Raw genomic sequence first — 125,529 nt, 5'->3', positions numbered from 1 at the left:
GCACCCCCGACAGATGGCCATCCAGCCTCTATTTAAAAGCCTCTAAAGAAGGAGCCTCCACCACACTCTCAAATGGAGAGTTCCACTGCTGAACAGATCTCACAGTCAGGAAGTTCTTTCTAATGTTCAGGTGGAATTTCCTTTCCTGTAATTTAAAGCCATTGTTCCACGTCTTAGTCTTCAGGGCAGCAGAAAATAAGCCTGCTCCCTCCTCCCTATGACTTCTCCTCACATGTTCATACATGTCCCTCATCATGTCTCCTCTCAGCCTTCCCTTCTGTAGGCTAAACATGCCTAGCTCTTGAGGCAGCTCCTCATAGGGCTTGTTCTCCAGACCCTTGATCATTTGAGTGGCCCTCCTCTGGACACATTCCAACTTGTCAACATCTCCTTTCAATTGCAGTGCCTAGAACTGGACACAGTGTGATTCCAGGTTTGGCCTGACCAAGGCAGAATAGAGGGGTGTCCATAGGATGCACCCACGGCAGTTAAAGTGGAATCAGAGTGATCTAACGGTATAATGTGAAAGAACCTCCAGTCTGAGCTTTACAGGAGTTATCCAAGGTACTGAAGCAACTTGGCCTTCCATGGGAATATCCAGTAATTCTCAGTTACATGAAGCAAAATTCAATAAAGTATGGACTCTCCTTGCAGAGATAATGGATTTGCATGTATAATATACAATGGCAGACATTATTTATCTATTTATTTATTTTGCATATTTATATCCTGTCCTTCTCACCCCCGGAGGGGGGCTCAGGGTGTCTTCACAACAGGCATTCATTCAATGCCAACGAGAGTAATAAATGATAAAAACAATTAAAACAATTCATTAATACTTTAAAATTACTAAAACTTTGTTTAAATCACGCAGGTTTGAAATCATAGTCTAGGTCAGTCCATTGTCATTCACACAAATTTGGTCTCATTCTAAATTGCTGCCTCTACTGTTTGAATACTTAGTCCCATAACCAGTTTTTGAGTTTCATTCTAAAGGACAAGAGGGAGGGGCCAAATCTAATGTCACTGGGTAGAGAGCTCCACAGGCAAGGGGCCAACACTGAGAAGGCCCTGTACCTTATCTCCACCAGTCATGTTTGCAGGGATGTTGGGCTCAAGAGCGAGGCCTCTCCCAACAATCTTGGACTTTTGATGGTTCATAGAAGGAGAAGACAATTATGCTGGGGAAAGTGGAAGGTAAAAGGAAGAGGGGCCGACCAAGGGCAAGATGGATGGATGGCATCCTTGAAGTGACTGGACTGACCTTGAAGGAGCTGGGGGTGGTGACGGCTGACAGGGAGCTCTGGCGTGGGCTGGTCCATGAGGTCACAAAGAGTCGGAGATGACTGAACGAATGAGCAACAACAGAAGGAGATACCTTTGGACAGGTAAGCTGGGCCAGAACCATTCAGGGCTTTATAGACTAAAGCCAGCACCTTGAATTGTGCTCGGTAGCAGATTGGCAGCCAGTGGGGCTGGCGTAGCAGAGGGCTGGTATGCTCTCTGTATGCCACTTTCCTCCAATCCCCAGAATTGGAAACTTTATCTTTTGTGTTTAATTACTAATTCTGGAGTCTCTCAGCCTATGAGCCTATGCCGAGAGACTTGTAGTTTAATCGGAAAGGAATGAGAACTGATAAAGGATACTGGGACCCACAATTCCTCACCTAGAAGTAGCACAGGATTTAGCAGCAAAAGTTTAAGCAGCTGAGGGGAAAAAGTAAAGGGCCTGAGGCTGTTAGGAATGGTGGGAGTTGAAGTCCAAAACACCTGGAGGGCCCAAATTTGCCCATGCCTGCTTTACAGTATGCTTAAGCCGCTGAGGGGAAAAGGAGGGGGGTCGACGCCAGGGCTGTAGCCAGAAAGATTTTTTGGGGAGGGTTGAAAATTTTGGGGAGGGGGAGTTTTGAAAATTTTAGGGGGGGGGGAGTTGAAACCTGCCTCCTAGGTCAGGCTGAAGCAAACAGCACAGCAGGGGGCAGAACAGCCTTCCATAGCCTGCAGCTCCGCCCCTGTCAACCACCTCCACCAAGTCTGGCCTCCTTAATGAGAGCATTCAACACCCCCCCCCCCCACCAACTTGGTTGCTTTGCTACATGGGTTATTGCTGCATATATGACGGTGTGAATAAATTGTCAATATTTGCTTGAGATAGTGCTTGCAGTTCTGGAGGGATTCTTAATTTTTTGCGTCTCATAGACTTAGCATGGGGATTTGGTTAACCAGTTAAAATTCATGAGTAAACCAGGTTTATTTTTTTAACCTGAAAAATTTCGGGGGGGGGGGGTTGAACCCCTAACCCCCCCCCCCCTCTCGCTACAGGCCTGGTCGACACTGTTAGGAATGTTGGGAGTTGAAGTCTAAAACACCTAGAGAAAGGCCCGGGTAGGCCCATGTCTGCTCTACAGTATGCTTAAGCGGCTGAGGGTGAAAAGGAAAGAGCCTGAGGCTGTTAAGAATGATGGGAGTTGAAGTCCAAAACACCTGGAGGAAGGCCCAAGTTGGCCCAGGCCTATGCTATAGTGTAATTGAAGAGATGCTGCCTGTGGGGTGCCCCTAAAAGTCCTAAAAGTGGGAAGGGGTTGTGTTTGGAAAGATGCTGCCGGGAGGACCCTCAAAGCCCGGGGTCCAGGAGTGGGTCCGGCCTGCAGCCTGTGCCCAGGAGCGTGAGTCTCTGGCGAGGGGGCTTCTCTTCCCCGCTGAGGCAGCACCGCGTTCCGGGTGTCGGGTGTCGCGGCAGGTGGCCCTCGTGGAAGGGGAGGGGAGGGGAGAGGAGGGGAGGGGGTCCCAGCTGCCTTGGCACCCGGGCTGAGGGAGGGGCGGTGGAGCCCTGGGGCCAGCCCTCGCCTCCTCCTCCGCCGCCGCCGCCGGTGCCTGCGCTCGGGTCCCCCGCCATCGCCCTCTCTCTCCATCGCCCTCTCCATCGCCTTCGCCAGCCTCACCTGGGCAGCCAGGAAGGGAGGAGGAGAAGAGACCCTCGCCCAGCAGCCGTCGGGGGCTGCGCCGTCCATTTCCGGTGAGTGGAAACCCACGGGGAGGGGGGGGGAGTCCACACTGTCGAATTAACTCACTTTGACATCGCTTCCGTAGCTCAGTGCTATGGAATCTTGGGAGCCAAAGTGACCACTACACTCTTTGGGCCCTTCCACACAGCCCTCTATCCCAGAATATCAAGGCAGACAATCCCACATTATCCGAGTGTGGACTCAGGTATCCCAGTTCAAAGCAGATATTGTGGGATTTTCTGCCTTGATATTATGGGATACAGAGCTGTGCGGAAGGGTTCTGAATGTGGACTCAAATAACCCAGGTCAAAGTAGATATTGTGGGGTTTTCTGCCTTGATATTCTGGGATATAAGGTTGTGTGGAAGCCCCCCCCCCCCCCGACTATTCTAAACCAACTAAACTGTTCCTCATTGAGGACTGCAGACCTGAGCAGTGTGAGGTTGAATTCCAACAAGCAGAAGAAGCTGGGCTAAAGGCCAGATCTGCTTTGAACTGGATTATCTGAGGGCCTTTCCACACAGCCCTATACCCCAGAATATCAAGAAAATCCCACATAATCTCAGTGTGGACTCAGATCATCCAGTTCAAAGCAGATATTGTGGGATTTTCAGCCTTGATATCCTGGGATATAGGGCTGTGTGGAAGGGCCCTGGCAGAGAAGGCCACATACCTGGATAGAAAGAGGTGGAGCCAATGTAAATATTGTACAGAAATTGAGAGAATTGTGTGCATGGTTAAAAATAAAGCTGTGGAGACCTCACAACCTCTGAGGATGCCTGCCATAGATGTGGGCGAAACATCAGGAGAGAATGCTTCTGAAACATGGCCTTACAGCCCGGAAAATTCACAACCCAGCGATTCTGGCCATGAAAGTCTTAAACAATATAAAAGAAATGTTACATGAAAATGAAGTGTGCATAAGTATGACCACCAACGGAAACTAAGTGTAAGCAAGATGTTTTAATGTTGAAACAATAAAAAATATTGTTGGGGGTGTGTGTGTGTGTTTGTGTGTGGGTGTGTGAAAATGTCACATACTGCACTAGATGACAAATCCCAGAATGCTGTAGCACTGAGCCAAGTCTGTTATAATGTTATCAAACTGCCCTAGCTCAGTGCTACCCTAGTCCACACTGCAGAATTATAGCAGTTTAATAGCATCATTGAAGGCTTTCATGGCTGGAATCATTGGGTTGTTGTAGGTTTTTTCGGGCTATATAGCCATGTTCTAGAGGCATTCTCGCCTGATGTTTCCTCTGAGGATGCTTGCCATAGATGCAGGCGAAACGTCAGGAGAGAATGCCTCTAGAACATGGCCATATAGCCCAAAAAAACCTACAACAACCCAGTGATTCCAGCCATGAAAGCCTTCGACAATTCTATCAAACTGCTATAATTCTCGAGTGTGGACTAGGGTAGTACTGAGCTAGGGCTGTTAAAAGTGCTATAAAACTGCAGTGCGGACTAGGGCTGGATCTACATTGCCTTATATCCCAGGATCTGATCCCAGATTATCTGCTTATCCCAGATTATCTGGCAGTGGAGACTCAAATAATCCAGTTCATATCAGATAATCTGAGATTTTTTTTGTGTCAGGAGTGACTTGCGAAACTGCAAGTCGCTTCTGGTGTGAGAGAATTGGCCGTCTGCAAGGATGTTGTCCAGGGGACACCAGGTTGTTTTGATGTTTTACCATCCTTGTAGGAGGCTTCTCTCATGTCCTTGCATGGGGAGCTGGAGCTGACAGACGGAGCTATCCCTGGATTTGAACCTCAGACCTGTCAGTCTTCAGACCTGCCGGCACAAGGGTAACCCATTGCGCCATCAGGGGCTCTTCATCAGATCCTGGGATATAAGACAGTGTAGATCCAGCCTACATCCTGGGATGTGTGATCTGACGCAAGTATTTTTTTAAAGGTGTATTTATGTATTTATCTTAAAGTTTTGAATGTATATTCTGCCTTTAAAGGGCCATTTCCTTCCACCACCATCATCACCACCTTCTCTTTTTATGAAGGAAAGCTTCTGTGCCTTTAAACAGGACAGAAACTCAACAGGTGATGCCTGTCCCTTCATTTGGTCTCTGAACAGGAAGGGCTCCCCCTGCTGAATTTCTATCCCTTGCCAAGTGTTTTCACTCTTCTTTCTCTCCCAAATGGGGGTTCAAAGCTCACAATTTAAAAGAAAAATCCTATTAAAAACAGGTGAAAAAGTCAACATCCAAGTAGCATGAAATGAGTGACAAGGTTTGACTCCATTTCATGCTGCCATGCCTCAAGGCTGACCCAGAATGACAACCTTGTGGAGTAGGTTACAGCCTGAAAATGCTCTTACAGATCCTTGCAATTCAAAATTCCCCACCAAGGATAGCAACTGGACTCTGTGGGTTTCATGGATAAATGAAGAGAAGGGAACACACAAATGTCCTTTTGCTTTCACTCAAGGTTTTCCTTTCTTCCTTTCCTTCCTCCCCGCAATATTTTGGAATCTACCTCAAGTTTGGGTTTGCAACTGCAGGACCTTCAAAGATGACACTCCTGGCTTCTGAACGATCAATGCTGATCCGAAGCAAGTTCCGCTCCGGTAAGTAGGACCTGAGTCTGGATTGTGCCCTCTAAATGCACTTTACACTGATTTAGGATTGTTTGTACGCTCTCACCAACGCCCCATCTCTCCTACCTTATTCATGCCTAGCATTATTTTTAACTTTAATTACATTTGGCCCAGGCATAGATTTTATTTGTGTGTTGTATTACTGTCATTGTATATTGCCTTTTTGTTTATGAGTTTTATTTAATTGTTTTACTATTGTTGTTATTGCTTGTATTGATGTATTGTGGGCTTGGCCTCATGTAAGCCGCACCGAGTCCCTTGGGGAGATGGTAGCGGGGTATAAATAAAGTTTTGTTATATTATTATTAATATTATTTTATTCTTTTGGCACATGGGTGTTGTTGACCTTTGCTGAGTTTTGTGGTTGGTTGTGTTTGTTTGTTTTTTTTTGTGGGGGGGGGGAGCAGTCTGGTGTAGCGGTTTGAGGGTGGGATTATGACTCCAGAGACCAGGCTTTGAGTCGCCACGTGGCCATGAAACCTATTTGGGCAGGTTGCACTCTCTCAATCTCAAAGGAAAACAATGCCAAGAAAATCTTGTGATAGATTTGCCATAAATGGGAAAGTGAGCTCAAGGCAACATGCTTGGCCTCATCCCCCCTAGTCTATCTTCACAACTATCCTGTGAAGTAGTTTATGCTTAGAGTGAGTAGTCTTAATATGTTATCCAGTGAATTTAATGTCTTTGGCTCCATCTACACTAATAATAATAATAATAATAATAATAATAATAATAATAATAAACCATTATTTATACCCTGCTACCATCTCCCGCAGGACATGGTGTGGCTTACAAGAGGCCGAACCCAAATACATCATAAAACATAACAACAACAATACAACAATAGATAACTCATAACAAAGCAAAAACAATACAATAATGACACGACACAATTAAAAACCTGTGGCAGGGCCAAATGTAAGAATCATTTTTTTTTTAAATGCTGGGCATGTCCAGGGAAATAGGTTGGATATTTTAAAGATAGGTGGGCGTGCAGACAGTACTAACTCTCTCATAAAGTGCGTTTGGGACATATTGCTTGGGAGTCCTTATTCCCAGAATAAGGACTCCCAAGCAATATGTCCTTATTCTGTCATATAATCCAGTTTCTGAATTCAGATAGTCTGCTTTGAACTGGATTATGGGGCAATGTAGACTCATATGAACTGGATGATGGTGCAGATGGCACTCCATGCTGGCCACATGACCTTGGAGATGTCTACGGACAACACCAGCTCTTTGGCTTGGAAATGGAGATGAGCACCAACCTCAAACACAACTAGACTTAATGTCAGGGGAAAACCTTTCCCTTTACTTTAGACCAGTGGTTCCCGACCTTTTTTTGATTAGGGTCCACTTTGACCAGTGACCACTTTGACCAGGGACCACTCTCCAACATTAGTACCAAAAGGAGTGGAGCTGGTTAGCTCTGTGGCAAGGAGTGGAAATAAAATAAAAAATAAAATAAAGAAGGAGGTTCACAGACCGGATTTTCATTCTCGGGGCCCACTGATGGGTCACGGCCCCCTAACCACTGCCTTGGACTCATATCCAGTTCAAAGCAGATAACACTATGTAACACAATTTTTGTTCCTGGATTATAAATGTCATTTCCTAATTGGTTCCATCATGAAAACATGGAAAAAGTTTATTAAACTGCAAAAGCTTTGTTTTTGCGGAAGGGACATCCTATGTTTCCATAGCATTGAGTCATAACAGTTAAAGTGATGTCAAACTGCATTAATTCTACAGTGTACATGCACCCTGAGATATAGGTTTTGTTTCAATTAGCAAGCAGGGGGACATCTATTGTTCCCAAACAGATCCATCTTCTGTTCTCCTTCTGTACATCCAAGGTTTGGATGGGAGCAAAACTGGGCAATTGCCAAAGTCTCCGGCTGTCTATCCTGTTGTTGTATGTTAAGGCCAGCCCTGTTGTGATTCAGAGCAAGGCCACAGCCTCAGGCAGCAGATTCTCTGTGGTAGGGAGAGAACAGCTGAAAGATGTGAGAGTAATATGCCACATAGCCAGCTTTTCATTCACTCAGTCAAGTTGTTGCTCTCGAGCGTGGTGGAAGTCTCTCATCACCAGTGTTAACATTCATCTGCCACTTTGCTCAAGTTACATGCCATACCCTCCTGATTAATACTTTCTTGTCCCATTTTTCAGCTGCTTTTATTATTTATTTATTTATTTCTCGCTTTTCTCCCAGATTGGGACTCAAAGCGGCGAACAACACGTAAACAAAAACATTACAATCATAAAAAATAAACCTAGTCATCAAAACACATCTCATAAAACATTATAGAGCATTCTACAACATCATAAATAACTAAAGGTAAAGGTTTTCCCCTGACATTAAGTCCAGTCATGTCCGACTCTGGAGGTTGGTGCTCATCTCCATTTCCAAGCCGAAGAGCTGGCATTGCCCATAGACACCTCCAAGGACATGTGGCCGGCATGACTGCATGGAGTACCGTTACTTTCCCACTGGAGCGGTACCTATTGACCTACTCACATTTGCATGTTTTCGAACTGCTAGGTTGGCAGAAGCTGGGGCTAACAGTGGAAGCTCATTCCACTCCCGAGATTTGAACCTGTGACCTTTTAGTCAACAAACTCAGCAGTTTAACCCACTGTACCACTGGGGGCTAATAACTAACTCAAGATAATTTATCAATGTCCAATTTTCTCTCTCTTCGCCATTGTATTTGTCAACTAACTGAACTGGGGATGGGGGAAGAGGAGAGGACAGACTTGTCTTTCCCAGTAGGGTTAGGCAAAAGTAACCTAGTGCAGGCTCTGCTAGGTCATCTGCCCTTCCTCATTGAAAAAAACCTTTGGCCCTTTTGACCACATTCTGACATTCTTGGCCAGAAAGTGTCCTATTTTCCTTTGATGTAGGAAAATAGGACGTGCAGCAAGTTCCATCTTTACCTTCAATGGCAGAATGCATGAGTCCAGCTCTACCTTTCGTTTTCTGGTTGGAAATGTCAATCCCGTTCAGTGGTCAGCTGCTCATCTAAAACAGAGGCCAGGGTGGACCGGCCATTAGCCGAACTGAGGTGGCCACCTCCGGTCACAGATTAAGGTGTCAGTATTTTTCTTGCCAGAAACTGGGAGAGACATTTCTGAAATCTGCTGCCTCAGGTGCTAAAATAACTTGCGTGCCCTATGGCACTACACACATTAACTTTATAGGAGTGGAGGAAGGGCTCCGTTTGCTGATCTGCCTCAGGCAGCAGAATGTCTTTGGCCAGTCCTGCAAATAAGCATTTTCTTACCTCTGCAGGAAGATATAAATAAATAGTCCAGGACAACAGCTACGTCTTTTCACTCTGAATGTCTGGAGAGGGAAGGTCAACCCTGATATTTATGAGGACCTCTTTCATTTCCCTTCCCCTTGGCTGAATTAACTGACTGCAAATCCCATTTTGCACTTTGCACTCTGTTTGCAGCAATTGACCTGAGATGAAGACAAAGGGGGAATGTGGGAGGAGGAGAAAAAGACATTTTAAAAGTGACTTTAAACAGGATAATGGAGTATTACAATAATACTATCTAACAAAATTTGAAAAAAAATCTGTTCCTGGTTTGAAAAGGTTATTTCCTGTATTGTTGAAGGCTTTCATGGCCGGAATCATTGTCTTGTTGTAGGTTTTTCAGGCTGTATGGCCATGTTCCAGAAGCATGCTCTCCTGTCATTTTGCCTACATCTGTGGCAAGCATCCTCACAACCTCTGAGGATGCTTGCCACAGATGCAGGCAAAATGTCAGGAGAGAATGCTTCTAGAACATGGTCATACACCCGAAAAACCTATAACAATCCAATGTTATCTCATGTTTAATTGCGATACTTACCATACTTTGAAGGTAGTTGTTATACTCTAGAAACTTCGTTTAGTGACTATGTTCAAATGGTTGAGACACTAGGAGATAGTCAATGAAAGACTATAGCAAAATGTGCAGCAGGATGTCCAGCAAAAACAAAGTTTTTGGAATTTAATAAACTTTTTCCATGTTTTATGATAGAACCAATTAGGTAGTAAAGGTAAACCTTCCCCTGACATTAAGTCCAATCGTGTCCAACTCTGGGGAATGGTGCTCATTTCCATTTCTAAGCCAAACAGCCTGCATTGTCCATAGACACCTCCATGGTCATGTGGCCAGCATGATTGCATGGAGCACAGTTACCTTCCCGCCAGAGCGATACCTATTGATATACTCGCATTTGCATATATTCAGACTGCTAGGTTGGCAAAAACTTGGGCTAACAGCAGGAGCTCACCCCGCTCCCCGGATTCGAACTGCCAACCTTTCGGTCAGCAAGTTCCTAAACAATTAGGAAATGACATTTATAACCCAGAAACAAAAAAGGTGTTACATAGTATAATCCGAACTATCCATTCCAGACTGGGATGGTTATAGGATAATGATAAATAATAATAAATAATAGACTTTATTTATAACCTGGCACCATCTCCCCAGAGGGGACTCAGGGCGGCTAACATGAGGCCAAGCCCAAAATAATACAACATGATTAAACACAAGATAGACAAAAAATAAATCATAACAAAATATATAAAATAACAAATTCAGGAAACAATATAAAATAACATAATAAAACCGAAACACAGAGGGCAGGCCAGATGTATAAAGTAAAATCTTAAAAGGTTAAAACTCTGGGCGAGATAGGGATAAAACTGCATTTATAAAAGAAGGGCCCAAAAGAGAGGAGCAATGGGATTTGGCCTTTATAGAGGGAAGGGGATGTAGCATAATATGATAAATATGTGCAGAATTCAGTTCCAGTAACTAGTCAAACATGTGTATTTTCATATACAGTAAAATGGGATGCCTGTCTAAGATGAAATCCTATTTTGAGGATGGTCTTCACATTGTAATATATTTTGAAAACGTCTTTGAGTGTCCCCTTTCCATACCTTAGATCAATCTACATCAGTACTTCTCAACCTGTGGTCCACCATAGAATCATAGACCCATAGAGTTGGGAGAGACCTAGTGGGCCATCCAGCCCCACCCCCTGCCAAGAAGCAAGAAAATCACATTCAAAGCACCCCAGATAGATGACCATCCAGCTTCTGTTTAAAAGCCTCCAAAGAGGGAGCCTCCACCACATACCAGTGGTCCACAAGAACTAAAATATAGTCCACAGCCTCACTGTTACTACACTATTGCAACAAGAACAACTGGTCTCTTATAGTACTGAGACTTATTAAATATGGTTTTCTGTGGGCAAGCAGAAATGGTGACTACTGGATGGAGTATGTTTTGTATCAGAAACTAGAGCTGATGTGGTCTATCCAATCCCATTTTCTGAATTAGCACCCCAAATAATCAAAATGAATCTAAAGTTGACGAAAAACTGATTCGTAACCCTTTTGGTACTAATGTTGGAGAGTGATCTCTGGTCAAAGTGGTCTCTGATCAAAAGAAGGTTGGGAACCACCGGTCTAGATGCACAATTTGCTGTGCTCTTCCTTTCATGTCTCATCATTTTTTTTTCAAGGGACTATTACAGAATTGAATTATGTTTGATTGGAAAGAGGAGTAACAGTAATGTTATGGCAAAGCAGTGTTGGCAACTAGGACAGTTCATGAAGGCAAGTTGTGGGTGGGAAACAGAGGGGAAAGTGGAATGAACGGGAATGAAGAACTGCATGAGTGCATAATCTCTCCAAAGTTAATTACAAGACTGAAGCAATTGTAAGAGTCAAGATCATTTCAGTCAGGTTGGTGTCCCAGAACAAAGTATCTACTATATATGTGCCTTCAAGTCACCTGTCAACTTATGGCAACCCCACTAATTGTACAGGGTTTTCTTAGGCAAGGTGAACTCAAATGTGGTTTTGCCAGTTCCTTCCTCTGAAATATAGTCTAACATCTTGAATCTCTCATAAGATCTTCTGGGGAGGCCCTGCTCTCGATCCCGCCTGCGTCACAAGCATGGCTGGCGGGGACGAGGGACAGGGCCTTCTCTGTGGTGGCCCCTCGGGTGTGGAACGCCCTTCCCATGGACGTTAGATCAGCCCCTTCGTTAATGGTGTTTCGTAGAAAACTAAAAACCTGGCTGTTTGAACAGGCGTTCGGATAAACAGTGCAGTGTACACGATGAATATAGGATATAGGAATATAGGAACGGAACTATGGATGACGAATTTGGATCACGATTTGTTTATGTGTTGGTATTGATGTGTTATTACCATGTATACTATGTTGTTAATGTTTTTTTTAAAATTTTGTATGTTGTTGGATTGACTTTTTGCTCTTGTTGTGAACCGCGTTGAGTCGCCTACGGGCTGAGAAACTGTGGTATACAAGCAAAGTATACTGTGGTATACAAGCAAAGGGAGGCCCTGCTCGTGATCCCACCCACGTCGCAAGCGCGCTTGGTGGGGACACGTGACAGGGCCTTCTCTGTGGCGGCCCCCCGACTTTGGAACGCCCTCCCAAAAGAGCTCAGACAAGCCCCCACTCTAGCCGTCTTCAGAAGGAACCTAAAAACTTGGCTGTTCCGTTGTGCCTTCCCAGACTAGGAATCCCCACCCAAGCCCTAGTAGCACCTTAGCATAACAAATTGTCACTGCACATCGCACTTTTAACCCTACGTGCCTCCTGCCATTCAGCACTTTTAACCCTTGTACCCCAGTGCGCCGGCCGAACCAGTTTTTAATAATGTCCTGAGGTACTGTCTTTGTTGTTATTCTGCTTATTGCTTGATTTGCTTAGTATTGTGGTGTTATGTTATTTTGCTTATTGTTTGATTTGCCTTGTTGTTGTGATGTTATACTTTCTACTGTATTGTGTTTGAGGCTTCGGCCTGTGTAAGCCGCATCGAGTCCTCCGGGAGATGCTAGCGGGGTACAAATAAAGTTAATAATAATAATAATAATAATAATAATTAATAATAATAATAATAATAAAGTAAATAAGTAAATAAATAAATAATTTAACTCTCATCTAGCTTTCTCATCTAGCCTAGCCCATGCTTTATGTTTTTACAATCCATGCTATGCTTGCAAAACATTTTATCACATGGACATGGAAATCAGTATTGCCTCTTAAAGCTTTAGATCAGTGGTTCCCAAGCTGTGGTCTGTGGACCACCAGTTGTCCGTAATAACTAAAATATGGTCCATGGCCTCACTGTTATCACACCATTGCAACAAGAACGAATGGTCTCGCGAAACCTTCTTATAGTGCCAAGGCTTATTAAATGTGGTTTTCTGTGGGCAAGCAGATGGTGACTAATGGATGGCATATGTTCTGTACTGGAAACTAGAACTGATGTGGCCTATCCAGTGCAATTTTCTGAATCAGCACCCCAAATCACCAAACTAAATCTGAAGTTGACCAAAAACTGATTTGGAACCCTTTTGGTACTAATGTTGGAGAGTGGTCTCTGGTCAAAGTGGTCCCGGGTCAAAAAGGATTGGGAACTACTGCTTTAGATGGAGCTGTTTTAATCAAAAGGGACCTGTTTCAACATGTCTTGTGTATGCATGTTTGTATCTATCACTGTTGGTCCTGGTATGTTACATACTGGGAACAAGGCTTGGAAAATGTTCTTGTTTTCTTGAACCACTCTAACAACCACCATGTCAGACTACATAGAGAAGCCATTCAAATCCACAATCATGTGGACAATTTCAACAGAAACGAGGAAACCATGAAAATGAACAAAATCTGGCTACCAGTATTTAAAAAAAAATCTAAAATCAGAACAGTAAATTAAGAGCAACACTCAAAAAACAGGGGAAATCCAGTCAAGACTCAATCAAGGCCAGCTAACACCTCCAAACAAAGGATCCCCCCCCCCAGGCAGCAACCAGCCAGGCTTTGAAGCTGCAAGGTGGCCAATCAAGGTGGCCAATTGCAACATTCACACTTGCTTCAAGCAGACAAGAGTTCTTTCACCCACCCTGGACATTCCACTGATATATAAACCTCACTTGCCTAGTTTCCAATAGATCTCACAACCTCTGAGGATTCCTGTTATAGATGTGGGTGAAACGTCAGGAGAGAATGCTTCTGGAACATGGCCAAGCAGCCTGGAAAAATCACAGCAACCCAGTGATTTTGGCCATGGAAGACTTCAACAATACAAGATTCATTATGTTCTCCAAAGAATAATAGAGATTCCCTAAGTGCTTCTGGAACATGGCCAAACAGCCCAGAAATATCACAGCAACCCAATGTTCTTGTTTGGACTATAACTCCCAAAATCTTCCAGTTAGCATGCCTGGTAGTCATTCAAAATGGAGGCTTCCATCAGCAGTAGTCTCTTAGACCAAATACTGCTAGGAAATGATGACATTAGAGATGGCCTTCTGCTCTAAAACTAATAGAGCTTTTTTTTAGAAAAGCCCTAAACTTCACATCATCACCCTTCATCCAGTGTCTTGGAAAAACAGCAACAATGAGGATTTGTGGCAAAAACTTGTCAGTTACTTGATATTCAGTCACTTAGCTGTTAAAAACAGATTGTTACTCTACTAAACAGTTTAACCTAGAGAATATGATAGACAAGTGTATTTTATAGGTGCTTGTGTCAAGAAGCGAATACTAAGTAGCTATTTTGTGTGCTCTTGTGTCATATGTGAAATGTCATTCATGCTGCATAGCTAATGGGTTATATAGTCAAACACACATACACTGCTGCCCCTTTGCAAGAGTTATTGCAGCCTCTGGCCTGGGAGTTTGGGGCATCTTCTGTTTCCAGCCTTTTAAATAAATAGCGAGTGGCGTCACCCCAGCTGCTGCTGAGAATGGGACAAATGCCCAGGCGAGCAGGGAGGCAGGAGGGAAGGGGCACAGGAATAGAAACGCTGGGAGCAGTCCCACCCTCCCAAAGTATGATGTGCCCTCTGCCTGATAGTGGGGCAAAGCGTGGAGAATCTCACCCACCCAAATATACCCACTTTATGCTGTGTCTTGAAAGAGTTGTCCTTTCCAGCACAAGGAGCTATTGTCCCAAGGGGGTGGTATGAGCTTCTGAAAGGCAGAAAGAAGAGCCGTCATACAGCTCTTGATTTCAAAGCAGGCTGGCAAAGCTATTTCGGATTTCTGTAGAGCAGCTGGGCTCTAGCTACTGTTCCAATTCTCCCATTTCCCTTCGTATACTGCCTTTGTCCTGTACCATCTCTACCATTTTCCCTTCCTCTGCTGCCTTTGTCCCGTGCCAACTCTACCATTTCCCTTCCAATATTGCCTTTGTCCTGTACTAACTTTACCATTTCCCTTCCTATACTGCTTTTCTCCTGTGCCAACTTTACCATTTGTTCTGTGCCAACTCTACCATTTCCCTTCCAATATTGCCTTTCTCCCGTGCCAACTCTACCATTTTCCCTTCCTACTGCCTTTGTCCTGTGCCAACTCTAACATCTTCCCTTCCTACTGCCTTTGTCCTGTGCCATCTCTACCATTTTCCATTCCTATACTGCCTTTGTCCTGTGCCAACCTTAGAATTTGTCCTGTGCAAACTCTACCATTTCCTTCCTATACTGCCTTTTTCCTGCGCCAACCTTACCATTTTCCCTTCTTATACTGCCTTTGTCCTGTACCATGTCTACCATTTTCCCTTTCAATACTTCCTTTGTCCCCTTCCAACTCTACCATTTCCCTTCCTATATTGCCTTTGTCTCGTGCCAACTCTACCACTTCCCTTCCAATATTGCCTCTGTCCTGTGCCAACTCTTCCATTTCCCTTCATATACTGCCTATTTTCTATGCCAACCTTACCATTTTCCCTACTTATGCTGCCTTTGTCCTGTACTATCTCTACCATTTCCCCTTTCTATACTGCCTTTTCTGTGCCAATTACCATTTCCCACCCTCTATTGCCTTTGTGTAGAAGGGGCCTAAGTGAGCTCGGGATTTCGTATTTCCTGACCTCTGCAGATAGTGCCAAGGAAAAAGAGGACTAATTGACCACTGTATTCATTTGGTACATGGGGCTTTAGTTACTTGTGAAGGAAAGACGTCAAGCTGGCTTAGAAAGTTTTACATTTTTGCCTGGGTCACTGCCAAAATCAGAGCCACTCATGTAAACGGCACCTGCTTCTTCCATGCCTTTCCCCGCATAAATGCACGTCAACCACACACCATTCCATTCTGCCTCAAGCATGTTGTTTTCCATCAGGGAGCAAACTTTTTGTCATTGGATCAGCCGAGCACATTTTAAGTCTGCCAAGGGGATGCACTTGATCCCTGGGAATCCAGTCTGTCAGGCTGGAGGTCCACCTGTTGTATTGCCGAGAGACCAAGTAGCTTCACCCATTTCAGTTGGTGTCATAGTAGGTCTACATCACCACTATTGCACCTATGCTCTGTTGTATATCCTGGCTTTTTACACTTTCACAAAAATCCATTTTGCACCTATAATGTTTCACAACAGTTTATATATGAACATTTTTTCCATTGGCAAACGCCATTGGAATCCTTGGTCTTTGTTTTGTTGTTTCTTATTTCTTTTTATGGGAATGAGTTCTTTCAGTTGGCTCAATGCTATGTAGAGGCAAAAGTGACAATATGGTTTCCATTGTGTTATCAAAGGCTTTCATGGCTGGAATCGCTGGGTTGCTGTGAGTTTTCTGGACTGTATGGCCATGTTCCAGAAGCATTCTCTCATGACGTTTCACCCACATTTATGGCAGGTGTCCTCAGAGGTTGTGAGGTCACAACCTCTGAGGACGCCTGCCATAGATGTGAGTGAAACGTCAGGAGAGAATGCTTCTGGAACATGGCCATACAGTCTGGAAAACTCACAGCAACCCATGGTTTCCGTTGTTTTACTAATTTTTATAATTGTGTAATTTTTTGTGGTTTTTGTCCCCTGATTCCCGTAACGTGGGAAAATCAAAGATGTTTCTTATAGTTCAGGACTTTTGTAATATTTATAAAATTTGCAATTAGCCTTCCCCAAATAAACTTTATCTCTAATATACCAGGCATGATTGTGCCAAGCCAAGTGATACATGGTGCATATAATAATAATAATAATAATAATAATAATAATAATAACAACAACAACATCAACAATTATGGTTCCATCTACACTGACCATTTGATGCAGTTTCAAGCTGGTATTAAAGAAAGTTGTTTTACTGTTCAGATGATTACACAATAAATCCTGAAACCAGTTTGGTGCCTAGATAGTGATTATACAAATCACAAAGGACTGATGCACTTACTGGTATTCTTTTGCTTCCTTTTGTGGGAGTTTGTTGTCTGGCTGGGTTCAAACTGCATTAAATGATCAGTGTAGATGGGGACAATGTGACCTTAAAACATATTGCATTCTGGCAAGGAATTTTTGGCAAGGAATTCAATTTTTCCCTAAGCTTTCTAGAAGGTTTACATTTCTGTGTTAGAGAAGAAGGAAAGTTGCAGGGGATAATAGTATTAGGAGGTCAAAAGGGAAGGCAAATTCCAGGAAAAAATATCTGTTCCTGGTTTGAAAGTGTTATTTCCTGTTTCATTGTGTGTTACTTACTTTGAAAGTAGTTGTTATACTCCAGAAACTTCATTTTTGTAGCTGCCACAAACTATATTGAATTAGTTGAGACTCTAGGAGATAGTCATTGAAAAACTATAGCAAAATGTGCTGCAAGTGTTCCCGCAAAAAAAAAAGTTTTTGCAATGTAATAAACTTTTTCCATGTGTTTATGATAGACCCAAGTAGGAAATCACATTTATAATCCAGGAACAACCAATTGTGTTATATAGTGTTATGACTGCCCCAACTGTCTTCCCATCTTTCTCCTTCCTGGGCAGGGTATGTGCAGAGGTGTGTGTGTTCACACAGGTATTCAGACCAATGCTGAAGAGTGTTTGTAACAGCTGCACTTTGAAAAGCAGTGGGGTGAGCATGGGGTCATTTCTGCTTTCTGCCACAGAGATGCCAGCATCTAAGCTATGCTAATATTTCCCATACATCACGCACCCTCCAGCTCTCTTCTTTTGGCAGTGACAGTCCCAATTAATAATCTTCACTTTTCCAACTGTTTTTAAATTGCTCCAGTTTTTCTCTATTCCTCTCATTTCCCCTGTTTGTTCTTAAAGGTAAAGATAAAGGTTTTCCCCTGACATTAAGTCTAGTCATGTCCGTCTCTGCAAGGTGGGGCTCATCTCCATTTCCAAGCTGAAGAGCCGGTGTTGCCTGTAGAAACCTCCAGGGTCATATGGCCAGCATGACTGCATGGAGCGCTATTACCTTCCTGCCAGAGTGGTACCTATTGGATCTACTCACATTTGCATGTTTTCTGCAAGGTTGGCAGAAGTTGAGGCTAACAGTGGGAGCTCACCCCGTTCCCTGGATTCGAATCGCCGACCTTTCAGTCAGCTGTGCCACTGGGTTACTTCAATTGCTGTAAATTGCGTTCAGTGTAGTTTGCAGTTGGAATTGGGCAGGTCAACATTTTGTCTTTCTCAGTTGGCTCAGTCAAAAGAAAACTGCTGCATCTTGTCTTAGCTTGTGCGTTCTTAGTTATTAATAATTTTTGACTTCTTGGCCTCACGCTGATGTTGCTCGGCATCCTGATTTTCATCTGTGAAATAGAAGCCCCCAGTGGCCCAATGGGTTAAACTCTTGTGCCAGCAGGACTGCTGACTTGAAGCTTGGGTTGCTGACCTGAAGGTTGCTGGTTTGAATCTGGGGAGAGTATGGATGAGCTCCCTCTGTCAGCTCCATCTCCATATGGGGACATGAGAGAAGCCTCCCACAAGGATAGTAAAACATCAAACATCCGGGTGTCCCCTGGACAACATCCTTGCAGATGGCCAATTTTCTCACACCAGAAGCGACTTGCGGTTTCTCGAGACGCTCCTGACATGAAAAAAAAATCTGTGAGATGTTGGTAGATGTGGCATCACAACAGATTTTATCTCTTGGTTGTGAAGTTCTCTAGTTGTTCTGCAGGAATCACTTATCATGTGGTTACGATTTTATGGTGTTGAAGAAGCTCCGTGCTGCGGTTCTTTTACTGCGGCATTTACGACTGAAAAAGGATTGATATTTATCATTTATTGAGCAAAACAGATGCAGCTCCAGGTTTCTTGAGCAGAACTTGCTGGGCGATGTTCACTGTGCATTCATTTATTTTTCATAAGATATTCATTTCCAGTCTAATTTTGCACAACATTGACTCCAGCTGTTCACTTTTCCCTCTCCGGTTCTGCTGTATCCTTAGCTAACAAGATATAGTCATTGCCGAAAGCTAAGCGCCTTTGTTGTTTACTGTTGGCGTAGGCTCCATATTCCCAGTTTAATTTATTGAACCGTACTCTCAGAACTGGAGGGAATAGTTTCAGTGAAATTGTCTTGCTTTCTCCACTCGGTTGCAACCCTAGATGCAGCCAAGATCTCTGAACTGTGTGGTCTCTGCAGTATAGAGTCTCTTGGTTTCTTCAGGCTGGTTAGCTTATATCTAGTTCATTCCATTCCGGTCTCATTCAGTACATTACAGGCAGTACTGACTTCAGTGGAATCAAATGAGGTGCCATCTCTTGTCCTTCTCTTGGACTCTTCCCAAAATGCATCCTGGCTTGTTTCCTGAGTCAAAGGACAAGGGTGGCTTCAGATTCTCTGGCCCCAAAGCCATTCCATTCCATTGGAAAATTAGATTTTCATCAAGACTTCAAACAGTATGGACCCCAATCTTTACTCTGTGATGAAAATGGATATGCTGGCCAGGGATTGTGTGAGACGTAATTGACAACCTGACTTTCGGTCATTCATTCATTCTGAATTACACTCATCTTCTGCACTAGGAGCCCCCAGCGGTACAATGGGTTAAACGTTTGTGCCGGTGGGACTGCTGACTGATAGGTCAGCAGTTTGAATCCGGGGAGAGTGGGTTGAGCTCCCTCTGTCAGCTCCAGCTCCCCATTATTTATTTTTTATTTATTGTGTCAGGAGCAATCAGACAGTTGTATTACATTTTTAACAAACCACAAAGTTTGCAAAGTTGATTAAATGTCCTTTGACCAGTATCTGGCCACTTGGAGTGCCTCTGGTGTTGCCACAAGAAGGTCCTCCATTGCGCATGTAGCAGGGCTATGGTTGCATTGCAGCAGGTGGTCAGTGGTTTGCTCTTCTCCACACTCACATGTCGTGGATTCCACTTTGTGGTCCCATTTCTTAAGTTTGGCTCTGCATCTCGTGGTGCCGGAGCGCAGTCTGTTCAGCGCCTTCCAAGTCGCCCACTTTTCTGTGTGCCCAAGGGGAAGTCTCTCATTTAGTATCAGCCATTGATTGAGGTTCTGGGTTTGAGCCTGCCACTTTTGAACTCTTGCTTGCTGAAGCCTCCCATAAGGATGGTAAAACATCAAAGATTCAGGCATCCCCTGGGCAACGTCCTTGCAGACAGCCAATTCTCTCACACCAGAAGTGACTTGCAGTTTCTCAAATCGCTTGTGATACAAAGAAAAAAATGATCTGCACTGCCTAAATGTATTTATTTATTTATTTATTTACAGTGTTTATATTCCACCCTTCTCACCCCAAAGGGGACTCAGAGTGGATCACAGAATACATATATGGCAAACATTCAGTGTCATTGATACACTGACAAGACAATAGATAGAGATATATTAGGCTTTCCCCATCTTCGGCATCTTGGAGGTTTGTGCTCGGTTCTGGTCACAGGGGGGTTGCTGTTGCTCTATTTCCCCTGCCGAAGAGATTTATTCACAAACTTCCTCCTTGATCAAATCGCCGGCATTTCCTTACGGGTGCCTTAAATACCTCCCCGCTTTAAGCAGTACCTATTTATCTACTCACATTTTGCTTTCAAACTGCTATGTAGGCAGTGTTAGAGAAAACTACCCTAAAATATAGCAGAGCATCCAAAAACAAACAGGATATTAAAACAGTTCACAGCAAGCAAAGTGTGAAGTGCTGTGTGACGTGGCTGGAAAGAATTAAGAGCTTAGGCAGGCAAAGATGCAATCTTTAAAAAGAGTCTAATCTTTAAAAAATCACAAAAGGTGTATTTACAATAATAAAGAACTAACCACATTTCTCCATGGTAAAGAACTGGATCTGAGCTACTCTAACACTCATCTCTTCTAAGGTTTCAAGGGGGGGGGGGGACAGCAATCACTACATCTCTCTGATACACATGCAGAGAGAGATCTCAAAGCACACAGCACATACTCAGATGTAAGGGCCCTTCCACACAGCCCTATATCCCAGAATATCAAGGCAGAAAATCCCACAATATCTGTTTTGAACTGGGATATCCAAGTCCACACTCAGATGTGGGATTTTCTGCCTTGATGTTCTGGAATATAGGGCTGTGTGGATGGGCCCTCAGATGTAAGCAACAGAAATCAGATTTTAAAAGGCTTGCAATAGATAATTAGCCATTTTAAACAACCAATCAGAATGAAAGCAGAAACAGAGAGGTGAGAAGAAATAGATACATTCCCAACTGTCATACAAGAGATATGGGGGAAGAAAAACCCATTGGGCCCTTCCACACAGCCCTTTAACCCAGATTATCAAGGCAGAAAATCCCACATTATCTGTGGACTCAGATACCCCAGTTCAAAGCAGATATTGTGGGATTTTCTGCCTTGATATACTGTTGTGTGGAAGAGTCCCTAGACTAGTCTAAGCTAACTAAAATGTTCCTCTTTGAGGACTGCAGACTTGAGCAGTGTGGAGTTGAATACCAACAGGCAGAAGCTAGGCTAAAGGCTAGGAGCTCACCTCGATCCGGACTTCGAACTATCAGTCTTTCGATTGGCAAGATTTACTGCAGCTGGTGGTTGTCCATTTTCAAATTTTCAAAGCCAGTAATACTGTATTTTGCTTGCAAAGCACTATGTGTATTTTGACTTGGCTATGTGTAAATAAAAACCAACAAAGGTGAAGAAAGCATTATATTATACATATCTCAGCTAGTTGCTGGACAGAATGTACATGACCAGCTGTTGGAAATTTTGAACTGAAACCACCCTGTTCCTTTGATATCATCTGATATCAGTGTAAGAACTACTGAAAGGATGTAGGCAGCTTTAGTTAGTGTAGTAGATTTTGTTTTTCAGACCATTCCCCTTGTCCCCAATGGCAGAAAATTAGATATAGGCTCCTGGCAGGCATAGCTAATGGGCACAATCTTCAGGAAAATAGAGGTTTTGTCCCCAGCATAAAAATCAGTGTTAGCTTTGCCAGACTGAGGCCCCTTCTACACTGTCATAGAATCCAGTTTCTGATCCCAGATTATTTGCTTTGGATTATATGGCAGTCTAGACACATATAATCCAGTTCAAAGCAGATAATTTGGGATCAAAAACTGTAGATCCAATTTGAGATACTTGACATGTTTAATAATGACTCTTTGGATATGGCGATTCCCTTGAATAAACTGTTTTCACTGAATCGGTTACACTTGGGATTTTAGAGTAAGGCACCAGTGAAGCGATGTTTCCACCATATTATCATCTCCTTTGAGCAGTTCATATGAATTTGCATGAATCTGCTTGTGTTTTACAGTTTAACTTTTGCCACTAGAAAGTAAAATAATTATTAATGAATTCTTAGTTGAGTTTTGAAAGCACATCATTATGAGCTTCCATTGTGAACATTCAGAAAACTGTAACACTCTTGTTGTCAGAGAGTTGTTTCCTTCCTTTCAGTGTGAGCACATGCATCGCGATGGGTGCATGTATACAGCAATGTGAGCATTTATCTTCCTCATATTTGCCACTGAGAATTTGGTCCAAAACATCAGCCATGGCAAGGGAGCCATTTGAAATCACAGCAACCATCCAGAGTTTAATCAGGCATAGGAAAGGTAAAGGTTTCCCCTTGACACTAGTTGTATCCAACTCTGGAGGTGGTGCTCATCTCAGTTTTTAAGCCAAAGAGCTGGAGTTGTCTGTAGACACCTCCAAGTTCATGTTGCCAACATGACTGCATGGAGCGCCGTTTCCTTTTTGCCGGAGCGGTCCCTAATGATCTACTCACATTTGCATGTTTTTGAACTGCTAGGTTGGCAGAAGCTGGGGCTGACAGCGGAAGCTCACCCTGCTCCTCGGATTCAAACAGCCAAACTTTTGATCAGCAAGTTCAGCGGTTTAACACACTGTGCCACCAGGAGCTCTAAACTTAATCAGACATAGTTTGACATTATTTTGTTCATATATGTATGGAAGAGTAGACTTTGGGCAGCTAGTCTGCTTGACCGAACATCAAAAGGTTTCTGCATTATTTATGTAATAAATATTTCTAACCTATTCTATATCAGCACATCTCATGACAGGGTGTGTGTGTGTGTGTTTATATAAGTAAAATTAGATCTGAAATCATTCTAACACTTTTTTAAAAATTCAAAAGACTTGTAATCAGCTCACTGAAATGGTTGATCATTATATATATATCCTTTCTTCCTCTCCACAGTACTCCAACTGCGAATGCAACACCGGCGGTCCCAGGAGCAGCTCTCTGAACGCCACTTAATTCCAGGTGAGTTCCCCCCAACATATATGTATATGTATTCCAATGGCTTCTGTCAAGGTAAAGGGAAAGGCTTTCACCAGACTTTAGGGGGTTGGTGCTCATTAACAAAAAGTGATACATTTCCTCCAGTGGTTTGACTGACCTGCTCCCCTTTCTGATTTCTCCAGCTCTCAACAAGCCCCCTGCAACTTTTCCGCAACCCAGTGGGACTCAGAACAAAGTGAGTAGATCCGTGGATTCCAGTCATGTATGGGACATGGCTGGTGTTGGTGCAAATCCTTTTCAGGTGTTTGAGTAGCTGACTCCTATGAGAGGCTGTGTTCAACTGATTCCTATCCTGAGCATCAATCAACTTTTGAGACTAAATGTGTACAAGGTTTCCCCCCCAGTCCTGCCCTTTTCTCACCCTTGAGTTGTATAGAATGACCCTTTCAGGAAGATCTCAACACTTGAGAATGCTCTTATGGCAGGAGGCATCTCTTTAGTGCTACTGTCCAACTGTTTATTGTGATTATGACCATCACAATCTTCTTTAAAGTCAAAGGTAGAGAAAGAGTGCCCCTTCCTCCCTCTCATAGCTCTGCTGCCGGTGATCCTTTTAACTGGAAATGCAAGATAATGAACTCAAGACCTCCTGCTTTTACGGCATGTGTTGTGTCACTCAACAGCTGCCGTCGTTGCCCAACATTCATTTTAGACTCTGTGGGTGAAACATTTCTGTGACTTAATAAGATGAAAGATGAATTAGCATCTTGGCAGTGCACGCAGGTCCTTAAAGTTCCCTTTCAGGGCGGGAGGTGTTCACAGTGTTCAACTATAGGCTCTTATCTCATCCAGTATTGCTGTGGGGGAGAAACAATTAACAACTTCAGAATATTTAGGTTATTAAGACAGTTTCCTGGGTCCTTCCAAAGCAGAAAAAGCAGACATTTTGGAGGGGAAATTGAAAAAAGCACAACAATAATTTGGGATGCATTATATACATTTTTCAAAACATATCATATTTCACTAAATCTAAAGTGCTATAAAATGGAAGGCACATATTACTTTTGCATTTTCAATATTGGGGGGAGTGGAAGAGAGTTTTCTCTTAATAGTTTTTAGGATTTCCTCTGTATGCACGATATCTTGTGTTTATTTCAATCTGGAAGTTAGCTTTTCTTCATGAGATTTTTTTTTTACTAGCTCTGTGGTCCCTCCTCTCTTGGTGGTAAGATAATAAAAAAAGCCCAAATTTAAGGCACCATCGAGTGTAAAGGTAAAAGTTTCCCCTGACATTAAGTCTAGTCGTGTCCGACTCTGAGGGGTGGTGCTCATTTCCATTTCTAAGCCAAAGAGTTGGCATTTTCCATAGACACCTCCAAGGTCATGTGGCCAGCATGACTGCAAGGAGTGCCGTTATCTTCCCGCAGAAGCGGTACCTATTGATCTACTCACATTTGCATGTTTTCAAACTGCTAGATTGACAGCTGGGGCTAACAAAGGGAGCTCACTCCACTCCCCGGATTTGAACCGCCAACCTTTTGGTCAGCAAGTTCAGCAGCTCAGTGGTTTAACCTGCTGTGTCACGAGGGGGCCCTATCAAGTGTAAGATGCACCACATTTTTGGAGTGCCTAAAATGGGGGAAAATGCACCTTAGAATCAGGAAAATATGGTAGTTGCAAATTGAACATATATTTGAGATTTTTTTTTACCTTTTGCTACAAATAGTGCCAGAAGGTCCAAATCATACTTGTTTTTCCTCCTAAATTTTTCCAGTCCTGGGACTCCACATTGCTAAGGAGGAACGCAAAAGACTCCCCATTTGAAAATTCATCTAGCTTCATCTAGAAGGCTGTCCAAACGCTATGGTCCAATGTGTGCCCCCCAGTATATAGTTTTGGAAAAGTTACTTTTTAGACTACAGCTCTCAGAACCCCCAGCCATCCAAATACAATGTTTGCCAGCACTTGTTGCAGTCATGACGCCTGTACCTGACTTAGTCATGGTTATCTTATGGGATGCGGTCACTTTATGAGACTAGGGTGAATTATTTTATTGATTTGCATACATTGCTAAGGATGCAATTCTTCTGCTTTTATTCAGGCCAATGAGATCGCAAAGCTGAAAGCTGATTGCAAAGCCTCTCCTCGGCCCCACAAGACAAGCACAACCAAGGTCCAGCCTGTAGAAGGTAAGGGGACAAAACAACTTATCTCATTTGTCGGTGTCAATCCTTCTGAAAGTTAATATGCATTGATCTAAGAGCCAGAAGCTTTAATAATTGGGCGCCCTGGTTTTATTTCATCTGAGCAAATTCAGCTTCAAAGGATCCAGGAGTCTGGACTGTCATACCCCATCATCTATTTTTTTTTTAATTAATTTACCCTTTTCCTCTATTAACTTAAACATCCTGACTTCTGGCATTTAGGATTGTGCCAAAAGTTCTATATGAGACTCTCCTAGGTAAAGGTAAAGGTTTTCCCTTGACATTAAGTGCAGTCGTGTCCGACTCTGGGGATTGGTGCTTATCTCCATTTCTAAGCCAAGGAGCCAGCATTGTCCATGGACACCTCCAAAGTCATATTGATCTACTCACATTTGCATGTTTTGAACTGCTATGTTGGCAGAAGCTGCGGCTAACAGTGGGAGCTCACCATAATCACCAGATTTGAACCTGAAACCTTTCAGACAGCAAGTTCAGCAGATCAGCGGTTTAACCCACTGCACCACCGGGGGCTCCTATAGAACAAAAAAACCCTTCTTATTTTGAAATATAATTCTCAGTCTGGCTGGTGATTAAAATTCTATCTGTGCTCCTAGCTTCTACTTTTTCATCTAATTTTCAATCGATGAGGTGTGGGTTAAAAGGGAATAAGGAACGAATCTCATGGTTTTTTGGATCAGTTCATTATATTGTTTGGAAAACTGCTAGGCCCTCCTCCACCTTTTTCATATCTGAATGTGCTAAACATCCGATTTTTCCAGGGATGCTCCAGATCTAGGAGTCTAAACATCACTCTCCAGGCTAGATCTAAACAGCCCTATATCCCAAGATCTGATCCCAGATTATCTGATTTGAACTGGACTATATGAGTCTACACTGCCAGATAATTTGGGATAAGCAGATAATCTGGGATCAGATCCTGGGATATAGAGCAGTGTTGATCCAGTCCGAGTTGGTCACTTCCAAGAAGTCCTTGCCAACTAGAAATAGCTTTTAAAGCAGGTATGGACAAACTTTGGCCCTCCAGGTGTTTTGGACTGCAACTTCCACAATTCCTAACAGCCTACCGTCTGTTAGGAATTGTGGGAGTTGAAGTCCAAAACACCTGGAGGGCCAAAGTTTGCCCATACCTGTTTTAAAGGGATTATCCTCCTGGAAAAGAGATCCATACCATAAAACAAAACCTTCACAGTTAAGATTACAGAGGTCAAATTAGCAGATGCTATGGACAAATGTTTCCATCCCAGGTTTGGACTATACGTCCAAGAAACCCATGTTTATTGGGGATTCTGGGAATTTTAATCCAACAAATAACTCTCCCCACCTGCCCAAACTTTACATCTAACTACTAGGTGCTAGAAGCAACTTACATCATATCTGTTTAACAGTTTCCCTAATATAACACTAAATGCTGTTGGTTTCTCCAACCTTAGTGGAACCTTAGGTGTTCAATGATAAATCAATAGGTAAATCCATTGAATCAGTTGATGAATACCAACAATAGATCTTGACTGGTTGGGGTAAACGATAAAATCCAGACTCCAGCTCCAACTCCAGATCTCCAGTCTAATGGGCCAAGGCTGCTCTTATATTCTTCTTTGGGCTTTCCATGAACTCCCTGTCTTCTTGGTTTCCTTTTCGTCCCCTGCAGTGCCTCCAGGGGACCCTTCCGAGCTGCAGGACAAAAAGGCTCGCCTGGCCGAAGACCTGAGCGAGAAGATCCTACACCGCCCTGGACCACTTGAGCTGGTGAAGAAGAACATCCTCCCTTTGGATCCAGGCATTAAGGATGCTGTGACAGGTAATGACTCGACTAGATTCTGGAAGGCTCTAGCTGCAAGTGAATGGGACTACTCCCACTCTGTCAAATAAAATAAAATAAAGGGAGTATGAGCAGCTGAATAATTTTAGACCAAAAATGGGCAACAGTGACCGCATTGTCTGTAGCTTTAAACAATTCTTCCTCTGTGCATGAGGCAGGGCATTGTGGCCAAGCATATAGATGCTGAATTGTTTGTTCTGCTCCAAAATCACACAAGGTGGAGGATTCTTCTAGGTAGTGCCATTTTGCCAGGTTGTCTTTTGATCTGCCAACTCCACTTCTGCGTCTGTTCAGGGACTTTCAAGTTGCCCATTCTTGGTTTTCCCGTGGAGGAAGACCCTCGTGGGGGCCATCCAGTTGGAACTGCCTGATTTTTCAGCCCACAGGGATATTCTTGCTGTTTCTGGAGGAACATTAACAGAAGTGGTGGGTCTCATGAAACTTTTCCTTGATTTAAGTCTACTAGGAGGAGGCTGATAGCCATGCAGTGGGTGACCTTCAAAGTGTTTAACCTTATTTCTCTTGCAATTGCCAGCAACTTCCCATTGCACATCAGGAGAGGCAGTGCAAGCTAGCTTATAAAGTCTATCAGCAGGTGTAGGTTTAAGACATCCTATGACTATTCTACACATTTCATTTAGTGCTGTATTCACCTGCTTCGCGTGGGCAGATTTATCCCAGACGGGGCAGGCATACTCATCGGTTCAGTTGGACAAGGCCAGGGCTGATGTTCTTATTAATTTTGGGTCTACACCCCATTCCAGCCATGCAAGGCCATTAATAATGCCTGAGATCCTTCTAAGGTGAAACACAGGAGGAGTTGAATTGAAGTAGAGGAGTTTGGGTGGTCAAATACAGTACAAGGCAGCCTTCATATAGATCAGTGGTTCTCAATTTGTCGGTCCCCAGATGTTTTGGCCTTTAACTCCCAGAAATTCTAACAGCTGGTAAACTGGCTGGGATTTCTGGGAGTTGCAGGCCAAAAACATCTGGGGACCCCAGGTTGAGAACTGCTGATATAGATAAAAGAAAAAATGCTGTTGGAAGCAGAACACATTGCCTTTGGGGTACTAAACCCGAGCTCTTTCTCCACCCCATTTCCAGATGCAACTCCAACTGTTCCCAGTTCCTTCAACTTTGAGGAAGACCTTAGTAGTTCATCTTCATCCTCATCCCCCTGCTTTGCTCTGTCTCCAGGAAGCACTCATGGGAATCCTACCTCAGGGACTGCTTTTCCGGTAAGCAACTGATTATTTTATATTATAGGTTATGTGCTGAACACAGATGGCCTAATCGGTTTCCAGGTATCTCATTATATTGCATATAAGATTTTAAAATAAATGCTAGTTAATCTCAGTTACCTACACACAGTGGATAGAAATTGATTCTAACATGCTGTGTTTAGTTTCTGCTGTGCCATTTGAGTTTCTGAGGTCTCCCCATTTTTCTTTTACATTTTACCAATTTACTATCTGCACTTTCTTCTCCTTTGTGCCTATGGTCCTGGGCCACAGAGCAACGTAACAGATAAAACTTAATGGTCAAAACTACAGGATGCCTTCATAGGAGTAAGGTTTAATAAAAAAAAAAATCCCTCTCCATTCTCAACCCAAAATACCAATAACCACTCAATAAAATAAATATGTGTATGTATGGTCCTGCTGCCCTCTAAAGGCCACTTGGACCACTGCGGGGCTCAAGGATAAGAGCTTTGGTTTTGGAGACACACCAAAAGATCAGCACAAAACTACATTCTTGACCAGAAAACTTGACCAGAATAGGAAACCTTTGCCTTCACTGATAATGAGAAAAAAGACCAGAGGAGCGTGATGGCCACTCTAAACATCCAAAGATCATCATGCTGGAGTTTATATAAAGAAAAGAGAAATCGGTTTGGGTCTTGGACTGAGAAGAAGGGTGCAGGAGTTGAGACCGAGAGCGGGAGCCCCTGGGTTCTATTTTCTTTCTCTTCTTCTTGCAGCTGGATATTCCCCCGATGCTGGCAGATCAGCAGCCCCCTGGATCATCATCCACCTCTGAGGCCGAGTTCCCTCTCCAAGGAGGGAGCCCTCTTACCAAGCCCTCTATTTCACTCCTTAAGGTACAGAGAGATATTTAGCAAACCAGCATTCTGTGGAAAAGGATGTGTTGGTGAACAAAGGATCTATTGTTTTTGGTGGGAAAAATGTATGACCTGGGGTTTGTTTACTTTTGAGGGTTGTGTGCGAAGGGATCTTGTAACACCTTAGAGATGGAGACAACAAAGCTAGGAGCATAAGCTTTGACAGGCTAAATCTACATTTTCAGATCACGGAGTGAATTGCCTAGAACCAGACATTTATAGACAGTTTATTGAGACTGCAACTTCACAGTCCTGGAAGACAATCTAGTCCCAATGTTTCTGACTTGTGGCAACTCTTAAGGTCACTCTATCATGGGGTTTTCTTGGCATGATTTGTTCAGAGGTGTTGCTTTTGTCTTTCATTGAGTTTGATTTACCCAAGGTCAGACTAGTCTAAGCAGGGATTTGAAGCATGGTCTCCAGAATTGTAATGCAACACTATAGCACCCATTGAGATTGGAATCACCATAATTGACCAAGCTTGGAAACATTAATTTTTGGAACTTTTGCTCCCGGAATACCACAGATGACCAGTAACCCAACCAGCTAACCAGTGGCCATGCTGGTTGGGTTACTGTGGGAATTGAAGAACAAAAAAGAATTTCTGATTTCTGGTTCGTTGGCTTATCAAGCCTAAAAAGATAAGCCGAAGAAAAACAGTGACAATACTTAGATTTTGGCCAGTGCTTCGTTAACTTTTGTTTGCCAGATGTTTTGAATTTCATCTCCCAGAAATCCTAGCCAGCTTGGCCAATGGCCAAGATTTGGGTCCAAAACATCAGGAGGTGTAAACCACTGTGCTAGGCTCTCTACTGTAATTACTGTGCTTCGTTGCCTTCTTTTGTCCCCTTGCGGCTTCTACTTAGATATTGAGATTGGCCTCCCTTTTTTCCCCTTCCTCCTTTCCCCCAAGCCACCTCCCAAGGTTCCCGAGGCCAGGAAACCTCCACGCCCTAAGAAAGTGAAGGAAGCTCGGCCCAAAGTAAAGAAGCTGAAGTACCACCAGTACATGCCACCTGACCAGAAGGGAGAGCAGGCACCAGTGCCCATGGACGCAGCCTATGCCCGCCTCCTGCAACAGCAGCAGGTCTTCTTGCAGCTCCAGATCTTGAACCAGCAGCAGCAGCCCACACCAACCTCACCAGCCACTTTCTGTGTCCAAGCCTTGCACACTGTCCCAGCCAGGTAGGAGTTTCAAGGGCTCTGTTTGTAGTAGATCAGGAGAACTACTACAAAAACATGTCTGAGCTGCTAATAGGTTCACTCCAGAGCTTGAAAAAGTAAGGGAATCTTTTTGGACTACAAAGTGACAGAATTCAGCCAGTTGGCCAACCAGCATGGCAAATATCCATAAGGGATTCTGAGGACTCTACTCCAAAAAACTTCCCTAAAACATTGTTTAATGCTTGCTTCCCTGTTGTTTTGTTGGAGAAGATGATCAAACTGTGCTACAGAGAGCCAGGATGATCAATTGTTTATTTTTCTATCTTAATAATGTCCAATGGTGTCCCAATTTCTCTCTCTCTCTCTCTCTGTTCTGCTTAGTAGTGCTCCAGAGCAGGTCCTGAGCTTTCCTGGGACACCTGCCCCACCAAGTGGGCCCCCTCCACTCCCGCTTCCCTCTCCAGCTACACCAACCTCTCCTTCACCTCCCAAACCAGAACTGCTGCCTGCCAACTTGGAAGAGCTAACGGTGAGTTTGGGTACTGAAATTGCTAGTTGCCACCTGAAACACCACCCATACATGCTCACAAATGCCGTACATACTCACAAATGCCAGATGAACTAAAATTCTTTAATGGGATTCTAATGGGAATTTCCATGGGTCCAATGACATGCAACTTCATTACATAATTGACCTTCCATAGACTAAAGAAATGTTGCTTCTTGAACTTAACACTGCATGGCGAAATGAGCAGAATGAATAAAATGTGCTATTTTATGGTATCTTTCACTATGTAAAACCTTGTGGCCATTGATCTGATTCCCAGGTGTCTGAACTCCGTCAGCAGCTCCGTAAGCGGGGCCTCCCTGTTTCTGGCACCAAGCCGGCCCTGCTTGAACGCCTCAAGCCTTACCAAATGGTCCGGGCCAAGCCTCCACCTGTCCCTCTCTCTACCAGCACCCGCTTGGCTCCCTCTGACCTAGAAGAGGAGGCCCAGGCCCTTCGGGAGAAGCAGCGGGTGGCCCAGAACCTGGCACTGAAGCTCCACAGGGAGCAGAAGCACCAGGATGATGATCTCCGAGTGGAGCTTGAGATGCACAAGCGGATCAAGAACCGCCGCAAAAGCGTGCTGCCGTCTCCCAGCCAACATGGGGCACCCCCGCCGTACATCCCACAGCGGGAATGTGCCAAAGAGGGAGGAGGCAGGGATGATGGCTTCATGGTGAGCAAGATGGCATTCCTTGGCTAACCTAAAAGAGAGTGAGGACCTTGTTGCAATGAGGGGAAACTGGGAATCAGGTGCTTGGATGAATTATTTTGGGCTGTTGCCTTCTAGGCAGCTGTGGAAAATTGTAGGTCCCCAGACTTCTTGGCTGACAGAAAGCCATTGCAAGATTAGCGGAAAGATGTTTGCATGTGTGTGTCATGTTTAGGGTGGCTGCTACATGTGAAAAGGGTAGCTACATGTAACAGTGAACATGGGATGTCAGGCTAGGTGCCCATTTTATCTTTGGGGTATTTTTGGCAATTCATGTAGCCACTTGAGGATTCCACAGTTGCCCACACCTGTACTAAAAACTAGAGGAAATACTTTTTTGCCTGGGGCAGAAAGAATAAGCCAGGCTCACTTTTTTGTGTTTCTTCTAACTAGGTTTTGTGCCCTCCATCCTGTGAGCCCATTCATTCTGATATGGAGCTACCCCTTGAAATCACAGCCAGCCCCACTGATCCCACTCCAACAGGAACCCGTTCCCTGGAGGAGGAGCTCCAAGAGGCCATCCAGAAAGCCCAGGTACCATGAAGCAGCGAGGAAGTAGCCATCATTTGCATTCCAGGCTCGGTGCTTTCGCAGTCTGTTCACTGGTGGCTGCTGTTGCTTTGCCCATATTAATGAGAACTGTGGCTTCAGTTCAACAGACCTCTCAGTGCTCATTAATCTGTTTGTTCTCACCAAGTAAGGAATGAAAGGAAGCCGGGCTGTGGGCAACTCTGGAACTCTCCGTTTGAATATTTCCAACCTGCAGAGTTCTGCTTCTTCTTCTTGGAATGCATCTGCACATAACTCTGCTCCCAAGGAACAATATTCCCTTTTTTTCCTGTTCTCTTTTTTTTTCAGGAGGGGATGGTTATCTTTGTTTTGAAAGCAAAAAAGAAGCCCAATGCTTAGGGAGCAGCCGCTGTAGCTTTCAACCTGGGCTAGAGCATGCATTTTGCATGCAAATGGTCCCAGGTTTGGACCTTGGGCCTTCCCAGATGCCCAACTGACCTTCCCTATGATACCACTGTTTGGTAACTTTCTAGGTTTTGAAGGGATTTTCCCTTTCTAAAATTTGCTAGCAATGCAGTGTACAAGTGCGTTCTCTGTTTTTTAAACACAATTAATACTACAGAGCTAAAAGGATACCTAGAAAGCCAATTCTGAGGTTTAGCTCCAGGATCATATGCTAATGTCTGTCTCAAACACTGCCGAATCCCAATAATGCATAGAAGGATCTCTATAGGAAAGAAACCCCCACTTGTCCGAATGCCCGTTGAATGATTAGGCTGAGTAAGAAATCTTTTAACATCAGTTGTTCTCTCTTCTCTTTGTATAGCTGGTGCCAAGTCAGTCAATTGAAGACATCTTGGAGGAACCACTAATGTGTACAGGTGAGAAAATGTCTCCAGTACCCTTTACTAAACACTAGAGTGCAGCTTTCAACCAGGATTAGGTGAATGGAGAGACTATAAGATCACAAACGCACAGATATGCATGACTCAATGTTTCTAAAGCAGAGCTGAGAAAGATGTGAGAAGTTACTGGACTACAAATCTAATCATCCCTTACTGCTTCTAAGCCATCCTGGGTACAGCTGATGGAAATTGCTTTCCAAAAGTCAAATGCCTGCACTTCTCCTCCCTGTTCTAAAGTGTGATCTCATAGGTATCAAGCCTCCTCCAGAATTAGATTATCTTTACTCACAACATAGTCCCTAAACCCAGATGGGTGGTAAGATATGGTTGTTGGTTACCCAGTGGTGAGAAACAGGCTGTCATAAATAATCTTCTGTTGAAGAATAAGATGCAGTTATCATAAATCAAGAGTTTGGAGGTCAGGAAACTGATAAAGTTTGTAAGAGGCCAGGTGGAACTAAGCAAATAGCTGTGAGAAATAATGGCTTGAAATCGCAAGGATCAAAGCCAAGGTTTCACAGCAGGTCAGGATGTCTTTTACAAGACATATCCCACATTGCTTGCAGTACTTGCTGCAGCTTGCCTTTAAATACAGAGGGTGATTGTAAACTAAGGCTAGCTAGGGCCAGCTCTAAAAGTACAGTGCCTCTGATCACCTCTGTGCACCACTTGATGCTTATGCCTATAGCTTAGGTGTCAGAAGGTGGCACTACACTGGTACTCCACTCATGATCAAGTGCTAAGCTGTCACTAGTTCTCACATCCAGCAAACAGGTAATGAGTCTCAGCTTTTTTTGAGCCTTGATTCAAATGAGATCTGGGGTAGGAGGGTTGAGTAGTTTTACTGCTATAATAAGCACCTGTCACCAAGGAGGCTGTACAGAACTTGAACCGGTGCTTGGCTGCTGTTTCGGACTGGATGAGGGCTAACAAATTGAAATTGAATCCAGACAAGACAGAGGTCCTACTGGTCAGTCGTAAGGCCGAACAGGGCATAGGGTTACAGCCTGTGTTAGACGGGGTTACACTCCCCCTGAAGACGCAGGTTCGCAGCTCGGGAGTGATCCTGGACTCATCGCTGAGCCTGGAACCCCAGGTCTCAGTGGTGGCCGGGAGAGCTTTCGCACAATTAAAACTTGTGCGCCAGCTGCACCCATACCTTGGGAAGTCGGATCTGGCCACGGTGGTCCACACTCTTGTTACATCCCGATTAGATTACTGCAACGCACTCTACGTGGGGTTGCTTTTGAAGACTGCTCAGAAACTCCAACTAGTCCAGTGGGAGGCAGCCAGATTGCTCACCGGAGCGGCATACAGGGAGCATACCACCTCCCTGTTATGTCAGCTCCACTGGCTGCCAATCCAATTCCGAGCACAATTCAAAGTGCTGGTTTTGACCTACAAAACCCGATACGGTTCCGGCCCAGTGTATCTGTCCGAACGGATCTCCCTCTACGTCCCACCTCGGAGTCTAAGATCTTCTGGGGAGTCCCTGCTCTCGACCCCGCCTCTATCACAAGTGAGGCTGGCGGGGACGAGGAGCAGGGCCTTCTCGGTGATGGCCCCTCACCTGTGGAATTCACTCCCCGGGGAGATTAGATTGGCGACTTCCCTCTTTTCATTTAGAAAAAAATTGAAAACTTGAATGTGGGACCAGGCATTTGGACGTTCTGGCAGCTAGAGGAAGGACCTTGATGATGGACAGGAATTGACTGAACGGAATGGATTTATGGAACTCTGAACACTGAGCATGAGATTAGTTTACTGATTGTGTTATGTACTGATGATTTTAACCTGTTAATTGTTTAATTGCTGTTTTGTATGCATGTATATTTGACATAGGCATCGAATTATGCCTTCTTTGTAAGCCGCCCTGAGTCCCCCCTCGGGGGTGAGAAGGGCAGGGTAGAAGTAATAGAAATAAATAAATAAATAAATGTATGTATTTTCCTCTCTTTTTAGACAACCTTCTTCAGACACATGCCTTGACCCAGGAAGTCCCTGATGATCGGGTTAACCTATCTCCTCTTGCCCACCAAGAAGCATCACCACCAAAGAAAGCCCGGCCCAGCAGTGACCTTCCTTTGGTGACCTCTGCCATCTTTGATTTCCCTGGACCCTATGACTTCCTGTCAACAGCCTCCTCCTCATCTGCATCACTGGACTCCCTGTCCTCTGTTTTCTCCCCTGACTCTCTGGAGATGCCTCCATCTCCCCCAGACACTTGGCAAGGGAATGGGACCCGTGCTGGATTTGACCCTGTCGACTGGCTAGAGGCCTTGACCACAGGCTCTGCATCAGGTTTGGGATCTACCAGCCCTGTCGGTGGCAGTATTTTCTGCACAGACTTTTTTGATTCGTCTGACCTCGGCGTCAACCACATGATAGATTTAATGGTGGAGCAGTGGTAATAGGAGTGGTCCATCTGGTCCCCAAGCCTTGAAGGAAAAGGGGGAGAATCCCTCTTATATCCTTTAAAGTCATAGTAGCACTGAATTCCATCTTGAATGGGCAACAGCAACAGTGTTTGAGTGGTCAACACCAAGTTTCATCATAGATGGTCTTGTTTCTACATCCAGTTGCTCCCTTGGAAAAAATGAAACCACTGATGTTTGGTTGTGTCAGTGCTATACCTCTTCATGAAGGCCAGGCAATCCCAGAAAGAAGCCTTACTTCCATCCATCTAGAGATAGAAGAAGCCAGGAAGACTGGAAATCAGTGAGACAGCTCAAGAGCGATAAATCCTGGTTTGGAATTTATCCAGACATGTTTTTTTCTAAGTCACCAATTTCTGATTCATCATGGAACAAGTAATTTGGAATAGCATCCATTTTGGATGCTATCTTGCCTGGAACAAAATCACTAATGTTTGCATTCTTGACAACTTTGGATGCCACCTTGGCAGGAACCAAATTGCTGACATCTGGGTTCTTAATGATGTTGATGATAATCTTGCATTAACATTTTGGCATATGGATTTTGTCACTTCTGCTTGTCATCTTGGTATATTTCAATATCTGCCTCATATCAACTCTAGAAGTCATTAACAGAATGGGAAATGCTGTGGTCCAAGATAATAGGATCTTCAAGACACCATGCTGGCTTCATAGAAACATGAGGGATAATAGCTCTGTATACACCTGGACTGTCCCACTGATTTATATGCACTATGATTGAGAAGCACATATTTTACCTTGTTTGGGATATCCCATTTTGTTTCATTTGGAAGGGAAGTGCCAATTCTTCAAATAATTTGGATTCTGGAGTCTCAGCCCTTTGTAGTGAGGCAGAAGCTATAATTTCCAATGCCCAACCAAAATGGAGTGAACCAGCAGGAGGAACCTCATGTCTTTATGAAAATGAAGATAAAGATGACCTTCTGTGTTGGGGACTGAACAATATTTTTAACAGCTGGAAGAACAGGTGCCACCTTCATCAGATCATGTCATTCTCTTAGCTTTTCCATTTTTACTTGATGTTAAAATGTTGAGGGAACGTAAGCATACTGAGAGCTTTAAAAACATTCTTTGGGCTTGGGGTAGAGGGGCAGGCCAGCTCCCTAAGGTGGCTGGAAAGAGAGACGGGCACATTTGCAGAGAGATGCTGATGGTGTGTCATGTTCCAGTAACCAAAGGCTGCTGGAAAATCCCAAACACTTGGTTCAGGAAATATCAGGGCACAGTTGTGGTCACGGATCATGTTATGTAGATATTTAAGAGCCTTGCTAACCAAAGACTTAATCTGGTTTAAGGACAGTCATTCCATTGTCACTAGAATTCCTGGGAATTGTAGTTCTGTCGTAGTTTGGGATGAGGGGTGGGGAATATATGGCCTTCCACATGTATTGTGGGATTGCATCTTCCATCAACACTAGCAAAGTAAGGAACCATGGAGTTGAAATTAAACATCTACAGATCAGATTGGCTGGCATCCTGTTAGGGGCATACATGCAGGTAAAATAAATGCATGCTTATGTAAGCCCATTTTTGGAGTTGTATTCCTTTCCAAATCACCTTTTCAAACATACATAACAGTCTCTGAAGCCCCCTGGGTGGCTATTTGCTAATTCATGGGGAGCGGGCAGGATCACAGAAGCATCTGGCTGTGTCCCTTTAGCCAGATGCGAAATGAAGACACCAGCATTCGGATTCACTGAGTCCTCTCAGTGCAATTGTAATAATTGCTCATCTGGCTACAGGATAATAGCCAGATGCTTCTACAGTCCTTCCTTTTCCCCACAAAGCAGAGAATGGATGTCAAGAGACTGTTGAGGAGGTGGTGGTCTATGGCACAACATAGCATAGCAGTTCTGCATGCACGTTAATGCATGCACAATTTTGCTTCCGGTGTTGCCAGCAGAATATCTGTTGCATTATGACAAATAATTAGCCCAATATGCATATATCACTATCACAGTGCCAGCTATTGTCTCCTCTTTTCTGTTGGGCAAACTAATAGAGAAATATCATCAAACTACATTTTTCAGAATTATTTGCCTAGCAATGGCAGCAATTGGTAGGAGGAAAGGTGGCAGTTAAAAGTGGCACAAGGCAAATAAAATTTGAACCATACATATGCTCATAAGGTGCACTTATGCCTGTGCTTTGAAAAATAAAAGCAGTGAAGAGTAAGAGAATCCTGCGTATTGCAGAGAGCATACCCTTTTTACGTTGTACATAAGCTCTTGAGGGCCAAGCTAAAGAAATAGCAATTTTTTTAAAGCAGGAGGGGGGCTGTGACATAACCATCTCTCCCTCACAACCACAGAGCAATTTTTCAGTTTTAACACAACGAAATGTTTCTTTTAAATTGCTCAATATAATTAGCCAGATGCCTTATCATCATTAAAGCCCTCTTTTGTATAACTTGTATAACTTATACATGTAAGCAAGCAGAAAAAGCATGGGTCCAAACGGGGATGATTTTTAAAATTCCTATGATAGCTGTAAGCCTTTTATTTGAAGAACAAAAGATAGAAGTAGAGTCGACCTCACATGGATAAAAGGGTATGCTGCTCCTGTTTTTATGTACTGGCTGCACTTACCTTCAAAGTTAACTCACTTCAGCAGCTGCTTCAGGTGTAAAGTACATTGGCTATGTTATATTTTGCCTTACATGTTGTCACCTTATGAAGATGGACAGTATAAGAACAAGCAACTGCTATTGTTTGAGGGTAAATGCATCTCTCCACTACCTTGGAGAATTACAACTTTGTGCCCAACTCTTGTAGCCTAACGGTTAGCAGACCACATGAGTTCTTTATTTGTGGCCTTTTTCTTTGGACTCCCTGATGTTGATGAACTGGCCAAAGGATATAGTAGCATTTAACACATATATTGCTTGTTTCAACTTTGTTTTGCGCAAGCAAGGGCCTGCTGTCGGAAAAGCCCACAAAATAGACCTCATAGGAAAAAACGGAGCCCCCGTGTGCTGGTAGGACTGAAGACCGACAGGTCACGGTTCGAATCTAGGGAGAGGCAGATGAGCTCCTCTGTCAGCTCCAGCTCTCCATGCGGGGACATGAGAGAAGCCTCCCACAAGGATGGTAAAACATCAAAACATCTGGGCATCTCCTGGGCAATATCCTTGCAGACAGCCAATTCTCTTACACCAGAAGCGACTTGCAGTTTCTCAAGTCACTCCTGACATGAAAAAAAGGAAAAAACAACAATGTGCCTTGTACTACAGTTTGGAAAAGTTAGATAATGCCTTTCATAATCCTTCTGCCAGCATAGACAATGGCAATTACTGGCTAGGGCTGTGTCAAACCTGTGGCCCTCCAGTTATTTCAGACTCCAACATCTAGAAGCATAGCCAACTTCTCCAACGGCCAAGAATTTTGGGAGCTGAAGTCCAAAAAACCGGAAGGGCCACAAGTTTGACACCACTGGGCTAGGGGATTCTGGGACTTGTAATACTTCTAAGTTCTGTCATGCTTTCAACACCCATACGTTCAGAGAGGTACATGCCAAACTTTTCAATCTCTGCTCTCACTCTCAAAATAAACATCATTTCTCACTGCCTCTGTTATGTTGTTCTGTTTGTTTACTCCCTTGTGAAACTAACTTAGGTAGATTCAAGCAATATCTGAGGCCCTGTATGGAAAAAAATATCCAATAAGCCTAAAGCCACCTGAGAAGCCAAACATAATTATCTCCCAAAGTCTTTATTTAGTAAAATATACCCACTGTCTTTATATATTAATAAATAAATGAATTCAAAGGGCAAGTACAATATAAGGATCTGACATAAATGAACCTTGAATATGGAAGAAGCTTCTCATTTCCACCAACTCAAGACTCACTCTCACTTTCTTCATTCTCTCCCTTTTCTTCATTCTCTCCCTTTCCTTCATTCTCTCCTTTTTCTTCGTTCTCTCCCTTTTCTTCGTCCTCTCCCTTTTCTTCATTTTCTCCTTCCTCCTCCTGTTCCTGCTCCTTCTCATCTTTCTTGTTCTTACGACGATAATAAAGCACGCTGTAAAGGGAGGGGGGTTAAGCAGAGGAGAAGGTGAAATCTAAAGCAACAGATTGCAACTATTTTAGCTTCGGAGAACACTATCTTCTTTGCCTGGTCTACTAACGATACCCTGACTTCTGAGAGTTACTCTTGCATTGTATGAACAACTTTATTCATGCAAACCAATGGCAAGGATTATATAACTAACTTCATGGATACAGAATAGGGGACGCATGGCTCGAGAGCAGTACGTGTGAAAAAGATCTTGGAGTCCTCATGGACAACAAGTTAAACATGACCCAACAATGTCATGCGGTGGCAAAAAAAGCCAATGGGATTTTGGCCTGCATCAATAGGAGTATAGTGTCTAGATCCAAGGAAGTCATGCTACCCCTCTATTCTGCCTTGGTTAGACCACATCTGGAATACTGTGTCCAATTCTGGGCACCGCAATTGAAGGGAGATGTTGACAAACTGGAATGTGTCCAGAGGAGGGCAACTAAAATGATCAAGGGTCTGGAGAACAAGTCCTATGAGAAGCGGCTTAAAGAGTCGGGCATGTTTAGCCTGAAGGAGAGAAGGCTGAGAGGAGACATGATGAGGGCCATGTATAAATATGTGAGGGGAAGTCATAGAAAGGAGGGAGCAACCTTGTTTCTGCTGCCTTAGAGACTAGGACGCGGAACAATGGCTTCAAACTACAATAAAGGAGATTCCATCTGAATATTAGGAAGAACTTCCTGAGTGTGAGAGCTGCTCGGCAGTGGAACTCTCTGCCCTGGAGTGTGGTGGAGGCTCCTTTTTTGGAGGCTTTTAAACAAAGGTTGTATGGCCATCTGTCGGAGGTGCTTTGTATGCAATTTTCCTGCTTCTTGGCAGGGGGTTGGACTGGATGGCCCATGAGGTCTCCAACTCTATGATTCTATGGTTGAGCCTGCTAAATACTGAGATTCTAACTGTGTTGTGGCTCCCTACATTTGCCGCAGGTGCCTCTGCCTGCTTGTCCATACAACATTATTCCAATCTTACATAATCTGAGGCCTGCTTGCATTCTTGGCTGCTTTTTTTTTTTTTAATATGGGGGACAGGAGGCTATCATTCAGGGCAAAGAAGGAGCAGATGGTGTGTAGATACTTAACCTTCCTCTACCTCAAATGGAACTTTTCCAAATCACATTCCACCAACTCCCAAAGCCACTCTTACTTATTTATTTACTTTCTTTTTCTCTTGCTTTTCTCTCAAAGAAGCATCATGCTCTTACCTATGCAATTTTTTGAACAAAGATGAGCAGGAATATGAAATGGAAAAAGGAGAATTACTAATTCATCTAGAGCACACTTTTTGAGGAGGGATGGTTTTGGATGCTACATTGATATCAAATTAGTATGTCATAGAAAAGAAGGATGGGGCTGCAAGTGTGAGATAATGGTGAGACTCACAAGGCAATAACAACCAAGGAAAGCAGCCCTCCTGTGACCGCAATCACAATCCAAGCTGTCCAGTCTTCTTGGGGAGGTGGTTCTCTGGAGGAGACCCCTAAGGCAAAGGGGCCTTCCAACGGAGTTAGATGTGGCCGCGTGAACCAGGTGGTCTTCCCAACTGGAGTCAGTACTGAAGGCAGGAAGAACAAAGGGATAGAATAAGATGTGCAACTAGGAACAGACCTTTGGAAAGCTGCATACACACATGCAGTGATCACAGTGGCTAGAGGATACTGGAAGTCATTCGTTTTGAAAAATTAACTTCCGAACTCTAGATAGGAAAAATAAATTGTGCCTCCTATTCCTACAGTGGAAGATAACAAATTTATTTTTCATCTTCGATCTTAACTGATCAGCTAAAACCCTTTTCAAAACTATTTTACAAATATTCCTTCTTATTGTTATTGTGTACTACCAGGTTGGCTTCACGCAAAAGACCATATGAACAAAGAAAAGCTTTCTTTGTCTTCAGATCTGCAACATCCATGATCTGGACATTCCCCATCCCTGCTTTAGGTGGTTCATGTGGATGTTGTAGCAGCTGGCTGTCATCTTGGGAGATGCTTCTCCGCACATGTGAGTGTTGGGAGAAACACATGAGAATAAAGCATTCTGAGATGCTCCTCAGTCCACAGCCAGAGCACTCACCTATTACTTGGAAGTCAAGTCGGCTGGCAGGACGTCCCTTTGGATCCAGCATTTCACACCGGTATCTGCCTGTGTCATTATGATTCATCTCTTTCTTCACCAGAAAGGAATCTGCGCCACTTGCCATTAGTTCTGGTTTGCCATTCACCATCTGAGGAAAGGTCAAGGCTGAAATGGAACAGTGCTATCCAGGGAGACACTGTTCCATACCTACATTTTTCCACACACAGGATCCCAAGGGTATTATCTTCATTTACCATCTGCCCATCATAACATTGCTATATGTCTTGAGATGATTTCTAACTTATGGTGAGCCCAAAGTAGACCTATCACTGAGGTTTCTTGGCAAGATTTGTTAAGAGGGGAAGTTGCTTTCCGCTGAGGCTGAGAAAGTGGGTTTCTATGGCTGAGTGGGGATTGAAACGCTGTTCTTGAAAGTTGTAATGCAGTGCTCAAATCACTACCTCACACTAGCTTTCTACTCACCATCATAAGGTACACACTTGAACCCACAGGATGAGCTTAAGACATTTTATTAGCTAAAGTGTCCCCCCATGATGACATTTACTTCAAAGTGCATAATTTCCAGGTGAAGATAAAAAATAATTTTGTCCTTATAGCCTCACCTTGATAGAAATTCCCCACAAGTACTCCCCCAGGAGTAAAATTCCCCTCATAGCAGTTCATCAATAGAAATTAAGCAAGACTTTGCTGTCATTTCAAATCTGCTGCCTGAAGACACCACCTCACCCTGCCTAATGAAAGCACCCAATAGCTCGTATTTTGAACAAATCCCCAGGACAATTTGGTTTCAAATCCCAATGCAGATATGAGGTGCCCTTGCTGACTCTGGGCCAACTGAGGATAATGATGAATGCCATTCTAAGCTCTGCAGAGAATGGAGACGATTGAAATGTAAATAACCATAATCATAATAATTTTATTGTCGAAGGCTTTCACAACTGGAATCACTGGGTTGCTGTAAGTTTTTCGGGCTGTATGGCCATGTTCCAGAAACATTCTCTCCTAACGTTTCATCTGTATCTATGGCAGGAATCCTCATTGACCTCACAACCTCTAAGGATGCCTGCCAAAGATGCAGGTGAAAAATCAGGACAGAATGCTTCTGGAACATGGCCATACAGCCCGAAAAACGTACAGCAACCCATAATATTTTTATTTCTTATTTTAAACATTCTATAAAATACACATATTAAAACGCATTTCTATAAAAACATACTAAAATAACAGAACAAAGATTAAAACACAAGGTGTGAGTCGAAAATTTATGATTAAAACTGACTGGGCAGGCCTGCCGGAAGAGATAGATGTTTAGATATGTTCTAAATTCTGACAGCTCATTTAGCTGTGGGAGCTCATCTAGCAGGTCATTCCACAGTTTTGGAGTGGTTGACAAAAAGGTCCTCTAGGTGATGGTTGCCAGCTGGATTCTGGCTGGTTGGAATAGCTACTCCCTAGAGGACCTCAGTGTTCAGGGTGGATTATACGGGAGAAGGCAGACCTGTAGGTAATCGGGAGCCAAACCATGTAGGACTTTAAAGGTTTAAACCAACACTTTGTACAGACTATTTGACAAACTGCATCTCCCACTATAGATCAACTTGGACACTGCGGCCATCAAAGGAGGCCTTCCTCTCAGTCTCACCCCATCCCAAGCATGGCTGGTGGGAACAAGAGAAAGGGCCTTCTCCGTGGCTGCCCCCCACCTCTGAAACTCCCTTCCTAAGGAGTTATGTCCCCATGCTCCCTGCTTTCAAGAAACAACTGAAGACGTACCTTTGCTCACTGGCTTACGAGGAAAAGTAGTAGTTTGTAATACTACCATTATACCTCTTTTTTTTTTTTTTTTTTGTCGTGTCAGGAGTCACTCCTGTTGTGAGAGAATTGGCCGTCTGCAAGGACGTTGCCCAAGGGACGCCCGGATAATTTTATGTTTTTATCATCCTTGTGGGAGGCTTCTCTCATGTCCCCGCATGAGGAGCTGGAGCTGATAGAGGGAGCTCATCTGCCTCTCCCCGGATTCGAACCTGCGACCTGTCGGTCTTCAATCCTGCCAGCACAGGGCTTTAACCCACTGTGCCACCGGGGGCAGTGGGTTAATTATATTAATCATTATACCTCTGATTAATAGCTACCATCCGAATCTGTGCCCTGCTCGTCCCACCCTCTCAACAGATATCTTGAGCAATGACCATTCTATTTGCCCCTAGGAACTGAGAAATCGATGCTTCTGTTTGATGTCAGATGTTTTGTCTTATGCTTGTTATAACAGGCTGTGTTTGTTATTTAATTTTAATTGTTAAGTCATAATTAGTGTTTATATGTTGGGTTGTTAAATTTTGTTAGTATGGATGTATTGTTGTTGTATTTGGGCATTGAATGTTGCCTTTTCTGTTTGGAATCCTCCCCGAGACCCTCCGGGGTGATAGAGCAGGATATAAATAAAGTATTATTATTATTATTATTATTATTATTATTATTATTATTTTACCCAGAAACTGATTGACAGCCAGTGGTTACTTTAGTATGAGTGTAATATGCTCACTCCTGCATGTTCCTGTAACCAGTTATAAATATATCCATTCTTGGAAGGGGTGTCCTGATTAACATACTGAAGCAGTGGCAGAAGCTTTAGGGAAAGCTGATGGGCTTGTGAGGAAGAAGTCTAATTGTTAGCAGGAACACTGCTTACCCGGAAGAAACTATATTGCTTCACACCGTGGTATATTTTGTGCCACCTCAGAGCACAGTCCAGAATCAGATCTTCATCCATTTCGACTTGCAACCTCCTCTCTGTAAAATCCATCAAGAGCTATTCCACTGCCAGGCCTCATCAGCTGCTATCTTAAATCTGATCTGTCAAATCTTAAATCAGATCACATCAAATCTTAAATGGGATCCAGGACTCACTCTTTTTTGTCCCCACCCAGCCAAGTTGAGAGTCCTGGATTTAAGGCCTCATTCTTTATATCACACATTCTTCCCAGACCCATTTCTTGTTACACCAGCCCAGAACAGTTTGCCCATTTTGCTGCTGGTGTCCAAGGTCTCACCTCCACAATAGACGCCCTTGGTGCAGGTGTAGGTATGTGTTTTACAGGAGAAGCAGTTGATAAAGGAATAAACCAATGTACCTGTAGGGGAAAAGAACCAGAAATTGGGATGGTGCGGCTCAGTTTACAAGAATACTAGATGTCTGGGTGCAGAGGGGAAGAGCACAGGCAGATGGAATGAGGCAAGAGAAAATAGTCTGCCCTATTAGATGGCCACAAAAGCAGAGCTTGGAGAATTTACTTTTTAATTGGACTATAGCTCCCAAAATGCCTCACCTCACACGGCCCCTGACTTTGATCAACATTTATTATTAGCTTTAAAATATAGAGAGAAGGAAACAGGTTCGTAAAATTGGGCAGAATATACGGATGGAAAATATAATCACTGGGCTCTCATTTTTATATGACAAAAAATCCATTCTGTAGCTTCTAGGACTAACAACAGAACAAATCAATTTTTACCCTTAAAGTCTGTATGTATCTGATTCTTGTAGTGCATTTTGGTTCAAAGAGGAAATGCCATGCACACAAAACCTATGTGTATGTTGAAAGTTCAATAAAAAAATATGTATGACTGAAATGTGCAATTATTGGAGAAAATGTGCACAAACACATTTTAATCAAATGCAAAGATGAATAATTTGAGGAAACCAAAATATGTACAGGTTTCTCTGTTGGAAGCTGGAAGGGGGAAGCTCACAATCCAATGTAGAATTGAGGTGGGACAGCAATGTCACTGGGAATCTGAAATATGCAACAAAAATGAAATTGACATATTTTTAACATCCCTACGAGTCATGTGCATTTGGGACTTCCCTTGATCCGTTTCATGTCTCGGCTTTCAGCGGACCCCCCAATTCGTTTTCCTCTGAGGCTCCCGAAATCGGGAGGTCAGATATTTGTTCTGTTTTTGTTTTCATTATTGGGAGAGGGGGGACTTCACCCGTAGGTCCAAAGCGTCTGGGCATACAGGTGCAGACTTTGGGCCTACGCACCCGGACTTAGCAGGGCCTGAAGCCGAGTGGCAAGTAAGAAGCGCTCCTTACTCAGTGTTTGGCTGAAGGCCCTGTCAGGCCCAGGTACATGGGCCCAAAGCCTGCACCCGTAGGCCGAATGCTTTGGACCTATAGGTCCCCCCTCCCCCAATAATGAAAACGAAAATGAAGAACAAATATCTGACCTCCAGGATTCCTGGCCTACGCACCCAGACGGCCAGCAGCCAAGCATCAAGTAAGGAGTGCTCCTTACTCAGTGCTTGGCTGAAGGCCCTGTCAGGCCCAGGTGCCTAGGCCCAAAGCCTGCACCCATAGGCCTACGGGTGCAGGCTTCCTGGCCTACGCACCCAGGCTGCCTGCAGCCAAGCGTCAAGTAAGGAGCGCTCCTTACTCGGTGCTCGGCTGAAGGCATTGCCAGACCTGGGTGCCTAGGCCCAAAGCCTGCACCCGTAGGCCTGGGTGCTTTGGGCCTACGAGTGCAGGCTTTCTGGCCTACGCACCCAGGCTGCCTGCAACCAAGTGTCGAGTAAGGAGCGCTCCTTAGTGCTCGGCTGAAGGCACTGCCAGACCTCATGCAATCCATCTGAAAAGCAGGCCCCACTTGCCTTTCGTGTCAATTACATTTTCATTTCAGGAGGGTCCTTTCCATTTCATGCCATTTGAATGGACAGAACGAAATGAAAACATGAATGGGACACATTTTGGGCCTAAAGCTAATTTCTACTATGTTTGTGCTTGTGTTCCTGGATACATCTAAATGCTACCATATATTCTGGTGTATAAGACTACTTTTTAGCCCAAGAAAATCTTCTCAAAAGTCAGGGGTCGTCTTATACATGGGAGTAGTCTTATACACGGGAGTAGTCTTATACGCAGGAGTAGTCTTATAGAGTGGGTGAAACTTCCAATCAGATTGGAGAATCTGTGGTTGCCGCATATGGTGGGGGAAGATCAAAAATGACAATGGCCATGTCCCTGCCGTATGCAGCAACTGTATGAAAGTATTAAGGGCAACGCTGTACAAGTAAAGGTAAAGGTAAAGGTAGTCCCCTGACATTAAGTCCAGTCATGTCTGACTCTGGGGTGTGGTGCTCATCTCCATTTCTAAGCCGAAGAGCCAGCGTTGTCTGTAGACACCTCCAAGGTCATGTGGCCAGCATGACTGCATGGAGCACCGTTACCTTCCCACCGGAGCGGTACCTATTGATCTACTCACATTTGCATGTTTTCGAACTGCTAGGTTGGCAGAAGCTAGGGCTGACAGCGGAAGCTCACGCCGCTCCCCGGAATCGAACCTGCGACCTTTCGATCAACAAGCTCAGCAGCTCAGTGCTTTAACCCACTGCGCCACCGGGGGCTCCAGCTGTACAAGTACAAGTACGGTAGAAGAAAATCCATTCATCAGGATTCATGGACTTAATGCCATCCCGATGGTGAGGTGAAGGGGCACCTCACCAGGAAGGTGTAAGTGACGGTGTTGCAAGCTGCAAGCGTCTGGGGCACCCGGGGTATGGAAAAAAGAGATAGTGGCTCTGGGTCCAGACAAACACACCAATTTTATCTGTCTGGCCCGCCCTTGTATATTATTACTATACCTCCTCCTCTGCCTTTCAGATCTCGCTCCTGAAGACTGCAGTGAAATGGTGGGCAGGTGCGCAGGTGCGAGATCTGAGAGGCAGAGAAGGAGGTACAATAATAGGAAAATTGCCATATTGAAATCAAATCTGATGCTTTTTAAATTTTTATTTGGTGTGCGTTGGAAGAGGGGTAGTCTTATACAGCGAATATATTCCAAACTCTATATTTTAACTGGAAAAGTTGGGGGTCGTCTTATAGGCCCAGTTGTCTTATATGCCGGAATATACGGTGCTTTCTTTCCCTCATCTTTGTGGTCGGAATATGGCAAAACTCAATAAATTGTGCCAAGTAGAAGAGAGCAGGCATACAAAATCTCCAGTCCTGACCAGGTAGGACATTCTTTTCAGCCAAATTAATACTCACCACACTCATTGCTGCATACCACTGTGAAAAGAAATAGGAAACATTTGACATTTGAATTCATGGGATTTCATACCTTCAGTACCAATTATCAGGCTATGATTGCCTGATAAGAAAAATTTGAACCGCCCTCTACAGCTACATTTTTTTCCAGCAGTTTGATCCGTTTAACATCCATTTAGGGGCCAACAGGGAGAAATGTGACTATTATGATCACAGCATACAAACAGGCCTGCACTGTAGAACGCAAACCTTTGTATAAACAATATGGGTTTTTAAAAAATTGAGCAATTTTGTTGGGATTGGCTTTGTGATTTCAACCTGGGGGTTCGTTATCAAGCCTTCAAGAGAGCAGAATTTTGGGAAGTTACATGGAAATAATTAGGTACAATTATTAGCAAAATCCCTCAAAAGGAGTTAGGTATATGCACTTATCCTTATTACACCCCCTCTTTTTGAACCTAACCAGAGGTGTTAGTTTTAAATAAATATCTGAATAGAATATGCCACTAGATTGGATTGTGGTACAAAATGAGCTCTTAATTTCTTGTTATAAGACCACAATTTTATTGTTATAAGACCATAAAAATATAAGAAAAGTTCAGCTGGATCAAACTAAAGACATTCGTCCAGCATTCTGTTCTCAAGGGTGCCCTTCCACACTGACATATAACCCAGAATATCAAGGCAGATAATCCACAATATCTGCTTTGAACTGGGTTATCTGAGTCCACACTGCTATATAATCCAGTTCAATGCTGATTTTATACAGCTGTGTTGAAAAGGTCATAGTGATCAAACTGGATGCCTGTGGGAATCCCACAAGCAGATGGGAACCCTTCAACTCATGCTCCTCCAAAACAGATGAACGTAAGTATGCTGCCACGATACCCACAACAGAACAGAAGGTATCAATATAAGGTACAGTATAGGCCAACACCTAAACTATCTCAGATTCCTCCTCCAGCTTTTAGTTACTCTGCAAAAGGAGTCTGGATAAGGTAAAGGTAAAGATTTTCCCCTGACATTAAGTCTAGTTGTGTCAGACTCTGAGGGTTGGTGCTCATCTCCATTTCTAAGCCGAAAAGCCAGCGTTGTCCATAGACACCTCCAAGGTCATGTGGCCGGCATGACTGCATGGAGCACAATTACCTTTCCACAGAAGTGCAACCTATTGACCTACTCACACCTGCATGCTTTCAAACTGCTGGGTTGGCAGAAGCTGGGCCTAACAGAGGGAGCTCACTTCGCTCCCCAGATCCAAACTGCCAACAAGCAAGTTCAGCAGCTCAGTGGTTTAACCCGCTGTACCACCAGGGGGGCTGGATATCTTTTGTCAAATTCTATTGTTATATAATTTAGAACTTCTTCTGACCACTTATAATAGTATTATATTCAGAGTGGGAATTTTTAGTCCAAGAAAGCGTCTTCCTCAGTTGACAAATTGATTTAAAAATTCCCCACCAATGCAACACAAAACACTTGCACACACCCCCTCCCGAGACTATCTTTCTCCATTTTCCTGGGGCCTCTTTGTCTCCAATTTCCTAGTCATGCTTCCAGGCTGAACTCAGTTTTATGAGTTTCAAGAACAAACACCCTATAATACCATGAGGTTTTACCTGATAATACCACTAAGTCCTATCTCTTCAGTCTTATAGGCACTGTGATACAGGGGGTCTAGCCACCTCAACAGATCGGTATGAGACATTCTAAGGCAAGGGTGTCATACTCATTTTTGCCAAGGGCCAAATCAGCCTTATGGTCGCTTTCAAAGTTGAACCCATGGACAGCGAATCCGTGGATACAGCAGGCCAACTATAATTTTCTTACGTAGTGGTCAATGCTTTTTAGTTTTTACCACGTTTGGGTCACCAAATATTATTGAGCAACAACTCACATCACTTTTGATTATCTGCCAGGCAGACTAGGGATAATGGGAATTGCAACTCAACATCACTTCTGGCTCTGAGGTTGAGGAAAAGGTTAAAGGACATTTTAAAGTCAGACATCATATCCACAAGCCTGGTATCTAAATTCAATCCACACTATCCTGATTAAACCAAAGAAACTTCAGCTTTCCAGATGTTACTGCATCACAAATACCATCAGCTCTAGTCATGATATCCAATGATGAGGAATACAGTAATTGTAGTCCAGCATCTGGAGGGCCATATAAAATGACATGGTGAGATGCATTTGGTTCGCAGGCATTGAGTTTGACACACATGTTCTAAAGCAGGGGTCCCCAAACTATGGCCCGCGGGCCACTTCCGGCCCGCCAAGGGCCCTTATCTGGCCCACGGAGGAGGAGCGCCCCCCCCCCCACACAGTGCCCCTCCGTTGGCTGGCTCATGCTATCCGTCAGCCCCAATGGACAGTGTGAGCCAGCCAAGGGCGGCTGCTCCGCATGGCCTACTCGCGTGTAAAGCACCTTGCGAGGTGCTTTACACGCAAGTAGGCCGCACGGGGCTGCTCCTCCCTTGGCAGGCTCACGCTATCCGTCAGGCCCGATGGACAGCGTGAGCCAGCCAAGGGAGGCTGCCCCGGCGCTCCATGCAGTCATGCCGGCCACATGACCTTCGACTTAGAAATGCAGATGAGCATCACACCCCAGAGTCAGACACGACTGGACTTCATGTCAGAGGAAAACCTTTAACCAGGAAAATTGTGAAAGATCCAGGGTGGGAGAAAGAACTCTTGTCTGTTGGAGGTAGGTATGAATGTTTCAATTGGCCACCTTGATTGCCATTTCATAGCCTGACAGTTTTCAGGGAGAATGCTTTGTTGAGAGGTGATTAGCTGGCCCTGATTGTTTCTTGTCTGGAGTTCCCCTGTGTTTGAGTCTTGTTCTTTATTCACAGTTATGATTTTAGAGTTTTTTAAAATACTGGTAGCCAGATTTTGTTCAGACTAGAAATAGGAAGATTTCCCATTCTCTGCTCCTGGAATTACTGCCTAAAGAGGGCTAGAAAGAGCCCCCTCTAAGGGCCCTTCCACACAGCAAAATAAGATATGTGCAATGTGCATAGGAATTTTTAATTGATTTTTTTTAAAACTATAATCCGGCCCTCCATCGGTCTGAGGGACAGTAAACTGGCCCCCGGTTTAAAAGGTTTGAGGACCCCTGTTCTAAAGCATAGGCTTGTTGAAATTAAAGCTATTAACTCTCAGCATTAAAACCGAGTCATCACATCTCTGGTTCAAAGTAAAGGTTTTCAGAATACATGCAATAAGAATGACAATGAGTGTCTTCTCTGCGCATATCACAAACACCTTTTCTTCTCCATGGTCTATCTTTTCACATTTAACAGGATTAGGAAGGGTTTCCTTAAAACCTGGAAACTTTTCTTTTAAAAAATAATTAAATGCAACTTACATTTTGTAAATTGTGGCATTATCTGCTCAAAAGCAGTTACCAGTTTCTGAAGGCCCCACGTCACCTCATTAAAAAGCTGCTCATCTGCAAAGGGCAAGCGAGAGTCAGGGCCGAGGGACATCGAAGATGAAGCGCAAGATTTAAATTTTCTTCTGCTATTCTAAAAGAGTATCTTCAAATACATCGCATTAAAACACCTGTGAATTTGATCCTTGTGAATTCCAGTACAAAATGACCTTATTCTCAAATTCCAAACAAATGTACAGGGCAGAATGTCACTATCCACTATTCTCACTCCCTAAAGGGCCAAATTCCTCCCTACACAGTTTTCAGTTCAACTAGTTGAATCCACATTAAGGTGCATGCAACTAGATTGGTGGAAACTGTCCTGAATACTCCTCCTACCCTCTGAGATTGCTGCTTGGAGGGTCAGCTGCAATGTTCAGGCTCAGGAGGAAGGCCAAAAACAGGGCCATGGCACCAAGAATAAGCTCCAAAAGAGTGCCTCACTTGAACCCTAATGTCTGGAAATTCCAGAGGCCTTTTGGCCTTCTAACCCAGGCATGGGCAAACTTCGGCCCTCCAGGTGTTTTGGACTTCAATTCCCACAATTCCTAACAACTAGTTTGCCCATACCTGTTCTAACCCCACACTTCTCCACTCCCCCCTCCAGGCTCCTCCTATTCCTGCAAAATGGGATGTCTTAAAGCAGAAGTGGGCATACTTCAGGTTCCAGATGGCTGCACAGACCCATTGCCAGTTCCACATTGCTGCCATTTGGGGAGAACACATCATTTCCAGTTGCCTTTCAGATAATTGTGGAAACGTGGAGCCTGTTTCAAGGTAGACAATATCCTTGAAGCCTTTCTTAAATTGAGATAGGGAAGGCTGAAATCTAGACACCTAGGTCTTGATACTGGGGGCTGCTGAATTGGGTATGTTTTGATGGAAGGGGGACTGAGGTGGTAAAGGGATGCCCCCCCACCAATAGGGGAGACAGCACTTGAGTCTAAGCCCATCCTATTAAGCAAGGGTCCCAAGCCCTAGCATAAAGCTTGCTGGGATACTGAACACCCATCACACTAGAGAAAAAAATCCACTTAAAATCCGGTTTCTGCCTCCTGCAGAATTCTGGGGTTTGTAGTTTAGTGAGGCTGTTAAAGGCTCCTCCCTAAACTACAAACCCCAGAATTCTGCAGTAGGCAGAAACTGGATTTTACGTGGATTTTTTCTCTAGTGTGATGAAGCCCAAGTGGCTACCAGGAAGATGAATCCGGTGGGGGAAAATGCTTGCCATGGTCCAGATTTGTGCACCCAATCGTGGATCCTAGTAAAAGATCATAACAGAGCACTCATGGTTAGAAATTCATACAAGGCAGGGGAGAAAATACAAGGGATAGTCATACCCTTCAATATTTCACAGATTAAAACAAGGATCCATGTGGCCAAGCATAAACTGTGTTCGAGACAGCAAAATTACTAGTGAGGGAGAACACAGAAAGTGGGAGAGGCTAGAGCAAATTGCTTTTCCCTTTTAGGAAGGGCATGGTTTCATCCCCTCCTCTCCTTTCCTCACTGCTGAAAGGAGAGTTTTACCTGCCAGATTAGATACTTGGAGGGTATTAATTTGTTCCAGCATAAAAGGCAAGGAAGGAAAGAGAGATGGCATAAGACCCTTCCTTTGGCCACTTTCTTTCCTATTTTTTAAATTAGGAATATGTTTTTTTAATCCCTGCATCTATGAGCAGCACGTTCATTAGCACTATTTAGAAACAAATCAAATTTTGAGCAAAACGTAGAGATTTCTTCATTGAAATAGAAAGTTACATAAAGTAGCGGGTAGAACACTGATTAGACAAAATTCTTGTCTCAATATTTTGAATCATAATATCTTTATGTTGTTAGTAGTTTAAATAAGGTACCGTTTTTATATAGATTTTTAACAGACTTTAAAAATGTACATGTTTTTAAAAACATGGACCTTATTATGAGCAAGCACATGCAAAAGTGAAATGCCTCCCAAATAGATTTCCATCTACAGTAGAGTCTCGCTTATCCAACATAAGTGGGCCGGCAGAACGCTGGATAAGCAAAAATGTTGGATAATAAGAAGGGATTAAGGAAAAGCCTATTAAATGTCAAATTACATTATGATTTTACAAATTAAGCACCGAAACATCATGTTTTACAACAAATCAACAGAAAAAGCATTGAATACATGGTAACATTATGTAGTAATTACTGTATTTACAAATTTACCACTAAAACATTGCAATGTATTGAACAGGTATGGATCCGGGCGGGAGCAAAATGCATTGAATAATACAGAATGTTGCATGAATGAAGGTTGGATAAGCCTGTATTTCGATAGGAATATTTAGCTTACATATTCTAAAAGCAACAGATTCTGTCTGATCTTGCAAGCTAAGCAGGGTCAGTGCTCATTATTGCTTGCATGGATGACTGACAAGGAATACCAAGTACTGCTGGCAATGTTTCAGAAGAGGAAGCTTGAGTATTTCTTTCCTGAGAAAACCCTATGAAATTCATGGGACTGTCATAAGTGGACAAGTGACTATTTGGAGGCACAGAGACATAGTGGTATACTATTTCACAAGTACCACCAGATGGCACTGTCCACTTGCTTGCAAGAGAAAGAGTACCCGCCATCTACCTAATTCTATGATTGACTTAACTGGATGGGCAAAGTCTGACATACCCTGGAGGGATATGCCTTGGAAAGCTAAACATAGCGCACCCTTTGCTTGATAACTGTCCTGGCTATGAATTCAACAATTTTTCATCAACCATTCAAGAGAAACCATTATCTCCAGTATTCTGCATGGCCATTTGGCGTCATTCATTTTAACATGTTTCTTACCTTTAAAGTCATTTTCCGTTATGCGGTTGACGAAACGTTTGAAGTGAGCAGCAATTTTTCCAAGTGTGAGTTCATCTGATCAAATGGAGGAGGGTATAATGTTAGAAAGGAGAAAGAAGCTCCCTTCTTGCAAACCTTTTTTTTAAAAAAACAACAGCTATTTATTATAATTCCTTTATATCAAGTCTAATTCACATCCACATCCACATCCTGTTAATTGTGAACTGTATTTTCATTGTGAACATGTTTAGTAGTACCTCTGGGTATATTATGCCAAAAGCTCCCATCATCCCCAGCCAGCATATTTGAACAGCCAAGAAGTTTGAGATGATAAGAACTCTATAGTCCAACACATATAAAAAGTGCTAAATTGGGGAAGGCAGCAAAAAAACTTTCTTCCAAAGCCTAAGGTACATGACAACCCCCTCTGATTGTCAGACAAAATGTTTCTGTTCCTTTGAACTTGGAAAATTTGTTTCTGTACATCAAAGTTGCAAAGTCAATTTAATTCATAGGATTGTTGATGGCCAGAATCACTGGGTTGCTGTGAGTTTTTCGGGCTGTTTGGCCATGAACACAGAAAAACTCACAGCAACTCAATCAATAGGAACTTCACGAGCAGACAGGTTTTTTATTATTATTACTATAGTTATTTATTATTATACTTATTTTATTATTTTACTATAGTTTGTATAAATCAAAGCCTCAAAATAAGTTAATAAACCAGTTAAATGGTTTATTAATTTACTTATTTCATTATTAAACTTTCTTCCAACCTGTATCACTTCATGCCATGTGACTCACGGCATACTTTCAATTACATTTTTTGTTAATTGTCATCAAATCAATAGAATTGAAGGCCTTAATTTTTATATTTTGTAGTCACTGCCAAATAGGGGTTTTTCTGCTTCTGGTGCATCAAAAATATGTACTTGACTTTTATTTATAAACTGGACCCCTGTAATGTAAATCAAAAGCACAACAGAATGAATGCAATTTAATATTAGTATATACACATCATGAAGATATGTTGTATAATAACACCATCAAAGCTTTAAAATGCATTGTTGTCTAGATGGAAGGTAAGTGTTGTCTTAAAACTCCAAGACCAATTAAAATCTATCCAGAAATCTTCTAGGAACAGGTGCAGACCTACCAATCATAGCCATGTATTTTTTGGGATGTATCTGTGTATGTGACAGGCCGTCGACGACATTGTCCAGAAGATGCTGTAATTTTTTTTTTAGGTCAGGCTCTTTACGGAGTTTCTTCGCCAGGAAGCGATTTCTAAAATCCTGCTTAATGGCCATGGCATCATTGCTGCACTTCAGGCAGCCTTGGGATCCTGTGATGATATGGACTATTAGCCAAAATACCTGCCAAGGCATCACCTTCTGTTGCGATTGTCAGCGGGAGGTCTTCGGCTGCCTAGAAGTGATGTCATACCTATGACATCACAAAGCCTGCACGCTTACAATCAATTGGAATCACTAGAAGGTTTTCCAGTGTTCTCAACTGGCTATAAGGATTCTTTGGAAAAGGTGAGATTGGCAGCAGATATATATATTAAAGCAGATTTGCTCCTTCATTCACAATGGTCAAAGACTGACAATATAGAGCTTAGCATCCAACTACGCGCAAATATTTCTCAGGTCATCCACTGGAAATAATGTATTTTCTGAATACTGATGTATACAAGTCTTCTGTAATGAAAACATTTTAACAAATGAGAGAGATACAGAAAAAGATGGAGCAAGACTGGGGTTTTTTTCCCCTCGTGTCAGGAGTGACTTGAGAAACTGCAAGTCACTTCTGGTGTGAGAGAATTGTTTGTTTGCAAGGATGTTGTCTAGGGTACGCCCAGATATTTTACCATCTTGTGGGAGGCTTCTCTCATGTCCCCGCATGGGAAGCTGGAGCTGATAGATGGAAGCTCACCTTGCTCCCCGACCTTTTGGTCAGTAGGCCTGCCGGTGTAAGGGTTTAACAACTCATTGCGCCACCGGGGGCTCCTAGCAAGACTGGTAGGAATTATAAAAGATAACCAAGTGGTAAACTATTCTGTGAGATATTATTTTTGCCTATAAAAACACCTATTAGGAATTTGCACAGGAACCATTGTTGGATGCTGCAAACCTTCAATTGTCTTTTTCATAACTAGGATATAAACATTGCTATGTGTCTTCAACCCTTAGTCTTATGATGAGATTTTTCTTCTATCCATTGCTCCCCTCTGTGTCCAAACTGATGCAACTCAGTGTTTCTGTTCTCCAACCGTTACTGCTCTCAATGTGAATTTGTTCCAAAACATTTTTATACCAGAGTTCATCAAAACAGTCAAAGAAAATCAACAGCAAAGCCATTTTTACAATGAAAAAACAACCCAGAAGATTAAAAACAAACTACAGTAGAATCTCGCTTATCCAAACTTGCTCATCCAACATTCTATATTATCCAATGGAGTCTGCCTCCCGTCCGGATCCACACCTGTTTCAATACATTGCAATATTTTGATGCTAAATTCGTAAATACAGTAATTACTACATAACGCTATCATGTATTGAACTGCTTTTTCTGTCGATTTGTTGTAATACATGATGTTTTGCTGCTTAATTTGTTAAAATCATAACATAATTTGACATTTAATAGGCTTTTCCTTCATCCCTCCTTATTATCCAACATTTTTGCTTAACCAACATTCTGCTGGCCTGTTTATTTTGGATAAGCGAAATTATTGTTTCCATTCAATGTTTCATGTTTTGTCTTATGTCTATTATAACAGACTGTGTTCTTTTAATTTAATTTTAGTTGTTAAGTTATAATTCAAGTGTATATGTTGGGTTGTTTAAATTTTATTAGTATGGATGTATTGTTGTTGTGTTTGGGCATTGAATGTTTCCCTTTTATGCTTGGAATCTGCCCTGTGTCCCTTTGGGGAGATAGAGCGGAATATAAAAAGAAATTATTATTATTATTATTATTATTATTATTATTATTATTCTACTGTAAACCACCAAAGGTATTGGCATGAAATAAAACAGCATTTATTGTTGGTTTATTGGTTTTTTGTTGGATAACAGACCTATTTAACCATTGTTGTTGTCAGATACTTTCAATTCAGCTTTGATTGATGGTTACCTTATAAACAAGAGACTTGCAAGTCAGCCTATCCTCAAAAGCTCAGGTCTTATAGACTCAGGACTGAATCTATCTGCCTGGAATATAGTATTCCTCTTTTCCTACTGCCCTCCATCTTTCCAAGCATTATTTTCTTTACTACTGAGTAATGTCTTCCCATGAAGTGGCCAACGTTCAACAGTCTCAATTTAGTCATCTTAGTTTCTAGAGAATTCGGTTTAGGTGAGCTCTAAAGCGTCATCAAAAGATAAATGAAGAAAGAGGATTTATACAAAAAATGCTCTATGAAATATTTAGGTACATAGGGTTTCATAGGTAATAACTCTGAACTAAGCCTTGAAGGGAATTGTTGACCAGATGCTTCAGAATGAAAACATGAGAATATAAAAACCAAGTTTGTTTATAAGCAGACCTTCTGAACAATGGAGATGTCAAGGTCTACAGCAATGCCACTCTCTTTCCAAGGAAATACTTGCCCAGTTGTGTCTTTTCAGTAAATCTAAAACTGAACAATAAATGGAATTATTGTTTGGATCTGTTTCTTTTAGAAGCAAGCCAGAAAGCTCAGCAGGCAAAGACCTTGTGAGGGTGTAGGAATAAATAATTTTATTTTAAAAGCAGAACTCTGAGGGAGTGTCGTTTCATGAAATCTAAAACTGAACAATAAATGGAATTATTATTTGGTTCTGTTTCTTTTAGAAGCAAGCCAGAAAACTCAGCAGGCAAAGACCTTGTGAGTGTTCTGGAAGAAATAATTTCAGTTTTAAAGCAGAACTCTGTAGGAGTGGTGAAACTGGAATAATCTCCACGGGGACTAGAAGAATTTTAGGCTGTGATGGATCAGTAACCTGGGACATTTATCAGTTACGGTAAATTTGCTTTCCCCCTTTCCAATCCAAGTTTTGCTAACATGAATTCACTCAACTGTAATAATAGATAGCTGAGTTTTTGGAAGACACCCCCTGCATGCTGTTCTCAAATAGGCAATATTTATAAAGAAGGTGCTGATTGTACTGATCTGATTCTGACATGATTACAGAACTCAGGAACAATTCTGCATTTGGACTTCAACTTCCCAAATCCAGGCAGGGGATTCTGGGGATTGTTGTTCAAATACCTTAATTCCCCCAAAACATAGAAAATTGCTTTTTAAAAAGTAATTAATTACAGGTTGAGCATCTCTTAACATGAAATGCTTGGGATCAGAAATGTTTTGAACTTTCCCCCTCAGATTTTGGACTCACGGTCATAGAATCATAGAATTGGAAGACACCACAAGGACCATCTAGTCCAGTCCCATTCTGTGTATATTTCAGATTCCGGAATTCTGGATAAGGGATGTTCTACCTATACTATATTTGCTTAAGAAGTAGCCTGATGCTGATATTATTCACACTAGTGCTTATATTGCAAGCACTCATTGCTTTCTTGTAACTTAATGTCACTTTTTAAAGGAAAGAAAGTACCATTTTAAAAATAAGGAATACTAATTAAAAAAAACCACGAAGTCCTATGAAAATGCTTAGAAAACTAGCAAGAGACAATTATCCCATATATCAGTGTTGTAATCACTTTTGAGCTGAGATTACTTTTCTTATACATCCTCAGTCCTTTGCACCATCCATTTAATGCAGTTTCAAATCAGTATTGAAGAAAGTGGAAATCCTGGAAACAGTTTGAAACAAGGATGGTGAATACACAAATCACGGAGCACTGATGCACATTAAGGATTTTGTTTGTGTGCTTTCATGGGCATTTGTTGTCTGGCTCCAGTAGTTTAAAGCTAGCTTCTAACTATATTAAATGGTCAGTGTGGATCCAGCCTCATTACAAAAGTAGCCCAGCTAGATAACTGTGTTGTTGTGACTTGTTACTCCCAAGGTCTATGTGTTGTTTCAGATGGGAGTCTGGCTTTCACTTTTCTCTCATCCCCACATTTGCCCCCCCCCCCCCAGCTGACCCAGAGGGGTCAATTCCCCAAAGGGTTTCCCCCTCTCTCTTGCTCCATTCTCCACTTTGCCTTCCCACCCGCCATGCCTCATAATCTTGCAGATTCCAGGGCTGTGTCACCCTTTCATCGCATCTTGTATATCGGGGCTCTGGGACCACCTGGCCCTGTGGGGTCAGAATAACTATGGTCACGGTCTGCTCTGCATTAATTAACCTTTGATCCTTAACGGGCCCCCGGGGGAGGAGAGGCGGGAGAGCCTCATAAAAACAACAGGGGAGATTAACTCAAACCAGTCACTTCACTTTCAAAACTTTTTGGACAGCTGGGGGGAAAGGAACCCATGTAGTGGGGCTGGTCGAAGAGGAGGGGGGCAATTTGGGAGCATTTCAGGCTGGAACTGCAAAAAAAAGCCCCTTCAATAAATAAATAAGTATCGCCAACTGATGAGGAGCAAACCCAGCTTGGCCTGCGCTTATTTTTGTAACACCAATGCGGATAGCAGAACACAAGGAGTGAGTGACATTCTTTCACAGAAGGAAAATAAATTTTATTCTCTCATGTCTGCCTTTAGGGGAAGGCAACAAAGGTTGGTTGGAAACAAAGCAACCACAACTCATACATCCAGATTCAATATTTGGATTTGTGGTGCAGTTTAGAAATTGATCTTTGATTGTGATGCGAAATGCCATAAGCTTCAAAATGTTTGGAAGCTATATGCTGAATCCCATGGTTAATCTAAGGGGAGTAGATCTACCAGATCAGTCGGATTTACATGAAAGTTGCTTTTCTCTGTTGAACTATTAGCAACTTGGTAAATCAACTTTTATATAAATCCCATTGATTCAGTGAATATACCCTATTTGTAAGACTTAGATTTAGATCTATGTTATGATCATGTTCATACCATAGCTACTGAATCCATTAAATTGAAATATGAAATAGTAGTACTCTGGCATTTTAAAATTTGTGCCTTGTTTATACATTTGCAAAAATGATTGGGTTTCTTCCACTCTTGGGTTTTAGACTAATATTAATGGCTTAGATTTTTTTTCATTGTTGTTGTTCATCTAGTTTTATTATGTTATCTCTTATATGCTCCCTTGGAAGTGCTTACATTTAAAGTTATGTTACCAATTTTGAAAACAAGTACATGTATTGTACATTGAAGCACTATCAAGCTATATGTGTTGATTCAGGAAAAAAGTTGCAGTTGTTAGTCGGGTTATGGTACTTTTGCTGTGGAACATATACAGTCCCCAAGTTACGAACAAGATTGGTTCTGTAGGTTTGCTCTTAAGCATAACTTGTTTGTAAGTTGGAACAAGGACATTTTTAAAGTGTAACTCTAGCCAAACATAGGAGCCCCCAGTTTGTGTGTGTGTATCAGAAGCAACTTGAGAAACTGCTAGTCGCTTCTGGTGTGAGAGAATTGGCCGTCTGCAAGGACATTGCCCAGGGGACACCCGAATATTTACCATCCTTGTGGGAGGCTTCTCTCATGTCCCCGCATGGAGAGCTGGAGCTGACGGAGGGAGCTCAACCTGCTCTCCCCGGATTCGAACCACTGACCTATTGGTCAGTAGTCCTGCTGGCACAAGAGTTTAACCCATCGCACCATTGGGAGCACCTAGTGGCACAATGGGTTGTTAAACCCTTGTACCTGTAGGACTGCTGACCAAAAGGTCAGCAGTTCAAATCCGGGGAACAGATTGAGCTCCCATCTGTCAGCTCCAGTTTCTCATGTGGGGTCATGACAGAAGCCTCCCATAGGATGGCAAAACATCCAGGTGTTCCCTGGGCAATGTCCCTGCAAATGGCCAATTCTCTCAAGTCACACACACACACACACACACACACACACACACACACACCAGCTTTAGCTAGCATAGGGAAGGGTTAACACCTCTGTTGTGTTTGTTTTGCTGTCTGTGCCTCTGTTCAGAAGATTTCACAGTACTTTCTGATCCTGTGTTAATTGGATTTTGAAAAAAATGGCTTGTTGTGGAAACAAAGATTGCTGATAAAGCTTCAGTGGAGACACCTTTTCCCCATAATAACTCTTTCAGGAGTGAATTTCAGGGTAGATTCTCTCACTTCCTTTTGTCTTATCCCCATTCTTAATTATGAGTCGTTTGGAAGTTGGATGTTTGTAACTCAGGTACTGCTTATATGTGTCTACTCACAAATAAGTTCAATGGGTGTAGATCCACTGTATTAATGGGACTAACACAAGCACTAACTTACCAAGTGAGGTTACCATTGATGTAATGTACTGTAATTAGGACTAATAATGGGATTTATGTCTGTGTTATGGTCTTATTTGTAGTATCGTATCTAAAGAATCCATGACGTGAAATATTAATGGGATTTACAAGTGTGCACTGATTTACAACCTTAATTTTCTATTGCTATTCAGCATTTCTAAATCCCTGCTTTTCATTTTAGTTCCATATGAACCTTCCTCTATATGTAATATATTGCAGTATCAATTGCTTGAACAAATTTTGCTGACATTTCATTGTAATGTAGTCATTGTATAAAACCCAGTTGCACTTGAATATTTTCAAAAAATAAACAAACTCCAGTCATCAGTATAGTTTTTTATTTTCAGATGGAAAGGTTTTATGATCTTAGTAAACTATGTGTTGTCAAAGGCTTTCATGGCTGGAATCACTGGGTTGCTGTGAGTTTTCCGGGCTGTATGGCTATGTTCCAGAAGCATTCTCTCCTGATGTTTCACCCACATCTATGGCAGGCATCCTCAGAGGTTGTGAGGTTCGTTGGAAAGTAAGCAAGTGACGTTTATAGATCTGTGGAATGTCCAGGGTTAAACTAATTTAACAGCCATTTTAAACAACAGTTATAGTTGGTGAAAGAAAGTTTCTGTTTTGGTAGGAAACTTTCTGCTAAAGTAACAAATCTTAGCCAAAATGTACTAACAAGCAAAGTCAGCCTCATCAGTGTTTATTTCCAGTTTTTCTTATTGATTTGTTTGTTAACATAATTCATATTCTACTAAATGTAGCACTGAGGCATGTAGCAATAAATATATAACAACACATTTAAAATGTCATAAAACAAAAGTGAAAGTAATACTGTGGAGGAAAGATGTATATAACCCAATAGTGATAATAATATATACAGTTTAAATTGATAACAATAGATCTTTTCAATGGGATAAAAAAATTAATGGTATACTAGCCCTGGTTTCAGTTAAGCATTGTGAGGGCAAATATGAATAATGTAGTAAGCCTTATCAACTTTACTTGTCTCCAACTGTAAGGGAAACCTGAAGTGATGGGATTATGAAATGGCAACGATAGGAGGTGGATACCAAAATAACAGTGAATGGGGGAAAACTATTTATAAAATTGAGTCTGTATGCATTTTTGCACATTTCCCCTAATATGCTTATTTTTGTATGCACTTTCCCTAGTATGTGCAGTTTTTAGATTTTTTTCCCCCCCATAATGGAATGGAATGTATCTCTCTGTAGATTCCTGGTGTATGCATCTTTGTGTATGCTTTGTCTTCATCAATGGATTTTTTGCAGCGTGAGTCAGATTACAGAATTCTAAAAAATAGAGATTGCCGTGCATTGCACATGTGCATATTTGTACACATAGGTTCAGAATTGGTAGGTTTATGTTTTAAAGACTAGACATGACAGGTTTTCCTTCTTCATTACTTTAGAGTAAGGTTTACAAGTTGTACATTTCCTTTTCAGCATTTTTTTGTAATAGAGGAAAGGAGTCGATTGCTGCATGTGCTTTAAACAAAAGGTTGAAACAGTTAGGGACTAGGCAGCTATGAAAAGTTGAATTTTAAGGACTAGCGCTCCTAGAATTTATGGTAGCTATGGATTTCTGGTTTAAAAGTAGTTTTTCCAACTTCTGATTCAAAGTAATGCAATTACTTTAATTAAGTGATAACCTTTAGTCTGGTTCTTATCTCCAGTTCAGGTATGATCTGAAATGTTTATCCATCTCCCTTTGATAGAATTCAGTGTATATTTTGTGTCTTCTACTGTATGTAAACTCTGAATGGTATGTGGAGAGTTTATGGTTCTTGTTGCCATGCAAACTCTCCTTACCACTGGAGTTTTCCTGCTTAAAAAAAACAGAGGATGTCTCAGGCTTTTAAAAACTGGTTTATTTTCCTGAACGCTTAACTCCATTATGGGTTTATGATTGTATGAATGAGTTTTACAATATAAATTTACTCCTAGGTCAGGATAAAAGCTTACTGTACTTCTGGTAACAAACAACTTTGTGTGTTGTTCTTAAACAAAAACACATTTTGCTTAGATTTTCTTATAACAGAAAAACAGACCTGAAAAGCTGAATATAGACAAGGTTACTTCTTTGTCAGTACCTGTGACCTGGCCTATTGTATCAGCTGTCCCAGAAAAGCAATAAAAGCAATACATATCCAAGTCCCTGATATAGGACATGCTCAAACTATTTTGCTGCCCAAGGAAGACCAATAAATGGCATCTTCTCTTATAAGTCAATGTGCCAATTAGCTATGCTCAACTGTGTTATTTTGCTGCATGGGACAAAAAACACCATATATATGTTTATCCCTGAAAGTATAAGTAAAATAACAAAGTAAATAACAATTTGCTATTCTTTCAGTACATTCAAAATATATTCCCTCTGGTAGCAACTCTATTTGGTCTGGTGGTTGGGCCAATCTTGCCTCGCAAGCAGATTGTACCTATCTGGTAAAATATGTTAATTTTTGAAGTAAAATAATTCCTGAAAATATTAGTTTTTCCTTTAGTGTATTTGTGGCTAAATCTATCAGTGTAATACATTTACTTTTTACATCAATTCCTGAGGTTCCCAGGATAGCACAGAGAAAAATGGATGTCTTACAGGTTCCTGGCGAAATTTCTGTTAGTGTTCCATTAACCACCTACAAGTTAAACTTGCCTGAGACTCACTCCCACCATAATTCCAGGTGCCAATTAAATAAATTGGGATGGCTCTTTCAACTGTATCTATACTGTAGACAAAAGCAATTTTATTTTACATTAATGCATCTTTTCATAACGGCGTCCCAAGACCAGAGAATATCTATGGAGATGCTCTTGCAAGTGGACACACCAGAAAAATGAGGCTCCCTTTAAATGTCTCATTCCAATTCAGCTCATCTATCCAGTCTCCAGCACATCTCCCTTTGACCACAAACACTGCTGTGCTTGTCACTGAGTCAACAAAAATAGTCTGGTGAACATACAACTCCCCATTTATAATAGTCAAACTTCTCATGTCTTCATGTTCTTCCATAAAGGTCTTTGAAAATCCTTCTCAAAAGACAAATACACTATGATCTGCTTTTTCTGTATGCATTTCAAGGATACCGTTTTCCTTGAATATTTCTGTAACTGTGGTGTGTCCAATTGGTGTTTGTTTTGTGGCATGTGCATGGTTCCACTTGTGTAGACATCCGCCCCCGTCTCTGTGTTTCTCCCACTTGCTCCACTTGCCCACCTGTCCGGATGTGTTTGGGCATCTGTCTTGTCAGAGTGTTTGCCCCCTCTCCTTGACACACTCTTCATCACTGTCAGTTCAGGCCGGTGCCATTTGGGAATGCGGCAACCTCAGATCAAAGCCCCAGAGTTCTGGAAAGCTCTTTTGCCACCCGTGGCTCAGGGCTCCAGGACTGGGTGAGAAACCTGACTATCCAAACTCCCATAGCTCATTAATGCTTCAACAGAGCATTGGTAGCTCTATTACCCCTTCCCCATCCACGGATCCAATCTAACTCAACGGGGTGACCGTCTGCCATTTACCCAAGGGCTTGTAAAACTCGCCAAACTTCCTCATAAACTCCCAGCAAAGAGGGTTTCATTTTTAAGAAACTCCAGCCCGGCTCATATCGGATTCCAGAAACCTCGGTGGAGGGAGTGGTGGACGCGGTCTCCAGAAGCAGCAGTCAGGGGGGGCGGAAAAAGGTTGGTTGGTTTGCTATCATTGCTGTATTGTGTCATTGTGTTATTCTATTGCATCGTTCTTCTGCGTTCTTTTCCCTGATGCATGATAAATTCTTGCGCAGCCTGCATAAGCAGCCAAAACCGAAAAAATATGATCAGAGAACTATTTGAGACTGCAAAATCTGCAGCATTCGTGTGGATACATTATCTGCATTATTCCGGCCTTACCGATGTTTTGTAGCATAATGGGGGATAGATAATACTCTGACTAGCAAACAGAACAGAATGCGGACACAGTTATTTGAGAGCAAGATGTGTGACACCAAAAACCTGCAATGTTTATACTGCAGCATTATTGAAATGAAGCTGTAATATCTCAGCTGAGACAGGCAAGGAACATTTGATAGAGATTAGCGATCAAGACAGCTAATGTCCTGGTGCTTATATTACGAAATATATCCATATTTACAAGAGACATTTCGTAATAAAATGTGTAAGAGAGACAGGGGAATGTGAGTGGTTTTGTAGCAAATGGCTCATTTGTTATTTATGTTTCAGGGCTTGATGACAATTTTGTGTGGAACTGGAACTGCTTTTCGAGATTTGCTAAAATTGACAGAGCTGGTGGGGGGAAGTTCTGCTGTTGTTTGAGTCTCAAACCTCATACATTTTCCATCTTCTGTCACTCTGTTTGCCTGCAAACTGAAGAACATCTTGAACTGTCCCAGGTGGTGTTTTGAAATTATTGTGACCTTCCATAAAACATTTTGTGAGATTAGCACAGCTCACAAAATGAACATGAGCTGGTCTGGGTATTAATGCAAACATGAGCAATAAACACAGAAATTGTAAAGTCACGCTGATGCTAGCCGGCCAGTTTTCGTGTAATGCACTTTGTTACTTCAGCAGATACATAAGTGCAATTCTTTCACCTTATGCAAGAGCTGCAGCTTAAATATCCAGTCATGTCTATATATTAATGTTTATGTATATTTTTCTGTAATTGGGGAGTGGTTTATTTTGCTTAAACAGTTGTCGTTTCTGAAGAGAAAAATCGAATCTTGCAAATTGGTAAACACACAGAGATTATGCGCCCACAGGAATATAGCTGGAAAGACCTTACGAACTCACAGTTTTGTCAGTTGGGAACCCCCAGTGGTGCAGTGGGTTAAACCCTTGTGCCGGCAGGATTGAAGACCGACAGGTCGGAGGTTCAAATCTGAGAGAGCGCAGATGAGCTCCCTCTGTCAGCTCCACCTCCCAATGCGGGCACATGAGAGAAGCCTCCCACAAGGATGGTAAAACATCAGGGCATCTCCTGGGCAACGTCCTTGCAGACGGCCAATTCTCTCACACTAGAAGTGACTTACAGTTTTTCAAGTCACTCCTAACATGAACAAAAAAGTTTGGAAGAAGAGTCTATCCTTTTTGGAAATCCACCTTCTTCTGTCAGAATTGTAGTCATAGAGGTTGGGTGTCCACTAAAGTGCAGTTGGATAAAAATGCAATTCCCACCCAACAAAAAACTCTCTAAGAATTCATCTCTTTAAAAGAAAAGGAAATGTCCTCCGACTCATCCTAATTGTTTTTGTAGACAAGCTATTATTATGGAAAAATAGCTTATTCATAGCTTATGTGTTAAAGAGTTTAGGAATAATGCTTTCTTCCTTGTCCTCATATAAGTAGCTACTTATATGATGCACAATTGCGGGTGTTTTTATTTTAATACTAAAGACAGGTAGATTAATGGCATAGTCCTGAATATATTCATACAAAAATAAGCCATTGAGTTCTATAGACAAGTGTATGTCTATAGAATTGCAGCCTAAATGCTATAATTCTCAACACCAAAGCTAGAATTGTTGTGTCCATCATAACAAGAAAAAAAATGCATGAAAACAAGTGTAAAGAAACTGGAGGCAAAATTCAAGGACAGTTGGGATGAATAGTAAGACTTAACACACTATACCCATCCAACGCTGTTTTTTTCTTTTTCTTGTTAAGTGAAATGAAAGACCTTGTTTCCTTAGTGACTCTGGAAATAAGAAGCAAAATAATACAATTTATATTTGCATGTCTTACAAAATCCTCGGATTCTGCATTTTCTTACAGCTTAGAAACACTCCATTGTGTACATGTTGGATCTATATGGTTTATTGGGCATAGATCTATATTGTAAATATTGCAGTCCACTCCACCAACATACCTGAGTGCTGAAGTTCAGTAAATTACTCACTAATTTGTTACATTTGGGATAGTAGAGCCTTGCTTATCCAACATAATCAGGCCAGCAGGACATTGGATAAGCGAAAATGTTGGATAATAAGGAGGAATTAAGGAAAAGCCTATTAAACTTCAAATTACGTTACGATTTTACAAATTAAACACTAAAACATTACGTTTTACAAAAAAGCAGTTCAATACATGGTAACATTATGTAGTAATTACTGTATTTACAAATGTAGCACCAAAACATCTCAATGTATTGAAACAGCTGTGGATCTGGGCAGGAGGCAGACTGTGTTGGATAATATAGAACGTTGGATGAGTGAAGGTTGGATAAGCGAGACTCTACTGTATTGGAAAAATGTGCTTCATTGTTAGAGAGGAATTTGGTATTTTCCTGACATCCAATAGACACATTTGAAAAGACTGGTATCGCTCCTATTCTATTGGCACTTCAGGAGATGATGTGAATGAATTATGCAGGAAAACAGCATGCAAACTGTATATTAGATAGTCAAAATGTGGCCTATGTTCCATATTTGCCTCCCTTTTTGTATCCAGCAACCCGCTCAGTCCTCAACGGTTCTGTGCATCGCTTGTATATTAATGTGTTTTAATGATAGATGAGGATATGCAAAGCCTTCATGAGCTATTTTAGATATCACCATATCTGACAATATATAAAGCCACCATAAAGATCAATGGGGTATGGAATAAGAAGCTCATCCTAACTAACCACCTAAATATTTTTGTTTTATGCCATGGCATCTGGAGCACTTGACAGTGCTGAGGGAGTTCACTGAGTTTATTAATCATTAATTGTTTATTCAATGCTCTCTTCTTTTTATCCATACTCCACCAGAGATGTCAGATAGGCCTTTCCATTATATTTTAACAAACAGTGATGACAGAATGGGAGGCTGGTGTGTCAAAGACAATATCCACACAACCAAGAAAGCATTTGAGCCCCTCTTTCACACTTCTAATGGCCTATCCCTCATGTATGCCAATGGTTTTCAAGCACTGTTCATTCCAAAGAATGACCGAATCCTTTGGATACTAATCAGGGAAAGGTCCTCTATGTGGAGAATGGTGTATTGACAAACGAATTTAGCTGAAAGATAGCCATTATTTCCCTCCACAGCCAGTGTTCCTCTGTAATGTGTACCTTTTAAAAAGTGGTATGTGGGTTTGTGTCTACGATGCATATTAGGCATAGGGAAACTTGACCCCTCCAGGTGTTTTGGACTCCAACTCCCACAACTCCTAACAGCCTCAGGCCCTTTCCTTTTCCCCCTCAGCCGCTTAAGCGGCTGAGGGGGAAAAGGAAAGGGCCTGGGGCTGTTAGGAATTGTGGGAATGGAAGTCCAAAACACTTGGAGGGTCCAAATTTGCCCATGCCTGATATATATCCTCAATTCACACAGGGTGAAATGAAGCTCAACATGCTTCATAAAGCTCAAAAGCTAGATTCCCCTCACATTAACGCCCGAGATAGAAGGTATCCCAGAATCTTTTGCAATCCACCAGGATTCGACATCAGAGAAATTAGTATACAAAGGATTCATTTGATCCGAACCGTTTGAAAAACCTTTGCAGCAATCTGCTCTGCTAGCACATTTCCCCCTCTCTTATTTGCAGTGTAATTAATACAGTTCTGTTCTAAAGGCTACACTTCCAATGCAGTTTTGTTACTAATGTAAGGCCACCTCGCTCACAAAAGGATGGGAAACGGCCTAGTCCTAAAATTGCCTACTCAAAAGCAAATCCCACTTCGTTTAAAGGAAGTAAATATGTATAGAATTGTGAAATAAGCACAATCGTATGCATGCTTGCTTAGAAATAAGTTCCACGGAGTTTAGTGAGAGTCACATAAGCATTAAAAGCTAATATGTGTTCTTTTAGTCAAATGATGTTACATTGGGGTGGGGATCTATAATGGACCATATTTTTTTCAATGATACAAAATTTCCTCCAGCTACATTTACCTCAGCAGACTTTCCTTCAGTAATATTTACCTCAATCTAATTCACCTCAGCAACATTTACCACAGCAAAGTTTACCTCAGCACAATTTACCTCAGCAAAGTTTACCTCAGCACAATTTACCTCAGCAACATTTACCTCAGCAAAGATTACCTCAACACAATTTGTCTCAGGAAAGTTTACCTCCGCAACATTTACCTCAGTGAAGTTTACCTCAGCAAAGTTTACCTTACCAACATTTGCCTCAGCAAAGTTTACCTCAGAACAATTTACCTCAGCAAAGTTTGCCTCAGCAACATTTGCCTCAGCAAAGATTACCTCGACACAATATAGCTCAGCAATCGTATTGTGTGTGTGAAATGGCCTTAGCATTCATGGTGCATGTGTTAGCTGTATGCACACTAGAGATAGGATATACTTATTTTCAATTCAGAGAGTCGTTTTCTGGGTATTTTGGGGAAAATAACAGCTCCAGAGAACTGTCAATCCCATTTACACGCTGTCAAAATTTATTTTCATTTGAATGGTGTAGAAAACGAACGTTGCATAGTGCCATCATACTGAAAACTCATATCATCAGTCAATAAGCCAGCTTGTGTTTATTTGTATGTTATCCTACTTAAAACACCGATGTGACCATCGTAAAACATTCTTCAGTATTCATTTTGTTTTTTCCTTTAACATCAAACAGCAAAGTGAGCAATTCAGACAACATGGAGTAGTTATTTTGAGCACTTATATTCACGTTCTACTTATTTTTATGAAAACTAAAAGGAAATCAAGCATTTCAGATATCTCAGTCAAGTAGCAGTTTGATTTCTCTTCCTCCATATTGGTTCATATTTATATTATTACTTTAAACATGTATACTAGAAAATTATTATCCCATGGATTTTGTGGGATTTTTTCCCCAGTTTGTATACTTTAGACCAGGCATTGACAAACTCCAGCCCTCCAAGTGTTTTGGACTTCAACTCCCACCATTCCTAACAGCCTCAGGCCCATCCTTTCCCCCCTCAGGAAGGAGCCTGATACTGTAGGAATTGTGGAAGTCCAAAACACCTGGAGGGCCCAAGTTTGCCCATGCCTGCTTTAGACTCCAGTGCTCAGCGATTTTACCTCAGTGTTTTATATAATTACCCTACATTAAAATGAATATTTATTGTAGGATAATTATTTTCGCCATTTACCATCAATATACAGCACTAGGCAGTAGGATTCAAGATGAAGGCTATGGAATGTGTCCAGATATAATAATACTCAAAGCAGATTGCTGAAATAAATAGAAATTAAGCTTAAGCGGCTGAGGGGGAAAAAAGATAGGGCCTTAGGCTGTTAGGAATTGTGGGAGTTGAAGTCCAAAACACCGGGAGGGCCAGAGTTTGCCCATGCCTGCTTTAGACTCAGTGATTTTACCTCAGTGTTTTACATAATTATCCTACATTAAAATGAATATTTATTGTAAGGTAATTATTTTCACCACTTATCATCAATGTATAACGCTAGGCACTAGGATTCAAGATGAAGGCCATAGAATGTGTCCAGATTTAATAATACTCAAAGCAGGCTGCTGAAATAAATAGAATGTATGTACTAAATTCATTGGGTCAATGCTGAGTGTGACTAATTTATATTTTCCTGTATGTTTTTTTATCTTTCTTTCAAAAGCTCTCTCTTTTGCTTCACATAATTTTGAGAGTCTCAGCTACATAATTTGTCACAGATTTGAAATACTGACATATTTAGCTCATGCGTTTTCAAATGGATAAAAATGGGTTCCCTGCTGTTTGTAGTATTTAAAAATGGATTTATAAGTATTGCCTTTCTCCAGCATATCTCTGTCTTCTTTTTGACATCATTGATTCTTGGGGAATTTGGGACTCTGAGGGAAAACACAGTTGTCCTAAATTTGCCCTAAAAACCAAATTAGAATGCCATATATACTCGAGTATAAGCAGAGTTTTTCAGCCCTTTTTCAAGGCTTACCCCCCCCCCCCCCGACATACTCCACTCAACGTTATTTATTATTTTACTCTGTTATTATTATTATTATTATTATTATTGCATTTGATATTTTACTCCATTTATTATTATTATTATTATTATTATTATTATTATTATTATATTTGGTACATTATTATACTCTATTATTATTTTTATTGAATTATTTTTCTATTATTATTACTTCTATTATTTTACTCTTATTGTTACATTTATTATTTTACTCTATTTATTATTATTACATTTATTATTTTACTATTTATTGTTATTATTACATGTATTATTTTACTCAGTTTACTATTATTATTATGTGTATTATTTTACTCTATTTATTATATTTATTATTTTACTTTATTATTACTATTTTTATTACATGTATTATTTTACTCTATTATTACTGGAAGTATACGTACGCACATTTAGATTGAAGAAGGTAATTTTTTTATTTTTACTGTTAAATTGTATATAATATGACAAATTCTTCTATCTAAAATGTTGTAAAAAGAGGGAAGAATGTATGCTTATACATGTTGTTTGATAAATGTATAATAATTTAAAAAAAAATAGATTGAAGAAGGTTCGAATAATGGTTTAATCAGAGCTGAACAGTCTTATCTCAAATTACAGTTTTATGTAAACATTCAAAAACACTTAACCTACTGATGCCTCAATTAATGTAATTTTATTGATATCTATTTTTATTTTGAAATTTACCAATAGCTCCTGCATTTCTCACCCTCGGTGTATACTTGAGTCAATATATTTCCCCAGTTTTTGTTGTAAAATTAGGTGCCTTGGGTTATATTTGGGTCGGCTTATACTCGAGTATATATGGTATGTCTTAAAACATTTCAAAAGCAAACCATGGATATAATCTGACAAGCAACGCCTGCCGGGGACAATTCAGGCAACATTTAGCATTTTTGAAGAGTTTATTTCAGTGGGAAAGATTGAGATATCCAATTCTGTGACAGTAAAACCACACAATGGAACTTTGTTCTGACTAGAAATGTATGAAACTGAGCAAAATGCTTGACTTTGCATGGATTGTGGCTCTTTAAAGATTAAAGACCGGCTCTTTATTTGATTTAATCATAGCCTGAACTGGGAAATGCATTAAAGTAGGAGCGAAATGCATGTAGTAATAATAGCGGCGATTGCAAAGTCAAAGGCAAGGCTTGCAAAGGAACGAAACCAGAAGCTTAGCTTATGAACAGTAATCCATTTGAAGTAATTCTCCTCCTTACAGAAATCTTTCATAATGTAGTCTCCCTCTAATCCTCGCTTATCATATGTGTCGTAATTGAAATGTAACACCAAAACTAACTTACTAATAAAAAGAGCATAGAAATCAATGCATCACGTATCTTATTATTTAATGGAGAGCGATAGAGTGGCATACTGTATTTGAGCAGTTAGGGTAGGCATGGGCCAACTTGGGCCCTGCAGGTATTTTGGACTTCAACTTCCACCATTTCTAACAGTCTTAGGTTGTTAAGAATGGTGGGAGTTGATGTCCAAAACACCTGGAGGGCCAAAGTTTGACCATGCCTGAATTAGGGATACAAGTCTTCAAGGAAGAATGCTTCCTAATGATACCTATCAAAAGAGGCTGTGTCTCCTTCACATCAAACTATTACATTATATTTAGCACATATTTAGAATAGATGCTCTTTCAAGAAGTAAAAGATGTTTGTCTGTCAGCCCCAGAAAATGCTCTGTTTGCTCACTGGTTATTGAAGTTAAACACAGGCTTAATTTGCAGGCCTCACCACTTAGGCATCAGTACAGTAGAATCTCACTTATCCAACATAAACGGACCAGCAGAATGTTGGATAAGTGAAAATGTTGGATAATAAGGAGGGATTAAGGAAAAGCCTATTAAATGTCAAATTACATTATGATTTTATAATTTAAGCACCAAAAACATAATGTTTTACAACAAATTGGCAGAAAAAGCAGTTCAATACATGGTAACGTTTTGTAGGAATTACTGTATTTACGAATTTAGCACCAAAGCATCGCAACAGCTGTGGATCTGGGGGAGGGGGATGCAGACTACATCTATATAAATAAAAATGTAATGTTCGTTTGTGGGATTAACAGAATTCAAAAACCACTGAATGAATTGACACCAAATTTGGATACAAGACACCTAACAACCCAATGTATGTCCTTCACTAAAAAAAAATTGATTTTGTCATTTGGGAGTTGTAGTTGCTGGGATTTATAGTTCAGCTACAATCAAAGAACATTCTGAACCACACTAAGATGGAATTGAACCAAACTTGGCACACAGGACTCCCCTGACCAACAGAAAAAAAAACTAGAAGGGTTTGGTGGGCATTGACTTTGTGTTTGGGAGTTGTAGTTCACCTACATCCAGAGAGCACTGTGGACTCAAACAATGATGGATCTGGACCAAACTTGGCACGAATACTCAATATGCCCAAATATGAGCACAGATAAAGTTTTGGGAAAATAGACCTTGACATTTGCGAGTTGTAGTTACTGAAATTTATAGTTCACCTACAATCAGAGTATTCTGAACCCCACAAATGACGGAATTGGGGCAAACTTCCCACACAGAACCCCCATGACCAACGGAAAATACTTAAGGCCATCCAATCCAACTCCCTTCATGGGGGCAAGAAAACGTAATCAAAGCCCTCCTCACAAAGAGCCATCCAGCCATATTGATAGATAGATATGATTCACACACAGAGATATATAGTATCATAGATTTCAAAGGGACTCTTAAAGAAGGACAATTATATGTTGAATGTTCCAGAGTAGGCAAACCAGACACTCTCCACATCAACTCTGACAAAGAAACAGCAAGAAATACTGTTTACCCACAAGCATAAAGGCAATACATACATATATTAGAAACCAACACTTTCTCATTACTTTATTTTCCGGATCAACAGACTCGGCCACAGCAATGCGTGGTAGGGGACAGCTAGTTGAATAATAAAAAACTTGGATGAGTGAAAGTTGAATAAGAGAGACTTTACTATATATCTTCCAGTGCTGGAGAGAAAAGATGTGAATAAGAGGGAATTGACATTCATCTCAATGACTTGTTTGACCTTCAGCCTATATTTCTGTGTTAAGAAAAATGATGGGAAAGCGGGAAGTTTGGTGTGTCTTTTACAAGTGAACAGAGCTTTTAATTATTTTTTTCTATTTGGACTAAAGTCGCCCAGCCAGGATGGCAACTGGAAATGCTATAGGACCAATCTGTCATTTACGACTGACTGATTGGTATCAAAAATGTAACTTTTCCAAGTCCTTCGTTTTACCTGGCATGTTAGGGACCATAATACATCAGTAGGGTGAAACAGAAGGACACACTGACTAACCTACAGGATCTCATCTCTTTCTTTCAATCAAGGAAGTGTCACAGAGTGTTTAGTTAAATGGGCCAGTTGTTTTCAGTAGTTTTCTAAAGAATTTTATTTCATGTTTCCTGCAGAAATTTGCATTTTGCTTTCTATACATCAAAGACACAAGATACTAAGCAAATCGTTAGACATGAAAATGTGTCCAAAGCTAACAGGTTAATAACAAATATTATTACTAACTTATGTACTACTTATGTGGGAGCACAGGGTTGCTGTCGCCACTATATAATTAAAACGGAAAATATTTAGAGAAAATTCTGCAAAGATTTTTTCCTTGGGAAAAAAAACACTCAGCTCTAAAAATTGCAGATGGCAAACGCCAACTGCAGATGGCAAATATTCTCCTTTCCATTTCAGAGAGAAGATACGCATCATCTGACACATTGCTGTCAGATAATTGTTCGTTATCTAAACACAAGTCAAGGATGCTCTGGTTTCAGACCTATTGTTTTTGCACCATATCTATGCTGATTTAATGCCATCACCTTAAGTTTAAATTGACAGCAACTCTGAAGTGGAATTCTTGCTGTTAATTAAAAGGCGGATGTTACATAAAATATGCTGAGTATGTGACAATCCGATCTATGTGCAGAGTTTGAGAAAATTCCTGAGTTTGTAAATTCTGCAAACCAAAGAAATTGATGTTACTGGTGTTTATTTTACGATGAGTTGGGGCCACTTACTACGCAAGTCCTAGGGTTTTTTCTACATCAGCCAGAATCTAGAATTTCTCAAATAAGTGTTATTTTTCTTATGTTTTTATGACATATATGTAGGTCTCCTCCTTCTGTTCATTTCTACTTTTGAAGTGAATGCTATGTGAATCCATGAAACATCATTTTTGCTGATGGTGCCTGCTCTCAGTGCAGTTCTGAGGCCAAATTGTCCATGTCATGTTCAAGTCATTATCATTTGGCCTTGAATTTGTCTTTTATGAAATGCAGCTGTAACCTCCATCACAGGGGTTAGCACAGAGCACCATTTTTTGATTTGAAAAAATAACATTCTGAGCAGAAAAGCAAATTCTGAACATTAAGTCATGCTTCTTCCTCAGAAACGTGATTTTTCTGAGCAGAAAACCACATTCCATCACAGAAAACTCCTGGTGTGAATATTTGTCAAAAACTGCAGTTTTCAAATATTTTCTTGTCAAAGGAAGAAACTTGCAAATACAATTTGCTGTGTCCTTTGAGAATAAAATTAGGAAAGAATCACATCTCTAGTTAATATTCTTTTCGTGCCAGGGGTTGTATTCCCTCAGATTCATGAGGTTACTCTTTGAACCACACTTTCCAGATTCTTGTAACTAGCATGGGCTAGTTCAGGCATGGGCCAACTTCAGCCCCCCCCCCCTTTTCAGGTGTTTTGGACTTCAACTCCCACAATTCCTAATAGCCTCATGCCCTTTCCTTTTTCCCCTCAGCTGCTTAAGTGGCTGTTAGGAATTGTGGGAGTTGGAGTCCAAAACACCCAGAGGGCCGAAGTTTGCCCATGCCTGAGCAGTTGGTAGTCTATTGGGTTTGTTTGTTTGTTTGAAGTAGCTTTCCTTAACTTTGGCCCACATTCCCCCAGGGCTAATTTTTAGGGGTTGAATTCATGAGTCAGATATTCAACTATTGTCATCATGAGAACAATACTAAGGTAGAAATGCAGAACTAGAACTTGGGAAATTTCCTTTTTAACATAACTTCAATATTTCCACAGCCAGCACACCTATTAGCTACGATGGCTGAGGAATTTTGGAAGTTGTGTGCCAAAACAAAACAAACTCAAAACTTTTTCAAATACTGCCCCCCTCCCACATTTCTTCAGGGATAATATGTTCGGACCTCGAAACTAGTGATGGGTGGAACCAAATTAAACTCAGGGCCCTTCTAGACAGCCTCTTAACCCGGGACAAAGAAGTGGGGTAAAAAATTGCAGTACCTTAAGGAAAGTACAAACACTGAGCTCTCCATCCCGGTAAATTGTCCCCTTGCATTCTGAAAGGCTTGGTTATAGCAGATTTTGCAAGATGGACGTGGGACATCTACCAGAAGTTTTCTTTTAATTTTAATGGACTTTCTGAGATGTGCTGCACCTCATAAGCACTGATGCGGATATCAAAAAGTGCACAGAAGCAGATTTTTTTAAATCATTATCTTTCCTTACCCTCCTGCTGTCTTTACATTTGCCCTCCTGAAACCCATTTCCCTTTGGGGTCACTTGCCTGCCATGCTGGTCTCCACTGTGTATTTAAAGCTTTGTTTAATTTCATAAATATGAGAACAAAGGAATGGTTGGCGAGACTTCCCATGGGGGAAGGATTGCTGTCCTCTTGTGCTTTCATTTAGCCACCTGTATGTTCGTGGCTCCATTTGTTTACCTATCTCATCAGCTATTTTGGAATTATAAAATGAGGATTACAGCAGTCCACACCAGTATATCGCAACCAAATCTCATGGGGTTTTTTTACTACTGGGATATACAGTCCTCCGTAGCAGCACATTCTTCGCCCGATTGCAAATTTAAAGAGGATCTTTTAAACATGCGTGTTTTATCTGATCCCGCAATCCAGTGCACGTTTTTACTGTGTGTTATCTAGCCACCCCTCCCCCTTTTATCACAGTTTCTTGAGGAATGTAAAGGCCTGTGTAGAATGGGCCTCAATAAGACCAAACGGTGATAGGATATTTCCTTTGGTTTCTCTTTTTCTTCCACCTACTTCCCTATACCTTTGTGTCTCTGTGCGCCCTTTTTTTTCTTTCTCTCTCTGTTCCTCCCTGCTTGGAGGACAACTGGGGGGGAAAACCATATGTTCTTGCACAGAATGGAACTGGCCATTTTCAGAGGGCTTTTGTCTGCTTCAACTCAGTCACTCCTCCTATTGTGGTTTAATAACGCAAGGTTAAAGGGAAGGTTTCATAGGGTTGCATTTTAAAAGTATTCTCTACCCCTCAAAGTGCCTTTTCATCCTCCAGCATAGTCTCTCTATATTCACATACACAGCAGAGTTAGAATGCACAGCTGGACTCTCATAATCACTATTTTTCCTTGGTCCCCATGAATACATTTTTGTAAAAGAAGAAAAAATGGGGACTAATAAAATTCTCCTTAAATTCATAACTGTCATTAACATGTTTAAATCTATTTTCTGCCCGCTGTAAGATGCATTTATTTAGTCTGGAACAACATTGCCTGGAAAGTTATACTAGTATTTCCCAATGAAAATATCATTTGCAGCTCATGAGATTGGCACTGGGATGAAACTCATCTAGCCACAGAAAGCTATTTACTTCTGAGGCTTGCAGTGCATTCAGATGAAGAAAGAGAAAGGAAATACCAGCTATACGTTTGGAAATCCCTCAACTAAAGATATGTATGCTTGAAAAAAATGCACAAAAATGTTATAGCCGATGGGGGGAAAATAAATAAAATGCACATATTGTATCTTGACAGGAAACTGGGATTTGACCAAAACACTTGTTGAATTCTGAGAAAGATATTAGAAATGAAAATGACAAATGTTTACATTCTTACGAGGAGTCAAAATGAATCCACAGGCCCATATGATCATAGATATCATTTTCCGATTCCCAGTGAGGTGGCTGATACTTCCCAAAATGTTATCGCCTGTCAACTTTATTAGTTAAATTCAGTTCGTAAAAGGCAAAATAGGATTGAAATGTTTCAAGAAAATTGGCTCCTATAAATCATATTTTTAAGATATCAGTAGATCATTTTTTAATTGAAAATGCATTTATCCACAATGATTTCTCCAACAATTAGAAAACTTTCTCACTATAAATGTGCATGCACTTTTGTGTGCTGTCTTCTATATTTTTAAATAAAATCTCAACCTTTAGGATAATTTAGTTTTTAAAACGGGAGAAAGTAAAATTATCAAGAAATGATACTTTCCCTTCTCTAGGCACAATGTAACTAGCCTCCAAGGAAACATATACAAGGGCTGATTCAGACTAATGCACAAGTTCTAGATTTTATTCCTATTCTTTCTGATTAAGATAAACCGACTAGGGGAACTGGTCTAAAATGTTTCTGATCATACCAAGAGCTGACAGAAAATAGGTTGCTCTCCCTAGGAAGAAAGTTCAAATATTGGATAACACACCACAGGAAAAAGTCCTCCAGCATGTCCCATTATTCTCACCTTTGTTTGGGGTTCTAGTAGGAGAAATGTACAATTGTCAAAGTTTGCTTTTTATCTTTTGTAACAACACTGCCATATATTGTGATATCTTGGACAGGACTCTAGAATCATAGAGTTGGAAGAGACCATGTGAGCTATCTAGTCCAACCCCCTGCCATGCAGAAAAGGCACAATCAAAGCATCCCTGGTAGATAGCCATCCAGCCTCTGTTTAAATGCCTCCAAAGAAGGAGCTTCCACCACACTCTGAGACTGAGAGTTCCACTGTTGAACAGCTCGTACAGCCAGGAAGTTCTTGTCTCCCAGTGGTGTATCTCTGTTCAACTGGAATCTCCTTTCCTGTAATTAACACATTGCCAGGCATGTAGCCGGGGTGGGGGGGTTCATGGTGGTTCGCGAAAAGGCCTTATTGGTGTATTATTTAAACTGTTATGTTTATTCATATCATGATCTGATCACCATACTCAATATATCCCATATGCATGGGGGTATTGGGGTAATGATACAAAAGGTTTGCTAGGCTAGACCCTCTTTCACTCAGACTCAGCCCCCCCCCCCCCGAAACTCAGCCCTCCCGAAACCCCCCCTGAAAAAAATTCAGCCTCCCCCCCCCCCCCCCGAAACGACATCCTGGCTACGGGCCTGCACATTGCTCTGAGTCCTAGTCTCCAAGGCAGCAGAAACCAAGTCTGCTCCCTCTTCCTTATGGCATCCTTTCACATATTTATACATGGCCATCTTATCTCTCTCAACCTTCTCTTCTTCTCTTCGGCAAGCTAAACACATCCACCTCTTTACGCCTCTTCTCATAGGGCAGGGTCTCCAAACGTTTGATGATTTTACTTGTCCTCCTCTGAAAATGTTCTAGATTGTGTATTGTGGTGACCAAAATACAACACAGGTGAGGCCTGACCAAAGCAGTATAGAGAGGCACCATGACTTCCCTTGATCTAGACCAGACATGAGCAAACTTTAGCACTCCATGTGTTTTGGACTTCAACTCCCACAATTCCTAACAGCTGGTAAGCTGCCTGGAATTTATGGAAGTTGAAGTCCAAAATATCTGGAGTGCAAAAGTTTGTCCAAGCCTGGTCTAGGCACTAGATGCAGCCCAAAACCCATTGACTTTTTTAGCTGCTGCGTTCCATTGTTGGCTCAAATTTGACTTGTCGTCCACGAGGACTCCAAGATCTTTTTTCACATGGACTGCTGTCTAGCCAGGCATCACCTATCCTGTAACTTTGTATTTAATTTTTCCTGCCTAAATGTAGTATTTTACAATTGTACTTGAGCTAGATGTTAGTTTTGATACTAGAGTTGAGCCAGCATGAGAATTCTGGAACTTGTAGTCCCAGAAATTGTTTTCTCAAGTTTTGATGGTAGCATTTTATAGTATATATTGAAATCAAGAGACACTTTAAGTTAAAGTGGGTGATGCTTTAACTATTTACCTCATGGTGATCCCAATTGAGATCAGCTGCCTTCTTGTGATTCCTGTTTGTACTCAAAGGAAAATTTCTATACATTTGTTGACATTAAAAATAACTTTAGCAATTGGAAATTACGTTTTTTTCATGTTTATATGTAACTCAGAAAGATACTTCAAGTCAGTTCTTTAGGATGGATTTCTTGTGGTGGAATGAAAATCGTGAGTAGTTTGTCTTTAACAATCCATACACTGTCTTTCTAGCGGAAAAGATATGCCACACAGATGATCAGTAAAGAATAAGGTGTTTACTCTTTGTTATGCAGAGCAACATATATACAGTCATGTGAACAGTTGCATGGACGACTCACACAATGTTCTTTGAGAGAGATTCAAAATGGTCCTTGAGTGTCCATGTGAAGGATCTTCTACCAGCAGCTCAGAAACAGAAAATTATACTAACTTGTCTTGGCAAGCTCCTGTACAGAAAACCTAAACATGTAACTGCTGCCAAAACTCCCAGGCTCAGCTAGCATCCCAGGCATACCCCAACCAATCAGTTTCATGCTTTGCATTTTTCAGTTAACACACCAACTAATTTTTAAATGCTGTAACATTTCTTACAAGTTTCAATAGAGAAAGTAATTTTTGTATGGGCAAATCTAATATAATATTGTTTCAACAATTATTTTTTTGTTCTATAGTATTTTAGTGTGAGTTTTAGACTAGGATTAGGTTAATCCACTTGACCCATCCCACTTGGTCGATATGAAGACAGGTGAAGTGACAAGAATGTTTTTTGAACTCACTGGAGTAATGGCATGGAACTTAGAAATAGATGATACTTAAGTCCCACCTTTATTTTATTCCAGAATTAAGTATGACATATATGGAGTGCTAGCCACATCTTCCATCCAAGCACTAAATCAATGAGTCTCCTTTAGTTGGGTACTAACATTACAATCCTGGCCCCAGATAGCAGGTTAAAGCAAGGCAGAGGGACAAAGCATGTGACAGTTTCTAGTTAGAATTGCTTGAAGCTGGATGTCCAATGGCTGGAAAATTGCCATTCTCCTCGTTGAGGTTATTATGTGGCCCTGTCAAGAGCAGGGCTGGTTTCCGGCAACACGCAGGCCCTCCTGGGTTTAATTTGATGTAGCAGCAAAAAGGAGATGAAACGGAAATACACCATTGGGATCCAAGAACTGTATAGCCTTAAAAGAGTGGAGTCAATGCCAAAAGAGCTGACGTCATGGAAAAGATGTCATGAGAGCCAAAGTTTGCTGAGCGAAAGAGAAAAGGAAAGAGAGGGGGGTGACTATTAAGCAGGAAGTCCTGTTGCTCATACTTTAAGTATAGAGAAATGACATAAGGTGGTCTCCCTCTAATCCTGCAATTGCAAACCCTTTTCATTTGTGTTCTGATTTTTCCTCTGGAAGAAGAGGAGTAAACTGGTAGCTTGAAAAGACAAAGGGAGCGTGGATTTTTCAAGTGCTTGTTCTTCAGAGCCAGATACAGGTATTGGAAAAGATACCTCTTTGAACTTGGATTCGATCTCACAGACATCCTCAAGCCTTTCTTCTCCACTCTAGCCTAGTCTGGGCCTTGTAAACAAGCTGATGATTTCCACTGAATCCATTTCAGTGTTTCATCTGGACCTTCCAAATATTGAATCTGTCCTGAAGATATTCAGCATCATTGCTCCACTGACATGGAAGCCACCAACCGCCACTGGTGACTCCAGAGTGTTCACTGAGAACTCATCTCTTCCAATGGACACTGTGTTAGGGTTTGATTCCCCAAAAAGGTAGTATAGTCTTGAGCAAATCACAAGTCATAATCAGTTTCAAATTGCTCCCATAATGTCCACAGCTCAATAAGTTACTTTGTGGCACAACTCCCAGAATCCCCACTGGCTATCTAGGCTTGGGGTTGGGAAGTTGTAGTACTAAAAGAAAAATATTTAATTACAATCCGCAAAGCTCTGCACAAGTTACAAGCTCTGCCTTTTCCCTCTAATTGCAATACTTTCCTAATTCCAGGCTACCAGCCTTTCATATGCTATCATTTTTGTACTAGTCTCTGATGCAGCACTATCTCCTGTGAACGAGAATACTTTGGTGCAATTTTTTAAGGATCGTCTCCTTTCCTTTAAAATAAATGCATGTTATCTGCAGATTCATCCTATTTTGTCAATTCATCAAGAAACAGTGAAATAGGCTGAACCTAGAAAGAGAAGGCTATTAATCAACATTGCTTGAAACCTTTGTGAAAGGGGACATAATCACAAGATCTTTTTTTTTTACCAAGGGAAACAATTTCTGAAACATATAGTGCTATTTAAAGAAGCTGGTTGGCCTAAATACTCTACAGCGCTAGATTCTAGCTGATCTTGGAAGCTAACTTGAATGGGAAACTGTCAACAAATACCAGGTGTTCTAGGGCCATGTTTCAGAAAAAGGAATGGGTTAAATCACCTTGCCAATTCCCAAGGAGGCTTAGGAGGAGTTCAATATGAGTTGACAAGTTGTTATTAAATTTGAAGGTTCTTGCTTAGGAAGGGCAAATTATATTTCCCAGTCTTTATTATTCAACCGTCCTCAGATATGTAGACTCTTACTCAGAGGTGCCCTCCATGTTTTAGTGCAGGGGTCCTCAAACTTTCTAAACAGAGAGCTAGGTCACAGTCCTCAAACTGTTGGAGGGCCGGATTATAATTTGAAAAAAACATGAATTCCTGTGCGCACTGCACATATCTTATTTGTAGTGCAAAAAACACTTTAAAACAATACAATATTAAAATAAAATATAAACTTATTAGTATTTCAATGGGAAGTGTGGGCCTGCTTTTGCCTGATGAGATAGGCTTGCTGTTGTTGTTGTTGTTGTCTGCTTTCAATTCGTTTCAAACTTAGATTGAACCTGAGTGAGGGCTGGGTAAATGACCTTGGAGGGCCATATTCGGCCCCCAGACCTTAGTTTGAGGACCCCTGTTTTAGTGTACCTTAATCCCAAGTAAGTTCTCATATAATGGTTTGCAGGCATCTTTTATCATACCTAGAAGGGTTGAACTACATTCCCTGTCTTAATTTTTTTTTTAGAGCTTGATCATTTAGTATCCTCTGTCAGCTCCAGCTCCCCATGTGAGGACATGAGGGAAGCCTCCCACAAGGATGGTAAAACATCAAAATATCCGGGTGTCCCCTGGGCAACGTCCTTGCAGGTGGCCAATTCTCTCACACTAGAAGCAACTTGCAGTTTCTCAAGTCGCTCCTGACACACACACACAAAAATTATCTGCTTCTGGTTGGCAATTTATAAGGAGGCTTGGCTACACAGAACTCTTTATGGTCCCATCTTGCCAACTCATTTTGATTGTTTCCACCCCCTGCTCCCTTGTCTCATTCCAAAGTGGAGATATCACGGGTTGAACCTATAGCATTGTGCCTGCAAAATATGTGCTCTATCAATGAGTTATTGCCCATTTTTGTCTGCTTCTGAGAAACATTCTCATGCAATCTGAAATGTAAGGAGGCATTCCACCCCACCCCAATATACCAACTTTTGTAAATAGTGCCTCAACTCCTGTGAATCTGTTTCCAAGTTGAAGCACTAAGCCTTGACACACTTCATGCTTTGAGAAGGTGAGATGATACAATAACATGTGTGTAACGAATTGATACAGCCTTGGCCTATGTGCAAGAATTGATGGAAAAGACAGGACGGGGAATCATAGGGATAGTTGGCAGGGAGGAGAAGGAATCACTTTTAGCAATGATTTATGCTTCCCGTACTCTCTCCTGGAGCGGCACTGTCTCCAACCACCTGCCTTCTGGGATGCAAAAGACGTGTCAAAAGTAAAATCTAGTGAAATGTGTGAGGACTGAATAAGCCGCCACCTGCCTCAGCCGACTTGCACTATATCTTAAAGACAGAGAGAAAGTCTTTTTTAAAAAATAGAAAGTAAATACTCCTTTAACTTGTTCTTTTCACTGTATTCCTTGTGTCACTGACATCTTCAATATCTAGGACTAATGCAGAATGAATCCCTGAAGGTTCCTGAATTGAATGAGCACTGATTTTCCCAGAAAGGAGATCTCAGAAATAAGGATTAGAAAATCGGCCAGTTCTTCTTGCCCTCACATTCTAATCTTTTGAAGCTACAAGTTCTTTCCATCTAAAATGTAGAAAAACCTATGTAGTTTTGAAATTTTTTTTATAAAATAAACAGAAATTAACTTTCCAGACATGGAAAGGATAATGTTGTATGTGTAGAGAAGCCATTGAAATGCGCAAGCATGTGGACAATTTCAGCAGAAAGGAGGAAACCATGAAAATGAACAAAATCTGGTTCCCAGTATTTAAAAACCTCTAAAATCAGAACAGTAAAGAAAGAACAATATTCAAAAAGCAGGGGAATTCCACACAGGAAACAATTGGGGCCAGCTAATCACCTCCCAACAAAGGTTTCCCCCAGGCAGGACGCAGCCAAGCCTTGAAGAGGCAAACCTTTTCAGTGCTAACCAAGGTGATCAGTTGCAGCATTCACACTTGTCTCAAACAGACAAGAGTTCTTTCTCCTACCCTGGACATTCCACAAATATATGAACCCCACTTGCCTTGTTTCCAACAGATCTCACAACCTCTGAGGATGCCTGCCATAGATGTGGGTGAAATGTCAGGAGAGAATGCTTCTGGAACATGGCCATACAGCCTGGAAAACTCACAGCAACCTGATAATTTTGTAACTGCCTTCTATATACAAGATAAAGAACCCGAGAAGGGCGGGGGGAGAAGAGGTAGCAATCCCACTTCAGGATCAGCACTGTTGAATATACAAAAATGCAAACTCAGATTTGAGAACTAAAAGTTAAAAGCCTTTTGCCTGGTTGGGAGTACCTGTCTGCTCTGGTGTCTCCCACATTTTTGTGTGTATTTAATGTTATTTTTTGTATTTTGAATATGAAGACATTTCTGAGTTTGGTGAATAGAGCTAATCTTGGTTGTAAAGAGAGCTGTTCAATGTACTTCATATTACCTTTGTTAAACCACCAGTCTATGGGCAGCCATTGAGAAGGCCCACTCAGATTGTTGCCATCAGATGTATCTGTGAATGTGGTGGGACAGAAAGTGTGACAGTTACTCGACTTTTGAGAAAGTATAACATCTTTCATGTTTTTTTGTTTTTTTACTATAGTCTAGTATCCTAACGGGAATCTGGCTCTAACATTTATATCTAAGAAAAGATGGATCCAATAGACCACTGGAAATATCAATATTATTGGACTTCTCCAGATATTGCAGCTGCCATCATCTCTCACCACTGGCAATTATATTAAAGGGTGGTAATCTAACCATTTCTGTGAAGCAACACATTCCCTATCTCTGTAGAAGTCTATACAAATGCTAGCCAGGAACATTAGCATTCAAGAGGTGTATACTTTTCTGGAAAAAAAAGAAAGAAACTGGAATAATGTTTATTACCAAATGCAGACTCCTTCCTATACTAAAAGAAAGCAGATGTATAATTGCTCCCCATATTCAGGAAGATGTGGAGTGAAAACAGAGGCAGCAAAACCAGTTTTTCTTTAGAGTGGCAAGACAGCCTGAGCTTGCCTTACATCTTCACCAAATCATGTGGGAAAGGACTCCATCTTTCTGAATAGAAGATGCTCAAATACAGAGACTCGAGTCTCTTTTAAAACCAAAACTTGAAAGGAAATTCATTAATTCCCGAGGAGAAGGGGGGAACTGCACTATGAGATCAGTGAGTGTGAAATAAATCCGCTTCAAAAACACTGCAATCCCCCAAGAGTTGATGTTCATGCTGCTAACAAAAATGAAATCTTAGCTCTCCCCCACCTAAAAACCCTCCACGGCTGTAATTAAGTTTTTCTTATGAGAGAGGCACAAGCTTTCATAAAAGTTATGCCTTATCCAATATCTCTTTCAGATTGGTGGGAATGAGTGTCACAGGCTGGTGGACAAATAGAAGTGTGTACGTTTTAGAAGGCCATCTCCTTGTTATTTTTACATCTGTTGGAAGCTGAACTTCTTTAATGGACCCTTATGCATCAAAATAATGTACTGGGCTCAAAAGAGTGTCATTCATTAAATGCTTGGAAACCCACCTTATGTTAAACTACAGAGCAAAGGTCTTTAGTGAGTTGAAGGTGTGGGTCAAATGAACCTCCTGAAATAGTGTAGACTCCAATTGCCTCAATTTAGCTGGAACAACCCAATTAATCTGTCATTCCAATTTTTCAACTGCTTTTAAAATGGCTTGGTATCTCTTGCCATTTCCCAGCTTCCTCTTTCATTCTCAGCTTATAATTGCTTAAAATTGTTTGCATTCAGAGAAGGTTAGCTGAAGTGAGGTTGCAGAATATAGCCTTCATAATAGGCTCAAATTAAAGCAAACTGCTGCAGTTAGTTTCTCTATTTTTCCTCATTAATAATCTCCCCAACTTGACCACATTCAGATCCCACTGGAGCATTGCAGCACATTCAAATACCTGGGAGTTACCCTGGGCATGATCTGACCTACAAGAAGCACTGCTTGAATATCAAGCAAAAAGTGGATGCTAGAAGCAATATCATACAAATACTGACTGGCATAACCTGGGGGTCACAACCAGACACAGTGAAGACATCTGCTCTTGTGCTTTGCTACTCTGCTGCTGAGTATGCATGCCCAGTGTGGAACACATCTCACCATGCTAAAACAGTGGATGTGGCTCTTAATGAGACAGACCACATTATCACAGGATGTTTGTGCCCCACACCACTGGAGAAATTATACTGTTTAGCCAGTATTGCACCACCTGGTATCTGCTGGGAAGTAGCAGCCAATAATGAAAGGACCAAGGCAGTGACATCTCCGGCCCATCCCCTGTTCGGATATCAGCCAGCACGCCAACTCCTTAAATCAAGAAATAGTATTCTAAGATCTACAGAGATACTCGCAGGAACACTTCAGCAAGTGAGAGTCCAAAAGTGGGAGGCTAAAATCCGGAACCTCAACCCAAGGCTGATACCCAATGAGAGACTCATCCCTAGGCACACAGAAGACTGGGTGACTTAGAAGGCACTAAACAGACTGTGCTCTGGCACCATGAGATGCAGAGCCAATCTTAAGAAATGGGGCCACAAAGTTGAGTCCATGACATTTGAGTGTGGAGAGCAAACCACAGATCACTATTACAATGTAGTCTGAGCTCTGCTACATGCACAATGGAGGACCTTCTTATAGCAATACCAGGGGCACTCCAAGTGGCCAGCTACTGGTCAAAGGACATTTAGTATAATGCCAAGTTTTTTAAACTTCATGTTTTTTAAATACATTACAACTGTACTCTTGGTTTGCTTCTGATACAATAAATAAATAAGTATCACCCTCAGATTTTATTTGGCCAAATGAGTCTCAGTTTTCATTTGTGAAATGTGTAACATTAAAGTAGTAAAGGTAAAGGTTTTCCCCTGACATTAAATCCAGTCGTGTCCAACACTGGGGATTGGTAGTCATCTCCATTTCTAAGCTGAAGAGCCAGCTTTGTCCATAGACACCTCCAAGGTCATGTGGCCGGCATGACTGCATGGAGTGCCGTTACCTTCCCGCTGGAGTGGTACCTATTGATTTACTCACATTTGCATGTTTTCGAACTGCTAGGTTGGCAGAAGCTAGGGCTAACAGCAGGAGCTCACGCCGCTCCCTGGATTCGAATCTAGGACTTGGGGCTAACTGCTAGGTTGGCAGAAGCTGGTGGTAATAGCAGGAGTACATGCCGCTTCCCAGATTCGAACCTGGGGCCTTTTGTTCAGCAAGTTCAGCAGCTCAGTGGTTTAACCCACTGTGCCACCGGGGGCTCCGTTACATTAAACCTCAACAATAAAAAAAGATTCCAGGAAAGATCTGGAGGTGATTTGCTGAATATTCAATAGTAATTCCATCTGATTATATCCTTCCACGGGCCACTTGTAACCAGTGGTTCTTTCTCACTATGAAATTGCAGCACAATGCTTCCATCTTAGCTGACATGGTTACATCCCAGTGAGTTCTGGAGGTCTGTAGTTTCGGGGAGCATGAAGCTCTCTGGCAGAGAAATCTAAACACCCTTTGCTGTACTATAAATCCCAGGATTCCATGCTGTGTTGACACAGTCAAAATGGGATCAAAATGCTATAACTGTGTGATGTGAAAGGACTGTGTTTCTAGTGTGAACCACATTTTTGTTCGACAGAGAGCTGAAGAGCTCTCTAGGTAGGGAGAGGGGGGGGGTCTGCTGGTCATCGTGATGACCCACACGCACACACACAAAATCTCTTTCACTGTTCATTGTACAGTCCCCCCAGAGAGACGGTTTTCTCTCTTTAATTGGCAATCTGGTGGACAGCTCAGTACAGGAAAAATCTTGCTATTTTTACTGAGGGATGTTGGCAGTCAGGTTTCTCATAATGCAGCCTCGCTTTGCTCTTGCAGTGAAGATTTGTGAGAGCTTTGTGAAAACCCATCGGTTAGGCTGAGCATTTTAAACCATTTTATCTTGCTATACTGCTCCGTATTAACAATCATCCTTTGGGCTGTTTACAAGTCTCGGGAAGGTGTTTTAAGAGCTGCAGGCAGCAGTTGTTTGTAAATAGTTTCATGATACGCACACTATAATAATTCACAATGTATCATGGATATGTTACAAAAACATCCCATCGATTTTCATCAAATCGTTAAAACTATAATTACATACAACAGCAGAGCCCCAAGTCAAAATTACATCAGTCAGCCCAATCACTGAGACGAATTAGCAGTTCCACTTCAGTCTTGATATATAATCCATATTGCTAACATTATTTAATCCTGTGTTTTCTAAATCTTACAGAACATAAATTTCATGCACTACCAAAGACCAACAAATAGTCTCCTAATATGCCAATAATGGTCTCTTAGATTTTTTTACATTAGCAGATCGACAATCTTCTCAATAGCTGTCAACAGATGGTAGACAAGGTTCAAATTAGACATTAAGAGAAATATATATTCTCTGGGATTACAGATTTCCCTCTCACAATAGGACAAGATCTTGGGAGAAATGAAGGCAACCACTTGTTCTCTAGACCCTTGCCCATCCTGGCTTATAAAATCAGCCAGGGTGGAGTGGGGGGGCGGGTCTGGCAGAGTGGGTGAAGTTACTGGTGAATGCCTCCTTTAGTCAAGGCGTAATGCCAAGTATTTTCAAGGAGGCAGTAGTAAGACTCCTTTTGAAAAAAAACAGCACTGGATCCCACTTAACTTAACAACTATAGGCCAAATCTCCCCTTTCTGGGCAAGGTTCTAGAGGTGGTGGCATCACAACTCCAAAGGTTCTTGGATGAAACCAATTATCTGGATCCATCTCAGTCTGGCTATGGGACAGAGATGGTATTGGTTACTTTGGTGGATGATCTATGAAGATAGCTAGACAGGGGAAGTGTGTGCCTACTGGTTCTCCTGGACCTCTTAGCGGCTTTCGATACCACCAACCATGGTATCCTTTCTGGGTCGTCTCTCCAGGATGGGGCTTGGGGGCACTGTTCTACAGTGTGCTCTGGTCCTTCCTGGATGGTCAGACACAGAAGGTGGAGATGGGGGAATCCTGTTCAACTCACTGGCCAGTGGCCTGTAGGGTCCCTCAGAGTTCAATTCTGTCCCCCGTGCTGTTTAACATTTACGTGAAACCGCTGGGAGAGATCATCCAGCGTTTTGTAGTTCGGTGTCAAATTATGCGGACAACATCCAACTCTATTACTCCATTCCAACTTATGCCAAGGATGATGTCCTACTCCTATACTGGTGCCTGTCGTCAGTGATGGACTGGATGAGGCCTAACAAGTTGAAATTAAATCCAGACAAGACAGAGGTTCTCCTGGTCAATCAGAAGGTGGATCAGAAGGTATTATAACCTATGTTGGATGGGGTTGCACTCCCTCTAAAGTTGCAAGTTCGCAGTCTGGGAGTGATCTTGGAATCATCGCTGACCATGGAACCGCAGCTGTCAACGGTAGCCAGAAGCACCTTTGCACAATGAAAACTTGTGCGCCAGCTGTGCCCGTTCTTTGGAACACCAGATCTGGCCACAGTAGTCCAAGCCTTAGTCACATACCACCTAGACTACTGCAACGCTCTCTATGTGGCACTGCCTTTGAAGATAGTTTGGAAGCTTCAACTGGCTCAGAGATCAGCAGGCAGATTACTAACTGGAGCCACATACAGGGAGAGATCCACTCTCATGTTGCGGCAGCTCCGCTGGCTGCCGGTCTGCTTCTGGGTTAAATGCAGAGTGCTGGTCATTACCTTTAAAGCCTGAAATATTGTGGGCTCAGGCTATTTTACTAATTACATCTCCTCCTACAAACCAACCTGAGCACTGCAGTCAGCAGAGGAGGCCCTGCTCTCAGTCCCACTCCCATCTCAAGCACAGCTGGTAGGAACAAGAGAGAGGACCTTCTCCATGGTCACCCCCCACCTCTGGAATGCCCTCCCTAAAGAAATAAAGCTGCCCTTCTCCCTTCTCTCCTTTAGAAAACAACTGAAAACTTACCTTTGTTCAATAGCATATGGAGAGGAGGGGGATTAGATGATGAGACACCACTACTGGACCTCCGACTTAAAACTGTTATTGTATTTGGGCTCTGTTGGACCATGTTGGCCCAATTAACATCACTGACCATACAGTCAGTTCACATATCTTGGTGAACTTTAGTTGGCTTTTGTAAATTAATGTGGATGTGTTATGTTTAGGTTTCGTGTTTACATATAATTTTTGAAAGGTTGCATTTTGTTTAATCTGTTGGTGTTATGTTATAAGTTGTTTTCATATGTGGGGTTATGTTTAGGTTATTATGTTTGTATTTGTTGTTGTGCTGAGGCGTTGAATGTCTGCCTTTTTTTGTTTGCTGGAATCCTCCCTGAGTCCTCCTGGGGAGATAGGGCAGAATATAAACAAAGTTTTATTATTATAATTACCTGATTCAAAAGAAATCTGAATTAATTTGCATTTTCAACATATATACCTCACATCCACTAATATACAACAAAAAGGCCACACACTGAGGGATTCATTTGAATAAATTGCAGAACTCAAGCATCACTAGGCAAATATCTTCATATTTTTCTATTCAGTATTAATCTCGCACCCCCTCTCCCAAAGGGACATCCACACTCCATCAGTCTATTTTGGATGACAGACAGACTGAGCCTTAAGTGCTAAGAAACATGCAATTTCCTCATAATCTTTGGAAAAGTTCCTGGAGGCACCTCAATAATCTCGGAACAAGTTGTATAGAGTAATATTACATGTGGTGGAGGTTTTATTAAATCACATATAAGTATCGTAAATCAAAAACCCATATTTGTAAAGCAGTTATTTAGAAAGTCTCAGTCGGAAGGAGTAAAAGGTTACAAATAATAGGCTATAATTTGGAATTAATTCCTTTTTACAATAACCAGTTCATAGCAGTAGATTGATTCCAATGGCCATGCTTTCTGAGGAGTCTGAGAACTGTAGTCCAAAAAGTACAAGCGTTGACAACAACATAACAAGACATACCATCACTCCTTATAACATTGTTTTAAAATTACTTTTCCAATTATAGAGTGTATGTAACCTCAGCATTTAAGTGGTTGTATTACCTGTTTTAGAGTTCTAATTTTTAGTAACCACTTAAGTCACTTTTGGGGAAAAATAAAAATGATATTTTGGGAAATAATTACAAACATATGGGTCTCAAACCATTCCATTTTCCTCTTGGTACTATATGGTATAAAGGTTTCAGCATTGGACTACGACTCTGGAGACTAGGGTTCAAATCCCTGCTGGGCTATGAAAATCCACTGGGTGATCAGTCAATACTCTGGAGGCAATGTGACTAGAGTACCGATATTCAATAGTTATAGCCTGGAATGTATAGTTTGATGGGGAATTTAGGATTCCCTGCTAGAGAACTCTAGTGAAGTAGTTTAGAGGAGTTCACTAGAGCTTACAAACTAGAGAGTTTAAAGATCTCTGTCTCGTGAACAAAGAGTCTTACAAACTAGAGCCGGCATGGACAAACTTGGGCCCTCCAGGTGTTTTGGACTTCTACTCCCACAATTCCTAACAGCCTACCGGCTGTTAGGAATTGTGGGGGTTGAAGTCCAAAACACCTGGAGAGCCCAATTTTGCCCATGCCTGAACTAGAGAGTCTAAAGATCTCTGTCTCACCTTAGGGTCTCATTGAGTCAGAAACAAAGGTACACAACAACAGCAAAGTCCAAAAAATTAACATTTCCAAGTTCCCGTCTTTATGCCCCATCCTACTAGTCCATACACAAACCTCATTTTATGTGAAAGCCTGCTGTTTATGTTTGACAAATGATTTATTGAAATTCCAGATGGCTTCAAAGCCCTTTCCCCAATTTGTTAAGATAGGTTTTTGCTATAGGGGAGACAAAATGTGAAAGGAAAAGAGAGGGTTTTCAGGGTTTTTTTAAGATGGGGAAGAAAAAAATTGACTTTCCTTCCCATGTCTTAAGTGTGTCAGTTTGGCAACAGTTACAATGCAGGCACCAACACCCCCATCCCCATAGGTCAACTTTAAAGTTTTTCTCCCTCCCGCTCCATGGCAGGTGTTAAGGCAGAAAGGTTGTCTGTAAGGATGTTTAGAGTTTCACAGAAGGGCATAAAAATCAAATTTGGGACGTTCCACTTGTTACAGTAAAAGGGAAGGGAAAGTGTTCATATGAGCATTATTGATGCAGCTATGAAAACTGTGGGGAAAACATGAAAGCAATCTTGCCAATTGAGAAACGAATGGAAAAATCTATCCGTTACATGTGATCAGAGACTGGAAAAGTTATTTTCCCAGATGATAGTTCCACAATCCTCCAGTCAGATTGATAAGTGGCCATTAGGATTGCCAAGTCAAGACTAAACTACTCCTAGAAATAATAATAATAACAACAATAATGACAACAACAATAATATTATCTAATCCAGTGGTTCTCAGCCTTCCTAATGCCAAGTCCCCTTAATACAGTTTCTCATGTTGTGGTGAACCCTAACCATAAAATTATTTTCATTGCTACCTCATAACTGTAATTTTACTACTGCTATGAATTGAAATGTAAATATCTGATATGCAGGACGTATTTTCATTCATTGGACCAAATTTGGCACAAATACCCGATATGCCCAAATTTGATTACTGGTGGGGTTGGGGGTGGGGAGAATGATTTTATCATTTGGGAGTTGTAGTTGCTGGGATTTATAGTTCACCTACAATCAAAGATCATTCTGAACTCCACCAACGATGGAATTGTCATGGGACACAGAACTCCCATGACCAACAGAAAATACTGGAAGCATTTGGTGGGCATTGACCTTGACCTACTTCTGGAGAGCACTGTGGATTCAAACAATAATGGATCTGGACTAAACCTGGCACAAATAACCAGTATGCCCAAATGTGGCGGAGTTAGGGAAAAATAAACGTTAACATTTGGGAGTTATAATTGCTGGGTTTATAGTTCACCTACAATCAAAAAGCATTCGGAACCTCACCAAACTTCCCACATGGATCTCCCATGGGCAACAGAAAATACTGTGTGGTCTTTGGCAACCCCTCTGACACCCCCTCGTGACCCCCCCCCCCCATGGTCCCAACCACCAGGTTGAGAAACACTGATCTAAGCCCCCCTCTATGTCTCTGACGTATGCATAGAACCATTTCTATACATGGCTCTGTAAATTACATACTATATCCTTTCATGGGCTTTACCTTTTCCTTCTTTTCCCCCTTTTTGTACTGTTTGAGTTATTATTATTATTATTATTATTGTTATTATTTCTTTTGCAAATTTATTCCAAAAATAATAATGATATCATCATCAGATCAGAGCAATATATGGGTGATGTTACAAGGAGCAACACTTGCTAATGTTGTTAATTATGCCACATTAAGCATCAACCACAGCTGCAGAGACTATATCATTAACATGGAAAGCAAACATTATAATAAATGGTGGGGGGAGGGGGCTCTACTTCAAATTTGTAAACTGACCCAAAAATTAAATGGAACAAATTTGAGCTTTAAAAAAACCAAAATGAGATTTAGCCATGATTAGTTCTGGCCGTAATGAGGAACATAGAACTCTTCAGTACTTATTGAAAACATTTGATTATATTAATGCTTAATTGAATTAAATTATTTAAGACATGCTGGCTTTTAAAGGTCCTAGTTATTCTCTGTGTGTGTGTGCTTTTGCTGTATCACTTTTACTCTCTTGTATTTTAGGATTCTGTTTCTGGCTAGGGTCTTCCAATTCCTGGAAGATTCTTGTGGATTCTCATTCACTCTCCACACGGAGGAAAATCCATGTGGAGGATCAGTCCCATCAAATATCACATGTGGAGCTCCATAGGATCCATTCCAAAAGTGGAAACAAAGATTATATGGATGGAAGGGACCTTTGGTTATGGTATCTCTGGGAACAAGGATCCATACAGCTATGAGGAGCCATCGCACAGACTGTGAGAGACAAGACCTCCCTGCTAGCTGAGGAATGTTCCACATTCAAAGCCCCCCAAAGCAATTAGCGATTAAGGGGGTTAGGAAAAAACAGGGACAAGACAGAGGCATCACTTTTCTCTCTTGCAGAGATTATCCACTATCAAGGGAGAAGAAATGAGAGATCAGGCTTCAAGTGTCGCCAGACCTCCATGAGCGCCTCATCCCATCCTGTAATTGACTGCCTCACCCCGAGGCTAGACTTTATTCGGAGCTGTCAATTTGAAAAGACCCCAAACCTAAACCCACAGATTATATGTGATACTGTTATGGTGGTCTTTCTGCCTCTCACATTGTGGGTGTTTTTATGGAATGATACACAGTTAATGCATCTTGGAGTCACCCACAAGATGGGCACTTAGTTTGAGAAAACCATTTTTTTCCTGGATAGTCAATAAACATCAGATTTTGCTAGGCATTTTCTATAGCAGCTTTGGATCACTTTTTAGAGAGATAAGGTAGGATATAAATAGGAGGAGGAAACTTGCTAGGTTTTGACCAGAGTTTAGAAAAGTTACTCAGAATTCTGTGCTAAAAAGTGGTCCTACAAGCTAAGAACTTTTAGGAATTTATGGTGTACTTTTAGGATTTTTACTATAGTAAGATGCAGGATTTTATTCTTGTTTCTTAGACTCCATCGTAGCTCAGTCTTGGCCAACTAATCCATAGTTCTGCCAAGTATTACCCTGGTTTTGGTTTTGCTTTGGTCGTAGCTTGATTTTCCAGTTTCTTGCAGGCTCCAGCTATTGAATAACTAGTTCTTGCCCTTGACCAACCAAATGCCCACAGGTTCTAGATTCTGACTAATCAGTTTCTGCCCAACTCCTCGCAGCCCACCCTACCAGGTTCATTTTTCCATCAGCGTTATAAAACGGAGGCTATCCTCTGTCAATCATCTGAATTGTTCCTGCAGAATTCTGGAAAATGTAGTTTAGGGAAGTGGAGGACCTCTCTTGCTGAGAATTCCAAAGGCTCCACTCTGGACTACATTTTCCAGAATTCTGTAGGAGAAACTTGGATGACTGACAGATGGTAGCCTCTGTTCTATAGCGCTGGTGGGAAAACTTCCTATGATTTTGGCTGTAACCCCTGGCCAAGGTGTCCATATCTGAACATGAAAATGTGATCGCCATACTTATGAATGGCTACAAAATGTAGTGATATGTATACAGACAAATCTCATTCTGAGATCCTTTGAAAACTATACAGCTATCCAGAGCACTGTTGAACTCCAGACCCCTTTATTAACAGAGGTTGGGAAACTACTTTGGTGGACTACAACCCTGAGAATCACATAGAAACCTTGGACACTTGGGGATAATGCAAATTGGGATCCTAAAACGTTAATCTCACACAGCAGCTAAAATCAATCAGCTGAGGTTATGTTGGTTGCTGTAAATATGAACTTTAAAAATTAAGATCTGGGCTGCAAAAGAAGGTGAGTTCTATCCAGGATCAGAGTATGAAAGTAAACAATATGCATTGTTGGACCAGAGTCACTTGAGAGTGTGTGAATTTCATGTAGTACCATGAGAGTAGAAAATTGGCTCCCTTATCAATTTTCTACATTATGTTAATGCTTACAGAAATGTAATAGGATGGTCTCCTTCAAAAGATAAGTCATCCTAGATCACTGAGGAAGCATGCAAATTTTGTTCTTAAGTCTCATCGAGTTGGTTTTGATTTGCGGTGATTCCATGAATGAAAGACCTCTGAGAGTTCTTGTCATCAGCAGTTCTGCTCATTTCTTGCAAGCTCAGGGCTATGGCTTCCTTTATTGAGGCAGCCCTTCTGTAATACATGCTTCCTCATTTCCTCCTGTCTTTAACTGTACTAAGCATTAACGTCTGTACAAATGAGTCATGTCATCCAATGATGTGTCAAAAGTACAATCGTTTAGTCATTTTGGCTTTTAGTGAGAGTTCAGGCTTAATTTACTCTTGGGCCTTTTTATTTTTGGTGATCCATGGTGTCTGTAGAACTCTTCTTTAACAGCACATAGAGATGCATAAAGCATACAGATAAAAGCTTAGGAGTTTATCATATAAGGCAGGCAAATTACAGCAGGACAACGGCGTCTTTTCCATGGACATCACACAATGTCTCTTCTTTCCTGTCACTCTGCCAGTGAGGAACAGCCTAAAGAGTGTACGTTTTACAAACACAAGTAACCCACTAATTATATCCTTTTGTAAACAAATGCCTTCCAAAAGTCTCCCCCCACCACCAAGAGAGCGGCAGGAAAAGAGTGACATGTGATAAATCCAAGGCAAAGATGTTGTCATGTTGTGATTGCTATTCACCTTCCTCTTTTGATAAACTCAGAGACAGTTTGGAGAAATTTTCAGACAAATTCAGAGATAGTTGCAAGAGAAACCTCTTCAAGTTTAGCCATTACTATGGAAAGACAGATTACAATGGAGAAAGACACTTCTCACTCTCCAAGTATTTTGTTTTCACTCAGAAAGAGTGATTGTTGTGGCCACCTTGGGGAACTGACATGTTTATTCAACCCCTAGCATGCAGGAACGCAGGAAAAATTGAGAATTTGGTTTATCATAATCCACAAATTAGCACTCCCTGATCCATTGTTCCTTTTCAAATACATACCACCACTCCCCACACATATCCCGTCACATACACACTAGTGGCCAGATGCAAGCCCTCATTGCCTTTTACCTTCCCCCTTTGCTGCGTTTCTCCTTCTCCTCCTACTCTGCCCTTGAGACTAGTTTAATTCCCATCCGTGCCTCTACTGTGAAAAGGGAGTTTAAAGTTAGTTTCTCACGCTCATTAAATTCTCATCTATTTGGCTCTTTGGGCCTGAATTTGAGATAGAATTGAAGAGAGCTGTTGAGATATGTGTGTGCGTGTGTGTAAATTATTGTTCCGTGAATGATCAGAGAGCCATGAACAGGTGCAGTAACAACTTCGAGGGGGGATATTCTCTAATCTCCGTACCTACAATTTACCAAAGGGTGGGAGCCCTATGGAGGATAATGGTGTTAGTGAAAAAGTTGAGGTCCTCCCATCCTTTAGGGAACCTTGTGAAGATGGATCCATAGCAGGGATTAGGATATATCGGATCTGTCCAAATTTATTTATTTATTTATTTATTTATTTTATTTACTTCATTTGTTGACCGCCGTTCTCAGCCCTAGGGCGACTCACGGCGGTGTACAACATGTAAAAACAGTTTACAATAAAGGCAGAACACAAAGAAATAACAGTATAACTATCAATGCATAACAATAATATAACTACACTAAATCATCCGCGCCGTCTCATCATAGAATCGTAAACCAATCTCGTAATCCGTATTCCGTTCCAGTCATCATTGCCAATTGTCGTAGCACTTAGTTAAACGCCTTCTCAAATAACCATGTCTTTAGGCTCTTGCGGAATGACATAAGGGAGGGCGCCTGTCTGATGTCTACAGGGAGGGTGTTCCACAGCCGGGGGGCCACCACCGAGAAGGCCCTATCTCTCGTCCCCGCCAGACGTGCCTGTGAGGCAGGCGGGATCGAGAGAAGGGCCTCCCCAGATGATCTCAAGACCCTCGTGGGCTCGTAGGCCAAGATGTGGTCGGAAAGGTATTTTGGGCCGGAACCGTTTAGGGCTTTGTAGGCCAACACCAGCACCTTAAATTGGGCCCGGTAGCAGATCGGCAGCCAGTGGAGCTGGAACAACAAGGGCATTGTGTGCTCCCTGCGTCCCGCGTCATACCAAGAGGGCCAGGAATTAGTAGCAAAGCTATATCACAAGGAGTTGTATAGTTTTTAAAATAGACCAAAATAATATGAAGTGGGGAGCGAAATCATTTAAGCAACCTTCAGAATCATACAATCCCACATCTCTACCATGCAAGTCCTATTGCCTCACACTGATCTCCCCTCAAATCCTCAGTCAGCTTGGTAACATTCAAAATTACTCAAGTTACATAGCTTGGAAACATTACTTTTTGAAGCTACAACTCCCAGAATCTCTTGATCATTCTGGCTGGGGACTCTGGGAGCCCTGTCACGTTGCATTGGGGCTTTTGGGAATATTCAAAACTGTGCCATCCTTTGCAAATGTATCCTATGACACCTCAAGGGGACATCCACTTTAATGAGAGGCTAGTTTGGCACGTTGTATGTTCAGAAAACAAGATAGGGATGAAATCTTTATGAAAAGGAAACCAAATTCAGTTACTATGTAGAATTATGGGAGATTTTTGGGTGAGCAAAAACTCTCAAAGGCAAAATATTTGAACTAGGTTTCCAGAATCCATGGATTTGCAAAGTAGAAGACCAAAAATCCTATAGAATCTTAGGATTTGTATTTGGTGGAGGATTTGGAATTCTCTGCAAGAGAGAGATATTTCATTTGCCTGAACTACAATTCTCAAGGTAATCTGACTACTGTCTACCCTGAAGAATTAGACTGATTTAGTTCTTGGTCATTCTCTTTTTTAGGGTTCCTTGGTGCCTTCTAAATGGCTCACCATTCCAAGGATTTCATAGCTATGGTTTCCATAGTTACTGAAATGGAAACAAACATCTGCAATACAGTAGTTCAGTGTAGATACAAAGAAGGAAATTTTTCTCAGCTCTGTTTGAATATTGGGTAAAATTAGATGCTCCACAACAGAAGTATTGTTTTGACAAGAAAACCTGTGCATTTCGTGCTGCAAAACAACAAACTGTCATCTGAAAAGTGAATATTTACCAGTCGCCTTCAGTACTCTGGCATCATGAATATATTTGCAGAAAAGGAATAGGAAATAAGAGGAAAAACTGAGGGGAAACGGTGAGCAAATTAGACAGAAATGTCTGTGTGGAGTGGAAATGATAGAGGTTGCCGTTCTTTCTTTTCTTTAGCTGCTGGCATTTCTAACCCACTTATTATCCCTTCTCTTTTCCAGGTGATGTATAGTTAGCTTTCAACTCCTGGCTCCTTCCCCCCAGAAATGCTTCACTTCCCATGGGGTTTTGCAGTTTGCCTTCTCTTCCTTTTGGGCTTGGCTTCTGACCCTTGGGATCCATGCTACGATGCCAACCGCAATCCACGCTACTGCCTCCCTGAGCTATCTGAATTGGCATCAGGACGTCTGGTGGAAGCATCCAGTACATGCAGTAGCAATAATCCCCCTGGACGATTCTGCACCTTCCGAGATTCGACTGACCCAACCTCAAAATTCTGCCAGCGCTGCAAAGAGGACGCTCACATGCCTGAGTATCTCACTGATGCAGATGGTGGTGCCACTTGTTGGTGGTCCCAGCCTGCAACCAACGCTACACTGACTTTAGCCTTGGGGCGTAGAGTGGAAGTTCTCTATGTGGCTCTCCGATTCTGCTCCCCGCGGCCAGAATCTCTGGCTATTTACAAATCTATGGATTATGGACGCACTTGGGTGCCCTTTCAATACTTTTCTGCCTTGTGCCGGCGGCGCTACCATTTGCCACCAACCCACGTAATTGTGAAGTCTATGGAACATGAAGCAGCTTGCATTGAGGCCCAAACCACCCCCAAACCTCTCACCGGAGGACTGGTAGCTTTCATGCCCCTGGCAGGCCGGCCTTCAGCCAGGATGTTTGAGTATAGTCCTGTGCTTCAGGACTGGGTGACTGCGACTGACCTTCGAGTGTCCTTTGACCGCATGCACCCGACACGGATATTGGGGTTGCGAAGGCGGGAGGCATCCTATGGGGTGGCTGAGCTGCAGGTTGGAGGCAGATGCAAATGCAATGGACATGCATCCCGGTGCTCAACTGGGAAAGAAGGAGGAGTGCCTCAGTGTGATTGTCAGCACAACACAGCTGGGCCAGAATGTGACACCTGCAAAGCCTTTTTCTGGGATAGGCCTTGGCAACGGGCAACGCCCAAAGACGCGCATGAGTGTGTGGGTGAGACTAAAGGAGTAACTGAGCCCATTATGATAGAGGATTTTCTGTGTGTCCTCAACAGGGCTGGGAGTAGCTATTCTGTATCTTATAAAACTAGAGATATTTCTATTCTGTTGAGATCAAGGATGCATCAACAGTTATAATTATTATAATTATAATTATTGCACAGCTGTCTTTGTTTCATCCCCAGGATTCCTGCATAACTGAAATTCTCTACTAAATAATTCAAATTCTCTGGCATTACTTAATATCTCTAATATTAAGGGAACCCCTGATGTATCTAAAACTGTCGAATCTAATCTGGATGGTAACAAATGTCTAGGAGAGCCAGGGTGGTGAAGTGGTTTTGAGACTTGGACTCTATTTCTGGAGATCTGTGTTCAATTCCCCACTCAATTATTATTTATTTATTTCAAACATTTGTAGCCCGTCCTTCTCAATCCCTGAGGGGGGACTCAGGGCGACTTACAATGGCAACAAATTGATGCCAACACATACAAAACCACAATACAACATGACATAACAGAGTAGATAAAAACATTAGGTTGAAATCAATTTGAAACTTTATTATCAACCATATTGCCATATCTGAATCCGATTCAGTGACCAACCACCCAGTCCAAAGCCTGTCCAAAGTCCGTTCTAAAACATTGTGATTGCTGTCAAGCTTGTTACCCAAATGCCTGATTGCAAAACCATGTTTTGAGCTTCTTCCTAAAGGAAAGGAGGGATGGAGCTGACTTAATTTCACCGGGGAGCGTGTTCCACAGGCAGGCCACCACCAAGAAGGCCCTGTCTTTCGTCACCGCCAAATGCTTTTGCGAAGAAGGCGGGATCGAGAGCAGGGCCTCCCCGGGTGATCTTAAACTCCAAGGCGGGACATGAAAGGTGATACGTTTGGACAAGTAAGCTGGCCCAGAACCATATAGAGCTTTATAGGCCAAGACCAGCACTTTGAATTGTGCTCAGAAGTGAATTGCGCTCAGAAGTGGAATTGTACTCCTATATGTCGCTCCAAGGAATAATCTGGCTGCTGCCTGTTGGACTAGTTGGGTGAGTAGCATACTCTCAGTCCCAGAAAGTTGCCATAGATAGAAAACATTCTGAAGACACTTAACACTAACAGCAACATTGTAGATACTGCCATTTAGCTGACAGAGGAAGTCTAAACTGCACTCGCAAAATTGAAGCAGGCAAAACCTTCCAATCAGCACCAAATATCTGATATCATTGTAACATCATCCTTGTAACATCCTCAGCCTGCTTTCTGGGACATCGCAATAGGTCATCCCTAAGTCTTAGGTTTTGGCATAGTCTCAAAATCAAGGCCCAGCACAATCTTTATTGGGTAATCCTGTACAAGGGGGCCTGCTTGAATTTCTGTTCCCAGCACTACAATCATACATTCATAGAGTGAGAAGAGATCACAAGGGCCATCCAGCCCAGCTCCCTGCCATGCAGCAATGCACAAACAAAACATTCTCGATAGATGGTCATCCAGTCTCTTTTTAAAAACCTCCAGAAAATTCCACCACTCTCCAGTACTGAAAAGCTCTTACCACCAGAAATTACTTTCTAATATTCAGAAGGAATCTCCTCAGTTTGAATCCACTGTTCCATGTTCAAGTCTTTGGAGCAGCAGAAAGCAAGTTTGGTCCATCTTCAATATGACATCCTTTCAGATATGTAAACATGGCTATCATGTCCACTCTTAACCTTCTCCAATAAGGGCTTCACTATATCCCTGGTGAGGAGACGGGTCATATTAGGAAGGAACCAGCATGACTGCAAACTCTTTTCCTGTGTCCTTAGCTTGTGATTGCAACCTCCACTCCCACCGCTGCCGGTTCAGCATGGAACTCTTTGAACTCTCAGGACGTCGGAGTGGAGGGATCTGTTTGAATTGTCGCCACCACACGGCTGGGCGCCACTGCCAGTATTGCCAACCAGGCTTTAAGCGGGACCTCAGCCGCCCCATGACAAGCAACAAAGCCTGCAAAGGTGAGCAAAGGAACGAAATTGTGTTGCTGTGGGTAATTTTACTGAGCCTATGAATAATGAAGAGAAAAGAATCTCAGGACTGTGTAGTAGGATATAAGGGAAATGTTGGGTCAAAGATTTAGCTTTAAACATGTCCACCTAAAGCTCAGTCAAAAGATGAGGACAGGATCAAGGAAATATTAATTTTGCACCAGTAATCTAGTTACTTCAGAAACTTGAACCTCAGCCTTCTAATGAAGATTCAGCACCCCTTATCTGGAATTCTGAAATACCCCAAGATCCAAAATTATCCACATGGATGGCTGAAACAGCAACAACTTTTCTTTCTGATGGTTCGATGCACACAAACTTTCTCTCATACACAAAATTATTTAAAATATTGTTTATAAAGTTACCTTCAAGCTATGTGTATATAATGTCTGTACACATAAATGGATTTAGTATTTAGACTTCGTTCTCATCTCCATGATATCGCATTATGTACATATATGCAAATACAGATATTTCAAAATTTGAAAAAAAAATCTAAAATCCCAAACACTTCTGGTCCTACGTATTTCAGACAAGTGATACACAATCTTCAGTGCTTATTGATATCTTTCCATCCCACCTGCCAGGTATCACAGGTGTGACTATTAACTTTTCCTGATTTTCTAGAAGTTGAAGTTCTTAAACCAGTTTATAATTTGAAAGTTTGGTTCCACTATGGAACATTGAGAAACACAGTTTTGTGAAAATATGAAGAATTTTCAGAGATTCCTAGCTAATGGGACATAGCATTAGGGTGGTTGGCAATACTGAGGAATGACATAAACTTTGGTAAGTCCACATTCTGATATGGACAATGAGTGTGTTGGTGAATGGAGTAACTTTTCTGTAAAGTTCGCACCATTTTTCAGTCCGATAACTCTCACTTTATTGTTTCCTTAGCCTGCCAGTGTCATCCTATTGGAGCAATTGGTGCTATTTGCAACCAGACCACAGGGCAATGCCAATGCAAAAATGGGGTGACCGGGTTGACCTGCAACCGATGCGCTCAGGGTTTTCAACAAAGCCGCAGTGCCCATGCTCCCTGTATCCGTAAGCTTTTGCTTTCTTCATCCCTGCTTGAGATCAACTTTGCACAATATCTGGGCACTACTTAATTGCAGTATGTAACGTCTAGAAATAGACAAATCTAGTCTAGTTCATTTTCAGGTCAATTGGATTTTCACAGTTAAAACTGTGTAGTTATACATTTCCACAGCTAGTATAAAATTGACAGAAATGGTCATGTTTGTTTTCATATGCATTTCATATGGTTTCTACTTCAAATTTCCAAATGTGTTGCTTCTATCACATTTTAAGAGAATGTACATTTTCCCCCTATAAGTGATAGTGATTTTATGTACATTTCCCTAAATGTAGGTATTTTATATGCACATTTGTGTAATATACCAATATACTGTGCTTTAACTGATAAAACATTAAGAAAAAGTTGAGATTTTGGGCTGCAATTAGGGAATTCAGACTTCTAATTCAATATTTGATGTCTCAGTGTGGCTCCTTGTAAAACAAGGGTTTTGTCCCTAGGATTAGAGGTAAGACACACTAACATGCAACTACAACAAAAGCTGTTTCAGTCACAGCCCTAGAATGAGAATGCACTTTGAGAAGTTGACTTCCCAGTGGTCTCCAAAACAAGAAATGATGTCATAGAGGTAGAGAACTTTATGTTTTCTGGGCACCCCACTGATCCTTCCATGAGGGATTTATATTAGGAAAAAATAACTTGATCTGACATAGCAAAGTGCCCCTCCTGTAGTGCAACTGGCATGAATCATAGAATACTTGAGTTGGAAGAGACCACGTGGGCCATCCAGTCCAACCCCTTGTCAAGAAGCAGGAAAATCACATTCAAAGTGCCCCCGACAGATGGCCATCCAGCCTCTGTTTAAAAGCCTCCAAAAAAGGAGCCTCCACCACACTCCGGGGCAGAGAGTTCCACTGCTGAACATCTCTCACAGTCAGGAAGCTCTTCCTAATGTTCAGGTGGAATCTCCTTTCTTTTAGTTTGAAGCCATTGTTGTGCATCCTAGTTTCCAGAAAACAAGCCTGCTCCCTCCACCCTATGACGTCCCCTCACATATTTATACATGGCCAACATGTCTCCTCTCAGCCTTCTCTTCTTCGGGCTAAACATGCCCAGCTCTTTAAGCCGCTCCTCATTGTTCTCCAGGTCCTTGATCATTTGTGTCCCTCTTCTGGACACATTCCAGCTTGTCAACATCTCCCTTCAATTGCAGTGCCCAGAATTAGACACAGTATTACAGGTGTGGTCTGATCAAGGCAGAATAGAGGGGCAGCATGGCTTCCCTGCATCTAGACACTAGACTCCTATTTAAAACACTTTAAAAACCTAAACCTGGGCATGGTAATTAAATAAAGAAATTTCTAAAGAATGTTGTATATCCTCAGACCAACTACTAATTATGTTTCGTTTCCCTGAGCACTGCCAACAACAAAGATTCACTTGAAATCATGTGGACAGAACTTGAAGAGTTTGTCTTTTGGCTAAGAATATAGCCTCCACCCAAGGCAGCTGAGGTGTTTTAGAAGTTGACTTTCTGATATGGGTGATGATGCCCAATGAAATCAAAGAAAGCAGAATATAGGTAGGAAAGATTGCCGACAGTTTACAGGGTAGCTCTTCATTTTCCTTGACAGCACCTGCCTTGCACTTTTCTGCTTCGTGCAAAAGTACATAGAATGATTGATGAAAAGACAAGTACACACAAATCAACCTAATACAAACCCATTTATTCGGGCTTGGGAATTTTATCTATACTTGGTGAAAATTATTGTCTATATATATAGATTAAAAAAAAAAAAAAACCAAACCGCTTATTCTGCATTTTTTCCGCCACTTAGGGATCCAGGAGGTGATGACAACCACAGCTGCCCCTCCACAGGAATTGAACACAGGTGAGAAAGGCAAAGTGTCTGCGTTGGAGGGCGTTCAAATATTATTTTGCTTTCTGAAGGAAAGTAAAAAAGTTTGGTTTTTCCAAAGAGATACCTACGTCCCTTTCAACACTGCCATATAAAATCTAGATTATCATTTTTGAACTGGATTATATGGCAGTGTGGAGCTCCCCGTGGCACAGTGGATTAAAGCGCTGAGCTGCTGAACTTGCAGACTGAAAGATTGCAGGTTGGAATCCGGGGAGCGGTGTGAACTCCCGCTCTTAGCCCCAGCTTCTGCCAACCTAGCAGTTCAAAAACATGCAAATGTGAGATCAATAGGTACTGCTCCGGCGGAAGGTAACGGTGCTCCATACAGTCATGCCGGCCACATGACCTTGGAGGTGTTTACGGATAACACCGGATAACCCCAGATTCAGACATGACTAGACTTAGTGTCAGGAGGAAAACTTTACCTTATATGACAATGTAGACTCATTTTTCACTTGTAGCTGTATTTTGGCAATTTTAACAGGTGTCATGCAATACTGATAGAACATTTTGTAAAAGTTTTTCAAGGGTGAGTCATTTCTGAATATTTTTATTGTTTAGACTGTTGTGTGATTTCCGGGCTGAATTGCTGTCTTCTAGCAGCATTTTCTCCTGCCATTTTGTCTGGATCTATGACTAGCATCTTCAGAGGATCTTCTGGAGAAGATAGTCATAGGCACAGGTGAAATGTCAGGAGAAAATGCTGCTAGAACATGACCGCACAGCCTGGGAACCACAGAATATTCCAGTGATTCTGGCCATGAAAGCCTTTAGCAATACATTTTTGTTTTTACTTTTCAGGGGCATTTCCACTTGTCTAGATTAATTGTACACCCAATATTTTTGACCCATTTTAGCATACATTCTTTGATAAATTCACCTTTCATGTGTAGTTTTAGAAGCAGGGTATAGATTTTGGATAGTTGTTTATTTCTTACTTGTAATATTTTGTCAAAATTCGTCTTTTCTTCCTCAAATCCTATGTATATGTCTTTTTGATATTGATGGTGTATTTGTGTAAATTCAAACTAGTTCTGTTGTAGCCTTTTGGTTTATTTCCATCCTTGTTTTTAGTTGTAAATTGCCTCATGTCTTCTTGAGGAAATCCACATAGGTTAACCATCTTGTTACCCTTGATATTTCCACTTTGCTTAAAGGCTTCCTGAAACAAAGTCCATTGCACTATTTTTGTATAAAATGTTCTTTTGTGCTTGTTCCAAGTTCTCATCAGAATTTTCCTAATTGGGTGTTTATTAAAGTTGGAGTCTTCTGCCACTTTTCCATGCAAACCAAATTTTAAATTGGCTCCTTCAAGAACTACGAAGTTTTGATTATCAAGATGGATCCATCCTTTCAACCAATTCACAGCTGCTTCTCTGTATAGTTTTAAGTTTGGGAGAGCATGCCCTCCTCTTTGTTTACTATCTTGTAAATGGCTCATATTTTTATTTCTTCCTGAAACAAAGTAAATTGCAGTATTTTTGTATTAAAAAAAAGTTGAGGGGGAAGGAATTACTGATGGAAGGTGAGAGTTGAGAGCGGCTGTGGGGGTAACATACACTTTTATGTGTTTGTAATCATAACCCATGAGCTCTGGTTTGCTCTGACCCACACACACACAAATCAGAAGTGCAAATCAGGATCTCTCCAGACCAGACACAGTATTAGTATGGCAATGGTAGCTGTGGGGAAAAAGTAAGACTGTGAGGAAGAAATTGCTGCTGATATTTTCTTTGAACACCTGTACTCTCACAAATTATGAAGATGTAATTTGGCACATTAATCATGGTCAAGAAATCTAATTGCAGAAGGCATACATGTAAGGAAGTAGGTAATGTCAGATACCTCATTGTGTAATACTTGGAGAACCTGATGTTGGCTGGCCACACAGGGTCCAGTTTTCATCTGTAAAATGTTACAGTGATCCACATGTGGTAATGTTGTCGTGGGGATACTAGCGAGTAGCTGAGTAGCTATGGGGGACAAAATAAATCCATCCTCAATCATTGTTTCCCCCCTCTAGTGACATTTTCCTTCATTCCCAAAATTTCTAGCATTCCAGAGAGACACTGAAAGCCATTCATACTTAGAAGTCTTATATTTGCTGCATTCACATTCCCTTGGTATCTTTGCATGCGGCTTTACTTTGGATGCCTAAACTGTTTTTCTAAATGCTCAACTGAGGTTTTTGTGACTACAATGCTCCAAGGCTGATGGGAAATTTCACAAGAGGGGGCAGATTTGTTATTAGATTGAACAATCTTTTCATTTTCTCTCTCCCCCTTTTTTATCTTGGTAATCCTGCCCTGGTGTCAGTACTACAGCTACAGGATGCCTTAATTACTACCTCATCAGACAGGCTGATTTGCCCATTGTAAGCTGCTTCCTCTCCTAGGTTCTTGTGGGTTTTTTCGGGTTATATGGCCATGTTCTAGAGGCATTTCTCCTGACGTTTCGCCTGCATCTATGGCAAGCATCCTCAGAGGTGAGGATGCTCACCTCTGAGGATGCTTGCCATAGATGCAGGCGAAACGTCAGGAGAAATGCCTCTAGAACATGGCCATATAACCCGAAAAAACCTACAAGAACCTAGTGATTCCAGCCATGAAAGCCTTTGACAATACATTGCTTCCTCTCCTTTTTCAGCACGGAGCCCTTCACATGACATACAGGCACTTCTGGTTGGGATCCGTGCTGAAAAAGGAGCAGAAGCAGCGCACACCAACACAACATGGAAGCATTCCCATGTTGCCTTCCTAACAATGGGGGAAAGCCAGGCAGCAATGCTTCCCTCCATGGAATTAAGGGCAAGGCAAGGAGGGTGATTTTTTTTTTCGTGTCAGGAACAACTTGAGAAACTGAAAGTCATTTCTGGTGTGAGAGAATTGGCCACCTGTAAGGACGTTGTCCAGAGGACACTCGGATGTTTTGATGTTTTACCATCCTTGTGGGAGGCTTCTCGCATGTCCCCGCATGGGAGCTGGAGCTGACAGAGGGAGCTCATCTGCACTCTTCTCGGATTCGAACCTCCGACCTGTCGGTCTTCAGTTCTGCCAGCACAAGAAGGGCGATGCAGGGCACAGAGCGGTGGCTTCTCCATGTCCCCTGCTGGGAGCCCATGGATTTGTCCCAATGTGGGGCAAATGCATGGGCCTTTTTGATTAGGTGTGTCACCAAAGACAGCACGACCCTAAATGTCTTGATAGGGAGGAATCTGGAAGAGAGAGTATCTCTAGGCACCTCACTTACCATCCCTGGCTCTGAGAAAGGACAACTTCGGAGCCAAGCATTTGTGAATGGCTGGCTAGTTGACCGCTTCTGCAGAGGACAGCACTGGCCATTTTGTATCAAGAGTCCATCTGTCCACTGACTCACTCCAGAAATGTGGCAGAAAGAGAATGAAGCAACAATGATGGGTGAAGAGGGGGAATAATGCAGGAGTAAATGTCAGTAATGGATGTTTTCCTGCCTCAGGCAGTGGGGGAGCTTGGGCTGCCAGTATTTTTATACACACACACACACAGAAAGGAAGATTGAAGGATATAATCCACATGCCCTCTCTACAGCCTGAGGCAACATTGTCCGGTCTACCATTTCATGCTGTAGGCCTTTTTATACTCCAAGTAATATTGCTCAAATGAAAGAGAATTCACTTATAGTATTTGACCATTGTCTGCACTCTCCACCCTCTTCTTTTAAAATAGGCCGTGGCTCAGTAGGAAGCCTCATACTTTTCATGAAAAAAGGCCCCAGGTACATTGCCTGGCAACCCAAGGCCTTCCCTTTACTGAAACTTCAGAGAGCAGCTGTCAGTCACTGTAGGTCATAGGGTGTTTATGAACCAGTGATCTGGCATATGTAGCTATATGACAATATTCAGATGCATTTACCAGGGACAATGTATCTTACCCAGAATGATCTGGAAGCTTAATTTGGACGATTGAGAATAAGGGTCTACATGCATTGATGTTTGGTGGGGTGGGGGCATTTTAAGCTCTTTCTGTTCTCAGTGGGCTGAAATGATCTCAGTTGAAGGCGGGTTGACATTTTACTTCTAGAAAGTTTTCTTTTGCTGTGGATGGAAGCAGGATTGCTGAGACACTCAAGACCAGAGAAGTACTGGTAAATAAGATAGAAGTTAATGGGATGATTTTGCCCCTTGTTGTTGTTTATTCGTTCAGCCGCTTCCGACTCTTCATAACCTCATGGACCAGCCTATGCCAGAGCTCCCTGTCGGCCATCACCACCCCCCAGCTCCTTCAGAGTCAATCCAGTCACTTCAAGGGTACCATCCATCCATCTTGCCCTTGGTTGACCCTTCTTCCTTTTTCCTTCCAATTTCCTCAGCATCATTGTCTTCTCTAAGCTTTCCTGTCTTCTCCTGATGTGGCCAAAGTACTTCAACTTTGTCTCCAATGAGCAGTCTGTTAGATTTTGCTCCAGTCTAACTTTATGTACTCCACAGATACTGAATGCCAGAATCATTGTAAACCACCCCGAGGACGGGTACAGATGAACTTGAGGAACTACTGCAAGAAAGATTATGGTAATGTAGACTTCCATCCTAAATGTCTTTGCTGTCTCAGCTCTATGTCTCTGTAATCCAGCATGAGCCCTTTGTCCATGGATTTAGTGTCCACATTTCCACTGAGCCAAAAATATTCCCGTCCCAGAAGTGTTTGTGGCCTTTGTAGGTCCTCCAGTGCAATTCTATGGTATACTTCCAGCCTAGATAGTTAAAATATTGGATTTGCTATTATGCATGATTTCACACATCCACATTGTGTCTGTCATACTATATGCTACCAAAAGAGGAGAACGGGAGCGAAACCAGGAAGTGATGTTGTTATTCCCACCCACCCCCTTCAGTCAGGAAATTCCATTGCTAGGAATATTTCCAGTACCAGGAAATGTCATAGCTTTGTGGTAGAGAACAATGGAAAATTCTCAGTTTACATGTATATATGAAGTGAGATATGTAGGCTTATTCATATAGGAAGCAACATTATTGTTCTCTCCAGCTCCGTACATCATTATGGAGCCACACGCTCTCTAGAAACATTGTTTGTGCAAAGAATGCCTTGTCCAGTGAAAGCAATGGAAATGATTTGTCTGTTTATGGGGAGGAAAGAACTTGCAACGGGTTTGCAAGAGAGTACTATCATACATTTCCTGAGTATTTCTTTCTCTCTTTTCTCTGATCCTTCACATGCAACCCTAGTTCTTCGTGCACAGCTCTTGGCCATGGAGAAATCGGGCACATGGTGGCAGTTCACTGCCTCAGTCCACACTATCTATCGGCAACGTCATGTGCCCATTCGACGGGGTGAGCAGCCACTATGGGTACCTGAACAGGATTTGGCATGTCGCTGCCTTCACCTCCAAGTTGGTAAAGCTTACTTGATTATCGGCAATGATGAAGAGTCACCTGACCCAGCCCGACTTATCTTGGACAAAAATAGCCTAGCCCTGTCCTGGAGAGATGCTTGGGCCCATAAACTGCGCAGCTTTCAGCAGCAGAGCAGACGTGGGAAATGTCGGGGCATCTGAATTACAGTGGCGGAAGGAAATGGAGGAAGGAAAGGGACATACATACATTTGTAACTGTAGGTTTGAAATAGGTTGGAGAAAAGCATGGAACAAAGACAGTATTTTTATTTTGACAGTACTTCCAGTTTCCCAGCCAGCTTGGCTACTGGACATGATGGTTGATGGGAGCTGTGTTCTTAAAAGTAACTTTTCCAAAGTCTGGGTAGAGGTATCCCAAGCACTACATGCTCAAGCTGCTGTTAAAAAGCACCCTCATATGTAAAAACAGTTGTCCCAAAAAGGGAATTGATGCCAATCTAGTTTTTTTAATGTTAGTCCTGAGTTCATACAATTCTTCTTATCTCCTTCCTCCTCCCAATGGGCCTATGTGTACCGCTAGTCCTTTTTAAAGGCTTAGAGGAGCTCCGGCTGAGCTAGAACTTGCCTTAGGCGATGCCAGTGGGAAATATTTGGGCAGGAGGAAGGCTGTCAAATCTAGCAGTGGATGATAGAACAAGGGCCGAGTTAAATAGGTTTGAACAAAACACAAGGCCATCATAGAGCATGCAAGGCAGAAACACTGGAGAATCAGGCTATCAATACATGACAGCTGTATATTATCTCCAGCATTAAATTCCCTATAGCTCTGAATACCAATTCTGGGGGAGGACAAGACTAAAGGTGCTGTTACCTCCACGTTTCGCATACGAGCTTCCCCATAGTCAACCATTGTGCGACTAAATGTTGGACTAAATAGACCTTAGTCTAATCCCATGCTGCTCTTCTTGGCTTCTCCCTACATTTTAAGTTGAGGTTATTGTAACTAGATTTCCCCTTAGCTGATCCCTACCACTAGAAGAGAAGATGAGGGAAATGGGGCAGTGTGAAACTGTTTTTGTTCAAACCTCAAGGAGCTGGCTAGTCTCCAAGTGACCTGAACTTAGGATATACTTGTCAAAATATGCAGTGGGAAATCAAATATATATTGCAAACAATTGCCTCATTCTGGATATATGCCATTATATATATATCTATGCATTTCTGGAAACAGAGATGGAAGGTTAGGGCTTGGTCTGCCACTGAACAATTTATATACATTTATTGTGGGGAAGGCATTGCACCAATACTGGTCACTCCTGTGGTCTCCTTGAGGGAACCAGAATTGATGCCATGATTTGAGTCTACATCTTGGGAAGGTAGTCTCAGGTACACACTTTAGCTCAGTTGTTCTCATCCTGTGGGTCCCCAGATGTTTTGGCCTTCAACTCCCAGAAATCCTAACAGCTGGCAAACTGGCTGGGATTTCTGGGAGTTGTAGGCCAAAACACCTGGGGACACACAGGTTGAGAACCACTGTTTTAGCTGGAAACCATTTTTATCTGAATTGAGACTGGTTAAGCTACAGACAGTAATAGCCAATGTGGACTAGTAGTATGAACACTGGAGTGGGATATAATATTGGAGACTAGGGCTCATATCTCCGCTCAACCATAGAAACTAGGTGGCCTTGGATAAGTCATACTCTCTCAGCCTTAAATGAAGACGAAGGAAAACCCACTATGAAAAAGGGTCTCCATAAGTCAGGGACAACTTGAAGGCACACATCAATATAAATTATAGGGCTAATGAGAGAGAAACGGGAAGATTGGCCTGAAATTATCTCCAGAATGTTCAACTTCACTTCACCTGGAGTCAGATTTCACAAGGAAATACATCCCACTGAGGTGCTTGGGAGTTGTGCATGAATTCACATTGACATGTTTGCACAATTAGGGCAAGTCTAAATGATTAAAAGGCAAACTTAGTTCTTTTCCATCATTTCACATACACAGAATCCTATGAGAGGGAAAAATTGCTTTCCAGGGCTACTTACAGATACAAGGTTTCTTCCAGATGGAAGTGTTCATTCCAGAGAGAGTTCAAAATATTATTTTTTAAACTAATGTTTTGAAGTAGTCGTCAAAAAAGCAAGTTTTCCAAATCTAATTGTTTCCGGATTTAATCATACTTAAGAATTAAATTTAGAACCAGCTTGAAATTTTTCATTATATTGAGGGTGCATTCCTAAAGATCTTTGAGGAAAATTGTGAAAGTTAAATTAGTTTTAGAACAATTTCTCTCTTTACTGTAGTACCAAAACAATCTACGGATACCTCATCTGGAACGCTGAATTACTCCAAAATTGTCTATATGAATGGTTGTAACAGTGACACCTTTGCTTTCTGATGGTTCAATGTACACAAAGCTTGTTTCATGCAAATCATTATTAAAATATTATATATAAAATTATCTTCAGGCTATCTGTATAAGGTATCTATGAAACATGAATGATTTTTGTGTTTAGATTTAGGTTGCATCTCCAAGTTATATCATTATGTTTATACAAGTATTCAAAAATCCAAAAAACAAAAACCTAAACCTAAGATAGGGAACATTCCTGATCCCAAGCATTTCAGATAAAGGATGCTCAACCTATAATTCCATTGTGTTGCCCTTTGTTACATCTAAAACAGCAGCACCATCTGGTGGATAGTCAGCAGAGCTATTTCCATTTTATTTATTTGTTTGGGAGGAGAAGTTTTACTGCCTCTCATGTATTCTGTGGTGAAAGCCCTACATGAAGAAAACGAGGATATAACAGAAACAGCTAAACCAATCTTTTTCCTCCGACAGGCATAGTTGAAATCTTGAGTTGTCTGTGCCCAGGGGGCATATAAACACAGAATATCAGTTGCATCTCCACCGCAACCTGGCATGAAGTCTTCCATACTCATTCCGCTGATTGTACTTCATGGCTTGTGAATGTAGTAGAGCTTCTACTGGTAGTCTTTAATGTATCTGCATTGATATCTGAGATTGTGCTGAATTCTTGGAAAAAGAAGCTGGGACTATTGGGTCTGGCCGCTTCTACACTGCCATATAATACAGATTATCTGTTTTGAACTGGATAATATGAGTCTACAGTGCCCTATAACCCAGTTCACATCCGATAATCTGGATTTTATATGGCAGTGTAGAAAGGGCCTCTCAAACTAGTGTCTGATGAAAAGAGAAACTGCAGCGCAAACACCTCCCTTCCAAGATCTTCAGATTCTCAGTAGATTTCTCTTTGGAGTTCATCATCCCAGGGAAATCTGAGCTCCACATCTTTCATCTTTTCCTGGTACAAGCGCTGGAATGAATCAGTCTGTTCTGGGGTGAAATGATTTCTCCAGTCCCCAGAAATCCCTGCAGAGTGGGGAAAAGAAAGCGTGAGAGGAAAGAAGAGACACCGGGATTTATGTACTTTTGAAAATGAGAATGAACAAACTGCAACCATTAAGGAGTAATTATTTGTCTCTGATCCCCACTAAAAACAGCAGCAGATCCAGAAAAAAAGAATTACAAAATGTTTGTGTTGATTTCTTTTGCTAATGGTCATAGCCCAAAAAGACTGGCGTGGGAGTCACGTGTCTTTTGCACTTTGCCCAAACCTGTTTTTCAGTAATGGCAAGGAATTTATTTTATCTCAAGGGGACTTCTATATTTCAGATGATGGTGATGATAATAATCAGAATAATTTAGCACATAGTAGAATCCGACAAAGAACTGATGCTATACTTAATCTGCTGCCATTAGGATATCTAGCTCCCAAATAATGAGAAAGGATCAATTAGATGTATCTATAAATGTCATCATCATCATCATCATCATCATCATCATCATTTAATTCAGAGCCCCCGGTAGCGCAATGGGTTAAACCTTTGTGCTGGCAGGACCGCTGACCAATAGGTTGGCGGTTCAAATCCAGGGAGAGCGGGTTGAGCTTCCTCTATCAGCTCCAGCTCCCCATGCAGGGACATGAGAGAAGCCTCTTACAAGGATGGTAAAACATCAAACACCCAGGTGTCCCCTGGGCAGCGTTCTTGCAGACAGCCAGTTCCCTCACACCAGAAGCAACTTGCAGTTTCTCAAGTTGCTCCTGACACAGAAAAACAAATCATTTAGTTGCAGGGAACAACAACAAAATAGACATATAATGCCAGTTTAAAAACATATAGTTCTCATACATACAGTATTAAGAATTACATATTTCTACATTCTGACAACCAATTGAATAATTTCAATATTGGAATAGTTTACAGAGATGAGAAGAGCAAAAGTAAAATGTTGGGACATATGTTTCACCATATAGCCTCAAGACCAGGCATGGGCAAACTTTGGCCCTCCAGGTGTTTTGGACTCCAAACGGTAGGCTATTAGGAATTGTGGGAGTTGGGGTCCAAAACACCTGGAGGGCCAAAGTTTGCCCATGTCTGCTCAAGACACTACTCGTTCCTTAGAAGAGATGTTTTGTACAGTTCCTTTTCTCCAGTGATAAAACATCTCCCCTAAGGCATGGGTAGTGTCTTGAGACTATATGGTGAAACATAAGTTGAGAAACCACATGGGGGTATTGAGGTAACGATACAAAAGGTTTGCTAGGGTAGACCCTCTTTCACTCAGAGTCAGCCCCCCGAATCAAATTCAGTCTCTCCCAAAACAAAATCCTGGCTACGGGCCTGTTGGGGACCTGGAGATGCTTGGGTTACTTGAGAAAGGCGTTGTTTGTTTTGGGAAGTTTGGTAATATCTCTGGATGCAGGGTCAATTACAACGGGTGGGTCATTCCTCCCCAAACCAGTGGTTGCAGTAGTCTCTAGAACTGAGTGAAGGTACTGCAAATCCCATCGTTCATGGCAAGTGTAGTCCAGATCCATTGTTGGTTGTGTTCACAATGCTCTCTGGATGTAGGTAAACTACAACTCCTCTAAATCATGGTGAATTCTTCCCAAACCTCTTGTTCAGTTGTTGATCAATTCCTGTTTGCTGTGTGCCATAGGAAAGGGTAGGAAAGGGTTAAGTGAGAGGCAGTGGGTGAAGTTATGCAAATTTGGAGAGAGAAAGGAACCCTGGGATATCTATTCTGGAGGAAAAAAACAGAACATCTAGGATGAAATGGACCCTGAATGAATGCATTCCTTGGGCGATTGGTGTTTGGGGAGGACATTGACAGCGTTTGGGCTACATGTTCATGGTGCTCACTCTAACATGCAATGTCAGTTGAGGGAGTGCCTTTGGAGGATTATCAGCACTTGGAACTATACCCTGTTTGTGGAGGCCATACACATAGATAGAACATGGATGGATGGATGGATGGATGGATGGATGGATGGATGGATGGATGGATGGATGGATGGATGGATGGTTGGATGGTTGGATGGTTGGATGGTTGGATGGTTGGATGGTTGGATGGTTGGATGGTTGGATGGTTGGATGGTTGGATGGTTGGATGGTTGGATGGTTGGATGGTTGGATGGTTGGATGGTTGGATGGTTGGATGGATGGTTGGATGGTTGGATGGATGGATGGAGCAAGCCCCTGGTGGGCTAAAGCGCTGGTCTGCTGAACTTGCTGTCCAAAAGGTCACAGGTTCGCATCTGGGGAGCAGGGTGAGCTTCTGCTGTCAGCCCCAGCTCCTGCCAACCTAGCTATTTGAAAACATGCAAATGTGAGTAGATCAATAGGTACTGCTCCGGCGGGAAGGTAATGGCGCTCCATGCAGGTATCTAACCCTGGACATGACTGGACTTAATGTCAGGGGAAAACCTTTACCTTTAGATAGATAGATAGATAGATAGAGGAAATTGCATGTCCATACGTGGGCATAAGATTGAACTGAAACCCCATGGCTCAGAAGCTGTCAGATTTTATGAGCTCACTAGACTTCCGATATCCCTCAAAGTATTTTCCCCCTCATTTTCCAGCATTACCTTTTCTGAGGAAAGGACTGATACTGTGGTTCATCACACAGTCAGGAACAAGGCTGTAGTTCACCATCTTGTTGCCCTTCATTGACTCAAAGGAAGCGTTTTCCACCACGGAGACAACCGCAGCTGCATCTAATTCCTTGCCTAGGAACCGGCAGATGCGAAGAACACTGTCCTGTAGGTTCTAGGAAGATGTAAAACAAGCTATGAATCCAAATAAAGAGTGCCAGTCCTTGGGTGGAAAAGCTTCTGGGTCTTAACTGGGGCAGGAAGGAGTGAAAGGAAGACCAAAGAGATAATGTTATTTTTAAATCATTCACCTTCAGCAATTCATCATAGGTTAGAAGGAGAAAGTTTGTCTGATCTTTGTAGGTCAACCAGCTCTTGACGTGATCAAACCAGGTGCCAAAGAGAACTGAAAGAAACGGATGAAAAGAAAGAAACATTTTGTTTCTGTTTTAAAGGGGACTTGTTTAAGATTAAATGCGAAGATGTTAAGACTGTAGTCAGACTTGCTTGGGAGCAATCCCCATTGATCTCAATGAGATATACTGTCAAGGAAACATGCATAAGGTTGGGCTTTAACCTTGTACACCAAGAACCACGTTTTCAGCTAAAAGAGTGAGCGAGAGGAGCTGAAAGGTGCTGAAATATAATCTAATGGGATCTATTTTTAACTGCTAACAGCTCAAGCAGATTGTAAGAACGGATTTAACATCAAAAGAATACAAATATTTAGCACATAATAGAATCCGACAAAGAACTGACGCTATGCCTGATCCGCTACCATAATTTAATTGGTTCCAGGTCAGGCATACCTGACCCCCAAGCAATGAGAAACGATCCATCAGATTTATCAATGGTGTCTTTTTTCACTTGCTGCAGGTGAGCAGTGTGGCTTCCTAGGAAATTAAGAGCGTCTACAAATTTAGCCTGAAACGCAGCATAATTCATTTGTTAAATTAAGAAAGAAGAGAAGAAGGATGAATAAGGTAAAATGATAAGATAGCAGGTGCCGATATGGTGCAACTGGGAAGCCATCTGGAATTAAATCAAGATGAAAACTGCATCTCATGGGCAATTTTTTACATTGATGCTTTATGCCAAGTCAGAGGTGGGGAATCTTTGCTACATTTTCAAAACATTTTGGAATACACCCTTCCAATGTCTCACAATTAGCTGTGCTGTCTTGGGCTTCTGGGAAATAAAGTCCAACACATTGGAAGGGAAAAATGTTTGCCATCCCAGTATAAAACAATCGAACACACACACACACACATAGACTGTTTTTAAATAATTCATGACTCCATTTGAGGTCTCTGTCCACATACTTTTCCCTGAACAAAACATCTCCAGAAATTCTCCAAAATCCTCCCTGTAATCCAGAAACGACGACATCTTGGCATAATAATAGAGTGACACACAGACATCTCTTGGGTCACGAACGGTGTAAATGACCTAGAAAAGAAGGTTGATAGGTGATGGATCAGAGCTGGGCAAGGTGCATTTTGAGGACTACATACACCAATATCTCTAAACAAAGTGTTGTTATGGATTGGTATCAAGGTGTCTTTGGTGTATGGAGACTCTAACTAAGAATAGCTCTTCTCAGATCTTACCAATTCAGGGCCATGACTTCCCTGATGCAATTTATGCATCTGGAATTAGGTCTTTTTCTACTGCCTTCTGTTGGAGCATGTAAGAAATCAGTTGGTGAATGTGTTAACAGTAAAATGCAAAGCACAAAGCTGATTGGTTGGGCCATACCTGGAGAGCTAGCTGAGCCTGGGAGTTTTGGCTACAGGTCCTTTTTTAGGCTTGAGCTGTGCAGGTGCTTGCAGAGAAAGAGACAGGTTCATTCATGAGCTACTGAAAAGAAGGTTTTCCACATGGACACCGAAAGACCATTCTGAATCCTTCTAAAAGGACATTGTGTGGGTCAATGCAACTATTCACATGAATGTACGTATATATGTTGCTCTGCATTACAAAGAGTAAACTCATCATCTGCGTGGCATTGCCGCCCCCCCACCCCCCTCTGGCAAAACAATGTGTGGATTGATATAATGTGAACTACACATGATTTTTCATTATGCCACACTTTTCCCCTTACAAAACATGATCATAATGTCATCTGATTAATGTCCATGTTATGATAGCCTCAGTTTAGTCATTTTGACTTGTAGGAAGAGTACAGGCTTGATTTGCTCTTGAACCCACTTATTGGTCCATGTTATCTGTACAACTCTCCTCCAGCAGCACACTTCAGATGAGTTGTTTTTATTCCTAACAGCTCCCTTTGTTATCCTGTTTTCACAATTATCGCTAAACAACAGGAATGCTACTAACTGCATAGTCTTTGTACATAGTTTGCAAAGGGGAAATCTGGGAACTGCAGCCCAAAAACAGGAACTCTTCCAAGCTCTGGATGGAGAAATCCAATGCCAACTGTTATTCTCATGCTATGAGGTGAACTTTCTGAGGCGTGTGAAGCATTGCCAGAGAGAAACAAACATTTGTCTTCCACAAGGTCCATGCTTCTTAGGGTCAGGAGGAAAGACCAATCTCACCATATGATTTGCACAATATAATAAGCTCTAGGATTTGTCCATTATACTAATGGCCTCATTAACAGTAACAGGGTCACTGAATCCTCTTTTACCATCACCACCCACCCGAGCTCCAGAATCACCTTAGCCTGAGAAGTGAAGAAAGATTCTGGAAAGATGAAAGGAGGCAAGTGGGAGCTTATGAGTCGGGGGCTGGGCCGGTCCTCCAAGTATGTAGCTCCTGTGTTTTGCTCAAGCCAAGGCACCCGCTCCCAGGAAGGCATCGACTGGGCCAGAGTAGGGTTCCCATCACTATGGATCAGTGTGAGAATTTCTTGCATCCAAGTTGTTCCTAAAAGAAATGGGCATGTGTAAAACCTCCCAGAATCTGCAAAATGCTATGAAGGACACAATAACTATGAGGAACTGTGAGCATCCTCCATGTGTTGCTTGACAGCAGCTCCCTTTAAACCTAGTAAGCCTAGCCTTTGGTGACAGAAGGACTGTGAGAACTGGATTCCATAACATGTAAGGGGTGATCTTCTTGGATCATCTTAGTAAGATTTTGCAAAGCTGAAGGGACACTACAGTGAAAAACTACCAGTTAAGAAAAAAGAGAACTAGGGCTAAGGTAGCAAAAAGAAAAAAAATCAGCCAAGAAGAAGGAGAGCCGAAGAGAGAAAGAGAGGAGGAATTGAAAAATACCAGTTGAAAAGCAGAAAGCAGAGGGGAATGTTCAAACGGAGGAGGAGAAGGAAGAAGGGAGAAGCACGAGGGAACTACAAGAGTAGCAAATCCAAGAAAACGGATAACAGCTGGCACCAAGAGGAAGAAAAGCTGAGACAAAGTTCCGAGAATAAGCTTGTGTGTGCATGCTCAAAGTATGCTCAAAATGTGGATCATAACACTGAACTGCTCAGTTCTGGTGTGGCACTTTTTTTCCTTTTGCTCACCCAGCAGGGTGACTTGGCCAATCAAACCTGTTGAAACTATTTTCTTGCTCCTAATGTCTGACCCGATAGAGACCCCTAGAAATTTTGGGGCCATAAAGGAATGAAGGACATGGCAGCGAGTCCCAACAAAAAATTATTTATTTATTTATTTATTACATTTATATCCCACCCTTCTCACCCCGAAGGGGAGTCAGGGCGGCTTACAAGAGAGGCACAAATTGATGCCTTAAGTACATATAAAATTAAAACAACATATACAGCCTATCTCAAGGCATGATGTATCTGCCTATAATACAGCAGAATGGAAGCGGTGGCCCCAAGATCCTCTTTTTAAGACCCTAAGACCCCCCAAGTCCCCGGATCTTCCCAATTAAAAAAAACATGAAAAAAATCCCGAGATTACACAAACTGCCACCTGCACAATTTCATACCTACAATCTTCACCAATTTAAAAAAGACCCATAATCAAATACTTGGGGCTGATTTTCATCACCATTTCAGCATGCACTTTCTCTCAGCTCTACTTAGGAATTCTCTGCACTTACTTGAGCCAGGACCCAGCTCCGATTCTGTTTTCAGTCATAATATTGTTTTTATGATTGTATTATGTTTTTATTTGATTGATTTTAATGTTGTTGTTTTTATCTGTGATTTTTGGGCTTATCCCATTGTAAGCTGTCCCGAGTCCCCTTGGGGAGATGATGGCAGGGTATAAAAATAAAGTTATTATTATTATTTTATTTATTTTGTTTACGACATTTATATGCCGCCCTTCTCACCCCAAAGGGGACTCCGAGCAGCTTACAAGATATATATACATACAATTTATTATATTAGCATAGTACAATATCAGTACTAAATATTACTATATTGTACTACCATTATATTGTAATATTATTAGCAATTTTACATGTAATATAAATATATAATTATAATATATTAATATTATATTGTATTACATTATATTATAAATATCATATGTATATACAATATATTATAATACATTATTTTATATTAAATACTTCTAACCCAGCCTTAGTTCCTTGCTGAGAAAAGAGTGGATGTGTGTGTGTGTGTGTAATAATAATAACCTTGTCTCCTGTGATATGCTAATAATATAATATATTACTCTTCTTACCCTTGGTCTGGAAAATATGGTTGTTATTATTATTATTATTATTATTATTACACACACACATCCACTCTTTCCTCAGCAAGGAACCAAGGATGGTTAGAATAAATGTAAAAGTGCATTATCTAAAAACAAATGATTAAGGAAAAGTAGCCTTGACGTATTTTCCAGACCAAGAGTAAGAAACCTCAATTACACTAGCCATGTCCAGCCCTTCCAGGGTTTCCCAGCTATTTCACATTCTAAAAGAACTCAAATGCCATTCTTAAGGGCTTTTCCCCCTTGCAAAAAATAGGATTGAACTCAAATATGCTAGTATTTGGGGTGTCACCTTCTTGCTTTTAGCCTCTCCCCACTCCAGACCTCTGCGAAATTAGTTTCAGCTCTAAGGCTGAAAGAAGTTCCCCAGCCTTCCTCTAGAGAGAAATAAAAGAAATTTGATATAGGTATGCCTCAGATAATGAAGTAGATGTGTCCCTGGGCATTTGTTCTTAAAGGGAAAATTTGGTAGAAGGAGAACTAGAAATAGTATACCATAACATAGAAAGAAGAGGGATAGGTTCATAAACTATACACACAAAAAAGAGCAGTTCAAACCCATTCAGCAAGTGTCTTATTAAAAACTAGCAAGATGGGCATATGAAATGGAAACACTAGGTCAAGTGAGGCTTTCATAAGTAAATAAAAAGCTTTGATGCCTTCTGCAGACTACCTGAAGCTTTTGAAAGTGCATCCAGGATGAGGTTTTTTCCCCCCAGCTGCCACTTTTCGTAACATTCACATTTTGGCAGCCAGATTTAAAGAGCTGTGCTTTTTAATATGCAGGGGTAGCATTCGAGGCAACCTAATCTGCTCTCTTCTCCCCCTGCCCTCTGTTTTGCTGTTCATGCATGTTCAATAAGGTAATGTAGAACCAGCTCTGTTACAGGCAATGCCTATACACACGTTTACAGAAGGATCAGCTAGAGCAGTGTTTCTCAACCTTCCTAATGCCGCAACCCCTCATGTTGTGGTGACCCCCAACCATAAAATTATTTTCGTTGCTACTTCATAACTCTAATTTTGCTACTATTATGAATCATAATGTAAACATCTGATATACAGAATGTATTTTCATTCACTGAACCAAATTTGGCACAAATACCCAAATTTGGGGGGGGGGGGTTGATTTTGTCATTTGGGAGTTATAGTCCACCTACAATCCAAGAGCATTCTGAACTCCACCAATGATGGAATTGAACCAAACTTGGCATACAGATCTCCCATGAACAGAAAATACTGGAAGGGTCTGGTGGGCATTGACCTTGAGTTTTGGAGTTGCAGTTCAGCTACAACCAGAGAGCACTGTGGACACAAAGAATGACAGATCTGGACCAAACTTGGCATGGATATTCAGCATGCCCAAATGTGAACACTGGTGGAGTTTGGGGAAAATAGACCTTGACATTTGGGAGTTGTAGTTGCTGGGATTTATAGTTCACCTACAATCAAAGAGAACCCCACCAATGATAAAATTGGGCCAAACTTCCCACACAAAACCCCCATGACCAACAGAAAATACTGTGTTTTCTGATTATCTTTGGCGACCCCTTTGACACCCCCTCGCGACCCCCCCCCCCCCCCCAGCGGTCCCAAGCCCCAAATTGAGAAACACTGAGGTAGAGTTAATTATTCCAGACACAGCAAAAGTCCAGGTTTCTACAGCTCCTACTTCACCGTCTTTATGATGCCTATGCTGCAAGCGAACCATAGAGTTAGACAGAACAAGGAAGAAAAATGAACTGGCTGGACATTGTTCAATGTGGTATGTCTTTACATTTTGCCAGTCCTCAAACTCCAGTGAGACTGGCAGGATGTGCCCAATTGGCTTACCAGATTTGGGATAGGTGAGATTGAATACATCGCTGTCTCGAACTTGGAAGCTCCGGTGGGCATATTGAACGCTCTTTTCACTGTGCACAAAGGCAGGAAGGGTTATTCCATCGTACTCTATGGAAAGTGTGACCTTTCTGGCCATGCCTTTCTGAGAGCTGGAAACTAAGAGGAAGAAAAAGATGTCAGGATATGTATAGATATGTATGAGGACCGGGACATCCGTAGAGATACTGAGGAGCTTGTCTATAAAGCTATTGTCCTCCCAACCCTGCTATATGCCTGCAAAACGTGGACTATCTACAGACGTCTCATGCAACTCCTAGAATGATTCCATCAGCATTACCTTTGAAAAATCCCGCAAATCTCTTGGGAAGACAGGCGGACAAATGCTAGCATGCTGGAAGAAGCAAAGACCACCAGCATTGAAGCGATGGTCCTCCGCCATCAACTTCACTGGACAGGTCACATTGTCCAAATGCCTGATCACCATCTCCCAAAGCAGTTGATATTGACAAGCTGGAATGTGTCCAGAGTAGGGCAACTAAAATGATCAAGGGTCTGGAGAACAAGCCCTGTGAGGAGCAGCTTAAAGCGCTGGGCATGTTTGGCCTGAAGAAGAGAAGGCTGAGAGGAGACATGATAGCTATGTATAAATATGTGAGAGGAAGTCATAGGGAGGAAGGAGCAAGCTTGTTTTCTGCTGCCCTGGAGACTAGGACGCGGAACAATGGCTTCAAACTGCAAGAAAGGAGATTCCACCTGAACATTAGGAAGAACTTCCTGACTGTGAGAGCCGTTCAGCAGTGGAACTCTCTGCCCCGGAGTGTGGTGGAGGCTCCTTCTTCAGAAGAGATTTAAAGATGGTCTTAAAGTGAACCTCAAAAACTGTGGAATAGATACTGAGAACTGGGAAGCCCTGACCCTTGAGTGCTCTAATTGGGGGGCAGCTGGGACCAGCAGTGCTGTAGAATTTGAAGAGGTGCAAAGGAGAGAAACTTGCAAAGACGAAATTGTGTTAAGCCAACTTCGACCGGGACCACCTTCCACCTGGAAACCGATGCTCTCACTGCAGGAGAACATGCAAATCAAGAATATGGCTCCACAGTCACCTACGTACCCACCGGTAGGAGGACAATCTTACTTGGACAAGCAGGGATCACCTAAGTAAGTAAGTAAGATTGTCTTTAAGAAAACCCTCAGGTGGAGGGCTAAAGGACCTCAGGAATAGAACAGAGGACCATGAATTGAGAGTAATTGGGAAACAGGGAATGTATCCAAGTGAGGAAAGAAAATATTTCAGCATCATTCTTGCTCATTTGTTTACTTTCTCAGTAAGATGAGAATCCTCCTACCTTGTGCCTCTTCCATTTTGCAGGCCCAGAATCTTCACAAAATCGGTTCTGTAAAAATAATAATTCCTCTTTCCTGTTCAGTTCTCTCCAGCCACCTTTTTGGGCCTCTCTCTCTTGGCACTTTGTAGCACGGTCTGCTTCAGAGCGGGAAATCCAGGCTACAGTATAAAGGGATACACAAAAGGAGACTTTGTTCTTTTCAGGGGAGGAAGAGGATGAAGAAGCCAACCCTCAGGGGGAAACCAAGGTCACATATCTCGAGATGGACTGCTCAGTGTTTCCCAATCCCAAACAAAGTAAAAAATACAAATGGAAGGCTATGACCTTATTCTGCAATAGCAATTCACCTTACTGACATGCCATTTCCTTTTGTCTCTGAAATACATGATAAAGAAATTTTTTCTTAGCTCAGAATAAGTTATTTTTCCCTCTGGGGTCTGTCAACTGGTTTTCCCGAGTTCATACCAATAGGCCATGTTTATTTGTCAACTATCTAGAAGAGGGCTGCTAAATAAGTGAAACAAAACTGGGTCCAGGATGTTTTACATCAGAACTTTCCAAACATTTCATGCTGGTGACACACTTTTTAGACATGCCTTATTTCCCAACAAAGTAATTCAGTTTTACTAGCAAAACAGAGGTTGAATCAACCCC

The 125,529-nt window shown here is 41.8% G+C and overlaps 4 protein-coding genes across 5 annotated transcripts; 2 read left to right on the top strand and 2 right to left on the bottom strand.

Annotated features, from left to right (window-relative positions):
* Nucleotides 1–2,813: 2,813 nt before the first annotated feature.
* LOC132777857 (myocardin-like) lies at nt 2,814–39,121 on the top strand. Its single transcript, XM_060780370.2, has 14 exons — nt 2,814–3,016; nt 5,506–5,590; nt 23,050–23,115; nt 23,277–23,329; nt 25,196–25,283; nt 26,968–27,117; nt 28,243–28,376; nt 29,120–29,239; nt 30,174–30,445; nt 30,806–30,953; nt 31,252–31,647; nt 32,077–32,217; nt 33,020–33,074; nt 35,061–39,121. Exons 2-14 carry the CDS (start codon nt 5,536–5,538, stop codon nt 35,507–35,509), a joined length of 2,127 nt encoding a protein of 708 aa, XP_060636353.2. The 5' UTR covers nt 2,814–3,016; nt 5,506–5,535; the 3' UTR covers nt 35,510–39,121.
* Nucleotides 39,122–39,391: 270 nt separating this feature from the next.
* On the bottom strand, nt 39,392–55,401 carry IZUMO1 (izumo sperm-oocyte fusion 1). Its single transcript, XM_060783061.2, has 9 exons — nt 55,170–55,401; nt 54,014–54,088; nt 51,133–51,216; nt 47,757–47,777; nt 44,761–44,841; nt 44,400–44,500; nt 41,687–41,837; nt 40,997–41,168; nt 39,392–39,575 (listed from the first exon to the last, which is right to left on the bottom strand). The coding sequence occupies exons 1-9, from the start codon at nt 55,399–55,401 to the stop codon at nt 39,392–39,394; spliced, it is 1,101 nt and encodes a 366-aa protein (XP_060639044.2).
* Nucleotides 55,402–64,669: 9,268 nt separating this feature from the next.
* On the top strand, nt 64,670–113,659 carry LOC132777855 (netrin-1-like). Its single transcript, XM_060780367.2, has 7 exons — nt 64,670–65,064; nt 99,721–100,702; nt 102,515–102,703; nt 103,634–103,783; nt 105,614–105,667; nt 110,163–110,243; nt 110,919–113,659. The coding sequence occupies exons 2-7, from the start codon at nt 99,766–99,768 to the stop codon at nt 111,245–111,247; spliced, it is 1,740 nt and encodes a 579-aa protein (XP_060636350.2). The 5' UTR covers nt 64,670–65,064; nt 99,721–99,765; the 3' UTR covers nt 111,248–113,659.
* Nucleotides 113,660–113,754: 95 nt separating this feature from the next.
* Nucleotides 113,755–125,040, bottom strand: LOC132777856 (sulfotransferase 2B1-like). Of its 2 annotated transcripts, XM_060780368.2 has the most exons (7): nt 124,876–125,040; nt 123,521–123,685; nt 119,707–119,915; nt 118,346–118,472; nt 117,335–117,429; nt 117,018–117,198; nt 113,755–114,454 (listed from the first exon to the last, which is right to left on the bottom strand). In XM_060780368.2, exons 1-7 carry the CDS (start codon nt 124,889–124,891, stop codon nt 114,321–114,323), a joined length of 927 nt encoding a protein of 308 aa, XP_060636351.2. In that variant the 5' UTR covers nt 124,892–125,040; the 3' UTR covers nt 113,755–114,320. The 2 variants fall into 2 exon arrangements, with proteins under 2 accessions (XP_060636351.2, XP_060636352.2); XM_060780369.2 differs by lacking the exon at nt 123,521–123,685.
* Between the last annotated feature and the right edge of the window lie 489 nt (nt 125,041–125,529).

This window comes from Anolis sagrei, chromosome 6 (assembly GCF_037176765.1).
Source record: "Anolis sagrei isolate rAnoSag1 chromosome 6, rAnoSag1.mat, whole genome shotgun sequence".
NCBI lineage: Eukaryota > Metazoa > Chordata > Lepidosauria > Squamata > Dactyloidae > Anolis > Anolis sagrei.
The sequence above is the reverse complement of the archived record's forward strand: the minus strand, read 5'-3'. Positions and strand labels throughout refer to the sequence as shown.

Excerpts from the sequence above, each read along its gene's own strand:
- IZUMO1 (XM_060783061.2), bottom strand. The coding sequence starts at position 55,401 with ATGCCTTGGCAGGTATTTTGGCTAATAGTCCATATCATCACAGGATCC. Across the intron at positions 41,169-41,686 it reads ACTTGACTTCCAAGTAATAG|TACTGACTCCAGTTGGGAAG; the intron begins GTGAGTGCTCTG and ends TCCTGCCTTCAG. Across the intron at positions 39,576-40,996 it reads TCCTTGGTTGTTATTGCCTT|CGTGCTTTATTATCGTCGTA; the intron begins GTGAGTCTCACC and ends CTCCCTTTACAG.
- LOC132777856 (XM_060780368.2), bottom strand. Across the intron at positions 118,473-119,706 it reads TCTTCACTTCTCAGGCTAAG|GTCATTTACACCGTTCGTGA; the intron begins GTGATTCTGGAG and ends CTTCTTTTCTAG. Across the intron at positions 117,199-117,334 it reads CCTATGATGAATTGCTGAAG|AACCTACAGGACAGTGTTCT; the intron begins GTGAATGATTTA and ends ACATCTTCCTAG.
- LOC132777857 (XM_060780370.2), top strand. The coding sequence starts at position 5,536 with ATGACACTCCTGGCTTCTGAACGATCAATGCTGATCCGAAGCAAGTTC. Across the intron at positions 23,330-25,195 it reads CCAGTGGGACTCAGAACAAA|GCCAATGAGATCGCAAAGCT; the intron begins GTGAGTAGATCC and ends GCTTTTATTCAG. Across the intron at positions 28,377-29,119 it reads CCTCAGGGACTGCTTTTCCG|CTGGATATTCCCCCGATGCT; the intron begins GTAAGCAACTGA and ends TTCTTCTTGCAG.
- LOC132777855 (XM_060780367.2), top strand. The coding sequence starts at position 99,766 with ATGCTTCACTTCCCATGGGGTTTTGCAGTTTGCCTTCTCTTCCTTTTG. Across the intron at positions 100,703-102,514 it reads AGACGCGCATGAGTGTGTGG|CTTGTGATTGCAACCTCCAC; the intron begins GTGAGACTAAAG and ends CTGTGTCCTTAG. Across the intron at positions 110,244-110,918 it reads CTACTGCAAGAAAGATTATG|TTCTTCGTGCACAGCTCTTG; the intron begins GTAATGTAGACT and ends ATGCAACCCTAG.